This window comes from Microtus oregoni, unplaced genomic scaffold (assembly GCF_018167655.1).
Source record: "Microtus oregoni isolate MIOR12 unplaced genomic scaffold, Mior012 000012F_ref0000307, whole genome shotgun sequence".
Taxonomy (NCBI): Eukaryota; Metazoa; Chordata; class Mammalia; order Rodentia; family Cricetidae; genus Microtus; species Microtus oregoni.
Genome location: NW_024543071.1, coordinates 36,432,312 through 36,546,570, shown reverse-complemented (window position 1 = coordinate 36,546,570; position 114,259 = coordinate 36,432,312). Strand labels below are relative to the sequence as shown.

The window sequence follows — 114,259 nt, the reverse complement described above, 5'->3', positions numbered from 1 at the left end:
AGGCTGTTTCTGTTGTACTCACGGGCCTCATAAAGCCCTGCATGCTGCCTCTGTTCCCTTTGTCCTCACGGACTGGTGGCCAATGGACCACGAGGAAGAGGGAGACCCCACACCTTTGAGTTCCCAAGTGCTGGAATTAAAGGTGTGTGCCACCACGAACTTGAACTCTTGATCCTTCTGCCTCTCAAGTACTTACTGCAAGTACAGACCACACACTAAGATAGTCTATGTTTAAACAAACACGCAAATACATAACACATAAAAGTATAGTTTAAAAGATGACTATGGGTTTTATTTTTTTTGCCATTTGTTTATTATGGGATTGGGTTATTTTTGTCCTATTTATTTATTTGTGGGGTTGGGAAATTCATGCCACAGTATACATGTGGGGCATCAGAGGACGTCGGAGGACAACTCTTGGGAGTTGGTTTTTTTTCTACCATGTGGACTCTTTTGATCCAGTTCAGGCTGTAAAGATTGGTAGTGTCTCTATCTGCTGGACCATCTGGAAGGCCCTGCCTATGGGCCTTCAATTATTCTATTATCTCTTCAGAATTGCTTTGTGAATTTCTGGGAGGTTACCTAATAAACTACTATGATTTTCTTTGGGAAGTGTGTATAGCGGCATTTGAGGTTTGAGGTAAGAGGGAAACGTCTCCACTTAGCTTTAGAGTAGTGTCTGAATTTTTCCCCACATGTTGTATTACCTTTCCAATTGATAACACAATGATTTTTCTTTTTCTTTTTTGGCTGAGATTGGGAGGAGGGGCTGCTATGTGCCTTCACCACAATCCTGCCTCGGCCTCCAAGCAGTAGGATTACAGATGGAGAACCTCCTCATTCACTCATCTCTACTTCCAAAGCACTGGGATCACAGAAGTGTGCCACTTCACCTGGTTTATGCAGTGGTAGGGGTGGATCCAGGACTTTCTGCATGCTGGGCAAGCATTCTACCAACTGAGTTACATCCCAAGCTTTGTTTTTGAGAAAGGTTTTTGTTAGTTAGCCCTACCAGGCCTACATAACTTAAGTAGCCAAGCTGGCTTTAAACTCATGGTTATCCTCCAGAGGGATGAGATCACAGGGTGGATGTCCTACCATGCCTGGCATAAAGCAAATCCATTACTGTTAAGTGGCAAATTACATACAGTAACTATAATCTCCCCTTTAAGCAGCAACATTTGTTAAGGCCAGAGAATCATAGCTTGCTGAAAAGCTGCAAACCTATGACCAGAATTACCCATTTATCACTCAATCCGTCTGCTTTTCTGTGGTGAAGCTTGTTGAGATGAGTAAGAGTATATTAGACAAACTGGAATAAGATGCAAACAAAACCAAAAAAGCATAAATCATAAAAAGGAAACTATTAAAATACTAAGGGGCTGGAGAGATTACTCAGAAGTTAAGAATAATTAATGCTCTTCGGAGGACCCAAGCTTGGCTCCCAGCTGGTTGGCTCACAACTACCTTAACTCCAACTCCAGGGGATTTAATGCCTCTGGCCTCTATTGGAACCTGCACACACATACATATACCCATATGCGCGCGCACACACACACATACATAACACATGTAGTAATAAGAGTGGCGGGGCTGTGTCCCCAGCACCCCGGCTGCCTGGCTAGCTTATGCCCGAAATAACAACACACAAACTGTATTCATTTGATCACTGCTTGGCCCATTTCTATCTAGCCTCTTCTAGGCTAATTCTCACATATTAATTTAGCCCATTTCTAATCATCTGTGTAGCGCCCCTAGGTGCGCTTACCGGGAAGATTCTAGCCTATGTCCATCCTGGGTCAGAGCTTCATAGCGTGTGTCTGCCTGGGAGCTGGGAGCATGGCGTCTCTCTGAGGCATCTGCTCCCGAGAGGAGAGCTGTGGAGTCTGAGCTCACTTCCTCTTCCTCCCAGCATTCTGTTCTGCCTACTCCTCCCACCTATCTTCTAACCAATGAGGGTCAAGCAGTTTCTTTTTATTTAACCAATGACCTTCCTCCATCAAACACACAATTTTTAAAATCTAAAATATTGATACCAAAAGAAGTACAAATAAAAGATGGGCTAGTGAGAGCTGTGGCTATGCTACAACAACAAAAAATAAAGATTAGGCAATGCACTGAGCTTATGAGACATTTAGGTGGCATCAGACAGTGAAGCAAAAGTCACGTGACACATACAAGCAAGCCCAGGAGATATGAACAGGCCCCAAGTGAGCTAGGCCTCCTACATTTGTACAAATGGCTTGAGAGAGCAACATGGGGTTTCACGTGGATCAGAGGAAGAGCGGGATAAGGCTTGCTTTAGGTGCTTAGCAAGCTTTCAGAAAATGGAGGAAGAACTGAAGACACGAGTCATCAGCAACCAAAACCACCCCCTCCTCAAAGCTAAGTGTGACTGCGGACGCTGGCCCATGATAAGGAAATAGCCTGGTGTGGTAGCAGTCACTGTCCGTGTGACAGGATGTGGAATCCCAGGGAGACGGACCTCTGGGAAGCCGGAAGAGCACTGTCTGCATCACACTAACTGAGGTGGAAGACTTATCTTAATCACAGACAACACCATACCCTGGGGTCCCAATCACGGGCAGGGGATCCCTGGCTGTATAAAATGGAGAAAGTGTGCTGAACATGCACACATTCATTGCTGCTTCTTTACTGTGGTCCCAACATGACCAGCTGCTTCAAGCTCCTCACGCCTTCCCTCCTCCATCACTGCCGGACTGGGAGCCAGAATGACTCGGAGTTGCTTTTGCCATGACGTTTAGTGCCGCAGCGTTTTATCACAGTAACAGGAGAAGAAACTCTTCACCACAGCTAAAACGAGGCTTTGCCAGTGCACAATCATTTCCCATAGTTTCTTCAGTGTGATGCGGAGACTGGGGGAAACCTGCAGGCTGCTGCCTTCTCTTTCCAGAGGTCTGATGAGGCCGCAGCACTGGACAGATGTCTCACAGAAGCAGTGTCTTCGTCCATATGAAGCCCAGGGCTTTTCACTAAGAATGCTGCCATGTGGTGGCTCACACCTACACTTAGAGCACTTGGGAGGCTGAGGCAGGAAGACTGCCACAGAGTTGGGGCAAGCCTAGATTACGCTGTGAGACTTGCTTGAAAAAATGTAAAAAGGGTCTGGAGAGATGGCTCAGTGGTTAAGAGCACTGGCTGCTCTTTCAGAGGACCTGAGTTCAATTCCCAGCAACCACATGGTGGCTCACAACTACCCGTAATGAGATCTGGTGCCTTCTGGCCTGCAGGCATGTAGCAGGCAGAACACTGTATACATAAGAAATAAGTCTTTTAAAAAATGTGAAAGGAAGGAAAGTAGGGAGGGAGGGAAGAGAGAGATGGGTGTGTCCAGTTAAGGAAGGAAGGGAGAGATGGGTGTGTCCAGTTAAGCTAAGTTTGGGAAGTCTAAATTCATAGTGCCAGCACTGGCTTCCAGTACAAGAGGGGAGAGGGAACAGAGCAGGAGGAGATGCAATAGATCCCAAGACATGGGCATTCATCCTTCTGGGCGCGTCGCTTCTAGCAGTCAATACAAATCCCAGCGGGGAAAAAAATCTGCTATTCATGAGTCTCAAGTTTGTTATAGTGCTCTCTTTAGATTTCTCAACATCTAGCTTCTGAGAAGCCACCCACTGGGAACTGGACCAGAATGTGAATGTGAAGAACCAGCACAGAATGAAAACAGGAATTGTGTATCACAGTCCCGGCCCAGGAGAGCAAGCCTTCGTCCTTTCCCTGGCCTGGCTGCGCTTTGTGACACGTCAGCTCCTATGACTCCCTACATTGTCTCTACCAAACTCTGACAAACATCGTATCGCATAAGGTGGAATTAGCTTTCTAGGAGATTTTGCCCATTTGAAGACTATATGCAAAGCTGGGGTCTGGCAGGAGGGTGGCCAGGAGAAGCCTCTCCATGTAGGCATTCTGAGTTCCAGAGATCTGAGCTGTAGACACATAAACTCAATCCACTCTTATAGAAATACATTTATCTTTACACACCACAAAGAAAGGGCAAAAGCAAACACAACTAAACTCTCTGTAGGAGTCATAATGGTGATCAACACATTAAGCTAAGCACACTGTTCTCCTGGCTTACACTTGTGAGTCAAGCCTTTACTCTCCCAGAAGGGAAGAGTTGTCAGCACTGAAACTGTCCTGCTCCCTGTGGAAGGGTGACAAGTGAGCCACATAGAATGTAGATATTTTCAACTGTATGGAACTGAAAAATGGTGTCTGAGGCAGCGTTTGCTAGTATTGCTACCAGCTCAGGGCACAGAACTCAAGCCCCTGCACAAGAGCCTTAACCTCCCGCCTTGTAGTCACAAAGACAGAGTCATAGGAATGGCAGATATAGCTACTTTGAAAGTGGCTGCTGAAACAGATCAAACAGATCAAAACAACTTGAATTGAAACCACCAGTTGGCCCTGCTTACTAACAACCCAACTCCCTAAGCAATCTGCAGCAAACCAGAAAAACCTTGGCACAACCAACATTCCAGCTCTAGTCACCAAGTTTGAGGCACTGTTTACAGTATTCCTGGGTGAACAGGGTGGAGAGGAAGTCAGTGGGCAGAACAAATATTAAAGAGACTCCACCTCACTCTATTCAAACAAGACTCAAACATAGGGAGAAATATACAGAAGCAAAGCAACAAGCAAAAAAGAATGACAAACACAACAAACAACTGCAACAGAAACAACACAACCTCTCCCAAAACCCCAAACCAGGAAAGCAACTAGCAAGTGTCAGAAGAAAAGGGTGTTTGGAGAGAAAAAATTAAAATATTTTGGATAAAAAATACTCAACCACTAAAATATAACGTAAAAAGCAAAATTAGAGACTAAGGGAGAGGAAACAGAATATAGTGTTATGAAGGGATAAAGGAGACCTAGAACACCACTTCTGCAAGCATCACAGATTATTGCCAAGGCTACTGGTTGCTTTCCACAACTTGCCAATAAGGAGCTACTGCTGAAGATCACTTACATCATCAAATATGGAGTATCAAGCTGGTGCCCGACCAGAAGTTTCACTTATACTGACTAGCATTCATGGTGCTGGAAGGTACTCTGTACACTATTGGAGGAAAAGAGTGACCCTCGATCTCAGCTACATAGACCTGTGAGCCACATAGACCTGCCTGGAAGATATAAAGTTACAATAGTGGCAGAAGTATTATGGGAACAGTCAGCCACTAATTGGATTTTAGGTCTACTATATGAGATGAAATCCATGCCCCACAGCTAACGTGACCAAGAGCATGAGACTAGATAGGTCATGGGCCTAGAGACAAACCTATTATTACTCTGCTAAAGGAACACAACAACAAAAAGATTCCTAATGACGTACAGCTATGCCCATAGATCAGAGCATCCCTCAACCCTCATCAGGGAAACTTATTGCAGTAGATGGGCATTAACACAGAGACCCACAACTGGACACTGTGCAGAGAGTGAGAGACTTTGGAGTAGTGAATCTTATTAGTGGGATGTCTTTATCAAACCCCCTTCAAGGCTCAGGGTTCTATATAGAAGGGTTGGCAGATGGTTTGAGCTCAGAATTCTACAAGACTTTCAAAGAACTAATACCAATACTCCTCAAATTATTTCACACAATAGAAACAGAAGGAACATTGCCAAACTATTTCTATGGGGCTACAATTACCCAGATACCCAAGCCACAGAAAGACATTACTAAGAAAGAGAATTACAGACCAATCTCACTCATGAACATTGATGCAAAAATACTAAATAAAATACTAGCCAATCAAATCCAAGAACACATCAGAGGCATCATCCACCATGACCAAGTTGGCTTCATCCCACAGATGCAGGGATGGTTCAACATATAAAAAATCTGTCAACGTAATCCACCCTATAAGCAAGCTGAAAAATAAAAACCACATGATCATCTCATTAGATGCTGAAAAGGCATTTGACAAAATACAACATCCCTTCATGATAAAGGTCTTGGAGAGAGCAGGGATACAAGGAACATACCTAAACATAATTAGGGCAATATACAGCAAGCCAACAACCAACAGCAAACTAAATGGAGAGAAACTCCCAGCGATTCCACTGAAATCAGGAACAAGACAAGGTTGTCCACTCTCTCCATATCTATTCAATATAGTTCTTTTTTTTTTTTTTTGTTTTTTTGTTTTTTGTTTTTTTTTTTTTTTTTTGGATTTTTCGAGACAGGGTTTCTCTGTAGCTTTTTGGTTCCTGTCCTGGAACTAGCTCTTGTAGACCAGGCTGGCCTCGAACTCACAGAGATCCGCCTGCCTCTGCCTCCCAAGTGCTGGGATTAAAGGCGTGCGCCACCAACGCCCAGCTTCAATATAGTTCTTGAGGTCCTAGCTAGAGCAATAAGACACCAAAGGGAGATCAAAGGGATACAGATTGGAAAAGAAGAAGTCAAACTCTCACTATTTGCTGATGATATGATAGTTTACATAAGTGATCCCAAAAATTCTACCAAGGAACTTCTACAACTCATAAACACTTTCAGCAATGTAGCAGGATACAAGATTAACTCAAAAAAATCCGTAGCCCTCCTGTACACAGATGATAAAGGGCTGGGAAAGAAATCAGAGAATAAACACATTTCACAATAGCCACAAATAGCATAAAATATCTTTGAGTAACTCTAACCAAACAAGTGGAAGACTTGTATGACAAAAACTTTAATCTTTGAAGAAAGAAATTGAAGAAGACACCAGAAAGTGGAAAGATCACTCATGCTCTTGGGTAGGCAGAATTAACATAGTAAAAATGGCAACCTTACCAAAAGCAATCTACAGATTCAATGCAATGCCCATCAAAATCCCAGCAAAATTCTTCAAAGACCTTGAAAGAACGGTACTCCACTTCATATGGAAAAGCAAAAAACCCAAGATAGTCAAAACAATTCTGTACAATAAAGGAACTTCTGGAGACATCACAATCCCTGACTTCAAACTCTACTACAGAGCTACAGTACTGAAAATAGCCTGGCATTGGCATAAGAACAGACAGAAGGACCAATGGAGCTGAATAGAAGACCCGGATATCAATCCACACATCTTCGAACACCTGATCTTTGATAAAGAAGCAAAAAATATCAAATGGATAAAGGAAAGCATATGTAACAAGTGGTGCTGGCATAACTGAATATCAACATGCAGAAGAATAAAAATAGATCCATATCTATCAACATGCCTAAAACTCAAGTCCAAATGGGTCAAAGACCTCAACACAAAGCCAGCCACACTGAACCTTATAGAAGAGAAAGTGGGAAGTACACTTGAACACATTGGCACAGGGAACCACTTCCTAAAAATAACCCCAGCAGCACAGACACTGAGAGAAACAATTAATAAATGGGACCCCCTGAAACTGAAAAGCTTCTATAAAGCAAAGGACATGGTCAACAAACAAAACGACAGCCTACAGAATGGGAAAATATCTTTACTAACCCCACAACAGACAGAGGTCTGATCTCCAAAATATACAAAGAACTCAAGAAATTGGACACCAAAAGATTACATAATCCAATAAAAAATGGAGTACAGACCTAATCAGAGAACTCTCAACAGAGGAATCTAAAATGGCTGAAAGACACTTAAGGAAATGTTCACCATCCTTAGTCATCAGAGAAATGCAAATTGAAACAACTCTGAGATTCCATCTTACACCTGTAAGAATGGCCAAAATCAAAAACACTGATGACAACTTAAGCTGGAGAGGTTGTGGGGAAAAGGAAACACTTCTGCATTGCTGGTGGGAATGCAAGCTGGTACAACCCCTTTGGATGTCAGTGTGGCGATTTCTCAGAAAATGAGGAAACAACCTTCTTCAAGATCCAGTAATACCACTTTTGGCTATATATCAAAAGGATGCTCAATCGTGCCAGAAGAACACGTGCTCAACTATGTTCATAGCAGCTTTGTTTGTCATAGCCAGAACCTGGAAACAACCTAAATGCCTTTTGATCGAAGAATGGATAAGGAAAATGTGGTACATTTACACAATGGAGTACGACACAGCAGAAAAAAATAATGACAGCTTGAATTTTGCAGGAAAATGAATGGAGCTAGAAAACATTATTTTGAGTGAGGTAACCCAGACACAGAAAGACAATTATCACATGAACTCACTCATAGGTGGTTTTTAAACATAAAGCAAAGAAGGCCAGCCTACAAACCATAATCCTAGAGAACTTAGACAACAATGCAGACACTAAGAGAGACTTACATAGATCTAATCTACACGGGAAGTAGAAAGTAGAAAAAGACAAGATCTCCTGAATAAATTGGGAGCATGGGGACCTTGGGGAAGGATTGAAGAGGAGAGGGGAGAGGCAGGAAGGGGAGCAGAGAAAAATGTAGAGCTCAATAAATATCAATAAAAAATGTATATATAAAAAAGAAGGGTCAGAAAGACTGTACAATACAGAGGTGGTTAAAAAAAACCTTCAAGGAAATGGTATATTCCAGACACAACAGATGCATAGAGACTGGGACAGCACTCACAAGACCCGCACAAATTCAAGTAAAAAACCCTAGCACACAGGGGAAGTGGGTACAGACTCCCATTCCTAACCAAGAAGCCATTTACAATTCATACCTGCTAGTCAGTTTTTTTCCCCAACAGAGTGACACTCTAAGGCAGGCACCGTGCTGAGTAGCTGGTCAACACAAAAAGAACTCCATATTTTTTGTGTGTTTTTAAGTATGATTTGTTGTTTTGTTTTTGTATTTTGAGAGAGAGAGAAAACATGATGTTGGGTAGGGAGGAAGGATCTGAGTGGAGTTGGAGGAGAGAAAATAATAGGATCAAAATATACAGAAAAAATTTTAAGTCAATAAATATTAAGAAAAAAATCCTATTCTACATAAATAACTCACCCCCCCCACCAAAACAAATCCCAAATCATAAGAGAAACCATCAAGTATCAGCAAAAAGGAACATTTTGAAAGAAAAATTAATGCAGAAACATATCAAATACAAAATACTTAACTATAAAGTAAAAAATAGAATGAAAACAAAGGAGATGATAACGATGGGAAAAACCAAATCAACCAACCAATCAACCAAAAACAGATAAAATTTAAGCCAAAAAGAAGAGATTACAGAAGTAAAGACCATATTAGAAATAACATAAGATATAATAGCAGAAATAATCTATGCATCAATAAGAAAGATCAAATGTAATAAAAAGGGAAATCTTACATACAATTGGAAAAGGAACAAAAACTACTAAAAAGCAAAATATGTGAAGCAGGAGTCAATGTGTGTATTAACTAGTGTTCTCTGATGAGAGAATGGGTGGATCAAAACTAAATCAGAAGAGCCTTGCAGCGACATCCACCTGACATGGCCATTCTAGCTACCCTGCAGTCTTTATTTTATTTTTTAAAGATTTATTATGTATACAGTGTTCGGCCTGCTTATGAGCCTGCATGCCAGAAGAGGGCACCAGATCTCATTATAGATGGTTGTGAGCCACGTGGTTGCTAGGAATTGAACTCAGGAACCCTGAAAGAGCAGCTAGTGCTCTTAACCTGTGGATCCAGACAATAGCATGCAGGCAAGGTTGATAAAGCATACTGGGGTTCAAGCTGGGTACTCTAACACCAGCCTAACAGGGAAACAGCACTGCAATTCTACAACTTTCTCCTCACTCCTGAGCAGCACAAGTACTTCCTCTGCAAAACAGACAAATCGAATCTCCTGAGAAGAGGACTGACTACCCCAGGAACAAGCAGACTGCATGAGCTCTCAACACTGCAGAGGCTATTCTTAACTGGTACTCAGTGAAAACGGGGTTGTAATCCTCTGACACAACCTGAGAATGGGTAAGGGACCCTGAAGTTGAGAAATTGCATTTGCATGGAGCAGAAAAGATTTTGGAACCACAGGAAGTATGTGAGCAGATTGGGGACTGCACCTATATGAAAACTAGTCTCCAAGATACACAGAAGATGGCAATTGTGGAGGTGGGATAAGGAATTCTGCTCAGCCACAGTAGGAAGGGGCAAAACTCAGTTGAAGAAGTTTGTGATGAACTTGCTGCAGGGTCCAGACAGAGAGAGCTGAAGTAAACCTGGGGAGCCAGCTCTCCTGCAACCAGGAAGAAATGAAGAACACACCTCTTTCAATTTGCTGAACATATCCATTTCAGTGTATTGCTCCTTTGGATTTTTATCTTTAAGCACACACACAACCTTGTTTAATTTTTGTTACATTTACAGTTAATTTTTCTTAGTATGTGCATTTCTGTATTTTAAGATACAAAAGGCAATAAGTTGTAAGTTGTATTTTGCTGGAAAAAGCTATTATATCTGTCACTTTCTCCAAACTTAATATATAGTATCTTTTCTACTTTTCTTCTTCATACTCCTAACTCATATGCTCCCCACACTCCTACTTGACCCACTTTTACCGTTACTTAGAATACACACTTTTTCCCCACCAGGCCCAGCACCCCTGTCAAACCTTAGAGGAGACAAGGGAAGATCAGCTTCCTTGCGGCTGACACCGAGACTTCTGTCAAACAATCATGATTGTTACTGAACGTAAATTCAAGTGCAGAGTACCCACCAGGAATACACACATAAAACAAACAAAAACAGGATGAACAGGGAAAAAACTTACAAACCAGAAGATATATACACCCTCAGTTGGTGAGCTTTTTTGTTAACCTGACACAAGTTAGGATCATCTGGGAAGAGGGAGCCTCAACTGAGAACATATCTCCATCAGACGGGCTATCGGCAAGTCTGTGAGGACATTTTCTTGACTGAAGTGGAAAGGCCCAGCTCACTGTGGGTGGTGCCACCTCTGGGCAGGTAGGTCCTGAGTTGTATAAGAATGAAATGAAAGCTGAGTCACCCATAGACAAGAAGCCAGTAAGCAGAGTTCCTTCATGCCTTGTTTTTTTTTTTTTTTTTTAATTCTTCTCATATATTACATCCCAAATGCAGTTTCTCCTTCCTTTCTTCCCCTCAATCCCCACGTCCCTTCTCAGGCAAGAGCAGGCCTCCCAGACACATCAACCTAACACAGTATAACAACCTACAATGTGACCAGGCACATACCATTACATTAAAGCAGGATGAGGTAACTCAGCAGGAAGGAAAAGGGTCCTACAAGTAGGCAAAAGAGTCAGAGACAGTCCCCGTTCCCAATGCTAGGAATCCCACAAGAAGACCAAGGTATTCAGTTATAATACATATGTAGAGGGCATAGGTCAGACCCCTATGGTCTCTCTGACCTCTGAGAGCCCCACATGAATCATGGTCAGTTGATTCTGTAGGCCATGTTCTCATGGTGTCCCTGACCCTTTGGTTCCTCTGATCCTTCCTCTTCTCCTCTACAGGATTCCCTGAGCTCCACCTAATATTTGCTGTGAGACTCTGCATTTGCTCCCATTAGTTGCTGGATGAATTCTCTTGGGTTTCTTTTGTAGGGTTAAGCCAGCCCCCTAGGGGCGGGTTTGCCTCGGGCGAATGTTGACTGATAAATCAGGCACGCTGATAAATCAGGTCTTTTTTTCCTGCCTCCTGTGCTACGCGGGAACCTGGGTTCTATAAGTTTATTTAACCATTAAAGCTGTATATATTTTTTAATATATCTGCCTGCATTTATTTACGCCACTACATTCTTTGATGACGATTCTGCTAGGCTCTGGTACCAGAACACTCTGCAGGCAGGACAAACTGTCTGCCTCTGCTTTTATTTGAATTCCTCTCTGACTTCCCTTCAGCACAGGAAACAGGAGCCATCAACCCAAGAGCCCACAGACCGGTGGCCTCTCAAGATGATGAGCTAGCTGAATCACTGGGAAAAGATTGTAGACTCCCATTTTTAAAAAGGTTTGAGGACCAAGCAGAGGATTCAAACAGGTAAGGAATTTAATTTAAGACATGGAAAAGGAATATGAGAAATCAACTCAAGATACAAAGTTCTCAAAGTGAATAAAAGAATCAGCACTTTGGAGGGGAAAAATTATGGAGGAAAAATTCTGTAAGGAAATATATAACTAGATTTCCAAAAAGTCTAGGATACACTGAAGAGACCAAACCTAAGACTCATAGGGTAAAACAGCTGAGATAAAAGTCAATTGTTGGTGAAGGCTGCTCCTTCGTTCCTGGCCCCCTAGACCCAAAATGATCACATAGAAACTATATTAATACAGCATTGGTTGGCCAATCATTTAAGCATATTTCTAGCTAGCTCCTATATCTCAAATTAACCCACCTCTGTTACTCTATATTTTACCATGAAGCTTGTAACGGTTTACCAGTAAGGTTCCGGCTGGTAGCTACATGGCATCTCTCTGACTCCACCTACTCTGTCTATATATCTCTCTTCCAGTCTGGCTATATTCTGTTAAGCCATTGGTCAAAAGTAGCTTCTTTATTAACCAATGGCAATAAAACATATTCATAGCATACAGAGGGGACTCCCACATCAGTCAATGGCTTAGACAAGTTTTTCAGTGAAATTATAGCCAAGAATTTCCTAAGCCAAGAGAAAAGAAGAGACAGCCAAACACAGGAAACATTTCGATCCTCAAAGAGACATGACCAGGGAAGAACTTCTCTGTGACATATAGTCAAGATGTCAAAAATACAAAGCAAAGAAACAATAATAAAAATTGTAAGGGAAATGCCAACTAACATACAAAGACAGGGACAGCAGAATAGTACCAGATCTGTTGTCAACAACCCTAAAAGCTAGAAAAGCAAGGAATAATATAGTTCTAGCATTGAAAGTGTTAACTAAGATTATCATACCCAGTAAAATTATCTATTAAAATGGAAAAATTAAAAATATTTCAAGATAAATAAGACAACTAAGCCAGTACTGCAGAATTTTTTAAAATTGATTTTACTGTCTGTATGTGTGTGTATATAGTACAACACCATGTATATGCATGAACTGGAGAAGGTCAGAAGGATTTGGATCCCCTGAACTGGAGTGGCAGGTGATTGTGAACTGTTTTGTGGGTTCTGGGAACAACACTATGTGGGTCTTCTACAAGAATAGCAAATGTTCTTGATCGCTGGGCCATCTCTCCAAGGCCCACAGCAGTTCTTAAAGGAATGATAAATATAAGAGAATATTTTTACACACAAGAATGCAGGACAGAATGCAGTCCATGAAATAATAGACGTTAACAGAGGCCAGAGAAGGAATCAATCATTTCCCACACAGCAAATAACCAACACTACCAGGAGAGGAAGAAGAGCCTTTTATAGTACTATGCCAATGGGTCCCTTCCACTGGTGCTCAGTTTTGCCTCCAATTGAGGAAGCTACTTCATGACATTATAGGCTGGTCTTTAATCATGTTAACGAGACAGACACTTCTTGTGTAAACAGTGACTCTGGAAGAATGCAAGGTAGAGCTATGGACAAAGTGATTTTGGCTTAGAGCTTATGTGAAGGCAGTGTTTGAAAATACTTGGTTTTACATTTATGCTATAAAAATTTCAATGATAAACTTAACATGACCAGAAAATTAATTATGGCGCATATTTTATTGTACATTCTGGGTAAACCCTGCATTTGTCCTCATAATCAATGAAGCATAGTAAGAATCTTTGACAGTCTCTGGAAATCAATGGATGATGTACTGTCATATAGTAATGTATCTAGTAATAAATAAATGGTACTAGGGAACTGCATATGCAAGATAACCTATATTATTTTACACAAAGTCAGTGCTCTGGCATTTAAATTAGTAAATGTTGTTCCCCTTTTCCCCTCAGAGTGGGATGTATTATCCGGGAAGGATGTATTTGTAATAGAGAGGATTACCATACTTGAACAGGGAATTATGGTTACTTATTGAACAATATATATATAGGTACTTCCTCTCTAGCCTTCACAAATACATTACTATGTATACTTTATAAGGAATTATTAATTTTGTACTATGTTTAAAATGCTTTATAGCCAAGAACCTTTTCAAAAGAACAGGCAGAATTACAAGCTTTATAGAAGTTGCGTCATAAAGTATGGGTTATATAAGACATATTTTTTCCCTCCACTTTTTTGAACACAAAGTATTGCTATGTAATTCAGACTGGCTTTGCTTTGTACTTGTGATCCTCTTATTTCAGTCTCCCTAGTGCTGGGTTTGCAGGCATGTATTACTCCGTATATTCTATCTGTAATTGCAGTCACATGAAACAAACAAACAAAAAAATCAGGTTGGAGGTTTCCTTGTCCCCCCACTACAGTAGCAAATACCTAAGATAAATCAGTTTATAGGGACAGGTTTATCTTGGCTCATAGTTTTAAAGGTTTCAGTTCATGGCTGGCTGGTGTGATGCTTTTCAGCATATGAAAGGCAGTATTCCACGGCAGAAAAGAGTGTTTACTTTAAGGATGTTGATAAGCATTAAGAGACAGGATCTAGAGTCTTAATACATTTACAAATGGTATGCCCTCAGTGATCTAACTTCCTCCCACTAGCCCCACCTGCTAGGAGGGAATCCCATCCTTTTCCAACAGGGTTATGGGTTGGGGAACCACACCTTTCATACATGGGCCTCTGAAGTATATTCTAGATTCATACTACAAGAGGAGTATATGTAGTTTATTGGTAGATGTTTGCTTACACAAGCAAAGGTCCTAGCCCATGGGCGTGTAAGTAGTTAAATAAAAAGTCAACTCTGACTCTAAAACTCATGCTCTTTTCTAAGAAAAATATTTGAGGATGGAGAGCCTAGTCTGGGCAATACAAGGAGACTATGCCTAACAAAAATAAGGTTGGGGAAATGACTCAGAAGGTAAGAGCAGCACATTGCTCTTACAGAGGCTCTGGATTTGTTTCCCAGCACCTTCATGGTGGTGCAATTACTTATAATTCCAGTTCCAGGGGATCAAATGCCCTCTTCTGACCTATACAGGCACCAGGCATGCACATGATACACATATTCACATTTAGGCAAAACACACACATTAAAACAAACAAAACCCCAAATCCAAAACCCAGACTTTCCTTCCCTGTTCTTCATTTACTTGACTACTTGTCACAGAGACAGCCACTGTTAAGTTTCTACAGAGTCAGAGAACCTTGCTCTGTGTAGTGTGTGAGAAATAAAACCAAACACGCAGATCTGCACTTTGCTCTTTTATTTAACCATGTGGAGATCTGACCACATTAGGCTATAAAGAGCAACCTCTTTTTAGCAACTATATTCTCTTAAGTGATTGTATGCATTATAATTAGTCCTCCATATATAGCTTTTGAAATAATATGAAATAATTTTCATATGTCTAGAGATACATGTGAGAGAATATACACAGTAAGTATGACTTCTTCTAAGTGGGTTTGCTAAGTCAAATGGGATTCTCACTTAAACACACTGCTAAGCTAGCTGCTCATAATAAACAGGTATCATAATACATAATAGATAACAATGTCTATGATTCTTTCACTGTGAGCTTTCCACCTTCCTGGCTGTCATTCTCTGTACTCTTTTTAGGATACTACCTGTCTCTGAGTCTCAATACCAACATTTACCAGTTTCAACTTTGCAAAAGTCAGTATGATCTTTCTAAGCCTTCTTCCTCGTTGAATACACTCTTCAGAACCTCTATGAAAATTAAATGAAATGTTAAATGACCAGCCGTTAAGCAAATGATAGACCAAAGCTGATTATTTTATATACAAATAACTCTCATACTTTTCCCACCACTTCTATTCTTGGTACAGCAAGCATCTTGGTATTATTTGTTCTTCTGCTTTCATTGCCTTTCTCCTCTATACTCTGCCCACCATCCAAATAATCCCGGTCAAATGAGTCTTCCTGAATTCAATCTCCTAGTATTTGGAAGAAAAAGTGAGATTAGGAGTTCAAGGTGTCTTGGCTACATATTAAAGTTTGAGGTCAGCCTGAGCTGTATGAGGGCATCTCAACTCCCACTCATCCAGCACAAAAATGAAATTCTGAACCTTATCCTACACTTGAAAAATATTTATTTAAGCCAGGCAGCAGTGGTGCACACCTTTAAGTCCAGCACTGAGGAGGCAGAAGCAGGAGGATCTCTGTGAGTTCAAGGCCAAACTGGTCTTAAAAAGTGAGTTCCAGGACAGTCCGGGCTACTACACAGAAAAACATTGCTGGCTATTTAGGACAGAGAGGGACTGAGGAAACAAGCTCCACCAAGCAGAAGCCAGGAGCAAATTCAATCCTGGAAGCCAACTCAGTCACAGGACACTGGTGGATTAAGAGTGAGCCAGCAACCTGACTCAGAGTCAGCGATCTCCACCAGAACTGGAGTGGACAGACCAGCTACCTAGGACAGAGAGCAAAGAGCTCCACCAGGAGCAGAAGCTAGGAGCAAATCCAGTCCCGGGAGCCAACCCAGTCCCAGAACACTGGCAGAACAGGACTGAGCCAGCAAACAGATCCAGAGTCAGCAATCTCCACCAGAACAGGTTCAACTCCAAGCCAGGGATTTCTGCAGGAGGGGATCCAGACCAGGATTTACAGAAACAGAGCACAGCCAGCAACCTGGGCCAAAGCAGGCCTGAGACAGCAAACTGCAAGTGAGCAGAGCAAGGCACAGGAATGCTGAGCTATCTTCAGGAACAATGAGTAACCAACAGGATAACTAGAACTGTGACACTGACTGTACCAAGAGGAACAACCATCTGAGCTTTGGATTCACTGGCACCTAGAAGATTATTCAACAGAATCTCAGACAGCCCCAACCACACCTATTAGAGGAAAAGATGAGTAGAAAAGGTAAGATCACATGCTACACCACAAAGAGCAACACAACACCAGTAAAACCTAAAGACCCTACAACAGCAAGACCTGAACAACCAAATATGAATGAACCAGAAGAAAATGACCTAAGAAATAACTTCAAGAGAATGTTTGAAATTCTTAAAGATGAAATGACAAATTCCCTTAAAGAAATTGAGAAAAAGACAAACAAAAACTTGGAAGATATCAGCAAATCACTTAAAGAAAACCAAGAAAAAGAAATCAAACATATAAAAGAAAAAGATCAGGAACCACAAACGCAAGCATGAACAATAGAATACAAGAGATGGAAGAGACAATCTCAAGCACTGAAGATACAATAGAGGAAATAGACTCATCAGTTAAAGAAAACATTAAATTTAACAAAAGCTTAACCCAAAATATCCAGGAAACATGGGACACCATTAAAAAACCAAATCTTAGAATAATAGAAGAAGAAGTTCAACTCAAAGGCACAGAAAATTTATTTAGCAAAACCATAGAAGAAAACTTTCCCTACTTAAAGATACGCCTATAAAGATACAAGAAGCTTACAGAACACCAAATAGACTGGATCAAAAAAAAAAATCCTCTTGCCACATAATAATCAAAAAACTAAATACGCAGAGTAAAGAAAGAATATTAAGAGCTGCAAAGGAAAAAGGCCAAGTAACATTTAAAGGTAGACATATCAGAATTACACCTAACTTCTCATTGGAGACGATGAAAGCCAGAAGGTCATGGACAAGAATTATGCAGACATTAAGAGACCACGGATGCCAGTTGAGACTACTATATCCAGCAAAACTGCCAATCACCATAGAAGGACAAAACAAGATATTACACGACAGATCTAGATTTCACCAATACCTAGCCACAAACTCAGCCCTACACAAAATACTAGAAGGAAAACTCCAACCCAAGGAAGATGGCTACACCAACAAAAACACAGACAATTGATGATCTCATAACAGCAAATCCCAAAGAAGAAAAAAAACCGCACAAATTAACATCACCAACAATAAAAACTAAATTAACAGGAGACAGCAATCACTGGTCATTAATATCCCTTAAAGTAGACGGACTCAACTCACCTATAAAAAGGCACAGACTAACAGATTGTATACGAAAACAGAATCCATCCTTCTTCTGCATACAGGAAACTCATGTCAACCTCAAAGACATTGTCTCAGAGTAAAGGGTTGGGAAAAATATACTAATCAAATGGACCTAAGAAATAAGTGTGTATAGCTATCCTAATATCTAACAAAATAGACTTCAAGCTAAAATCAGTCAAAAGAGACAAAGAAGGTAATTTCATATTAGTCACAGGAAAAATCCATCAAGAGGAAATCTCAATACTGAACATTCATGCTCCAAATACAAGGGCACCCTCATATGTGAAAGAAACACTTCTAAAGCTTAAATCATACATTAAGCCCCACACACTAATAGTGGGAGACTTCAACACTCCCCTCTCACCACTGGACAGGTTAATCAGACAAAAAATGAACAGAGAAATAAGAGAAATAACAGATGTTATGACTCAAATGGACTTAACATATATCTATAGAATATTCCATCCAAACAGAGAAGAATATACCTTCTTCTCAGCACCTCATGGAACCTTCTCAAAAACTGACCACATACTTGGTAACAAAACAAACCTCAACAAATAAAAAAAAAACTGGAAAAACCCAATGTACCTTATCAGATCACCATGGTATAAAACTAGAAGTCAATAGCAATAGTAATTAATACTAATTCCAGAAAACCCACAAACACATGGAAATTAAACAATGCTCACCTGAATCATCAATGGGTCAAGGAAGAAATAGAAGACTTGCTAAAATTCAATGAAAATGACCACACAGCATACCTAAATTTATGGGACACAATGAAAGCAGTGTTAAGAAGAAAGTTCATAGCACTCAACACCTACATAAAGAAGCTAGAAAAGTCCCACATTAGTGAATTAACAGAACATTTGAAAATTTTAGAACAAAAAGAAGCAAACTCACCTAAGAGAACTAGATGAGAGGAAATAATCAAAATGAGAGCTAAAATCAACAAAATAGAAACAAAGAAAACGGTTCTTCGAGAAAAACATTGCCCTGAAGAACAGACGACAACAACACACACACACAAATGTACACACACACACACACACACACACACACACACACACACACACGTATATATACCCTGGAAACACCTCTCCAGCCTTGTATCCTGCACTAACTACTGAGTCCCATTAACCTACTTCACCTTCTTAAATATTTTTACTAGTGCCTTTAGCCATTGTTATATTTGCTGTTCTCTTTAAATACTCTAGCATAAGCAGAAATTACATGCTAGGGCAAATTACAAGTATTGTCAGTCTGCCCTACTGAGCGTTCATACCTAAGTGCTCTAATCACATCGCGAACTACAACAGCAGCTGTCACAAGTGCTCCACCCACTGCGTAACACCATCATTGTTAGCACAGAGGTCAGAGTGGTGTGCTTTGTTTTTGTATTTTTAATTAAACTAACGGTTCATAATAAACGTGATGGATTTGAGAAATGGTTTTCACCGAGAAATGAGATATTCAAGATATGTATTAAAGCCAGATAGCACACACCTTTAATCCTGGCACTTGGGAGGTAGAGGCAGGCAAATCTCTGTGAGTTTAAGGCCAGCCTGGTCTATATAATGAGTTCCAGGACAGTCAAGGCTACATAGAAAAAAAAGAGGAAAAAATAAGGGTATGTATTAAGAGACTCTCTCTTCCTATTTTTCATAAAGTGTAAAAAGTCTTTGACTAGCATGATGTCTATTGTTAACCATAACAACACTTTTCAACTTCCTATGACACACTCTACCTTCCTACATGTTCTATTTTCTTTTCCAAAGGCTCATAGTAAATATCTAAATTCTGTAACTTTATGAAGGCTTGCAGATCCTCAATTACCCTTGGGCTCTCTCTGTTCCAGCAGTGTACTATTTATGGTAGATACCCAACCTTTTATCCCTCAAACTACAGAGTAAAAAGCACTGCTCACTGTACATATAAGAATTAACTGACCCACATTAAAATCAACAGTATTGAGTGAGCACTATTCTTTTGAGACGTGGTTTTGCTATATAAGAACTCACTATGTAGCTCAAGATGGCCTCAGATTTATGGCAATGCTCGGTCCCTGAAGGGACGATATGACAGGCATGCAACACCACTCTTATGCCTGTGTCATGGGACCCCCCAAACAAGATCACCACAGAGCCAGTAACCGATGCAAACACACTGGGGTTTATTGATTACAAGATAGCTACCTCAGATCATAATCCAATACACTGCTGCAGCAGGTGATGGAGAACAGCCTCAAGCTCTCAGGGTAATGCGTTTTAAAGGGAAAAGCAGGGTGACACAAGTCCTGGTGTTTGAGGACTGGGTAAAAGTATATAACTTTTGAATTCATTGGTTGGGGTATAGGGGAATTTCAAAACAGTGGTTAATTGGGTACCTACAAGGATGTTCAAACAAGCAGATGTTCTTTGGACACCCTGGTGGGTCACTTTGACCAGGGCAGGCAGTTTCTTGGGAATGTTTATGACTTTACACTCATCCCCCCTAGTGTCAGGTCCTATCTAAAATGGAGTTCTTTCTCAAAATGGAGTTTGTTCTGCTCCTTCATCACACCCAGTTAGAAAAAATATCTCTTTATGCTTCAGTAATTGAGTGCTTACTATATGGCAGGCATTTTCCTAGGCTCTGGTAAGGTAGCAACCAACACATTGAAGTCATTTTTTCCTCAGAGAACTTTCATACACTACTAAAAAGACAAACAAACAAACCCCCAAACAGCAACAAAAACAAACCAAGACAACCAACCAACCAAATTATAAATAAGTAACTTTAAAGACTGAGATAACTAATTTCTAACAGCAACAAGGGATATCTACAAAGTCTTTTATCTGAGGACACTCTCAGAAAGCCATCTGGTGAAGTTATTTCTTGGGGATGGTGGCAGAGAGTGCTACCCAAATCCTTTTTCTCCTCTTCGAAGGTGAAAGACTAGAGTTTACTCTGAGAGACCTTCTTTCAAAAAACATGGTGAAGGGCATGTGAAGACTGCAACTGAGCTTAACCTCTGGCCTCTGCACATATGTACACAGGCACACATACACATCGACACCTACATGAAAAAGAGAACTAGTAGAAACTAATTTTAAATCTAAAGGGAAAAATAGACATTGGTGCATTAAGAACCCTGTAGTGATTTGAATAAGAAAAGCCCCCAAAGGCTGATATGACTGAACAACTAGTCCCCGATTAGGAGAACTGTTTAGAAAGTTTTGGAAAATTTGATGTTATTGAAAGAGATGTCACTAGGGTGGGTTGGGCTTTGAGGTTTCAGAAGACCCGTGCATTCCTAGTATTTTGTCTTCTGCTCTTGGAATACAGATATGAACTCTTAGCAGTTTCTGTCACTATGCTCTTGCTCTGCAACCACGGATTCTTATCTTGGAAGCATAAGCCCAATCAACACTTTTTAAAAAAATCAGTTGTCACAGCATTTCATTTGTATGTTAATGAATAAAGGCTTGACTGAGGATCAGAGAGAAGCAGCCACACTGGCCAGCCTTACAGATCAGACAGCAATGGCGCACACCTTTAATCCCTTGCCATGGAAACCAGGCAGTAGCGGTGCATGCCCTCAATCCCAGCACTAGAGAAGATTATAAAATGGGAGGAGACAGCTCTCAGGTTCAGTCTCATTCTGTTGTCCCTGCATATAGGCCCTGAGAGACCATTTTGAGAAGCTGCCCAAACGAAGCCTTGATTGTTTTGGAGACCCTCCCAAGATATTAGAGGTGCCAGAGGTGTGGAATATCTGCCAAGGAGAGGCACACTGGGACTGGAACCAGCCTAGGGGAGAGAAATGGGCTACAGTCAGTAAAGCTGGAATAGTAAGATATATTCCATGTCATTATATGTTAGAAGTATATGATTTGCTTTTTGATTTTATAGGTGGTAACAGTTAAGATATTGCCTTGACTCTCAAAAGGGATCTTTGTTTAAACAATCTAAAGACATAAGTATTTTTGAAGTTGGATTGGAGGCATTTTGCATTAAGATATGGCCAGGAGCCTATGGGGCCAAGGAATGGCCAATGAGATGGGATTCCATGGGCTCATATATTTGACTACTTGGTCCACAGTTGGTGGAACTGTTTGGGAAAGATTAGGAAATGTGGTCTTGTTGGAGGAGGCAGGCCACTGGCTTTTGAGGTTTCAAAGACTTGAGTCACTCCTAGTGTGCCTTCTGTCTCCATCTTGCAGATAGATGTGAGCTTCCAGATGTCCCTGCCACCATGCTTTTGCTTTGCCATCATAGACTCTGCATCCTCTGAAATCACAGGCCCAATTAGATGCTTTTTTTTTCTTTTTTTTTTTTTTTTGGTTTTTCGAGACAGGGTTTCTCTGTGGTTTTGGAGCCTGTCCTAGAACTAGCTCTTGTAGACCAGGCTGGTCTCGAACTCACAGAGATCTGCCTGCCTCTGCCTCCCAAGTGCTGGGATTAAAGGCGTGCGCCACCACCGCCCGGCAGATGCTTTCTTTTATTAGTTGCCTTGGTTATGGTGTTTTGTAAGAATAATAGAAAAGTAACAAATATAAACTGCAAATACACATGACCAGAGAAGAAACCCTTTATGACATAGAGGTCAAGATGTCCAAACTGCAAAGCAGGGCTGGGGAAGACAACTCATAGGTAAAGTGTTCACCATACAACCAAGAGGACCCAAGTTCAATTTTAAGTACCTATGTAAAAAGTCAGGCATCAAAGAGTATGCTTCTAATTCCAGACAGACTCCTGGGACTGGTTACTGTGGGCCTATGCATGTACTGGTGCACATAAACTCACACAGGTATACATACACGATTGTAAATGTAAACAAGCATTAAAAACAAAATAAAAACAAAGAAGACAAAATTATTTACTGTCTCCAAATAAGATCACTCACTGGAGAGATACCCAAAGACTGACAATCAAATGATCAAAGTCAACCTATCATGCAAAATGAAAGCCCAATACAAATTTGTACAGCCATTCTGATAAAGTAAACTTCAAATCCAAATTAGAAGAGATCAAAAGGGTCACGAGATTTTATTTTATTTTTTTGTTTTTCAAGACAGGGTTTCTATGTGGCTTTGGAGCCTGTCCTGGAACTAGCTCTGTAGACCAGGCTGGTCTTGAACTCACAGAGATCCGCCTGCCTCTGCCTCCCGAGTGCTGGGATTAAAGGCGTGCGCCACCATCGCCCGGCGGGTCACGAGATTTTAATAAAGGTATTAATTCATCAAGACTAGATTATGGTGGCATGTACATTTCTCCCTGTACTTTGGAGGAGAGGCAGGTGTATGTGTGATCTGAAGGCTAACCCAGTCTACATAGTTCCAGGCCAGTGTCTGAGCTACAAAAAAAAAGACACAATGGGGCTACCGAGATGGCTTAGCCAATAAAAGCACTTTTTGCAAGGCAGGAATTAGACAGGTATGCTGCTAGAATAGCAGCTGTGATCTTTAACATCTTGATCCAGGCAGAGACAGGGGTGGGAAGGAGAAGGAGACAATCAGACAGACAAACAAGACAGATCAGGACACAGACACTGGGCCTGGTCTGGGCTTTTGAAACCTTACAGTCTATTCACTAAGCAAAATAAGCAGAAAACCAAACACTACGTTTCCTCTCATATGCTGATATAGACTTAAATGTTTATATGTGGATATTACATGTGTGTAGGCCATGAAACTAGGTAGGGAAACATGAGATCTGAAAGGAGGCAGGGGAGAAAAGATGGTAATGGAGAATAGATAACTTGAAAGCAGAAAGGGGCAATATTTTGAGGAAGAAGGAAATGGGGAAGGGAAGGTGAATGGGAACACTCATGTGGGATACTCCTTCTGTGCACTGTGAATGTGTATTGCTCTCATTGGTTGAGATAAAGGTTGTTTGGCCTGTAGCAAACGCAGAATAAGGTTAGGCAGTAAAATCAAACTTAAAAGACAGAAAGGTGAAGGGCAAAGTGAGGGAGAGATAAAGAGATGCCAGGGGAACAAGATGTGTTAGAGAACAGGTAAAGCCACAAAGCCAGGTGGCAGAATGTAGATTAATAGAAATGGGTTAATTTAAGTTGCAAAAGCAAATTAGTAATAAGCCTGAGCTACTGAAAAGCTTTAAGAAAAAAACTTCTGCCTCCATTTACAGAACACAGTTCGGTGACATATATGCATGTAAATAACATAATGAAATCAGTTACTCTGCATGCTACATTAAAAATTAAACAAATGAGAAGAGTTTTCCATGGACTGGGGTAAAGAGGGAAATGGAAAGTCAGTCTGAATAGATGCAATGTGTCATGTTAAGATTCTTGTGTAAGGATGATGATTACACAGCATTGTAGATGTATTTCATGCCACTGAACCATATACTTTAAAATGGTACAATTTATATTATGTACATTTGCCACAATAAAGGAAGGAGAAAAATGAAAAAGCAAAAAAAAAAAAAAAAATCAAACCTTCAAATGTTCCATGGGGACTAAAAACCTCAAATTGTCAACAGTCGAATCTCCCAAGTACACATACTCTATCAGTAATGTGTCTTCCTAAAATATATGGCTGGCTATGAAGTAATAAGACAAACTACTGTAACTCACATTCAGATTTCATGAAAGTAATATGGTACATGAAATACTTGTATCTGTTATGCAAAGTCTATCACTATCTGCATTCTGTGAACAATTAACTATCAGTAACATAGAAAAACCTCTACGCTCATCTTGCCTTCAATTCAGACATAGTACTTCATTCATAGCAGAAGTAAAGATTTATAAAGCACCAACAATGAGGTTAGGTTCCCTCACAGACCTGATTCTCATCCCTAAAAACTATGAATTAGGTACGCCCTCATCTAGATAGTGTGGAAATAGCTGAATGCAAATGGTAAAGAATCTGATTCAAGATACATTTTAAAAGGTTGTGTTGAGTAATAGTTCAATGTAAGAAACAGTAAGATGACACTGTTGACTGTGCATGTTTTTAGAAGTTACTGTCTCAACATTAACATTTATACTTGCCTTTTCACTAATCTTCTTTGGAAGCTTTCAAGCTTTTCCCGTGTTTACTGCTATTAAATTCTAATTCCACTACAAATGGACATAAGACTAAATCTTTATCTTTTGGAACACAAATAGTCTATTAAATACTGTATCATAAATGGCAGACACTTGAATAGACATTAAAAAATTTTTTGTAATCCTGAAAAAAACCGACTTTTATGAAAATTTAAAGTATTAAAAAACTCTCCTTAAATAACCTATACCAAAATATGGGAAAATACGTATTTATTACCAACAAAGTAGTATTTACAATATAGTTTTAGTCACTTACATTTAGACGTGCCAGAAAATGATAAGATGCTCCTCACAGGCTACTGATATGTCCAAAGCTATTGGAAAGCAGCAAGAACACTCTCTTTGGGGCTGAAGATATGGATCATGGTTAAGAGCACTGACCACTCTTCCAGAAGACCCAGTTTCTATTCCTAGCACCCACGTAGCAGCTCACAACTGTTTTACTCCACTCCCAGGAGATCTGATGCCCTTGTCTTAGCAAGTACCAGGTACTCATGTGGTGTAAAGACAAACATGCAGGCAAAATCATCATTCACATATAATAATCTTACAAACAAAACAAAACAAACAAACAAACAAAAAATAAAACACCAGTCCTCTTCCTTTTTTTAAACTGAGAGACCTTCTAACAGAGACTGTCCTTTGGCAAACCAATGTAAAGATTTAGTCATTAAAAATCTCTGTAACCTTCAGGTTTTAAATACTTTATTTATCAAATCAAGCTTTTACTTGGAATTTTTACAATTTGAATGTAATTTAAAAAAATCAACAGTTGCAGAAAATATGACATTATATTATTTTTAACTATTTTTAATATAAATGATACATAATTTATCCTTCCCAGCCCAAAGTTCAATATAAAACAACATTAATTTTGCTCACTGAATGCTCATAAACACAAAATGGAATAACTTTTGGCATAAGTAAACTAAAATGGAATTGCTGATGTGAGTCTTAAGTATGTCTATCCTTCAATCAGTTTTTACACTGATAGGATAAAACCAAACTACATCAAGCACATATTAGTGAAGATATTATATCAGAAAACCAAGTAACAACGCAAATGCTTAGTAATATTCTTAAAATTCTTGACTTGTTCATACTGATAAAAATGTTAATAAAATATCTTTCTACTCATGTATGAGACTTTGTTTAAGAGGGGAGGGCTCTCAAGTTTTATAAAGAAATACAACTTTTAAAAGAGAAAATGTCTAAGTGAAATGACATAGGCTCATGTTCCATTATTTTTTAATGTAATAAGAATGTAAATTTTCATTGGCATTACAATAGTATAGAAACCCAAACTTTAGTTTATTCAGGCTATCACGTCAAAAAATAGTTTTGTCAGTACCAGGAGAGATATGGTCCAGTCCATTATTCAAAGACATTTCTATTTTCTTGCAAGATTTAGTTTTTAAAATAACAGAATGTGTTCGACACTGTTAATTAGCATACTCAAAGAAAAATAAATGGTTTTCTCATTTAATTTTTTTCAAGGTGGAAGAAAAGAATTTAGATGAGATTTTTCTAAAATACTAGGTCTGATCAATCCTGTAAGGAAATACCTACAAATTCTAAAAACATTATGATTTTAAGCAAATGAATACTTTGCCATCACTCTTTACATAGCACTGAGAAATTCCAAATACAAATTGTAAAACCTCGTATATGAAATCTTAAGAAAAACCTTATTAAAAGTAATTATAAAAATTCTTTTAGAAATTTAAGATGTAAAATATATTTGACTTTAAAAACAAAACAAAACAGAACAAGAAACTCCAGCATAAAACTTGTACTTTACAATGCTAGTCTGAGTTCTCGTTACCTGATTTCATTCTGTCAGTGTCTGGGCCATATTATGTCTCCTCTTTACCTTGTGACTTCTCCAAAGCCTGCTGCTATTTTGAAGCCCCATGTGTATGTTTTCCCAATTCTTTGAATACCAGTAAAGCTATAACATCAAGTTTCCTAAATTAAAGGCCCATAAATATGTTTTCTATGAAAACAAGGTAACCTTTAATACAAAGAAATGAACAGATCTGCCACAAACCACTACCTATTAAGTAGACATTCCATAGCAGTTTTTAAAAATGAAATATTAACACTGGAAGAGTGGGATATCTAATTCTGAGTTGCTCTTAAGCTCTAAAAGTCAGGAAGTTCTGCAATCAATTGTCAGAGTCACCACACTTAGTAAACGAAATCCCATTCGGCCATACCTCTCTGTCTGCAACAGCAAATACCATTTGTTATGACACATGATCTCACTTTATAGCCTACATGCTTTGGCTCTCACTTTGCAGTCCAGATTTGCCTCAAACTCATGGTCTTCCTGCCTCCACTTCCCAAGTGCTGGATTAGATGGGAGCCACCACACACACTGGTGGGGGCAGCAGACACAATCCAGTGCTCACAGAGGATTAAGGAATCAAGTTCAAACAAACTGAAGACTTAATTTTCACTAGAAAATGTTCCAGAGTCCCAGTGGTCTCCATTTCATCAACCTATTTGTTTTTAAAAGCAGGTTTCCAAAAATAACCAATCTTTCTTTTTCAATAAATCTGCTAATTTTTATTCACTTGAGCCACACGTATAAACAGTTAAAAGAAAAACCTCTAAAATCCCCTCCCTTTCCTTTCACTGAGATGGTTGAGTGAAGGTAATCCTTCGCCGCCGCCTTTGAAAAGCCTTTAAATTCCATCGGTTTGGTTCCAACATATGAGGACCATTGTAGACAAACAATACTGTCATTTTCTCAGAATAAGGAAGATTTTGTAGAAGCTGTAAGGATTGAAATAAATTGCCACATAATTACATTATATACTGAGAAAGACAGTTCCCAGTCTTACATATGTTTAACTACATCACCAACTTGTCAGACAATGACAGCTTCCTGAATAAGCATAATCGAAGCCTGGCCTAATAACTGACCTGGAATATTCTAGTGGGTTGGAATCCTCTGTATTCATATACCAACAAGGACCATAGGCACATCTTGGAAAAGAGTGTTCTTTCACTTCTACACAAAATACTTCTCCAACAACTTCTATGGCTAAGCACTGGGATAGACTGGCAGTGTGAAACATGTGGGGGAGGTTTGCTTTCTAAGCCAAGGAGTTTGGTTAAAAAATAGAATAGGGGCAAGACCTGATTAGTCCACAGATCTGACGATAAAAGATGATTAAGTACAAAAAATGTACATTTATGTGGGACATCCAATGAAATATTTATGAATATTTAGTTGAAAAAAGGAAAAAGTATGGTTAGTAATAAACACATCTTTGAGTACATTTATTTGATAACTTACCCACATCACTAGATTTAACAAAAGGATATTTCCTATTACAACAGCTCTAGATTATGGAAAATTCTCTATGACTATAACTATGTGCTTATAAAACCTGATCTGTCAGTACAAGACTAGGTACTTAAGACTTTTTAGGGCTAGGGTAGTGGCAGTGGGAAGTAAAGACTGTATGACACGACAGAGAGGGCTACAGTTCTGGGGCTTGCATTCCCAGTCATCTTTTAGCAAAAGAGGAGCTTTTCTAGAAGGGGAATGAGTATTAAAGGCAAGGAGATCTAATTCTAGAACATAATGAAATGCCTCCTCTGCCACTTCCTCAGATAAAGTTTCTTATTAAATATGTCATTAGAACGTGTCCCTTCTATGAACGTAAAGACTGCTATAACCGTTTTAGCTCCTTTTTTGGGGTTAAAACTGTTTAAATTCACACCTTGGCCCAAATAGGCTCCACAATTAGGCCAAAGGGGACATGTGAGCACATGATTTTTGGGAGTTTACCCATTACTCACCTTTGGTGTGATGAAGAAGTACTGGGATGTGTTTTCTTTACAGGCAGTGTTCACAACCATTTCAAACACTCTTCGTTCATTGATTGGGTCCATACCCTAATACCACAATGACAATAATCATTACATATGTGTCTATTAGAGGATGCAGTATATTGCCCCCAAAGGTATCATTATACCTGATTGATTTCATCAACTACTCTGAATGGACATCTATTAAGCTCCTGAAGTGCCATCAAGTACAACATGGTAGAAACACTTCTTTCCCCTCCACTTTGATGGTGAGGAGTTAATTCATGCAGCTGAGTACTACTGCGAAATTTTACTCTAATTCGGATTCCATATTTATCATAATCTTCCTGTAAAACAAAAAATTGAAAAAATAAGTGTTTTCTGATTATTTCAACCAATTATTTGAAAATATAACAGTATATCAATCATAAAAATAACAAATTTAGATTAAGCAATCACTATCTAAAATTTTTAATAGCTGAGTGCCTATGTGTGCACACATTCACAAATATAAATTTTACTTTATAAAAAGGGAAGTATTTGGTGTTCTATAAACTTTTGCCATCTCTGAGACCACTCTAAGGTTTATTTACTTCTCTTAGCTCTATGTCATTCAGGTTCAGATTTATCTTAAAAGGCAAGCATTTAACACTAGCTGAAAGTTAGCTAGTTAAATGTTCTAGATAAGTGTCTAAACGAGAGGCATACTACAAGAAATAGGCAACTCAGCATAGGCAATTCAGCAGTCATATTTTTAAAGCATAAAAAACAAATAGGTAAAATTACCTTCAATGGTGTGATTTAATCCAATATATTCAAACAGCACAAGATAAAATGTTATCAATGAATATTTTACATTTTTCATACTAAATCTCTGAAATTGTATGTATTATGTATTCATAGTAGAGGTTTAAGAACAAAAAGTGTTTTATTTATTTATTATTTGAGTTTGGATATCATCAGTTAGTTATAAAGGAGGCATACAGTTATTTATGGATGAAGTAGCTCAGAATATCAGTGGAACGGGCAGGTTCATGGATCATCACCAGTGATTCCCAACAGTAATTTCAGCCCACATTCTTTATAGGTGCGGCATCACCTCTAACTAAGAAACAATCCCTGTTTGTGGTGCCTCCATATTCTGGGAGAAGGCCTTTATGTCAACTCTTACGCTAACTGGCCGAATCTCTCCACCTCTCCTGTAGATTCTTATCCCACAGCTACAACTGCTGTTGGTAATACTTTTCCTTGAGACCTTACTGGAAGCATGCTGCCACCTTTGGTGATAGTTTTGGCTGCACGCCTATCAACAATACTCTCTCAAACAGCAGAAGATACTTTCCATAAGCTAGTGCAGCCAACATCCTTGCCACCATTCTGCGCTCTGCTCTGGCTCTGCTGCACAAGTCCTACATTCTAGTTCCCGACATGTGAGAAAGCAAGAGCTTCCTTTTACAAACTATAAACAGCTTCAAGCAAAAATGCAAAAGTGTTCAAGTAGGCTTTAAAAATTTTGCAAATAGTACTTTTAATCTGCTCGCTTTTCCTTTCAAACCCCCTAAGTAAACAATTGATAGAACTGAGCCAGGCTTGGTGGCGGATGCCTTTAATTCCAGCACTTGGGAGGCAGAGGCAGGCAGATCTCAGTGAGTTTGAGGCCAGCCTGGTCTACAGAGCTAGTTCCAGGACAGTTAGGGCTGTTATAGAAAAACTGTCTTGAAAATCAAACAAAAACAACAAAAAAGACAGATTTGTAATAATTTGTAAAAGTTTCAATTCCTCAGGATTACTTTTAAACCATATTTGTTCCACAGTGAGTTTATTAAGTATGTCCCTTTTTGATTACATAGGCTTTGATTTACTGGAGTTTTGTTTTTGACTCCTGTAATTGATCATCCTTTTTTCTCCCTTTCTAGCTTCTTCTTTCTCATTCAAGGCTCCAGTTAAAGAAGTCAGTTCTGAACCCATTACTAAGGGAGGCTAAAATAGAAAGGAGATAACGGGAAAAGTGAGAAGAGGGAAGGTCCAGGGGAACACACTGAAAGGCACGAGGAGAGCCTTTCTATAGCACTGCATTGAAAACAGAGACTGTGGAGAAGAAACAGGACAAGACAAAGAAGGAACCATGCAAGAGGATATACAGGATGGGATTTCTGTGACACAGGCCTCACCTTGCTTACTTGATCACATTTATACCCCACACAGTCAAGCTACTGATAAAGATCCCGTTGTTACTTTGAGCAGGATGATGTTCACAGTAATCAAATTTATCTAAGAGCTAAGGCTCTGCCTGGGATTAGATAAGGTGTTTGATTCTTTGCCACCTGAAAGCAATGTGACCTTTAGTAAATAATGTTAAGTTTCAGCTTGTTTTTTAAGTAGGATGGATGTAAATTCCTGCTTCATAGGATAGTTATAAGAGATTAAGCAAGATAAACTTAGAAGTGCCTAGCACAAAGGAAGCATATCAGAAATTAAGTATTGTATACACACTTCTTAGTTACAGTGAGGCAAGGGCTGTGTGCTAAACTACTACAGAAGGAACTAAGACCTCAAACCTAGGACTTAACAAAATGCTATTTCACATGTATGCTTCACACGAAGCAGAGAGAGCTGTGAGGCAAACTCCTCAAAGGAGCAAATGATGCTATTTTTCTTTATATTTATACATGCAACAGAATGAAAACATGTACACTTGCTAAAATTTTAAAGATACGAAAATATTCTTAATTAACTTGACTTTCATTCAAAAGAAATTCCACCTTGGAAACATTCTGATATATGCAAAATGAGAATACAAAAATGATTCCAGTGCAGCAAAAACTTTTAAATAAAAATCAAAAGATGGCCTGCCTTTTCCCCACAATATTCCTTTCCATCCATTCCACTTTCCCAATTATTTTCAAGAAACCAGTCATTTCTGCTTCCTTTCCTCACCTGCTTCTAGTGTTGGGAAACGAACCCAGGGCCTCCTGTAGCTGAGCATGCACCATCATTTCACTGCACCTCCAGCCCTTTTTTTTTTTTTTTTGGTTTTTCGAGACAGGGTTTCTCTGTAGCTCTGGAGCCTGTCCTACAACTCCCTTTGTAGACCAGGCTGGCCTAGAACTCACAGAGATCCGCCTGCCTCTGCCTCCCGAGTGCTGGGATTACAGGCGTGAGCCACCACCGCCCGGCCAGCCCTTCTTCACAAAAGTTTCTTAACGGAAAATTTGTTTTATCCAAAATAGCAATGCATAGAGTTGTAGTTCAAGAAATTACCATATTTCCTACTATCTTCTAAATTTGTGATAAAGAAGAAACCAAGGAAACTCAGCAAGGTAATGGAAGTCTATCATCTTAATTGGGAGGTAGAGGTTCAGAATTCAATGTCATCTTTGGCTACATAGCAAGTTCCAGGCCAGACTAGGTTATAAGAGACCCTGATTCAAAAAATTAGAAAACATCACCCCTACCAAATACACACACACACACACACACACACACACACCCCAAAACAAAAAACAAACTCAACCTCAATGATATAAACTACATTTCAGTTGTGTTTGCTAATTTGTTTATGGCTTTTAAGTGGAGCAGTTACCACTGAATCATTAGTTACACTAAAGCATTGCACTCACTCAACACAGTTGAATAATCATTATTTAGATAGTCTAAAACAAAGAAAGAGAGGCATTAACCTCTTAACAAAACACCATACCCACCCCCAAACCAAGCAAACTTCATGTTAGAAATCCAAAGGTAGTCTTTTCCTTCCTTTTCACAATTTTTCAGTAATCGGAATTTTCATGTACAATTCCAAAGTAAGTAAATTTACATGTACCCTTTGCACATAATTAAAATTATTGGTCATAAAATACATCCTTTGAGTCTGGCAATGGTGGTGCATGCCTTTAATCCCAGCACTCTGTGAGTTCCAGTCCAGCTGGGTCTACAGAGCAAGTTTCAGGACTGGCTCCATAGCTACAGAGAAACCCTGTCTCGAAAAATCAAAACCAACCAAACAAACAAACAAAAATACACCCCCAATGCAGTTACCTCATTTTCTGTATGAAGATCAACTTCACCAGCACACTGCATAGAACTAAAAAAGTTGCTGAACTTCTCATTGATTTTTTCCACTAGCTCCTTTAAGGGGTTCAGCCACCTTTCTTTCACCTATAAATGAAAGACAAAAATCATAAATTGAAAGCAGTACTATCCATTCTGATGTAAAACTTTACATAAAACAAATTTTTATAACAGAGTCAATCTGGTCATAAAAATACTTTTTCTCTTAGAAGCAAACTATTTATTTTGTATAATTAATATGTTCATCCCATTAATGATAAACATATAAGAAAAAGGATAAAAAAATTACCTGTGAAATATTTTCCCTATATTCATCTAGTTCGACTTTCTTCCCTTTTAGTTCTTCAGTTAATTGCTGTATTTCAATTTCTCTTCTTGAGTATTCTTCAACCACCTGACAGAAAAAAATAAAGCTCTGTAAGAAACATCTATCAAAGAATAAATTATATAAAAATTTGCATCAATTAAGCTATTAGCTAAAAATGCCAATTGCACTGCATTGTTTGTATGCACTTAATTTATGCTATTGTGCACTGAAAGTGCTACTTTTTTTTAGTCTTTGAAAAAAATACACACTGCTTTATTTCAATTTAACTCAACTATTCTTTTTATAAAGAAAGGCACAGAACACTGCGTTCCTTAGGAAGACTCTATTTAAAATTCTAATAGATTCAGAATCTGGCATTTAAGGCATTGTTCCTGCTGTCTAGATTATTATTACCCAGAGCTCCAGTACAGTGTGGGAGGCAAGTACTGGAGAGGGCTGTGTGTGTGTGTGTCTATGTGCGTGCGCGTGCACACATGCATGCATGCACATGTGCCTGTGTGCACTGGGGAAGGTAGAAGTGTGAGAGCTACAAGATGGAAAAGGAGAAAGAGGCATACTGTAGGATTCAGTCCTGTGAAGCAAGAAGCTCTTGATCTTTCTTCAGTTAATAATGCATCAATTTCATCCAATGTATTTGGAAGATCTTGAAAAGCCTAAAGGAAAAAAAAAATCTATCATTAAAAATGGAATAGTGAAAAGTTTTATTAGACTAGTTAAGAGAAAGTAATTTGCTACAAATCTACTGTCTGATTAATAGCATGCCAGCACACAGCGATAATACAAAGGAATCTAAAACAGGGTATTTTGCCTTTAAAAAGCTTACACTTTAAAAGAAAACAATGTATACATGTTGGATAGTACCTTAAGGCAATGTATTGATGTTGAGTCTAAAATAAGCAGTACATATTATATAGGCTTTGGAATTTAAAATAATGAAGTGTCAGTTCATGCTACATGAGAATTAAAAGAATTCAAAGGCCTATAATTTATCTCTGGGTCTCAAAGCAATGGCTAGGGAAAAGCAATGCAAAAAGGAGAAAACAATTTGGAAAAAAGAATGAGTACTGCATACCATGGGGGGTGAGGAGTTGTGTCCATTTGGAATGGTGGGTACTTGCTGAATTGGTAGAATGGGTCCAGAATATGTGGGGCATTGAAAGAGAGCAAGAAGTTAGAACTTTATACTGTACTTATGAAGACCTAAAAAAGCATCCTTAGAATTCAATCACTGAGACAGAATTTCATCAAGACTATCTTCGGAATCTATGCCACAGAGACTCATTAGGATAGACACTTTCCTACGAGGATCGGCATGCAGTACACTATTTTGCCTAGCACAACCTGTAGAGCCCTACAGTAAAAGGTATGCAATGAATCTGGAGCCCTAAAAAAAAGTTCTGTTGAGTTATACATCCAGTCTCTACAAGAGCCTCTAGGAATTTGTCATGTACATGTGCAACATCTTTGATTTGTCTGTTGAGGTGTGAGCTTATGTCCAAAACTTACTTGGTGGCATTTTCACCAGACTCTAACAGGCATACTAACCTTATGATAATGAAACACAATTTCTCCTCATCCACATTGCCCACCATTGTAAGCAAATCAACTTCTCATCAGTAAAGAGCTTCAGCTTGTTCAGGCAAACATTTACGAGTTTTCTCTTACCTCTCTCATATCCATCACTAAAGTAAAAGTTCCCCCTCCTCTGTCCTTTGGTGCTACTACATTAATCTCTTCCCTGATCAAAATAATAATGCTCAAAGTGGTTTACTTGTTTCCTTTCTTATGGATCTATTCTTCAGAGAGCAGCTAGGCGTACTCACCTATAAACTGAATTCAATAATACCACCCTTGGGTTTAAACCCTCCAGTGGCTTCTATCTCAAAGAGAACAGAGTCCAGGGCTGGGGATACAGATTAATGGTAGAGTACTTACCTAATCACTAAAGGGAGAAAACACTTCCAAACTCCTGTATACTGTATAAGGCCATACTAATCTGACTCGTGCCTTCCTCTCTGCTTGGAATGTAATTTTTGGTTTTTATTTTTTGAAGTAGGGTTTCTTTGTTTAGATCTGGTTGCCCTGGAACTCACTATGGAGACAACTCAGAGATCTGTCTGCCTCTGCTACCCAAATTCTAGAGTTAAAGGTATGTGCCACCACTGCAGGGCTGGAATGCAAATTCTGTCTGTCTGTCTGTCCGTCCGTCCTGAGCTAGGTTTGCTCTTTGAAGCAGTCCTGACTGTCCTGGAACTCCCTTTGTAGAACAGGCTGGCCATGAACTCACAGAGATCACTTGTTTCTGTCTCCCCAGTACTGGGATTAAGGGTGTGTGCTACCACACCAATTTGAGGAATGTAATTTTTAATCCCACCAAGATTTCTTCTAACATGTGCCAAATACATTTGCACCTTAGTGACTTTGTAAGAACTGTTTTCTCTGCTTGGTATTCTTGCTTTACAGCCCTATCTGACCTGCCTTCTTTTCTTCATCTAGCATGTATCTCCAACAGTATCATCTCAAAGGAACCATTGTTAAGCATCTACCCATCCTTGCTACTTATCCATCACTTTTATTTGGTTTATTCTATCTTCCAGACCAGAACTCAAGTTTCAGCGAGGAAAGAAACATGTCTGTCCTACTTAATATTTGGTCATAGCAGCCAATCAATATACTTTAATAAATATATTATTTTCTAATTTTATCCCTTTAAAATAGGTAACATGTGGGGAGGCAGGGTTGAAAACAGAATTTAGTTCTAATGTAGCCCAAGTGGACCTTGAATTTGGGATCTTCCTGCTGCCACCTCACAAGTGCTGGTATTACAGACAACTGCCACCATGCCCAGCACACAAAAACTGTAACTTAAGAGTACAGATATCACACTGATTTTATTAAAACAAAACATATTTTGATGTGTTCTATAATTAACTTTAGAATCAAACTTCTCAATTAGCTTTTAAAAAAACTCCTCAAGTTAGTTTTATAAATTTTTGTTGAACTCTTACTCCTTTGTACCCATCAAACCCATACTTGCTTTGTGCTGAGAGCATAAAACAAAACCTTCCAGGATCTGACAACTACAATCTTAGTCTTTTTCTATGCTTAGTGGACATTTCCTCATCTATGAAGGTTGATACATTTAAGATTTTAAAAAGTACACAAGTACTATTTAAAAATACATTTGTAACTATTTTGGTATTAGTTTGGGTAGGAACACAGAAAAGGCTTCAATGTCAGATAGAACTTAGGAACAGGGGACAGAATAAATGGTGGAGTGTGAACTGAAAGGCAGCATTGCTTAGTTGGACTCTGACATATCAGCATAAAATCAAAACCAACTATCAGCCCTGAAGATTCAATATCTGATGTGCCCTAATCAAACACCAGGACATCTAGGAAAACACTTTGATTTTGCCTTTGTCTTTCTAACTATCACCTTATTTACTGTTTGTCAAGTAGAAATTACTGGCTTCCATGAATATTTCATACTGCCAACTACCTCTCAAAATAGTCAAGGGCGAAAGGATCTTCTTTAATAGTAAAAATGAAAGTTATGTTGTAATGTTAGGAAAATTCCCATATTTTAAGAATTTTAATAATAAGCAAAGACTGCTGACTAAATCCGAGGAAGTAAGTTAAGCAAAATTACTTTATGTATATGATAATCAGTGAAGAATGGGGGAAAGTGTATTTTTAAATAACACTTCATGTTTTTCACGGCCTGTTACTATGCCTAGAGTAGGATATCTTAAAAATACCGTGTTACGGCAACTGCAACATTATATATTTTTATACTTACTGTCTGAAATTCTTGGGGAACGGCTTGGTCTGCACTCAGGTTACATACTTGCCTAGCTCTCTTCATAAGTTCCTTGCATTTCTGTAACAATCTCTGTCTATTTTCATCCAATTCAATGAATTGTTGCTGTTAAAAAAAATAAATATTTCAAAATGTTACTACTAAATCAGAAGCTTGTTGTATAAACAACCTTGCATCCAATAAATTGCTGAATTCTGATTATGATAACCACATTAACTGAACCATGACTTTTTTTTTATCATAAAGGTACATTAGCCTTTTATTATAAAGGTCAAATTTTAAATTAAACTTTAAAATATTATTATACATAGACTTCACATAAGAAAATACAGCATTTCAAATGTAAACTTTTAAATCACTTTCCAAGTATATTTTATCTATCATTTATTCATGGCCTTATTAATTTCCTCACCAAATAATTAGCAAGATCTGTGAGAAGCCCACATTACAATCTGTATTAAGTACTGCAAGGTGAATATGGACAGAGACCCACAGAACCAACACCACAACAGAAACAGGCACTATCCACTGAGTGATTGTGTGTCAGGCCCTTACATAGGTGCTTTTCATCTAACTTTTCTTTCCTTTCCCTGAGTTTTCATTTTTCTTTTTCCATTTTGGGGAGGTGGGGCTACTGAAGTCCCATTTAGACCAGGCTGGCTTCAAACTTTGCCAAGACTGGTCTTGAATTCCTAAACCTATTTTCCAAGCAAGGCGATTGCAGTTACATAGCTCCATGCCTAGACATTATATCTTTTATTTTCTGCAATACTATACTGTAAAAGGAGGCTGGAGAGATGACTTACAACTTCCTGTAACTCCAGCTCTAGGGATCCTCTAGACTTCATGTGCACATACCCCAACTCCTATATACATATATGAAGAAACATAAAATTATCAATTGTAGCATTTGGGAGAGCAAGCCCTGCACCTCGCCTGGGCAGCACAATAAAGCCAACCCTATTGGTGGAGGTGTGGGTGAGCCAGCCCTAAATCTGTTGAGTGTGGGAGAGCTGTCCCCATTACTCGTCTGTCCTGTAGCTGTGTGGGCATGGAGGAGACATCCCACAAGTCACCCCTCGCCCCTCACGGCCTGTGCTAGACAAGGAAGGTGACCCTCCCCATTACCAGCAGCAGCACTGAGGAAAGAGGGCTCTGCACCTTGCATGGGCAACACAATAGAGCTGGCTCTGAAGGTGTGAGTGTGGGAGAGCCAACCCTGAGGATGTAAAAGCATGAGAACAGGCCCCATCCCTTAGCAAGGTGTGAACTAGCAAGGGCAACACTGGACAGCTCACCCAAGAGGCAAAGATGGGAAAGTGTAGTGGTATTTCATTTGTATTTTAATAAACAAAGCTTGATTGAAGATGCGAGAGTAAAACAGGCCCACTGGTCAGCCTTACAGACCAGGGAGTGGTGACACACACCTTTAATCCCAGTAGCCACACTAGTTTGCTATAGAAACCAGGCGGTAGTGGTACATGCTTTTAATCCCAGCCATAGAGAGGAATAAAAGATGGGAAGAGACAGCTCTCAGACACAGTCTCAGTCTCATTCTGAGGATTCCTGGAGGCAGGATCACCGTTTTGGACTGAGGTAGAGGTAGCTGCCAGTGGCTGACTGTTTTAATTTTCTGACCTTCAGGTTGAACCCCAATATCTGTCTATGGGTTTTTATTAGATGTGGTAAAGGAGCGTTTGTGGGCTGACCAACCCTGCAACTACCCAGGCCCTGAATCAGGGTTATGAGTTGGCCCACTGTAACATCCACCTAATCTATGATCTGCTGGAGCATGTGAAGGGGCGGGTCCTGCAGACCCAAAGCTGCAACAACAGGATATCCAATCTCATTGCAACAACAGGATATCCAAAAGTTCTAGTGAGGGTCAGTGTCAATAATACAGCTGAAACTAGAGGCCTCAAACCAGACAATGGCTCTTTGCAATGAACACTTGAATACAGAGATATATGGACGGAGGAGTTTGCTGTGTGGCTCACTGCATTGCTTACAGCTTCCATGACAAGATTTTTCTTTCTCTCCTAAATTTTATTTTATGGGGGAGGAGGGAGGTGCAGCAGCAGAGGGCAGATACGAAGGGATGGGGAATGAATGGAATCGAGATGCATGATGTGAAAGACACAGAGAATAAACAGAAAGAAGGTTGGAAAAAAAGGTATTAAAATAGAAGGGAAATTATACAAAAAAAGCACTCTATTATTAAGGTAGTTGCAGGGTTGGTCAGCTCACAAACACTCCTGTACCACATCTAATAAAAACCCATAGACAGATATTGGGGTTCAACCTGAAGGTCAGAATAATAGTTTTTAGATTAAAAATCAAAATTTAAAAAAAGAAAAGATAATGAATTGCCCTGAGCATCACTACATGATTACCACAATCAACCTTTTGTTTACTCCCATAATATTTGTGTTATTATATAATAGAAATTATAACAGATCTATTTTGTTAGTTTAGTTATTTTTCTTATGTATTTTCTAGGTACATTAAAATTCCTTATAAACAACAAAAATAAAAAGGGTAGCACTAACGAAAAGAAAGATAAAGTCATTTTTTAAAAGACTTAAAAACTATAGGCAACAGAGTCAATTTGGGAACAGAAGAGGTGGCCCTCTTCCAAGGAAGAATACTCAAATTGGTTCTCCAGTGCCAAATGGTCAGCCCAAAAAACATACATACAAGCAACAATATGTGGATTCAATAGGTTATATTTGGAAATACATATGTACACAAAAATACATATATACCTACAGTAACAACCGATGAAAATGAGAGGCCATGAATCTGAAGGAGAGTGGGGAAAGTATCCAGAAGCATGCAGAGGGAGGAAGGGGGCAATATTGTAATTATAATCTCAAAAACAAACAAGCAAACAAAATAAATAATTTTAAAAACCAAAAGAGAGAAAAAAGGAACCTGCTACTCTGGAGTCAGGGTTTCATATAGTCCTGGCTCACCTCAAACTTACTATTTTAGCCAAGGCTAGTGTTGAACTCCTCATTTTTCTGCTTCCACCTCACAAGGGCTCATAAGTATGGACAGTATACAAGCAAGAAATGGAATGTAGAAAGGTCAGAATGGCTGAACTGTGCCAACTGCACAGTTTAATGGGGGAAAAACAAGGCGTACAAGAGTCAGACTTTCAAGTTTCATGTGTGACGAGGAGGGCACCTAATCTATGTAATGCCACTTCTAGGTCAAGTATTATTAGAACCACCGTTCCAAAGATTAGTCAATTCAATACTCATTACAATCCTAAGAAATATGTTAAATTTTAGATGTGGTTAGGAGGCACTGAGAACGTGCCCAAGGCTATAGAACTAGGAATGAGGTTTCTAATAAAGAAAATGTATTTATCTCATTTTGTACTAAATTCCAAACACACACACACACACACACACACACACACACAAAGTAGGGGGTTGTGCCCTAGTCATATCAATTCTATTGTGTTAATAGTCTCGGAGGGACCTGGAGAGCTCTAACATTAAAAGGTCTTTGCATTTTGACAACAAACAAACAAAAAAGATAATACTACAAAAAGTAAAAGGTTATATATAGGACTGAACTGAAATAAAAGCAAGCCTTTATCTAACTACTTACTACCATAGTTCCCTTGAATAAATTCCTTCAGCTGAGAGAAATGAAAAAATTACAGATTCCCAGTTGCCCTACTTTACTCTCTAAGGGTCACTGTACTTAAACAATGTAAAACAAGGGACAGCTGGGTAGAATTCAACACTCCTAATGACTTCTATTCCTGTTTGCTGTTCCTCTGGACTTTGCTAAAATGAAATATTAGGATACTGTAGTAATGAAGTATCACTGAGGTAACTACTTGAAGCTCTACACTGAGAAGGGCCAAAACTCATTTAATAGTTTCCTTCTGTGGGGTGGCATTTGCCCAAAAAAATTTTTTATCTGAGAAAAGCCTTTCTACACATATTTGTTTGGGACCCTACCTTGTGACAAAGCCTCTGCTTCTTTTCTTTTCATTTTTACAACATGCTTTCACTGTCACTATTTTGAACTTAGACACTTGACAAGGAAGCACATAGTTAAGCACATGTACACAAATATATAAAGTACATATGCAAATGTGTTTTACAATACATCCTGGATATTCAAGGAAGCTGTTAACTAAGAATGCATTTAATAGAGAGATTATAAACATGAAAGTCAAGCTGAATTAGAATGATTTCATTTTTTTTTTTTTTGGTCTTCTGGGGAAAGACACTACACAAAAAATTTATTTAAGTAACTCCAAATATAAATTTTAAGTTTTTGGCTTTTTTTTTTTTTTCCTAAAGCTAACTTAAAATCTGAACATCCTCTTGTTTCCCCAAATCATGGAAATCGTGTGGCTAGCATTCTGTAGGACCAGTCCCTTAATGTGCTGCAGCAGGTCATAGATGGGATAGATGTTAGGGTGGGCCAACCCAAGGCCCAGGATGTAGGTTTCAGTGGTAGCTGAGCTGCTCAGTCTAGGCCACTGGGACAGTCCTCACTTAGGGGCAGAGCCAGCTCTCCTGTGACAACGGGGCCAGCTCTCCCACAACTGTGCTGAGTGGTGGTGGGGGCGGAGGCTCTCCCACAAGAAGCTGAGCCAGCCATGTCAGGGCCAATGAAGGGCAGGACCCGCTCAGCATGGCCCTCAGATTTTAACATGCATGGTTCCTATGTGTTGGAAGCTCCACACTGAGGGCCATCTGTCAGTGCCCCATGTTGGGGGCGACATTTGCTGGGGTCCAGCCTGGACAGGTTTGTACATTTCAGGGTAGGGGTGTGTGGAGTAGAAATGTTAGGCAGAAAAAACAGAGATATAAAAGAAACATACAGAGACATAGAATAGTGTCAGGAGGGCAACCCAGTGAATATTGAATCTGTCCATGCTTATTCCTCATAATCTTTAAATACCTGAATCCAAAAATGTGAAAGGTAAGACTTCTTTACCATGATACAAACAAGAAACAAAGTAATTACCATTTTAATACCCCAAACACCAAGTAACCATACTCTAGTTCCTATTAGTAGCCATACCTTAGATCAAACCTCTTGTCAGTAACCTTGAAGGAGCAAGAATAGGCCTGAACTCTCTGACCTTTAGTCAAGGTGGACCAGATCCACTTCTGTGGGTTCTGACACCTATGGTCCCCTGTGGTAATACAGGGTATGAACATTAACACAGACTCAAGTTCCAGCAGGCCTATGGATCCAGATACGGCCCTTGGCAGCAGCTTGGGCCTAGATATTATCATGGCCCCAGTGGCAGCACAGGTCACCCAGATCTGTATGGTCTCAGTGGCAGCATGGCCCTTGGACAACAACATGGTCTTAGGTGGCTGGCCAGACCCTGCACAGTCCTTAGAGAAGTTTCAGTAAGGGTCCAGTGATGGTTATGCCAGGGCTAGAGGCCTTGAACCAGACCAATAACTCATTGCAATAAACATCTGCGGAAGGAGCTGATTGAACAAAAAGGTATACTGTGTGTCACACCACAGTTCCCAAAGCCTCTCAGTTGTTGGAGTGGGGGTTCTAGGAGATCATTAAAACAACATAGGTAACTGTCATTGTCTTTGGCTGCCTCCCAGAACTTAAGGTAAGACACTATTAAGAAATCGCACACTTCAGACACAAGAAATACGGAAATCTCCTCTCTGAAGATTAGCTTTTATAGTATGAGAAGGTGCTATGCATGCTACTAAGAAAGAAAAGTTCTTAAAAGTTCTAGCCAGCTGTCAACTGTGTAAAGCACACACAGGGATCAGATGGTCAAAATATCCCCAATGGTATGATAATGGTATTTTAATGACAACAGTCATCTGATAGGACTTCAGGCCTGCTCAATATGAGGGAACACATGGCCGGTACTGTTAACCTAGTCAGCCATCCACAGCTGGAGAGGTTATAGACAAAAGAGGAAAAACTACTGCTGTCATTTTCTTAAGCCAAATATAATTTCAAACTATATTCTAGCGTAGCTCTTATCCTTCATCAAAGATTCTTCTACAGTAGGTAGAGACTACCATTTCAATTTGTTAAAATGTAAAGAATAAGTGAATCAAGGGTACAGAGACTCAATTAGTACATCTATAATACAACCTCCTACACACACCCACACACCTAAGGCTCAAGGAATATCATGGAAGGTAAGTGGAAGTATTTTTAGAGACAGAGAACTGGGATACCCACTACAAAATACTAGATATGAAAAGGATGTTATAGCCATGAAATCTCCAAAACATGGCTGTCTATAGAACACCTGCACAATGACCATATCATTAGGTATACCAAAGGGAATGGGAAAAATGCACAAGGTCTTAGACCTAGATGAAGAACTATAGGCAATCAATGGCTGCTGAAAAACAAGACCTCTTACAGGTTGTCCAATCTCAAGTGATCAGCCCTAAATGTAGACATGAGCATCATAAAATGGACTCAGTAGGTTATATGTACACATACATAAGCATATGTGTATATGTATGTATGTATATAACCATTATAATTATAAAAAAAGTCATGACATTGAGAAGGAATGGGGAAATACTAATGGAATTGGATGGGGAGCAAAACTGATATAAATATTGTGCATTTATGTGCACAATTTTCAAAAAATTTATGAAAAAATAACAAAAGATATGGGGAAGCAAGGAAGTGGCCAACGACAATATAAGCTTCATGGTAGTAAGTAAGAAAGGAGACCCTGATCACTGCTGAACATAATTCTTGTTGATCTTTGTTGGTAGAACAAAAAAAAAAGGAATATATATTTATATTAGAGCTATAAAATAAGTTAATCAAAGACTTTATTTGGATTCCTGCTTCAACTCCAGCCTTAAGTAGTTAACTGAGTATAGAAAATAATGTTTCTGTTAAGACACAAAACAATTCCAAAATTTACAAAACATTTTCAATTAATAGCTCAGCAAAAAAAAATAAAGTATATATCTTAAAGAAATGGTTATTATTTTTTCTCTGAAATTCTTTCTACAGAAAGTTGAACTGTCATGAGAGCTGTACAGAAACACCTTGACAAATATTAAACAAGGAAAAGCTTTTCCTGGAAGGCCCTCTTGTGGAAGAAAGAATTATTCACTGACCTTCTTGTTCTACTAAACAGTTCATTAAATAAAATAAGATTTAAACAAAATAAAAACTACTTCCTATATAAACAGAATTAAATTTAAGCTCTAGTAAAACACTGGCTAAAAATCAACATATTTAATTTTCTCAGTGAAGGGATTATGACTGTCCCTATACTCCCAGCTCTAATCCAACTGATTGCTAATCATGTCATAGATACTTTACAAAACACATAATTGAAAATATGAAAATCATTAAATATTTTTCTTAAATGTTAACTTGAAATTTTTATAACAAGCCGGAGACTTAAAATTCGTAGCCCTAAACTGACTGTTTACTACATAAGCTTATAAGTTTCAACATATCTATGTTTAAATAATACAATCTGGTAATACAGTTGACGCACCCCATCTGAAAATCCAAGTTCCAGATCAGAAATACTGTCATGATGGTAAAGTCGAAAGTTCCTCACTTCAGCCACGGTAAGACAAAGTCAAATCACAGTTGCAGCAGAGGAATCAACTTTATGTGTATGATGTGTACAAAAAACACAATGTGATTGGGTTTTGCCTTGGAACCCATCCCTAAGGCATTTCATTATGTATAATACAATCTCCAAAATCTGAATCTGAAATGGGAAATGCTTCTGAAAACAAACATTGTCAGGTGAGGGAGACATAAAACTGTAACGGTATTTATTGAGTGGTCTACCTGTCTCTGCTCTCTCAGACATGTTGCTGTACTTGGTATTTTACATGGGTTCTAAACTCAGTGCTCACTCTTGTTCTCCACCCACTGAGCCACTCATACAACCCATTTCTTGCCAAGGTTAATGATGCACTCTGTTGATCCCAGCTGGCAAAAGGCAGAGGCTGGTGATCTCTTTAAATCTGAGGTCAGCCTGGTCTACACATTGTCAGGAGCCATTTTCCAGGGATGATGGCGGGGACCATTGTACTGGGGATGTTTGCGGAGAGCCCCACACCCCAACTGTATTGAGAACTGTTTGTTCACAGAGCCCACCCCACACCCAACTATCTTGAGAGCTATCTGTTAGCGGAACCTGCCCCACATTCCAACTATCTAGAGAACTGTTTGTGGTTGGAATCACAAAAGGAACGATTCCGCTTGAGAGAACACTAGGTGTGTCGACTTGTGACCTCGTGACCCACTTGTGAGCGCACTGCGGGAGGGGGGGGGCGCCTATATAAGCCACAACCATTATGCTAATAAACGGAGGCCTTGACAACAGATCTTGCTTGGCCTCGTTCCTCTTTCCCCGCCCACGTCTTTTCAGATAGCGCCTCTTCGGGACCCTGGAATAACTTACCCACCAGGCGGGTTACAACCCTGGAATAACTGACCCACCCGGTGGGTTTACAGTACACATGAGACCCTGTCACAAAAAAAGAAAGTAAACTGGAGGTTCTGTATTAGAGGTAATACTGCCCCCTATGTGTATGTGGCAATGTCTTTAGAAATTTTTGATTGTCATTACTGGTGAGAGGGAAGGAAGGAGGGAGGGTAAGTTACTATTCATTACTTTTAGGTAGAGCTGTCAGTAGTGCTGCTAATGCACAGGATAGTAAGTCTCTTACAGAAATCATTATCTGCTCCAAACGCCAATGTTCTGAGATCACAATACCCTGCTCTAGATAGAGGCTTATACAGACAGAAATTTGATTTTTCCCAGTGTCATTTCGTAAGTGGTCATCAGGACACACATCTCTAATATAATTTCTTCTTCATTCATTAGGTAGAGTATGTCCATAAAGAAGATCCCATTTATTTCTACATACTTAATATATTCCACATATGAAACGAACAATGATGGGGCTAGAGAGATGATTCAGCAGTTAAGAGCATACACTGTTCTTACAGAAGATCACAATTCTGTAACTCTAGCTCTTTGGGGAGCTAACACCCTTTTGTGGCCTCTGCAGGCACCTGCACAAAAGTTGCAGAGACACTCAGAAATGCATGCACACACACAAATAATTAAATCCCTTTAAATACAGCAATTGGAAGGCAGAAGTGAATCTCTATGACTTCGAGGCCAGCCTGGTCTATATACTGAGTTTCAGGCTAGCTTAAAAAAAAAAAAAAAAAAAAAGCGAGACCTTCTTTCATTCCACTCTGAACCCCTACAAAAAGTAGGATGAATGCTCAATTTTCTACAATTTTTCAAAATAATGAATTGGTTTTTCTAAATATCCTCTAACCTAGTAAGATTTTTAGAAATCATTCTAAATGTTGATTTAGACATTCCTAATATATTCAACTTAGTGTGACATCATTCACGGCCAGTTAAGAGTCTTCATTCAGGTTCACAAAGTCATCTGGGATTGTTTGTTTTGCATTCATGCCTGACAAAATCATCAAGGTATACCTAAGATTATTTACACATAGATTTCTTTTTCTAGACTTAGAATCAGTGAGCCATTTTAGTACAAAACAGTACTTAGAGGCTATGCAGATGGAATGAGGAAATGTTTTATTTTCTTTTGGGGGAGAGAGGTTCTTTCTGAAACAAGAGTTCACGAATGTAGTGCACGATGTCCTAGGACAAACTTATCCTTTTGACCTAGCCTCCAGAGTGCAGGCATTAAAGTCATGTACCACCATGCTGGGCTTGTCCACCACCCCTCCCAGTCCCATGAAATGCATTGTGAAGTTATTCTGGTTATTTCCAAATCAAAGCCTTCAAAGCTCTTACTATTTATCATCCTTACTTTACACTGAAGCTGTTTTCTTTCAGGCTAAAAATCCTAATTTATCCTAATAAATTTATCCTAATAAAATAGATTTATTTATAAAAATAGATTTATCCTAATAAATCCTAATCATTTATTTCTTCACTTTTACCAGAAGAACATCGCAGATATTAGCGGCTTAATTACTGAAAACAGGTTAAGATGCTTTTCGAAATTCTTTGTGTGTTTAGAATCAAATTTCTTGGGAATGATTTTTCTCTATGAGGTTATGCCACTAACTCAAAAGTTAGATGTATTTGTTTCATTTTGCTTTTGTTTGTCTTGAAGAAAAATTAATTTTTGGATTATTTCAAAGGAGAAAAAAACACTAACAACTAAAATGAATATAGATTAAGCTCATTTCATACCCCATGGATAACAAGGAAAGAGGAAAGATGCTGGCCTGTCCCCATGGGGCTTCACCATACACCCCTGACCATTTCCCAAAAAGCGGAAACACTATATGCATCCCCTCTTTTCCTTTTAGTAACATGTAAAATGACAGTAACTTCCTAATAAGATAAAGAGATAAGACAATTTACGTAAGATTTCAAGTTTAAGTGTTCTAGTTAATGATTGTTAGTAAATCTACAGAGCTGTATAAACATTATAAATCCAATGTTATATTTTTATCACTTTAAAAAGGTAACTGTAGCCATGACTCTTCTATTTTTACTCTTTCTGAAACATTTTTTCTTTTATATGTATGTTAGATGTTAGAATTTACTTTAAAAATCTTGGTAGAGAAATCATAGACATTTAAATTTAATAAGCTGATTTCCATTGGGCTATTTGAGATGGGGGCTCATTTTGCCTATGCTGATCTCACCTCTTAAACTCAAATGATCCTGATGCCTCAACCTCCCAAGGTCCTGAGATTAAAGCCATGTATCCACTTGGCCTTAATTCCACCTGCATTTTCAACAGTAATTTTTTTTAGCCCAAGTATTCGTACACAAAATATCTACTCTTGAGTTGTACAGCCCTTGCTCTACACACCTCTTCTTTTAAATCACTCGCTTTGTGCAAATACTTTATATGATATTTATACCTGCTTAGTCTTTTGGGGAAAAGGTTATTTATTGGCTCCTCAGAATGAATAATACTGAAACACTCCTTTTTCCCTGTTCTAAAGCACCAACTGTTATAATACTGTTATCTAAAACAACAAACAGCAAATATATGCCATTTTATTTATATCTTTCCTTTTCAGAGAATTTAGTTATATAACCACACCATTAGTATGTGTAATTGTCCCTTTAAGACATAGCTCTTACTCTTTCCAGTAAGTTCTTCAAAGGAATTTAAGATTTTAAATCTAGACAATGCCAGCATTATTAGACTGTTCCCTAGTCTGTAACAGTCTTTCTCAGTTTCAGCTCTTTTCATACTGGACTGCTGAACTTTCCATGGTTAATGGAGCCTCATTTCTTTAGAGAAGAGTATCTGCTGGTAGTTTGATTTTGGGGTTCTTGCTAATATCAGGCTAGTTTTAATGTTCCTACTGATTTGTGTTGCTCATTGTATTCTGGAGTTCTCAGGTAGAAATGAAGAATGTGATTAGCCTTTGAAAATAAATTCCAAGAGATTATTTTTTATTCAAGAATTTCTTGGATCACACCTGAGTGTATTTTAAGGGGGTTAACTCACAATGTTAGTGGACATTGCCAGAAAGACTAATCTTATGGTTAGAGAGCTTTGAACCATAGGACTTCAGCACTTATATGACTTTCCAAACTTAGGATAGGAGGTCTGGAGACCGAGTGCAACCACATGGCTAATGATGTAATAGAAACTCAATAGAAACCCTGCAGTGTGGTGCTGCTTCCTGGCTGGTAAGCACAAGAGAGTGACACACCACAACTCTTCATGAAGAATGCTCTTGGATGTTGCGCTGTATGTCTCTTTATGATAAACCTCAGTGCTGTTCAGAGTTCTGTGCTCTTAGTAAATTACCAACCATGAAGAGGCCATGGAAAACCAGGGTATTGTAGCAGATGGTCAGAAGTAAGATAGTCTAGGATCCTTAAACTTACAGTCAGTGAATTAAGAAAGAATGGTCTACTGGGGGGTATTCCTTATAAACTGTCCAATTTGGTGCCAACTATATGTGGTTGGCATCAGAACAAGACTGTAGGACATCGAAAGGGGTTCCTTACAGTTTAGTGCTGTAACTGCACAAGCCGTCTGTAAATATTTAGAATACTAGGTGTTCTATTTTTGAGAAAGGAATTTGGAGATTAAAAAACTAAGTAATAACAAAAACAAAAATGAAAAATAACTGTCATCACCACCTTGATGCTACATCTTTAGAATGAAGTTTGTCTATTATTCCCTATCACTTTCGCCTGAATAACTTTATCATTCCACTGCTAAGTATTAAGGCTAGACTGTCGTGATTATTCATAAACTCTTACATACTTCAAGTATTGCTTCTTTATAGCAAAATGTATTTTATTATATTATTATTATGCCTGAGAGGGTAGATGTGTACACACTGAGTCTGTGGAGTCAGCTCTCTCCTACCTTTCCCTGGGTTTTGGAGACTAAACTTTGGTCACTGCCATTATGAGGCAAACATTTTTAACCAATGAGCTAGCTTGCTGGCCTCTAACATAACAATTGCACATTGCAAATGATAGTATGTGATGGGTACTTTCAAACTGGTTTGAGGATGGACTCCAAAAAATAAAAAAATTAAAAAAAAGACAAAAATAGATTACCTCTATGAGACGCAGCTGTGAAGATGATGACATGTAATCTGCTTCTAATTTGTTCTTCTCAGAGATCACTGTAGTATTCTGAAGAATCAAATCGACTTTTTGTATGTGCAAAGAAGTGCAAATCTACAAGCAAACAACCCAAGAATTTTGTTTTTATGTTGCCTAAGTTTTACAACTATGAAAAAGCCAGTTTTTTCAAAACAAAATATGAATCATGAAAAATTAACATCTTTCTACTGTGATCAAATAGTTCATATAAAGCTACTTTTAAAAAGTAATTTCCTATATATTTAAGTCATCTGGAAGAAAATAATTTAGCCTAATGATGTAATAGAAACTTTTAAAATTCAGTGTAAGCATTAAAACCTAAACAAGCTGAAACTAATCATAAAAATCTCTTGCTTATTATTATTACTAAAACAGAAAAACACTGAAGAGATTATGCCTCATAATACTAAACTTACTAAATTTTAGTATCCAGATGTCAAAAATTAAGAAAATACCTTACCTTTACTAGGCCTGTTAATTCAGTAACAAGTTTTGCTTTCTGAACGTTTATTTCTTTAATTTTGGTACTCGCTTTTCGTTCTTCTTCTTCCAGATTGCAAGTATCCTGTTCCATCAGTCTTATACTGTATGACAGACACACATAAGGAAGGAGAGATCAGAGCTAACCACAGGATGAAGCCCAAAGCCTTACGTCCCCTGAAGTTCTTTGGGTTACAATGATAACCAGACACATAAACGCTAGCTCCTAGAATGCAATCACTCAGGATCAAAATATATTGTACAGCTATATGACCAGCACAGTCTAGTGTCAGTAATAATGCTGATGCAGAATATGGAGTGAGAAAGGGCACTTGAATTTCCCCTTTGTTAGTCATCAATAAGTAGAACTCGACAAGTTACACCGTGGAGGTTAAGCTTTTCCATCTGTAAACTGAAGATGATAAAATTTCCTCTCACTGAACTTTGGAGAAAAAAAACAAACAATATAGCATAATATCTAGCCCAGAATTTATTTTTAATATAAGTTGTTACTATAGTGTTCATGAAACACAATCCTTAAGCAGGTAGAGCTACTCCATAGGAAAAACAGAAGAAAAACCAAAAACAGAAGAAAACCAACACAGGGTTGGGAATGTAGCTCAGGTGGTGAAGTACTTGCTTAACAAGCATGAAGATTTGGACTCAATCCCCTCCCCTCCCCCAGCAGCATCAATCAGGAGTGGTGGTGAGGCAGAGGCAGGAAAATCAGAAGTTTACGGTCACTCTCAGCTACACAGCAAGTGCGAGGCCAGCCTGAACTACGTGAGGCTAAGCCCTGCCCCCATACAAGAGTCCTAAAATTATCTTTAAAATAATTTTAAAATTTAAGAAACAAATGTTTGAGCCAGGTAGTAGTGGTACACACCTTTAATCCCAGCACTCAGAAGGCAAGAGGCAGGTGGATTTCTGTGAGTTCAAGGCCAGCCTGGTCTGCCACAGCTAGTTCCAGAACAGGCTCTAAAAACTACAGAGAAACCCTGTCTTGCAAGCCACAACCCCAAAGAACTTAGACAACAATGAGGATACTAAGAGAGACTTACATAGATCTAATCTACATGGGAAGTAGAAAAAGACAAGATCTCCTGGGTAAATTGTGAGCATGGGGACCTTGGGGGAGGTTTGAAAGGGAGAGGGGAGAGGTAAGGAGGGGAGCAGAGAAAAATGTAGAGCTCAATAAAAATCAATAAAAAAAAGAAAAACCAAAAAAAGGGGAAAAAAACGAAAAAGAAAAAAGAAAAAAAGAAACAAAGGTTTGAAAAGTTAAGTAAGTCACCGAAGACTATAGCTATGAAGCAGCAGGCTACGATTAACACCAACTTGGAGTCCACGGTCTTCCACTAAACCATGGTGACTCCAAGGCTAACGAGAGAAAGGACAGAAGTAGTAATAAACAAGAACCATTAAGTACAGTGGATGGGGTACAAGGCAAGCAGCTAGAGAGGAAAACAAGTTTCTGAATAATTATGAAAACCAGTCCTAGGAAGCACAAGGTGGAGACGAGCAAAATTTTCAAACAGTAAAAATAAAAAACAACTTTTGCAATAGTATTCCGGATGAACTGCACAGAGTCCAACCATCACCCCAAAACCACAAAGTGTATTAAAGACACAAATAAAACCACTGGGCTGGTAATGGGCAAAAAGTCTAGCTTTTTCAAAAGAAGAGAAAGTTTTAAGCAATAGGTCCAATAGTAAAGTTCAAGTGGAGTCACACAGTAAAGTCTAATGGTTTATCAACAATTAAACATAGTATTAAAGTGAAGGATTAAAGGTGATAAGGCCAAAAATTAAAAAAGAAAACCTAAAAAAGAAACTGTTTGCCTAGAAAAAGATTTAAAAAAACACACAAAAATTTTCCTTGCCTATTTTATTGTTTTCTTCTTTAAAGAAATATTTTTGACTTTCCCACTTCTTTTAATCTAAATTTATTTTCCGAGAAATCAGTAGACTCCCGCATTCACAGCATTTCCACGCTTCCTTACCCAACAGTCACACTTTTATCTTGGGGGAAACCAAAAGCTATTTAATTGTACTTAAGATTCACTCCATAGGAGGTATTTCATGCCTGGTAATACAAACCTAGCCAATTATCCATAGCTGGAGAATTCACAGGCCCTAGGAAAGAACCTTCAACTGCCATTTTCCTGTATCAATATAATTTCTAACTGTACTCTAAATTATACTCTTAGGCATTAAAGGGATCAAAGGTCTGGAAAGAACACTTTAGTCAGATTGACTTTTGTCCTATGCACCACGATTGTAACGTGAGCATTAATATTAAAACTTTAGAAATAACTATAAGCTGTTGACATCATAGGATTGAACCAGTAGGCTCTTGTGCTGTGTTTTGTTGAGCTCCCCTCGCAAAGCTACAAGATACCTTCCCAGCTTGGAGCTGATTTTCTGCTCCAGTTGTCTTTTTTTGGTTTTTCTTTCAAGAAGTTCCTTCTTTTTCAGTCTCAGCTCATTGTCTTTGAGCTCGAGATGCTTGTTCGTATCACGTAAGGTCACCAATCCTGATTCCACTGCTTCCAATTTTCTATTAATTTCCTGTGGAACAATCAAATTGTTAACAAAAACTTTTAAAGTTCCAAAGTATTAAAAATCCAGCCAATAATTTAATAACTATGCAGTGAACCAACCTTTAGCTGTTCTTCCAAGTGTCTTCTTTGTTCTAGATCCACAGTGACAGTGAGGAACTGGGCTACTTTCAGGGATGTGTTACTAGAAATAACTTTATTTGAATAGAAAGAAGTTTTTAACACATACTTTTCTTCTGCTGTATAAATTTGTTTTAATCGAGTTTCTTGTATTACCTATAATGTAAAGTAGGAATCATAAACATTCTAATAAAAACTATGATATATGCTTTAAAGGACTAAAAAATTAAGAACAAAAATTACTACATTTCAAATATCTATCTAATAATAAACATTGTTTGGCTTTAAAAAAAAGAATTAAGAACATAAACCAGGAGAATTCTAAAAGACCAATATACCAGAGTTAAAATAACACTATTAATCAATGTCTCTAAAATGTGGTTAATGTATCTTAGGTAAATGTTTTTGAAACATAAAGGAGGAGAATGAAGCAAATAGGTCTGTAATTAATTTTCAGTTCACATACAGTATCAAAACATAAATGAAGTAGTTTCAAAAACACACAAACAGCCCAAGCTGGGTGTGGTGGTGTATAACTGCAATCCTAGCATTTGGGAGTCTGAGAAAAAAGATAAAGGAATTCAAGATCAGACTCAGTTCCACAGTAATTCAAGGAGAGCCTGGGAACATGACATTCTGTCTCATAAAACAAAAACAACACAAAGAACAACAAACCCCTTACAAATAAAAAGAAAAGCCTGTTCTAAGAAAGATTTATTCTGTCCCTGTTTGCAAAAAACTTTAAAAATGTATTTGCTAAGAAAATAAGATCTTATGAAAAGTGGCTATTTGTTTACTGAAACGGTCTTAAATAAAAGCTTTAAGAAGGTGAATGTTTACCAGAATACTTATTTCCCTGTCTACCATTCTAAAGCACACTTGAAAGATAATCTAGAGTGTAAGATTTTTAAAGATTAAATAATCATTATATATATATATATATATATATATATATATATATATATATATATAAAGCAAGGTAGAATCAGCTAAGAGCATCCAGACATTCTAGGTTTTAACTTTATTCTGCTAAAAATAAAAGTATGTGCTAATTTGTTCTAAGTAATTCTGCATCACTTCTACTATAAAATATTAGCTAAACGTCACAGTTTTATGTCTTATTACAACTGTTAAATTCAAAGAGAGTTTTTAAATCTTTACTTTCTTACCCGTTCAATTCTTTCTCGAGTCCTTTCGGTTCCCACAGGAACTTCATGAATATGATACTGGCAGCAAAGATAACTCATCACAGGGTCAGGTGCATCAAATAGCTCTCGCAAATATGAAAAAAAGCCATACTGTCTGAAGAGAAAAGGAGAGATTTGACCTTTTTTTCTTAAAATATTATTTTAAAAATCTGACTACTAGGCTGTGGAGACGGCTCAGGAGATGACGTGTTGCTGTGGGATATTTGTACACCTATGGAATGCGTTGCTGTGACTGATGTGAGAAGAAGCTGAATGGCCAACAGCTAGGCAGGATAGTATAAGTGGGACTTCTGGGCAAAGAGAGAACTCTGGGAAGAAGAAAGGCAGATTCACTAGCAAGGAAAGATTCACAGAGAGGAAACTAGATGCACAAGATGGAAGAGAGGTAATGCCACGTGGCAGAACAAAGATTAATAGAAATGGGTCAACTTTAGTTATAAGAGATAGTGGGACAAGCATTAAGTCAAGGCTGAGCTTTCATAGTTAATAAGTCTTGGTGTTGTTATTTGTAGCTGCTGATCCCAATGGAAAAGCTTTCCACAAAATGCCTGCCTTGCAACAAAAAAGTCTGGGTGCAATGACCTGGAGTTCAAACCCCATGACCCATACAAAATCTCCAGGCAAGGTGGCATTGGCTTATTATACCCATGGAAAAATAAAGATAGTGGATCACTGGGGTCTCAAGCAAGACACCTGGTAAATTCCAGGACAGTATGAGACTTTGTCCTTTCTTTCCCCCAGACCACAAAAATGTCTGAGGATGGGAAAGCATGAGAAATGATAACTGAGGCTGTCTTCTACACACAGGCATACACACAAGTGCACTCACAGACATACAATCTGATTGCAGACAAGTAGTCAATAAGCAGTAAGTAAATTACAGTGTGATGGTTTGGATGATAATGGCCCCTATAGCCTCACGTTTGAATACTTGATTCCAGTTAGTAAAACTGTTTGGGAAGGATTAGGAAGATTGGTTGTATTGAAGGAGGAGGTGTCATTGGGGTGGGTTTTGAGGTTTCAAAATTCCACACAGGCCCAGTTTCTCTCTCTTTATCTTGTGTCAGTGGATCAGATCTAAGTTCTCAGTACTGCTGCAGTGCCAGGCCTGCCTGCTAGGTGTCATGCACCCCACCATGATGGTCATGGGTTCTATTAATCCTCTGAAACTGCAAGCAAGCCCTTAATTAAATTCTTTTATAAGTTGTCTTTGTCATGGTATCTCTTTATAGCAATAGAAAATAACTAAAGCTGGAGGTGGTGGCACATGTCTTTAATTTCAGCACCTAGTAGGCAGAAGGCAGGTGGATCTCTGTAAGTTCAAAGCCAGAATGGTCTACATAGTAAGTTCCAGAATAGACAGAGCTACACAGTGAGACCCTGTCCCAAAACCACACAAAACCCAAAATCAACCAACCAACCAAATAAGTAATAAAACAAAGAAAGTAAAGTAACTAAGACACACATTTTAACAAAAGCAGAGGAAAAGGCTTTTTACATTTTAATATCACTTGTGCTATTTTCTTCCTTGCTGCTAAGCCTTTTATGATTACAATCTATTCTTTTTGCAAACTATCTTTTTTCTGTTCCTATTCTTAATCTTTTTATATTAAGAATGTCTAGTTATATCCAGAGATCAGATATTTAGCTATTGTATAAAATTCTGTTTCTTTATATTTAGCCCTTATAGAAAGCCTGAACTTTTCCCAATTTTATACTTCAGCAGATCTCCTAAGACAGACTTATATAGCTTATAACAAACATATTATGTGAAGAATTAAAAGTCACTTAAGACTCAGTGTCTGAATTTGTTCTAATAATACTTTCAACTTACTTTAACTCATTCAGAGATCTTGAAGGCGCTTTGTCTGCGTAAGAAATCTTGGGAGCAATAACAGCATTTACTCTTAACTTCTTATTGTCACGAACCTGAATACAAGAAAAAGACAATACTAATTACCATGTGCTTAACTGAAATAATCTTTAAAGTCAACATATCCCCACTGGCACTACAAGGATGATCAGAAATTTAAACAAAGCATTATATTTCATTTTTTTTCTCTTAATTTTACCCCCTCTAAATTCAATCTGAGCTTTTCAACTTTATAGGTTCTCTGCTTTTGGTTTTTCTGTTCAAGACAGGGTCTTACTTAGTCTGTGGACAGGAATTTACTACAAACTCCAGGTTAACCTTACTCACAATCTTCTGCCTCGCCTCTCAAGGGCTGGTATTACAGGTATGTGCCCCTACAGCCATCTGAGAGTCCATTTCTTTCAGAAATATGTACTAAATTTTCAGATGAAACAGGATATCCGGAATTGGCTTCAGAATATATAGATGGCACTTATACTTTCATTAATAACAGATTATCTTGTATTGGGTTTACCTATCTGCCAATAATGATCATAAAACTCTAAGCAAAATTTCAAACAATAATTTTTTTAAAGTACTAGGAAAACAAATTGGAGGGATGGAACTAGCTAGAATCTGAGTTTATGTGACTTGTGACTTGAGAGCATTCACTAATCGAGCAGGAGAGTTATAGAAATGGAAATTTAGGTAGAAAAATGTAGCTGTGGCTTGAAGAAATCAGAGGATGGAATTTGTGGTGGCTAGAATGAACATGTAAATTAAAAGGTAAATTCTTGTCAGGATCCTGACAAATGAGAAACCTCAGAATACTCAAACCTGTTTCAATCTCTGGCTGATGCTTCAGCTATAAACGTATGGAAAAATCCCAGTGGATCATGAAAAAGCAACAAACAGAAGTGGGAAGGCCTGAACAGGGGCCAGGGCGATGGCTCACTATATAAAGTGCCTGTCATGAGTTCATAACCCTAATACCTACATAAAAGCTGGACAGGGCAGCGTATATCTATAACCAAAGCATTGGGTAGGTAGAGATAGAAGGATTCCTAGAGCATACTAGCCAGCTAGCCTAGTCAATCAGTAAGCTCCATGTTAAGCAAGAGACTCTGCTTCAAAAATTAATGTGGAGTTTCCTATGACTGGATTTCCAGAGTTCTGTATTCATTGCAAGCACTTTTGTACCATGAGCCAAAAACCAAAACCATAAACCAAAAAAACTCTGTTGTGAAAAAAAAAATTATCTGGATGGAGAGAGGAAGACACCAAAAGGTTGATCTCTGGATTCCACACGCACATACGTGGGCACACACACAAACATACAAAGACTCACAAAATGTTGTTGGTTGCAAACATTTTGAAGTTTGAGTCCAATTTAGTTCGTTGGTAGTCAGTCTCTTCAGAAGGGAACTAACTGATCCTAACAGTATGATGTGTAATTTCAGTGAACAATAAAAATTCTTATGTATGAGAATTAAATGCCACCATAGCTAAGAGAAAAAGCAGTTTGCTTTAACATGGAGTTTACTGATTGGCTAGGCTAGCTGACTAAGAGAAACTGACCTCACAGGAACACAAATGTCAGATTTAACACACAGGAATTTTAAGCAGTTAAGCTTATTCAAGAAAATCATTACCATACTGAATAAACGGATGGCCAACTATAGTGAACATAATAAGCAAACAGATTTTAACAGAAACTCTAGATAAAAAATATACAATATCCAAAATAAAAAAACTCACTCCTGGAAGAGGGATAGTGTCTAGAATATATGAAGAATAACAAGAAAAAGTAGAACATCAAGAAAACAAGCCAATTGAAAAGAATAGGGCAAGAAATTTCCAAAAGATAAAACAAATAGCTGAGAAACACTTCACTCTGAGGTCATCTAGGAAAAGTAAATTAAAATTACTCAGACATTCCATCTTATTCCAGTGAGGATGGCAAAGATCAATAAAACAAATGACAGCTGTGATGGCTAGTCTTGGCTGTCAAGCTGACCACATTTGGAAGCAACTAAAACATAAGTGGCTGGGCTCACCTCTGAGGAACTGTTCTTGGCTGGATCAGTTGAGGTCAGAAGACCCACCCTAAACCTTCTAGTGGCAGCCCACATGACATGAAAAAAGGAAGCTGTACTTTCTGTGTGCTTGCCCTCACTCTCACTGGCAAGTCCTACCCTGAGCCATTCCTTTGCTGGTGTTAGAATCTACTTCATTGGGATTCCAACATGGACAGAAAACTCGAAGATGTATAGAACCTCCCGGGACTTTAGCACCAGATTGGAACTGCTGAGACATCTAGTCTGGTGGAATAAATTAACTATTGGATCCTTGGCTTTTTCACCAGGAGACAGTATTATTGGACTACTTGGGCTGTAAGCCACTCTAATAAGGCCCTTTCATATGTATATATGTTCACCCCATCTGTTAACCCTAGTTAGGGTTAACCTGATCCTTAGTTAACCCTGACTAACACAACAGCACATGCTGGCAAGGATGCGGAGAAAGGGGAACACATAGTTCATTGCTATAACAATAATGGACTAAACCTCTTAAATTAAATGTTTTTCTTTATAAGAGTTGTCACAGTGTCACAGTAATAAAAACCCTAAGACAGGCCATAAAGCGTACATTTAGTAAGTAAAACATACACTGGGCTGGGGAGAGGGTTTAAGAGGTAAAGTGTGTGCCTTGTAAGCACAGGACAGAGTTTGACCCCTGGAGAACATACAAACAGAGGGTGTGTGGGGTGTGTATGCACACTTGTAATCTCAGTGAGGGGAGGTGGAGACAGGTATATCTCTTTAGACTTTGCTGGCCAGCCAGCCTACTCTAACTGGTGACTTCTAGGTGAGTAGAAAACTTGGTCTCAAAATCAGAAAAAAAGCACAAATAAACGACACCTCCCCCTCCCCCGCAAATAACAAACCAAAAACCATCTCCACTCCAAAAGGAATAAAAACCCAAACTAAACCAAACCCTCAAACCTGAACCACAAACCTTTTTACATACTGCAAAAGATAAAACAATGCTGAGGCAGTAGAATGAAGAAGTCTCACTCGTGAAGAACACATTAACATGCTAAAACTTCTTTCATGTCATTTACATTAAAAAAATGAGTAAGTGTGAAGGCTGGAGAGGTAGCTCAGAGGTTAAGAGCACTGGATGTTCTTCCAGAGGCCCTGTGTTCAATTCCCAATAACTACATGGCGGCTCACAACCATCTATAATGTAATCTGTTGCTCTTTTCCAATGTGTAGAAATATATACACAGATATATACAGATAGAACACTGTATAATCTTGCCGGGCAGTGGTGACACATGCCTTTAATCCCAGCACTTGGAAGGAAGAGGCAGGTGAATCCCTGTGAGTTTAAGGCCAGCCCAGTCTACAAGAGCTAGTTCCAGGACAGCTAGGACTATTACATAGGGAAACCCTGCCTCGAAAAAAACCAAATAAGTAAATAAATAAATATAAGGGAATATATCAAGGATAAGGAAGGTGTTATTTTTTCAGAGCACACAAGGAGATCACAAATCTGCTGTGCGACTTGTACTATGTAAAGACTTACCACTTGTATTAATTCAATAAATGCTGATCGGCCAGTAGCCAAGCAGGAAGTATAGGTGGGGCGACCAGAACAGAAGAATTCTGGGAAGAGGAAAAGTTCAGTCTGCAGTTGTCACCCAGATGTAGAGGAAGCAAGATGTGACTGCCTTGCTGTGGCTAATACAGACAAGAATTATGGGCTAATTTAAGTTATAAGAACTTGTAAGAAGCCCGAGGTAATAGGCCAACCAGTTTATGATTAATGTAGACCTCTGTGTGTTTCTTTGGGACTGAATGGCTGCGGGACCGGGAGGGACAGAAACCTCAGTCAACACAAACTCATAAAGGAGAAAATCAGAAGGTGCCTTGTCAATCAGAACATAGTGTTGGTTAGTACTTACCTCTCTGAGGAAAATCTCCATATCCTCTTGACTTTCAAACACAAAGGCTCTTAAGTCATTTGATGAAATATGATTTTCAACATATTTTGCATTTTTATTATCTTTCATATTAATCTAAAAAAAGGAAAAATTAGTTTCTTACTGAAACCTACTGATAATCTTAGAGCATATGCAAATATCTTGGATGTATTTAATTACATGAAATTTACTCCTAATTTCCAAACATTTCGTTTTTTACTCAGAACAATCATATGAAGATCTGTTGTACAATGAGCTTTAAATTATCTCAGAAACAACCTTAGTTTCCCTCTGGTTAACTCACTGGAGTTGGAGACTGCTACTTAGGAATATAAACAGTTTTCATCTTCCTTGAAACTTAGTACTTTCCTTCTTAACCTTGACAAAAACTTCCTATTACATTGGTAATAGTTCATAGGTATAAAACCGTAATAAAACCTTCATAAGACACATGGAAAAAACTTGTTTATGTTGGTCAGCTGTTGAAGCCTTTTGAAAGATTTGCATAGCTAAAACATAAATTTATTTATTTATGGTTTTAGGCTTTTTTTTTTCTACTATGTGATTCTACCTGCAATTCATTATGTGGCTTGTGCTCCAGGCCTCAAACTTGTGATCCTCTCTCACATCAACCTCATTGGTCCTGGTATTATAGGTATATACCATACACAACTTTTACAAACATGCTAAAAAATATTTGCTAATTAGATATTACAGCACAAGTGACTCAATTCTATGGAAGATGCTAAGACAGGTAAGTGGAGAACTGTCTCAAGAATATTAAATCTTTATTACACATGAATGAGCAAAATGCAAAGCAAAGAACCATACAGTTTTCACTAACAAAGACACAGTAGAAAGTGCTGTCTAGTAGATTTCACAGGAGAGCTAGATGAAAGACAAAGTATTCACACAGGATGCTTTACTATGAAGCATGCTATTTTTGACCAGGGCTCTGGTCTGGGGATATATCTCAGTGGGAAAGTACTTGTTTACTATGTAATGGGCCCTAGATGCAATTTCTAAAACTGCCTTTAAAAAAAGAGATAGTATGGTTAAAAAAGTAAATAAAAGGTTTGTTATCTAAACACTGGCCAATACTATTCTCTAGAAAACATCAGCAAATGTAGAAAAATGGGAATACAGACAGACAACAATCTTTGTGAGATATGATCATCCAAGTACACACTCTACAATCATCTGGTGGCTGTCATTTCACACTTTTTTTTTATATTCAATTACTCTACTGGAAGAAGTGCAAATGAATGAAGATGTAAGCTGATATTCACTCCAAGTAGAATGGACAAAAACAACTGCTATGGATGAGCCAGACATGATTTGGTTCTCAAGTTTTTCCAGGGTGTATTCATTAGAAATATCTTTCCATTTGAGAACCAAAAGCCCTCATCTTGTGTCAACAGCTCATGTGATTCTTTGAAATCTCACAACAGTCATTTTGGTTACTAGCCAGTTGGTGCCAGTGTAGCAGTGGATAATTTCCACTTTTTCCAGGTGTAATGCATATCCTCAAGTAAAATTTGTACAAAGCATTGGTTCTTCAGCTTCCTGTTTCTTAGAATCCTGTTCCTTTCTTTCTGGTATTCAGTGAAAACAAAACTTCTAAGAGAATTTTACAGTTATACCTTCACAAAGGAGTAAGATACAGACTGGCAGGCATAGCAGACATACCATTCTTGATATCATCTGGTTGTTGCAGTCTCCTGTTTCATATTTTTTAAATGAAAAATTTCTACATAACCTATTCAACCCACTTTATAATTCATTAACATGTTATCAACGCATTCATTTATTGTTAGACCTAACCTGTAGCATTATGTTTATATGTATGCAGGTGTGCAGGTTCACCTACATGCGTATAAGTAGAGGTCAGAGGACAATCATCATTGTTCCTCAAACTCACCTGGCCTGGTTCTCACTAAGCAGATTAGACTGGTTTATGGAGAGCCCCAGTGATCCATCTGCCTCCACCTCCCTAATGCTAAGATTATAAGCACACCACCACGGTTGGTTTTTTGACATGGATTCTTGGGGATCAAATTCAGGTTTTTGCAAGCACTTTATCAAATGATCTATCCCCCGACCCTACAACAGTATTTTAATGGTTGAACTGAATTCTACTGTGAAAATAAAAGGTAATTTATCTCACCTACCAGTATCTTTAAGAATTTTCTTCATTATGCAAATTACTTCTGTTAATATAAGGTATAGTTGTTGATGAGACTAGTATCTATAAATCTTATCCTAATTTCTCCTGCTCTAGACTGAAGTCATTAGAAATAAATCACAGAAACAGAACAAGCTATATGACTGACATTTTCAATGTATATATTCTTAACATGCTGATGCAGGTTAATTTTCAGGTAGACTTGACGAGTTAGGTAAGTGCACATACATACAGATACGAATGGAAACAGAAGCAAGAAGAGTGAAAAGTCACTACATGAAGGTTGAAAAGTAGAATACATCTTTTTATTTTAAATACTCAGATGTAGTTAAATATGTAAATATACTCCAACTAGTGATGTATGCTGGTTATGAGTTATACAGTTAAGACAATCAGATGACAAATCTGATTAAGTTCTGAACTATTACTGAGGTTGTTATTTAAAAAAAAGTGTAAATAACTATATGCATATAACCTATAGCAAGGATTTTTACAGTCCTTATCAATAGATTAAAACAATGAAAATACACTAAATATAAATTATCTTCCTAATTTTGGAAAAATATTCTCTTTGCTGTTCTTTCTGCTTGGTTTAGGAGGACAGGGTTTTACTATGTAACCCAGGTTAGAAAGGAACTATGTAGCTGAGGCTAGCATCAAACTCTAAATCCTCCTGCCCCAGCCACTTGAGAACTGAGATTATAGGCACATGCAACTGTGAAGAAAAGAATGTGTTATGGAAATAAATTTTACTAATATCAGATATAAGAGTTAAATCTATGCTATCTTAATAGAGTATGGTTAGAGAAAATAGGGCGCGTCATGAATTCTGCAAAGATAAATTACAATTTTTCAAAGAAAAAATGCCCAGGAAAAATTATTTTTTGGTTATTTTTGGGAGGGGTTCTAATCTTATTTATCTATATCTAGTATATCACCATTAAGGAATGTGTTTTCTTACTCTTACATCCCTTTATAAAGTCAAACTAATTACTTCATAGTTTGATGGAAATTTAGTGACCAAACTTCACTAAATTATTTGCTATAGTTTTTCTATTTCTGATGATTCACAGTAATTATATCAATTATTTGCTTCATTCACAAAATCCCCAGAATGCTTTTTATACAAGATAACTTTCTTGCTTATCTGTCAATCATCCCTTATCAACATTTTTATAGCAGTTTTCTTCCTCTTAAACAGTTTTGAATCTAATAATCTAAACATTAGTCAAGCAAGCTTACTATATGCACAACTGTAGGTTAGAAAATCCCATTTCCTATCTTTTTATGGGGTGTGTGTGTGCCTTTGTGTGCACATACATGCAGATGCCAGAGGTTGATATAGGGTGTTTCCCTCAATTTTGTTCCAAATTATCTGGTTTGGAACGTCTCTCACTGAATGTGGAGCTGCAAATCTGGCTAGACTGGCTGGCCAGAGACCCTATTATCTGTTTCCTCAGTGCTGGGATTATAGGCATGCCATCGCCAACATCCACCTTTACATATAGTTTTTGGGGATCTTTTTTCCCCTCTATATACAGTTTATGGGGATCAAATCAAGGTCTTCGTGGCCAGTACTTTAGAGACTGAACCTTTTCTCCAGCCCCCTCAGTTTTAAACCTCTCTCTTGAAAAAAAATTCATAGGCTTATATACTACTATGGTTAAAGGGCACTTTAAAAAAACTTATGTATGGATTCAGCCGTGCAATGCTTACAAGTCCAATGATGAAAAACCAGGGTCTTAGCTAGGTGGTGGAAACATCCACCTTTAATCCTAGCAGTTAGGAGAGAGGCAGAGGCAGGTGGATCTCATGAGTTCAAGGGTAGCCTGGGCTACAGAGTAAGTTCCAGGGACAGCCAAGGTTCCACAGAGAAGCCTTGTCTCAAAAAACACAAAAACAAACAAGCATACAAAAACCCAGGGTCATAATAAAAATAAGACTTCTTATATCAACAAAAACCTACAATTTCCTAATAGTAAAACTGACTGATATTACAAAAAGGAATAAAATTTCTTACCGTGAGCATTATGGGCTCACAGACTCTTTGTTTAAACCTATCTCTGTTATTTCTGAGCCACAAGACAGCATCGTATGTGTCCCGGTACCGCTGTCTCAGTTTATCTTCCTTTTGATTCATTAGATTGTCAAAACGTATGATATGATCACCCACACCTAAAATTGGAAGGAAAAGTATCATTTCTCTGAAAACATTAGTACATCAACCTGTAAACAATACAGAATATCTTAAATCTATCTTATAAATACCACCCATGACAGACCTTTCAAAATCACTTAATGCTTAAGATAAAAAATAACCCTGAAGCTACTGAAAAGCAAAGCACTTGGCGGGGGGGGTAGCTTTTCTAGCAGAAATAGTAGATTTGAGATTTTTTTTTATTCTGAGAGAAAAAAATGGATATTCAGTTCCACCTTTAATATATAGCTGAATATATAATAAAATCAAGAAAGGGGAATGCTAAATGTAAAATGTCTCAGGTAGTTCAAGAACAATGAAATTAATTTTCAGTATCTCTTCTTAGAAAGTTACCTAAACTCATAAGAAAATAAAGAGAGGACGGTTGGGGAAAGATGACAAAATTCAGGAATCAATTTACTTAGTGCAGGAGTGGTATGAGACAAATCCCAGATGAGTGAGGATCTTGGATGAGGCCTTGGAAACAACCTGGTTAGATGAAAGCAGGACAGCAAGATGCAGAATTAAAAAAAAAAAAATGGATTTTTCTCTTTCCAAACTTAAGAAAATGCTGGGCTGGTGAGATGATCAGTGGATCAAAGTGTTCATTATGTAAGCCTGATGACCTCAGCTTGATTCACAGATCATATGGTGGTAAGAAAATAAAACCAACTCCAGAAGACTGTCCTCTGACCTCCATGTGTGCCTAGGGGCAACTGCATGCCCAGATATACAAATAATAACAACTTGTTCTTAATTTAAAGATAAGCTACAACAAATGGTGTTTCTAAAAAAAGGAAATTAAAATTCTTAAAAATATTATCAATGAAAGTCAATTCAATTATAATGTACCTGGCTGTAAATAAGTTTAGAAGTCAAACTGTTAAGAAAGCATATACAGCCAGGTGATGGTGGTGCTTTTAATCAGGCAGAGGCAGAAGGATCTCTGTGAGTTCAAGGGCATCCTGGTCTATAAGAAAAAGCTAGTTCCAGAACAGGCACGAAAGCTACACAGAGAAACCCTGTCTTGAAAAAAAATCAAAAAACAAAAAGAAAATACATGCAATTATAGTCCCCAATAAAGCTTTACTTTTCAAACAGAAATCATGTATAGGAGAGACTAGAATATGAAAAGTAAGAATGGGAGCACTACATTAGTACCTGAGCATACAAAACATACACAAGAACTGACAAAATTCACAGGAAAAATGTTAGCATTACTGATATACTAATTTTGGAATTACAATACAAAGGAGGTGTATTTAACCCCAGCACTTGGGAGGCAGAGACAGGTGGATCTCTGTGAGTTTGAGCCCATCCTGGTCTACAAGAGCTAGTTCCAGGACAATCAGGACTACACAGAGAAACTCTGTCTCGAAAAACAAAAAAAGAGAGAGATAACACATTGAGTAAAATCTAGACTCAAGAGAAAACAGAAAACTAAGGTATATAAAGTTAATTAAGCAACACCGAAATATGTGATAATAAAAGCAGGATTGTCACAACAAACTGCTAACACTGGGACTTAAGGTAGCAAGGGAAGTGCCACTCTTCCTGAATTTCTTTCAACTATATGTACCTAGCATTCAGACAGACAGATTAAATGACCAAAGATCTCAAGTTTTATCTAAGAATCAGTATGTGAGGGGTGAGAATAAGAGAAAAAAGCAAGACTCCATTTTATAAACCATTTTTTGCCCCCAAGAAACTTACTCCGTTTCTGCTTCTCTAGCATCTCCTTTTCCCTTTGCTTGTCAATGATCTCTCCTTCACACGATCCCTTTTCCTCCTGAACTCGCCTCAGATCATTTGTGATGGCATCAATCTGAGGCTGAAGGTTCTCGCAGTTCTCCACAGTCCTGAGTTCATTCTGCAAGTCCTCTATCATCTTGCGCGTGTTGCTTATTCTCTTCTGCCGGTCTTGTTCTTCATTCTGTTTGACTGTTAAGGCCTGCTGAAGTTCCTTAATCTAACAAAACAAAAGTAGGCTAGTGTCCAAGATTGTTTTCTTCTGTTTTTTTTTAAAGATTTATTTATTTATTATGTATAGCTTTAAACTGTCTATGGAGTGGTGTGGTGCTCACTGGAAGAGCTGACCTGTCTAGCTTACAGAAGACCTACAGTTGGGTCACCACACACACACGCACTTCTCTTATTAAGAGGTATACTAGTAGTTAAGTGTATCAAAAGTACTTAAGAGCAACTTAACATATAATTAATGCTCATTAAAATACTTGGATAAAAACACATAAAACCAGATGCCCAAATATTTACAGAAATATATGCCACACATATGACCAAAATTAAAAAGAAATGATACTAATTGTAAGTTCTTACTTTTAATATCAAAGAATTTTCTTTCAACGAAATTCTGTTCTGCTAACAATCCAAGTTAACACTGAAATTTTAATCATCTTTATATTTAAAAATTTTGACTTATAATCAGTATAAATTTTTAAAAATCAGATGTATTGACTGCTACTTATTGTCAAAGAATTTAATTAAAATAATAGTATTCTAAAAATATCATTTTCTTTAAAGACATTTACAAACGGGGGACTGGAAGATGGCTAGTGATTAAGAGCTCCTTAAAGGTCCTGGTCTTGATTCCCAGTACCCACATGGCAGCTCACAATCACCAGTAACTCCAGTTTCAGGGGATCCAGTACACTCCTGTAGCTTTAGGAACACATGTATGCAAAGACATACAAGGAGGCAAAACACCCATATACATACATACATACACCTAACAACCAAAAACCAAAAAAAACCCCACCAGATATACACAAATATAAGCTTCTACATTTACCTTACTTTTATAACTAGAATGTTGTGTTAAAAATAGATAAAAGCACGTTGTATAATCTGTTAATTTAGCACATTGCATAATGTCTTAACTAGTTTTATTTCTAAATCACATTTATTTCTTTCTTTCCTCCATCATGAGCAATAATAAATTAATTATAAAGAATATGGAATATCTCACTCAAGATAATGTTTTCTATTTCCATTCATTTGCATGCAAAATTCAAGATGTCACTGTTTTTTACCGCTGAGTAGTACTCTAATGTGTAGATGTGCCACACTTTCTTTATCCATTCTTCCATTGAAGGGCAACTAGGTTGTTTCCAGGTTCTGGCTATTACAAACAATGCTGCTATGAACAAAGTTGAACAAATGCTTTTGTAGTATGATTGGGCATCTCGTGGGTATATTCCCAAAAGTGGTATTGCTGAATCTTGAGGTAGATTGACTCCTAATTTTCTGAGAAACCGCCACACTGATTTCCAAAGTGGTTGCACAAGTTTGGATGAGTGTTCCCCTTACTCCACATCCTCTCCAGCACAGGCTAGCATTGGTGTTTTTGATTTTAGCCATTCTGACAGGTGTAAGATGGTATCTCAAAGTTGTTTTGATTTGCATTTCCCTGATAGCTAAGGAAGTTGAACATGTCCTTAAGTATCTTTTGGCCATTTGAAATTCTTCTGTTGAGAATTCTCTGTTCAGTTCAGTACCCCATTTTGGGTTGGCAAGAGGCTTGGCTCTAGAGGGGTTCCCAGGTGTCCATGGGGATGTCCCCAGCTAGGTCCCTGGGCAGTGGAGGAGAGGGTGCCTGAATTGGCCTTGTCCCATAAATTTGGGTAATAGGAAAAAGACTTTGCCCAAGCCAGACGTGACCCATCTGTCCTGTTGCAGAAGCACAGGGGTTGTTAAAATTTAATAAGAGAGAGTGGATTGTAGGCCCATATTTCTATATGGTGTGGTAGCCAGGCTCTGAAGCCATGGGTCCCACCTGAGGTGGTCATATAGACTGTCACTGCCTCAACAATAGCCAGGATGTACTGCTCCTTTCTCTTTTGTTAAAAATGTACATCGCCTGGGGAGAGGTGTTTGCCAAAGCTGATGACTAAGTTGCAGGTATTTCCCTGTCCTGAGTCCCCCGGAAAGAGAATATTAATGAGATATCTACCTTGGTTGACTGGGGGGTTAAAAAGATATTTTGTACAATAAACGAGGGTAGATCTTCAGGATGGAGAGAAGCCTGAGATGCCCTTCCGTGATGATGATGTAAGCTGTGTCTGGTTATTTCTCACGCCTCTGTACCAGTCGAGTGAGGGAAAATAGTTTTCTATGTCGGGGCCCATGGGCCCTGACAGTCAGACTGATGACTATCTTGAATATCACCATAGTCCAGAGACAGATGGAGATAGAGACAGAGACCCACATCGGAGCACTGGACTGAGCTCCCAAGGTCCAGCTGAAGAGCAGAAGGAGGGATAATATGAGCAAGGAAGTCAGGACCACGAGGGGTTGGTTCACCCACTGAGACAGTGTGCCTGATCTAATGGGAGCTCACCAAAGCCAGCTGGACTGGGACTGAAGGAGCATGGGATCAAACTGGACTCTCTGAATGCAGCCGACAATCGGGGCTGACTGAGAAGCCAATGATAATGGCACTGGGATTTGTTTCTACTGCATGTACTGGCTTTTTGGGATCCTATTCTATTTGGATGCACACCTTCTTAAGCCTGGATGGAGCAGGGAGGGCCTTGGACTTCCCACAGGACAGGGTACCCTGTCCTCTCTTAGGACTGGAGGGGGAGAGGGGTAACAGGACGGAAATGGGAGGAGGGGAGAAGGTGGAAATTCTGAATAGTATTATTTATAAAGCAATAAAAAAGAATATGGAAAATGTAGACAGAACAAATGAAAATAATTTATAATGGGATATCTTTAAGATTTTATACATCCTCAATGCCTACTTATATCCTATTTATAAACACTTGTATTAAATGACATCACTCAAGCTTTACTGACATTTTCACTATGCTCCCCACATATTCTTGCAAAAAAAAAAATTAGCCTCAGTATCATGTCTTGTCATATTGAAGCACCACACTTTATTCCTTATAGTTAGGATTTCTTTCTGAAATTCAAATTTAGTGCTATCAAGAAAATAAAGCAAACATATGCCAAATCCTGTCTTCTGTATCAAACAAAGAGAAATAAAAGAAAATAGCAGAAAGTTTATGTATATACACACATTGAAAAATTAAAGAAATAGACAAGAAATCACAATATTCAGCCATGAAACTCACAAAATCCAAATCATTCAGGAGAATAAGTGAGCATGTCAGAGTATAAGAACAAGAATTCATTCACTAAACACATAAAAACATCCAAGCCCACAAGAGACAAGAAACTGAACATATATAAATGTTGAACACTCGGTACAATGATATATTTTATAATAATAATAAAAGAAAAAAAAACCCAGTAGATTGGGCAGAAGGTTTGCCAAAAGAAAGCCTTTAAAATCGGACTTTAAAAAACAGAAACACACCTCAATGACTCCTTATTTTTTGGCTATGCTTTCTCAACTATAACACATTTGCTACCTTCATCCAGCAGATTATCAATACCACCAACAATCACATCAGTCCCACCACGACTGGTACTGATGTTGAACATGAGCACATAGCAAGTTTAAATCTCACATCTCCAGGTTTTAATACTATTGTAGTGTTGCTTAATCTCTTTGAATGTACTTTCTTATTCTAGCTGAAACCTGGGTATTTCTGGAAGATACTTCTCTGCTGAGATCTCACAAGTAAGCCTTTATTGGCCATAAATCTTTACTTTAGGTTTAGAACCAAAGTCATGACAATTACCTCCTTTCTCCTTTCACTGCGCTCTATTTCAGTTTCTTTTAATACCATTGGGTCAGATGATGCTACCCATCATCATTGTAGCAAATTAACTACTTCCCTCAAAGTTCTCCCTCACTACTTACAGACTGATGACTCTGGCACCTGATTCACTGTCTTCTTTAATCCACCATTATGCCTGTGGGTCATGTGACTTCAACCTAAACACAGAAAGTCAATCTTTTTGGTCTCTGTGTTTTTTTTTTTAACCTCTTTAACTTCAATGACATTTTCCTTATATTGTAGACAATGTAATTCACTAAAAGCCACACAGCTTCTGAAAACTGTATTTCTGCAAAGGTATTCTATAATTACTTCCTTCTCTCCACTATATTCTGCCTGGTATTCCTAGTTTACCTATTCTTTAAATCCAAAGGATCCTGAAATCTATCAACCCATTTACTACCATCTCAATCCATCATCTCCTTTATTTCTTTAGCCACCTGGGTTCCATAATGTGCCATTCAATCATTTCCTTGTTAAGACCCACTGATCCTCAGCTCATGTTATACTGAAAAGAAAATAAGCTTAATGCTAACTAACTACATGTTTCTGCTATATCTAAGCAACTGAAATAATGTAAGGCATCCTGGAAAACTGGTTTACAGTCACAAAAATGGCAGTGAAAACTACCTGACACACTCTCATTCTTATGGAAATTCCTCATTTCCTCCATTCTTCGGTCTTACTGCTGCCTTCCACTATTAAGTCAGCTCATGTCCTTGCCCCATACTCCATTAGAATAGTTTAAAATCATATCTTACTTTAAACTCATCACATCTGCAGTTTTTATCTTCCACAAAGTAAGAACAGTCCCTATAAATACCTAACTCTATCCCCTTCAAGACTACTTCAAACAAGTTTTTCAAATGATTTATAATGAAAGACCTTTGGAAATAATCTCAAACCACTGTAAGCCGAGTTTTAGCCACTATCATTACAATAAATTACCAACGGAGGTCTTAGAAAACACATAATCTAAGGTAAATGCACTTTTAGGAATATCCCAAGAGCAACAAAAGCATGACGACATACAAAAAGGCAGACAAGTAGCTGGGAATGTGCTTGGAGGGTGAATCACTTGCTATTAAGTGTGAGGACTTGAGTTTAGATCCTGTACGGGATGGTTTTTTGTCAACTTCTAGATAGCTAGAGCTATCAGGAAAAAGGAACCTCAGTTGAGAAAATGCTTCCACCAGGCAGACTATTGGCAAGTCTGTAGTGTACTCATTTTCCACTCTCTCCATATCTCTTCAATATAGTGCTTGAAGTTCTTGCAATAGCAATAAGACAGCATAAGGAAATCAAGGGGATTCGAATTGGAAAGGAAGAAGTTAAACTTTCATTATTTGCAGATGATATGATAGTGTACGTAAGCGACCCCAAAAACTCCACCAAAGAACTCCTACAGCTGATAAACACCTTTAGTAATGTGACAGCATACAAGATCAACTCCAAGAAATCAGTCGCCCTCCTATACACAAAGGATATGGAAGCAGAGAGGGAAATCAGAGAAGCATCACCTTTCATGATAGCCACAAATAGCACAAAATATCTTGAGATAACTCTAACCAAGGAAGTGAAAGATCTATTTGACAAGAACTTTAAGTATTTGAAGAAAGAATTTGAAGAGGATACCAGAAAATGGAAGGATCTCCCTTGCTCTTGGATTGGGAGGATCAACATAGTAAAAATGGCAATTCTACCAAAGGCTATAGATTCAATGCAATCCCCATCAAGGTCCCATCAAAATTCTTCACAGATCTTGAGAGGACAATAATCAACTTTATATGGAAAAACAAAAATCCTAGGATAGCCAAAACACTCCTATACAATAAAGGAACTTCTTGAGGCATCACCATTCCTGACTTCAAACTCTATTACAGAGCTTCAGTATTGAAAACAGCTTGGTATTGGCATAAAAACAGAGAAGTCGACCAATGGAATTGAATAGAAGACCCTGACTTTAACCCACAAACCTATGAACACCTGATTTTCGATAAAGGAGCTAAAAGTATACAATGGAAAAAAGAGAGTATCTTCAACAAATTGTGCTGGCAAAACTGGATGTCAATCTGTAGAAGAATGAAAATAGATCCATATCTATCACCATGCACAAAACTCAAGTCCAAATGGATTAAAGACCTCAATATCAGTCCGAACACACTGAACCTGATAGAAGAGAAAGTGGGAAGTACTCTACAACACATGGGCACAGGAGACCACTTCCTATGTATAACCCCAGAAGCACAGACATTAAGGGCCTCATTGAATAAATGGGACCTCCTGAGACTGAGAAGCTTCTGTAAAGCAAAGGACACTGTCACTAAGACAAAAAGGCAACCTACTGACTGGGAGAAGATCTTCACCAACCCCGCAACAGACAAAGGTCTGATCTCCAAAATATATAAAGAACTCAAGAAACTAGACTTTAAAATGCTAATTAACCCAATTAAAAAATGGGGTGCTGAACTGAACAGAGAATTCTCAACAGAAGAAGTTCAAATGGCCAAAAGACACTTAAGGTCATGTTCAACCTCCTTAGCAATCAGAGAAATGAGAATCAAAACAACTTTGAGATACCATCTTACACCTGTCAGAATGGTTAAAATAAAAAACACCAATGATAGCCTTTGCTGGACAGGTTGTAGAGTAAGGGGAACACTCATCCATTGCTTGTGGGAATGCAAACTTGTGCAACCACTTTGGAAATCAGTGTGGCGGTTTCTCAGGAAATTTGGGATCAACCTACCCCTGGACCCAGCAATACCCAAGAGATGCCCAATCATACTACAAAAGCTTTTGTTCACCTATGTTCATAGCAGCATTATTTGTAATAGCCAGAACCTGGAAACAGCCTAGGTGCCCTTCAATGGAAGAATAGATGAAGAAAGTGTGGAATATATACACATTAGAGTACTACTCAGTGGTAAAAAACAATGACATCTTGAATTTTGCATGCAAATGGATGGAAATAGAAAACACTATCCTGAGTGAGGTAACCCAGACCCAAAAAGATGAACATGGAATGTACTCACTCATAATTGGTTTCTAGCCATAAATAAAAGACATTGAGCCTATAATTCGTGATCCTAGAGAAGCTAAATAAGAAGGTGAACCCAAAGAAAAACATATAGTTATCCTCCTGGATATTGCAAGTAGACAAGATTGCCGGGCAAAAATTGGGAACTTGGGGGTGGAGTGGGATGGGGGTAAAGGGAAACAGGGAGAGAAAAGTGAGAAGGGGAGGATGGGGAGAGCTTGGGGGAATGGGATGGTTGGGATAAAGGAAGGGTGGATATGGGAGCAGGGAAGTATATATCTTAATTAAGGGAGCCATTTTAAGGTTGGCAAGAGACTTGACTCTAGAGAGGTTCCCAGGTGTCCAGGGAGATGTCCCCAGCTAGTTCCTTGGGCAGCTGAGGAGAGGGAACCTGAAATGGCTCTATCCTATAGCCATACTGATGAATATCTTGCATATCACCATAGAACCTTCATCTGGCGATGGTTGGAGATAGAGACAGAGACCCATATCGGAGCACCGTATTGAGCTCCCAAAGTCCAAATGAGGAGCAGAAGGAGGGAGAACATGAGCAAGGAAGGCAGGACCACAAGGGGTGCACCCACCCACTGAGACAGTGGGGCTGATCTAATGGGAGCTCACCAAGGCCAGCTGGACTGGAACTGAAAAAGCATGGATCAAATCGGACTCTCTGAATGTGGCGGACAATGAGGGCTGACTGAGAAGCCAAGGACAATGGCACTGGGTTTTGATCCTACTGCATGTACTGGCTTTGAGGGAGCCTAGTTTGTTTAGATGCGTACCTTCCTGGACCTGGATGCAGGGGGGAGGCCCTTGGACTTCCCACAGGGCAGGGAACTCTGACTGCTCTTTGGACTGGAGAGGGAGGGAGAGGAGAGTGGGGGAAGGGGGAGGGAAATGGGAGGTGGCGGAAATTTTTAATAAAAAAAAAACAAACTAAACAAGTTTATAATACATAAGCACATATATGGAAATTAACACTTTATAAAGTATAATTAACTTTATCAGAAAAATGTTTTTCTTCATTTGACTATTTCTGTATTCATGAATAATTAAATTTTCATTTGAACCAAAGTATTACATTTAGAATTATTTTTTCAATACTTCTGATACTGGAATGTATATTTATTAAATCTCAAAATCTCAAATGTTTCATTGCATTTGATAATTATTTTACACACTTTTTAAATTTTTTCAGGCTTGTTTAAAGTGTATACAATAAACAAAATAATTAAAAAAATGGAGAACACCCTAAACTGAATTTATACAGTAAACTGAATGAAAATAAAAATAGAACATATCAAAATATGTAGGGCAGGAGGCCGGAGAGATGGCTCAGAGGTTAAGAGCATTGTCTGCTCTTCCAAAGGTCCTGAGTTCAATTCCCAGCAACCACACAGTGGCTCACAACCATCTGTAATGGGGTCTGGTGCCCTCTTCTAGCCTGTAGGCATATACACAAACAGAATATTGTATATATAATAAATAAATAAATAAATATTTTTTTTTAAAAAAAATACGTAGAGCAGAGCTTAAGCAGTGATGAAAGGAGAATGTACAGGGCTGGAGAGATGGCTCAGTGGTTATAGAGCATTGCCTGCTCTTCCAAAGGTCGTGAGTTCAATTCCCAGCAACCACATGGTGGCTCACAACCATCTGTAATGAGGTTTGGTACCCTCTTCTGGCCTGCAGACAGACAGACAGAATATTATATACATAATAAATAAATATTTTAAAAAAAAAAGGAGAATGTGCATCAGCAAGAGTGTTCACAATGTCTCAGATCAGTAAATTACACCTTGAAGAAAAGCAAAATAAAACCACAGCAAGCAGCAGAAGAAAAATAAGATAACAATAAATAGAAAGAAAAAATAAAACAGGAAAGAAAAAAAAGCAATAAAACTAAATGAAGAGGGGGGACATTAACAAACTTCTGGTAAGACATTATAGAACCTAGAGGAAAATTGGAAGAAACACAACTTGCCCATGAAATAACACATGGATCTAACTAAAGTCTCTAGATACGTACTGAAGGATACAAGGACACCCATAAATTTGACATTTTGAATAAAGCAAACCGATTTGCTTTCTAAACACAAATTACCAAAACTTATAACAGAGATTATTTGAACAATCTAAAAGCCATGTTTAGGAATTGAATCCATAACTTTAAATGCTTCTAAAATAAATTTCTAGGGAGCCTGAATGATGGCTCAGCAGGTAATGGTGCCCACCACCAAGCATGATAACCTGAGTTCATTTGATCCCCAGAATCCATACAGTGGAAGGAAAGAACCGAGTCAACAAATTGTCCTTTGACTTCTACAAGCAGGATGTGTACTACATAGTGTTCACAGCCTGCTCCAACATAAATACATTAATATTAAAAAAGAAAAAAAAAACCTCTAGGACCAAATAGTTTCACTTCAGAATTATGGAAAATGTTTAAAGAAGAATCAATACTTGTCTCATACACATCCTGTTCACAAAGTCACTCCCCTGTTCACTTTAGGAAATGAATTAGAGACATAGTGAAAAAAGAACACTACAAAAGAACACTATCCCCCATAAACAGAGTAAAACATCTGTTAGCAAAATGTTAGCAATGCCATTCATATATGAAAAAGAGATGCACATTTATATACCTCAATCAAGTGGGGTTCATGTTAGGGAAATAAGGTTGGTTTACTATTAAAAAACCATCAAATGTAAATCCATCATATCAATAGTGTAAAGAAGAAAACAATACAAACTTATCAACAGACAAAGGATATTTGACAAAAATTTAACTTCATTCAAAATAAATATTCTCAGAAACAATATATAGAGAAACTTCCTGAATCTTATAAAGTGCATTCTGTTTATAAAAAGCCTACAACATACATCCGATGGAAATTCATTGCCTAAGATCTCAAGACAGTCTGTGTTCATCACTTTTATTTAACAGAGGAGTATGGCAAGAAAAGGAAACTAAACAAATAAATCAGAAGAGAAAAACTAAGGCTATCACTATTTACATGTGACATGGTATCTAAAAAAATCCACAGAATCTGGTTGAGGAGGAGAGAAAGAGAGGGGAAGTAGGCAGATTAAGGTTTAAGCCTAACAAAACACAAGTGAAATGTGTGCTGTAAACAGTCAGTGCTGACAGAAGGCAGAAAAAAATCTAACATACAGTGTTCCTAGAGTGGAAGACTCAAAACAGTAAAAATTTCAATTCTCTCCCAAGGTTTAATACAATTCTTATTAAAATCCCAGCAACACTCTTCTGTAGATATAGAATAGACTTAGATTTCATCAGGAATAGTGAAATAAGGAATTCTACAACCCTTTTCTCTATAAAAACCAACAAACAATGACAAAAACTATCAATATTAACTTTAATCAAATGTTTGTAGCAAACTTGGAAATGTTAACTAGCCAAACCAAATCTACCCTGAATCTGGTAAAAGTAATAAGCTTTGTAAAGTTTTAAACATGTCGAATTCCCACACCTATCTTGTCTCCCCACCTCTGCCACATCCTTGATAATAACCCACAATGCTAGTGAAAGCTAACAACCCAACAACTTTTGGAGAATTGTCATTATCTGCTTTGTATAGCGGTTTCTTAGAAAACAGTATTCATAAGGCTTGTCTAGATCCAATCTGACTCACAGCTTACCCAGTGCAAAACAACTTTGTTTCCGAACATACTTGTCAAGAACAAGCAGAAGAATTACTGAATATCATAGCTGCTTGAAGAGGGATAAGAATAACATTTGCAGCAAACAACAAAGCAAAAGTCTTAAAAAGAAACTGGACTGAGCTGTTCAATTAGGCCTCTGGAAGCTTCTGGTGTCCAGAGTGGTACCTAAAAAAAATAGGACTGTGCATATCCAGGGCTACCTGAGCTCTTGCCTGTTTCACCCTGTAGTCTAGAAAAACAGGAAGTGAAGACTGGAACAGATGTGTGTATTTACAATGGAATTAACCCCAAGTTTATTACACTCTTATTTAAAACAAAAAACAAACAAACTGGAAATCACTGAACAGTTAGAACATGACTGAACTCAGTGCTGAGGGCAGAGCCCAACATATTCACTCCCCAAAGCTTGGCACACATAATGGTTCCAGGCATTTGTCTGTTCAGCTGTGAGAAGACCAACCCAACAGTGACTTAAAAGCCAATAAATACTACTTTAAAGACTGAGGAAAGTCCCTAGACAATCACTAACATCATTAATGAGGCTGAAGATAAAGCTCAGTAGTAGAGCCTGGAGTGAGAGCCTAGGTTCAAGCCTCAGTATTACAAACAAGCAGCCATTCATCATCAATGAGTAAGAACATCATGTTTTTGTGAATGGAAGAGAACTAATCTTTAGACGTGCCACATTCTGCTATCTAAACTGTGTACTTTTGACCAAAAATGGTTAGTACATTCTAAGAAATAAGAAAGCTGGCAGCCACACAAGAAAAAACAAAAAAGCCAACAGAAAAATTATCCAAACAAGCCAAGAAATGGACTTAGAAAAGACTAAGGACTTTATTTAAAATATCTATTCATATTTTACAAACATAAGAAAACCATATCTAAAAGAAAGAACAGTTTCACAAAAGAGACAATATTAACAAATGTAGACACTTAAAACAGACAATACAAAATCCAGCCAATAAGAAATTCTGGAACTGAGAGTGTTCTAATCAAAACAAGGTTTTGTTAGAAGGACTCAAAAGCAGATCTCAAAAAGCCTAACAAAGAATAAGTAAACCAAACAACGTCAACTCAGATTTTGCAGTTTGAGAACGAAAAAGAAAAATAAACATTTCTGTAGAGACCTGTGATACATCAAACAGAAAATGAGAAGGAGGTAAAAAGAATACTGGAAGAAACAAATAGCCCCAAATTTTCCAACTTCACAGAAAACCACTAAACAGAACTAAGAAACTCATGAATTCTAAGCAGGATAGACTCAAGGCAAGTCTCATATAGAAGCAGACAAATGTGAAAACTGAAGATAGGAAGGAGGCTGGGGATACACCTAAACTGGTAGAATGACAGCCTAGCACGCATGAAGTCCTGTGTTTTATCTTAAACGTTGCATAAGTCCAGAATGGTGGTTCACATCTATAATCCCAGCACCAGAGACAGGAGAATCCAAAGTTCATGATTATTTTGGGCTACTACATAGTAAGTTCAAGAAAAAGACTTATCATGTCTAAATTCTCATTAAGATCCTTCTCAAAGGTAAGATAGCTCAGTGAGTAAAAGTGAATGCCAGCAATTATGCAGACTTGAATTTGATCCCTGTAGTAGTTTGAATAAGAATGGCCCCCACAGACTCATGCATTTGAATGCTTAGCCCATAGGGAGAGGCACTATTAAAAGATATGGCCTTGTTGGAGGAAGTATGTCACTGTGGAGGCAGGCTTTGAGGTCTCCTACATGTTCAAGCTACACCTAGTATGGCACACAGTTGCTTTTGCTGACTGCAGATCAAAATGTAGAACTCTTAGCTCCTTTCCAGCACCATGTCTGCCTGCACACCACCATGCTTCCCACCACGAATAAAATGTACTAAACCTCTGAAAGTGTAAGCCAGTCCCAATTAAATGTTTTCCTTTATAAGAGTTGCCATGGTCGTGGTGTCTCTTCATAGTAATAAAATCCAAATTAAGACAATCCCCAAGTCCCACACATGGTAGGACAGAACTGACTCTCATAAGCTGTTCTCTGACCCCTACACACATGTCATGACATACAATCCACATAAACTCATACATGCACATATACACACGCATACACACTCAATGAATATATAACTAAGTAAACAAATACAAAATAACGGAAATAAGAAATTCATTAAGTCAAATTAAAAAGCTCCACAAAAAAACCTTACCAACATAATGGATCAAGGGAAGGACAGAATATCAAGATTTGAACACAGAGTAGAAGAAATTGGAACACTCAGACAGACAATTGAGAGATGAAAAACAGAAGGTACAAACAGAACATTCAAGAGTTATGGGGTATTATGACAAAAGACCAAATCATGATCATAGAAGAATGATTTCATGCCAAAAGCATAGAAAACATTTTTAACAAAACCTTAACAGAAAACTTCCCAAAATCCCAAATCTAGATACAGATACTGATCCAGGTATAGAAGGCATTTTGAACACCAAACAGGTTATAATTAAAACACAAAAATGTACAGAACAAAAAAAAAGTATTTTAAAAGCTGCAAGGGAAAAGCACCAGTCACAGAGAGTGGCAGGCCCACTAGAAAAACAGCTTATTTAATAGGTTAGAGTCTTGCAACAACATATTTCTAACTCTGAAAGACAACATGTGCCAATTCACTCTACTACACACAGCTAAACGGTCTGTCCTATTTTAAAGAAAAAGACAAGCGTTCCACAAAATAAAACAAAAAAATAACAAAAGGCTGAAGGAATTTCCGACTAACCCTACTCTATAGAAGATACATGGAAGAATCTTTCAGACTAAAGAGAAAGACAGCAAAGGCACGCTGCTACAGGATAGAGTAAGTCAACACAGACAGTAGTGAAGCAAACAATAATGAGGAAAACACCAAACACACAAAATCAACAAAATACCAAAACAGGTCTACCAATACAAATTGAATGTAATGGTGTCAATTCCTCAGTCAAAAGACAAGAGACTAGCAGACTGGGTTCAAAACCAAAGATTCAAGAGTAGCCAAGGGCTCAGGGAGTAAAGATCCAAGTTAAACAACCCATATAAAAGAAGACAACCAACTCTACTAGTTTTTTCTGACCTCTACACACATCTTGAGATACATATACATAAATATTAAATAAACAAACAAACAAACAAATAAATAAATGTAATTTTAAAATTAAGGAACAATTCTAGGTTATAAAGGCTACATTAAATGACCTTATAGCAATACAATTAGCATTATGCATTGTGTGGGAAATTGTCATCCCAATCCACAGTCTAAATTCTGTAAATAGAAGCTGGAGTACAGCAGAACCCTAGCTTCATTTCCTATCACTATTGTCCCTAAAAATTTTCCTAACTACAGAATTAAAATAGTAAGCTCCTATGAGCAATCTTAGTCAAATGACAATATTAAAAATTACATTTTAAGTAAAGCATGGTAGCACACATCTTTAATCCCAGCACTCAGAGGCAAAGCCAGGTAAATCTCTGAGGCTTGCCTGGCCTACAGAGTGAGTTCCAGGATAGTCAAAGGGCTACACAAAGAAACCCTGTGGAAGGAAGAGAGAGAGGGAGGTAGGGAGGGAAGAAAAAAGGAAGGAAGATAGACAGATAATAAAAATTACAGCATTTTAAACCAAAATAAAAAAATTTAAAACCCATGAGATGTAGCCATATGAGTAACTTTAAGGAATTTTCTCCAATTACCTTTTATACATGTACTACACTTACAAATCTTAGTTTCCTTCATAGAGAAACTAACAGAACAAGGAGGATTCGGGATAGTTTCCAAACAATTACAATAACCATTTGTCCCAACCTGAAAACAAGTTATGGTAAGTTAAGGTAATCAACTTTTTAGTAAAGGAATCTTACATATCTATCCTTCCGTTCTATAAGGTCTTGCCTTTGCTTGCATTTCTGAGATGCTTCCTTAATATCAGTTGCCTGCAAGATTGAACCAGAAAGAAAAGGTTAATTAAAAACTATGTGAATCAACCTACAACAAAACTTTCCCACATTCTACTTCAAATCAAGATTATAATTACCACCAAATTACTAATGGTATAGGAAATCTATAACGGTTATTCCTATCAATACTAAAATGTGGATATAGTAATACATGTACATACACTTGTTTATATGTATTTGTTTTTTTTCTTTCTTTCTTTTTTTTTTTTTTTTTTTTTTATTTTCGAGACAGGGTTTCTCTGTAGCTTTTGGTTCCTGTCCTGGAACTAGCTCTTCTAGACCAGGCTGGCCTCGAATTCAGAGATCTGCCTGCCTCTGCCTCCCGAGTACTGGGATTAAAGGCATGCGCCACCATGTTTTCTTATATTTTGTCTGACATTGAAAACAGTTTGATGAAACAGTCAGACTAGACATTCTGTTTTAGTATATGAAGAAAATAAGACTAGGCAATTATTAAATGACAATTCAGAGCCAATGGCTTCTATCATTATAGTGCCTCTCTGGAATGTGGGTAGGAAAAGAATGCAAGTATTAGAAAGGTTTTTGCTCAAAAAGAAGGAGAGAAGTAAGAATATGACGCCTAAAATTAATAACTATTTATTCCTGTTACATGGTTTAGAAGAGTAATAATTTTAAAATACACATATGTAGACTGATACAATGTGCGACTTCAGTAGCCACAAGCACCTCTTCAGGAAAAGAATTCTAAAATATTATAGACCATGTACATTTCTACATACACATAAGCTCAGAGATTTTTTTTCCAGAAAGCCTTAATAGCTGGCTTCTTTTATGAACAGAGTTGCAAAACAAGTGTTCCTTAATTTATTGTAACTTTTTTTCTACTCCCTACAAAAATTTTTAAAGTAGTTTAGCATTAACTTCAGGTGTCACAAAGCAACTATAAATCCACAGCATAATGGAGAATAAACCAGCCCTTGTAATTTTCCTGTATTTGTTGTTAAAAAGAAATCTGGAGCCTGGCAGTGATGATGCACGCCTTTAATCCCAGCACTCAGGAGGCAGAGGCAGGAGGATCTCTGTGAATTTGAAGCCAGGCTGGTCTACAAGAGTCAGTTCCGGGACAGAATTGATAGCTACAGCAAAATCTTGTTTCAGGAAAAAAAAAAAAATCTGGAAAATGGAGAATGGTAACAGATCTAAGAGCTGCTAATAAGAAGAGTCAACCAATGAGCCCTGTACAATTTGGAATTCCTCTGTTTTCCTATTGCCTAAAGGATGGTCTCTTATAGTTATTGACTTAAAAGACTGTTTCTTCACTATACCTTTACAAGAAAAAGACAGAAAAATTTTCCTTCACAATGCCTATTTATAGTAATTCTCAGCATGCTAAAAGATATCAAAGGAAGATTGTCCCACAGGAAATGTTAAATAGTCCCACCCTGTGCCAATATTTTATATGGCAGCTGTCAGGAACTATATGTAAGCAATTTCCTGAATCTATAGTTTACAATTACATGGAAGACATTTTACTATCTGATTCAAATGTAGATACTTTAGAAAGAATGTTTGAAGAAGTAAAGAAAATTTTGCCTTGTTGGGTATTACAAATTGCTCCTGAAAAACTACAAAGAGAAGATTCTATTAATTATTTAGGCTATAAAATAGGCTTACAGAAAATTAGACTACAAAAGGCACAAATTAGGAGAGATTGATTGCTGACCTTTAAGGACTTCCAAAGATTTCTAGGAGACATTTTCCAGCTACAACCCACTACTGGGATAAGTCCTAATGACTTGATTAATTTAAATAATGGTGACAAGGACTTAAACAGTCCTAAGAAATTATCAGATGAAGCTGAGAATTAACTTTGAAGAGAAATTACAGGAGGTACATGTGGATCATGTAGATCCAGATCTTAACTGCATTCTAGGCATATTACCCTCCAAACATTCCCCTATAGGGATTTTAATGCAAAGGGAAGATATTATCTTAGAATGGATCTTTTTACCACATAAACCAAGTGAAAAATTAAAAACCTATGTGGAAAAAGCCTCTAAGTTAATTCTAAAAGGAAAATTGAGACTTCATCAATTAGCAGGAATACACAGCAGAAATTATAACACCTTTTAATAATGATGAAATTGATAAATTATGGGAAGAAAGTGAACCCTGGCAAAGAGCTTATAGTAATTTTTGGGAAAGATTAACAACTAGCCCAAAAGCGAGAGAATTCAACTTATACAGTGAACTAATTGGATCCTTCCTTGCATTGTATGTTACACACCAATAACGGGAGCCCTTACATTCTATACTGATGCAAATAAATAAGAAAAGGCAGGTTATAAATCAGAAAATTTAAGTAAAGTGGAACAAAACTGTTACGATTCTGTCCAAAAGTCAAAATTATATGCTATTCTCATGGTACTAAGGGATTTTAAGAACCTCTCAACATAGTTACCCATTTGCAATATGCAGAAAGAGATGTTTTGTATACTGAAACCACTGAATTTATACCAGATGATACAGAAATGACTTTATTTATTCAGGTACAAGATATAATTAGGAGTAGGTATTATCCCATATATGTATAACATGCATCTGATCCCATACAGGTCTGTCAGGTCCTCTAGCACAAGATAATCAATTATTGATTATAAATATGCTGAAGGCATAAGAATTTTATAAAAAACATCATGCCAATAGCAAAGGTTTTAAAAAAAAAGAGTTTTCTATTATGCGACAACAAGTTAAGGAGATTATAAGGAAATGTCCTACTTGTTCTTTATACAACCAAACACTACTACCTGAAGGAAGTAACCCAAAGAGTACCCTTTGGATGTCAGTGTGGCGATTTCTCAGAAAATTAGAAAACAACCTTCCTCAAGACCCAGTAATACCACTTTTGGCTATATATCCAAAGGAAGTTCAATCGTGCCACAAACTATATTCATAGCAGCATTGTTTGTCATAGCCAGAAACTGGAAACAACTTAAATGCCCTTCGACCGAAGAATGGATAAAGATAATGTGGTACATTTACACAGTGGAGTACTACACAGCAGAAAAAAAAATGACATCTTGAAATTTGCAGGAAAATGGATGGACCTAGAAAACATCATTTTGAGTGAGGTAACCCAGATACAGAAAGACAATTACCACATGTACTCACTCATTACTGGTTTTTAAACATAAAGCAAAGAAAACCAGCCCACAAATCACAATCCCAGAGAACCTAGACAACAATGAGGACCCTAAGAGAGACAAACATAGGAATCTAATCTACATGGGAAGTAGAAAAAGACAAAATTTCCTGAGTTAACTGAGAGCATGGGGACCTTGGGAGAAGGTTGAAGGGGAGGGAAGAGGTTAGGAGGGGATCTTGCCTCAGTGTCCCAAGTGCTAAGACATGGACCTGAGCCAATATGCCCAGCAACTATCAACTTGAAGTTTCTTTAAGACAACATTTCTCTTCTTTAAGGCAACATTTCTCTCTAATCATGACAAGTTCTTGCAAGTACTAAATTAATTCCTAAAGAACTTGAGCAATAAAAGCTTCAAGTGAACCCTAGAAAATACTTTCAAAGACATGAAAAGTATTTTTCCTATTGTAAATAGAATTCAGACAATCCAAAAGTGAACAACAAAAGTACCTTTTCTTTGATTCGAGTTTCCAAAGTACGACGCTGCCTTTCAATTTCCTCAATTCGACGTGTCATAGGAACTTGCCCCTCTTTAAGTTTCCTGACCTCTTCCTTCACTCGATCACGAACTAGTTTCACACCTTCATATTCCTGACGTACATTCTCATATTCCTTACAAATAATTCAAGAAACATAAATATATTAAGTAATTCAAATTAATACATAATAAAGCCAAAGACTATGCAGAATTTTTTAAAATTTATTAATAAAGACAAGATTAAGGAATAAACAAAACAATCTCAATTTTGAAGATAAAAAATTGGTCAAAAACAAAAAACTCAAAAAGAAATATGTAGTCGCTATTTGGCAAAACAATATCTGGGCCAGAGAGATGGCTTAGCAGGTAAAGGTGCCCGCTATTGAGCCTGCTGACTTGACATGAGTTAAATTCCTGGGACTCATATGATGAAAGGAGTGAACAACCTCCCACAATAAAAGATGTCACTCCACAGGAATTAGCTAAGTATTTGTTGAATAACGAGAAAAGAGAATGCTAAAATAGATATTATAGTAAGAGTGAATGAAGGTTGTGAAGGCTCGAGGATGGCTCAGCAGTTGAGTGCTTTCTGCTCAGAGTGACCCAGTTCACACATGGGGCAATTCAAACCCACTATTCCAGCTCTAAAGGATCAAACGTCTTCTGGCTTCTTTTCCCCCAATTAAAAGTAAAAGTATCTTTTGAAAAAGTGAATGAAATAAAACAAAGGGGAAAAAAACTACAAATTTTAAATTAAGAAGATTAAAGTCAATCTCTTAAAAAAGAAGGAATCACAGAAACAGGTGGATCTCTGTGAGTTTGAGGCCAGCCTGGTCTACAGAGTGAGTTCCAAGACAAGCTCAAAAGCTAAAAACCAAATCAAGCCATAAACCAAAACAAAAAAGATAACATACACACAAAAAAGAAGGATCCAAAAGACTTTAAAAGTTAAAGTGAAAAATAATAATAAACAGAAGAGGGCACCAGACCTCATTACAGATGGTTGTGAGCCACCATGTGGTTGTTGGGAATTGAACTCAGGACCTTTGGAAGAACAGGCAATGTTCTTAATTTCTGAGCCATCTCTCCAGCCCCGGGCACTCATTTTATATTCAAGTTAGCTACTACTTTTAAAGTTACATTACATGTTAAAATTAAGTATTTTTCTGATTATTTGATATATGCCAATTACCACATAAATGAATGCCCTCTTCTGGCCTGAGGGCATAACACACAGACAGAATATTGCATACATAATAAATAAATATTTAAAAAAAATGAATGCCCACTTAAAAAGATGTACTTTGTAAGTACTCAATCACTGCATTTATTAGTTTTGTTTTGTTTTTGTCCGTTTCATACAAGCTAGTGACATCTGAGAAGAAACCTCAATTGAAAAACTGCCTCCATCAGATGGCCTACAGTTTTTTAAATTATGATTGCTGTGGTAGGACCCAGTCCACTGTGGGTGGTACCTTCCCTGGGACATTAGCTCTGGGGATAAGAAAGCAGGTTAAAAAAGGCATAGGGAACAAGCCAGTAAGCAGCATTCTTCCATGGCCTCTGATTCAGTTTCTGTCTTCAAGTTCTTGCTTAGAGTTCTTACCCTGACATCCCTTCAAAAGACTATGAGCATAAGCTGAAATAAACCCTTTATTCTCCAAGTTAGTTTTGGTCATTGTGTTTATCACAGCAATAGAAGGCAACAACCTAAGACAACTGAAGAGTCACCTACTTTTACCTCAGATAATTAACACTTACCACCCATGGTCTTTTTGCCTCAAGCATCTCAATTAAATCTAAATGTCGCTTTCGTTCATAGAATCTTTCCACATCTTGTTTGTATCTTTCATTTCTCTGAACCATTTTCTCTAGGTATTCACTTTTCTCTTTGCAAGAGGTCTAAAATAAGTATTTGTTGACAATTAGGTTAAATGAAAATAAAATTTAACAATGAAACACAATATAATCAAAATTTTACAAAAAGAATTAAGAGTTCTTTAGAATTATGTAAAAGTGAGATAGAAAGAATCCTTGCCTAGAAGGCATGCAGTTTTGGATCTGAACCCCAGTACTGCTTAAAACCAACCTAGTGATAGACACCTGCAACTAAGTGCTAAGGAGGTAGAGGCAAGAGCATCAGATGCTCAAGGTCTACATTCTTGGCTACACACAGAGTTAAAGGCCAGCCTGGGCTACAAAAGATCCTATCTAAATACAACAGAAAAAAAAACCAGGTGAAAGTAACACTCATGCAGAAAGGTTCCGGTTCAAGGAGCTAAAATACATTAGTCATGAAACTGTGAAGAAGCCCTTCAACATTTCTAAGCCCAGGGCTTTGCCTAAAAAAATAAAAGAAGCAATTCACTGAATAGAGGTTAAGTATCCTTTATTTGAAACGCACAATGCTAAAAGTGCTTCTACTTCTGAAATGCATCAAATGATGGAATGTGTGCATAGATGTTACTACCAGGTAAGCATCTGTAATCCCAAGTTCTTAAATGCCCCTAAACTGAAGCTTTGTAGACACCTATAAGACATTCATGATTCGGAGTTTGAAACATTTTAGATTTTTGTCCAATCTACCCAGATGAAAGCTTAATAAAAGCTTTAAAAAATGGCATATGAATGCAAAGTAATATCCGGATTAGTATTCATGAATGCTTAGGACTTAAGGACTTTAAGATGACAAAAAGCTAAAATCACATTTTTCTACTGCATACTAACAAACACAAAGATGCACTGAAGAACCTAGAGGGAAAAAAATCATGCTTGTTTCCTTCATGGGAGGGAGGCAATTTAAAAATGTATTTCTGGTGCAAGTATTATATTGATGCAAAATAAGACAAAAGAACTGAAGGAGTACCAGACTCAGAACTGACTAACCACAAAATTCTTGGACCAATTCCTTTTGAAGTAAGACAATAAAATCAACATTTTATTACAATAAAACATTTATCAAGTTTAGAGAGTTATATTTAAAGATAAGGTATATTTAGTTTTTTAATTATAAAAACATACAGCCTTAAAATCTAAGAATCTAGAACTATAGTAACTAAACTATTTTTAAAAACGATAGGTAATAACACTTCTATATATCTACTTATTAAAGGTAAAAATTAAAAGTACTTAGCTAATCTATAACTTTGCTTATAAAGTCTATCTTCATTCGATTTAAGAAGAAATTACCCCAAATGACATCAACAGAAGTGTTTTTAAACACACCGTTCTATAATACTTAAAACCTTATATAGTGCCTGGCACATGGCAGGTAGTTAATGGGTAACAAATGGAAGAAAAATGTATCTTCCTATGAGAAAGTTCCTTAAAAACTCAACTGGCAACATGTATTTACTGAAATAGTCAAATGTTTCATAATATTCATAGTCAAAACTTCATAAAATCAAAATCATTCTTGGTTTCTGCCATCATTTGATGTTAGAAATATAAGCTTGGGTGAAAAAAAATCAACCACAATTATGAATCTACTCAACATACCAAAATACCACCCATTCTTACACACTTTGAGAAAGAGAATCAGTAAATGACAAGGGAAATGAGTTGTCTATTACTAAATACCTCTAGTTGCTTCTCCCTCTCTCTGAAGTTTTTGAGCTCACAGTGGTATCTGTGCATCTCTGGAGGACCAATTGACTTCTCAGTAGCTTCAAGCAGCTCAATTTTGCTGAGTTTAGCAAATTCCCCAACTTTGTCCTACAGCACCAAAATTAACTATCAGCAACTATTATCCATAAACACATTTACATTTACAATGTATTAAATTTACCAAGGTAGGTTTCATTTGTTTAAAAATCTTGAGATATGAATTTTCTTATAATCTTTCATATACTGTTTTTCAAAAATGATAGCATGTTTTTATAATCTTTAAAAACTGTCTATGTCACTATTCCTAGGTAGAATTATTTACACAAATAAACAAGTATTTGTGTTGGAGTTAAAGGAAACAGCCTTCCAGACTGAAATGATCACTAACACCTATAGGAATGGGGAACGATTTAAAATATTTCTTTCTGGAGAACTTTCAAATTTTAAATTTGTATTTAATTTGGACTTATTGAACCAAATCATCATTACGTTTGTGAAGAAAATAAGCTATAACTTAGTCACTACGCAACATTAAAATAAAAGATATCTGACTAACTTTAAATTATCAGGACTTTTTAAAAGTTTCTCTTATGTCACGTGTATTTGTGTTTTGTACATCTGAGTGCAATGTCCAAGGAGTCAAGGCGGAGGCATCAGATCCACTAGAACTAGAGTTACAGGCAGTTGTAAACTGCCATATGTGGGTGCTAGAAACCAAATTTGGGTTTTTTGAAAGACCAGCATATGTTCTTAACAAATGAGCTAACTCTTTAGTTCAAGATATTTTATTATTAGTGAACAAATGAAAAATATTACTAGGCGTTAGAAAGTACTCCTACATATCAAAGAATTTTATCCTAACCAATACTTCATACAAACCTATTAAAAGCTGTTCACTAAGCTGGGTGTGGCGGTTCATGCCTTTAATCCCAAGACTCAGGAGGTGGAGGCAAGCAGAGTTCAAGGCCAACTAGAGCAAGTTCCAGGACAGTCAGGGCTACAGGGAAATCCTGTCTTGTAAAAAAGTTATTCATTAACTGTGGCTTTTCAGGATCACCACACGTAAGAATGAACAAGTCAAGTAATACATACTTTTTAAATAATTTATTTTTACTTTTTGAGCATTAGTGTTTTGCCTGCGTGTATGTCCGTGTGAGGGTAACGAATTTTGGAGTTACAGATAGTTGTTAGCTGCCATGTGAGTGCTAGGAACTGAACCCAGGTCCTCTGGAAGAGTAGTCAGTGACCTTAACCTCTGAGTCATCTCTCCAGACCCAAACCAGTCACCATTCTAACTGGAAGTGGCTCACAAATCTCAACTCCTAATTGAGGAGCTATGAACAGTGAAGTTGCACGCTTCTGGGAGAATCAGTTTTCTTTGGGTGTGGCTCCTGGTATATTAACCAGTGCATGGCCCAAATCAAGGAGAATGTGGACAGCACAAATTGGAGTCCATGGGTTATTACAAAAATTTTTAAATGACACAAAGTTGGTAGTACTTGGGTAGGTGGAGGTGGGTGGATACTGAAGAAGTTAAGGGGAAGAAATAGAGGGTAACTTTATGATCAAAACATATTGTATGACATCTCAAAGAATTAACATCAATGTTTTTAAGAAGCTGTTCCTTGAAAAATGTCAAAGTTTGCAAATGAAGTTGTGGATCTACTCTGCTCTAAAGTACCTTTCCTATAGGAGAAAATGGAGAGATGGCTCAATGACTAGAGTGCTTTCAAGTGCGAGGATAGGAGTTTCGATCTCTAGTACCCAGCATGGCAACCTGCCTGTAAACCCACTGTTATGGCAGACACACGGAATCTTCTAGTCAAACTGGTGAGCTCCTAGTTCTGACCACATCTTAGTAAATAAGTGGAGAGTGAGTGAGGAAAACATATAATGTCAACCTGTCTCTAAAAATATGTGCACACACGTGTACTCAAATACTAATGCACACCACATAGATACACATGAAAAAAACTGATCGTTAAAAAAGCACTTTATAACTTTAATATATTAATACAATATATGGATGATTGAGGTTCACTTGATCCGGAGTACTACATTTACAGATATATGTCATCATAGACATAAAAACAGTAAGTACTAAGAGTGCTGTGCTCAATGTAAAGAGTAACATTTGCATATTAAGTGAAATTAATTTTATTTAATTTAAATAATATTATTAACTGATATTAATAACATGAAGTGATAGAAGCTTCCTTTTACAAAGAACTATAAATGTTAAGAGTACTGTGTTTGATATAAATACTATTACAATATCTTTTGAATAGTATTTATGTTTTCTGTGGCATAAAGCCAAAATATTCACCCAAAATTTCCCCATGTCCACTTGTATTTTCTCAGACCTGAGGCAGGAACTGGCACAGATTGCCCACTTGGATGTTTAAGGCTGCAACTTGTTCTTCCACGATTTTCTGGGACACAGGTTTTTTGTTGATAAACCAAAATGACTGATTTTTTATCACATCAATCTCACGGGTGATTATAAGATTTCCCGAAGTCCTGAACCTAATTAAAGAATAATTGAAGAACTTTTATACTCAAAACGCACATTGATTTAAGAATAATATTTTCTATCACTTTTCTTATTCCCAATGTCTAAGAAATAAATAGTACTATAATTTTTATTTTTCCTGGAATTTTTGGATCCCTCCCCAATTAGAAACCTTGGCTTTTTGTTTGTAATTATCCCACAAATCAGTTATTATTCAGTTAACATTAAAAATCACCTAGATTGTTGAAATTAAAATAAGTGCCAATACTAACACCAAACACACCGTTCATTTATCCTTTAATTTTACATTATTCTTTAATCACATATATTGACTACAATTCAAATTGGGTTAGTACATTAAAGCCTAATATAACAATCAGCTGAAACTTCCTCTACTTGGAAAATTCATGAATGAAAACTGGTTTCCACATAGTAAGAATTTCCTTAATCAAAAATCTCTGTTCAAAGGGTGAATCATGGATTGTCTACCATGCTCTCAGTATATGCCTATGAGGACTGTAATAATGAATCGGAAAGAAGGGTATTTACTCCTGTCTTGCTTTCGCAAGTACTTGCTTCATACTGCCCATCTGTTCACCCATCTTCCTGATAAGGGGAACACAGCCAAGGCTGTAAGCATATCAGGCAAACTTGACCACTACACTATACTCCAGCGCAAGTATTTCAAAACTGGCAAAAAGCCTTAAATTTATGAAAAACTACATTTTTTTCTCTCCCTCTTTCTGAAGTGTGTGTTTGTTGGTTTGAGACAGGGCCACAAATAATCCAGGCTGCACTTGAATTTGTTATCTGATGGAGAATGACCTTGAATTCCTGATTCTCCTGAATAGCAGACAACTCCTTACTCTCTAGCCTCTACTTCCTATGTGCTAAAATTATGAAGTATACCATCAGCCCTGTCTACAACTTCTGGGCATTTTTTTATGTCATATACTTTTGATTCATTACCCCTATTAAACTATAATTTTTGAAGAACTTTCTAAAATAGTATTTTTAAAAGACACATTAAAAAGTATTCCGTTGCTTTATGTATCCTTTAAATATCATTTTCTATTTTTGCCACAATATTACTTTTTCTTTTCCAACATCATCAAAAAAGTATTAATACAAGCCGAAAAACTATACACAAAAGGGGTGTTTTAGAAGCTTTCACACTTACAGTTCAATTTCAACCACACCTTTGGAACATCCTCTCTTCACGAAAAACCCAACCTACAGTGTAAAAAGAGTAAGTGAGCCGCAGCAACAGTATTTCCAGGCTAACAATCAGAGATATAGAAAAGTCATTACTGTTTGCCCAATCAAGATTTTTTTCCCCCCAGTAAATGCAAGAATGTCCATCCTCACTACTTTCTGAAAGGTACAGGCCAGGTCCCACCACTCCTCCGCTACAGCAATCAGGGTACTTAAATTATGGACCACTTCAGTGGTAGGCAGTTAAGACTCTTACAATGGTAGTAAATGGAGGGATGCAAATCTGGGTAATCCGGCTCCAGAGCCTATGGGCTATGCTATGTACTCTCGGAAGAGGAAAAAGTCCCAGAGAGAACAAGCTCTGTACTACAACCACAAAGCATTATACCAAATCTACTACTGTTGTGGACCCCCACAGAGGCACACAGATTAAACATTAACAACCACTTTAACAGTGCCTATCCTGTTTTAAAGTCAGACCTGCTATCAAATACCTTTTAAACATGATTAATAAAATTATAATTTACATAGTAAAACAGACATCTGATTTAGCGCTCTCTCTCTCTCTCTCTCTCTCATTTTTTGAGACACGGTTTCTCTATGTAGTTTTAGGAGTCTGTCCTGAAACTTGCTCTGTAGACCAGGCTAGCCTCGAACTCACAGAGATCCACCTTTGTCTCCCAATGCTGGGATTAAAGGCATGCGCCATCACTATCCAGCACTGAACTAGTTTTTACGACTATGAATTTATACACAATACAGATTGACGGACTAAAACATCACATTAGATCTTAAGTTTGAGCTCCGTAAGTACTAAATACTAAAATGACAGAAATGCTATGGTTCCACCCCTTAGTACTTGGGAGAAAGAGCCAGGAATATTAGAAGTTAAAGGTCATCCTCAACTACAAACTAGTACTAGCCAGCCATTGCTATATGAGAACCTGTCTCAAAATACAAAACAAGTGGGGGAGGAGGAATGAACATGATCAAATATATTATATGTTATAATTTTTTTTTTTTTTTGGTTTTTCAAGACAGGGTTTCTCTGTAGCTTTGGTGCCGATCCCGGAACTAGCTCTTGTAGACCAGGCTGGCCTCGAACTCACAGAGATCCGCCTGCCTCTGCCTCCCGAGTGCTGGGATTAAAGGCGTGCGCCACCACTGCCCGGCTATATGTATATGTTATTATTAAAGAAGAAATAAAAACATTTCAAAACAAACAAGGAACAGTAGCAGTAACACAAAATAAGGTGGGTACAAATTTATATTTTAAAGTACTATGAAATATACATGGAAAGGTAAGTTTAAGAAAACCACCAACAATAGAAAAAAAATTTAATCAGAATGTAGTGACCAGAAAAACATTATAGGATATATAAAGAATAAGGGCTGGAGAGTTAAGAGCACTTACTGCTTTCCCAGAGGACCTGAGTTCTGTTTCCGGTATCCATCGTGGGTGGTTCACAACTATGGGTAAACCTGATACCCTCCTGTGGCCTTCATAGGTGCACGAACACACACACACACACACACACACACACACACACTCACTTTAAAAACATAAAAAGGAAAGAAGGCCTTGGAATAATTTTTTAATCATGCTAACGATTTGTGATAATAACTGTAAATAAACTACCATTTATTATAAGCTATGGAGATAAACAACTGGAAAGTTTCCAAATTCGATTGGCAACCTTGAAGTACATTTATACCCATTTTATAGATGATGAAATTAAGGATAAGAAAGATGGGGTAGGGGCCTCTGTTCTTTTTTTTTTTTTTTTGGTTTTTTCGAAACAGGGTTTCTCTGTGGTTTTGGAGCCTGTCCTGGAACTAGCTCTTGTAGACCAGGCTGGTCTCGAACTCACAGAGATCCGCCTGCCTCTGCCTCCCGAGTGCTGGGATTAAAAGCGTGCGCCACCACCACCCGGCTGGGGCCTCTGTTCTTATAACCTGAGAATACTAATTTCTACTATAGGTTCAAATCACAGCTCTGTCATACACAAGTTATTCAGCCTTGGCTGGAGAAGTGACTTCACATTATTTACTCACAGACAGTGACATCTCTTAACAAGCTAATTGTGCACTGCCTTATAACAAAATATTTGGTACTAATGAGGGGGAAAAAATAGAAAACAGTTCTTTTTTATTATAAGTATCCATTCAGATGACTTAGATTGTGCTTGTAATAAATGTTTATACAAACATTTACATAGAAATATATTAAGGTATTCTTGTTGAGAACTTGGATCTCACTTAAATATTAAATATGTAGATACAGAAGGCCAACAGTCTGTATTTAGGAACCACTGCACTCCAGGGCCTCCCTTAAATACCCTACCACTTCCAAGAAGAGATGTTGTTTCTTTCAAATAAAATCAGGAAGGCTGGTAAAAGCTGCTACAGCACAACCCAATCTAATTGTACAGACTGAGAATACAACCAAGTGCGGAGGGAATGAATTCATGACTTAACAAAGTATATATCAATAGTCATAAAATATCTGAGCTGGCCCTTGCAAATTAACTACTTCAACCCTCTCATCTTTGAAATGCAAGTTTAATGTCCAGATCATTGTCCAAGGTCACCAGGCTAATTTATTAACAGAACAAAGTATTTTTTTCTAGCTTACAAATGCCTCTGGTAGTTTTTTTTTAAATGTATTTAAATAGGTTTATCTATAATTTTAGAGGGTATTTGGTTCAATTTTGTAGCCCTTCATTACATTTTAAAGTATAGGTAAAACTTGGTAATATCATTTGACCAATGCTGCAGTTTTCTTTTTTCTTTTTTGAAACAGGGTTTCTCTGTAGCTTTGGAGCCTGTCCTGGAACTAGCTCTTGCAGACCAGGCTGGCTTTGAACTCAACAGAGATCCATCTGCCTCTGCTTCCTGAGTACTGGGATTAAAGGTGTGCACCACCATCGCCCAGCTGTCAGTATTTCATTTTAAGCTTTAACAAAATACTGTTTTTGAAACTATAGTTGAAGAGAGTGTGCATGACATGTCCCATATATATGTCTGTTCTCTTCTCTCAATTTGTGGGTTTCAGGGATGGAACGCAGGTTGTGAGTTTGGTACCTACTTAACTATCTCACTTGTCCACAAACTTTTCTTTTAAAATGTAATTTTATAATTTTTGTTAATTTATTCTTAAGTAACTTACACTTACATTGTTATTACTGACAACATCTGGGCCTGGAGAGATGACTCAGTAATTAAGAACACTTAGTACTACTGCAGATGGTCAGAATTTGGTTCCCAGTACACACAATGGAATTGCTCAAAACTTCCTATAACTCCAGCTCTAGGGGATAAGACAACCCTCTTCCAGCCTACACAGACATGCATGTGCACATGTGTGCACACACACACACTCAAAAAAAAAAAAAACCCAAACTTTTTTAACTCCAATTTTTTGTTCATTGCTAATGTCCAGAAACTCAACTAAGTTTTAAGCTACCTGGTATTCGATAATCCCCCTGAGAAATTTCCCTATTAAGGCATCAGGTTTATCTGGAAATTCTCTTTTGTGAAAGATCTAGCTTTCTTTTTCTAAGTGCTACTATCATTTCTTTGTCTAATATACTGTTCTACATAGAAATTCTAGGGCAGAATTAATAGTAACCTCTTGAGACAATGTAGCTCTAGAAGTTCTAGGTAGAAAGCAAGCTTATTTGGTACACTTAAAAAAATAAAATGTAGAAATTGACTTGTTTCTAAAAACAAATGGTTCTGAATTTTCTTAAAATGTAATTGCACGCTGGGCGGTGGTGGCGCACGCCTTTAATCCCAGGCAGAGGCAGAGGCAGGCGGATCTCTGTGAGTTCGACGCCAGCCTGGTCTACAAGAGCTAGTTCCAGGACAGGAACCAAAAAGCTACGGAGAAACCCTGTCTCGAAAATAAAAAAAAAAAAAAAAGTAATTGCATTACTCACCTTATCTGCACGTCCCATGAACGCGGGTTTGCCTGCTAGTCCAAGGCAAATGGCACACACTATACTTGACTTCCCCGTTCCGTTAGCTCCGATAATCATATTGAGATGGGGCCCAGGAGACACTTCACAGATATCGTATGTTCTGAATTATAAAGAGGTAAAATCACTAAACAGAACTGAGAGTAAAGACTTTTCTTTGTAAGCGCATTCATGTTCTGTCGCTGTGCAATATCACTGTCCGCAACCCTTTTAAAATTCATTTAAAAGCTAGCTAACCTTATGAATGTAATATTATTCATATATCTGTGGGGGAATGAGGTCCAGAGGATTCAACCCAGGGCCTTTCACATGCTACGTAAGTGCTTTATCATCCAGCTATATCCTTAACCCTCTAAGTTTTAAATAATCAACTTATAAAGGGAAAATTCTACCAATGGAAAAAATATGAATGCATATGTAAAATAAGAACACGGGCCGAGAACGGTGGCACAAGTCTTTAATTCCAGCATTCAGGAAGCAGAGGCAGGCAGATATCTGTGAGGCCAATCAGGGTTACAGAGTAAGATACTGTTGCTAAACAAAATATCCAAATTTTATCCTCTTTTGGAAACTATTATCAAAGCTACCTCACAAATAAAATAATTTTGAAACAAATTTATATAAGAAGTCATGGCTTTAATCCTAATGTCTTACAATTACATTTTAAAAAATTAAAACAGTAGCTTCTATATTTTATATTGTATTTTATCTATATATATTAATATTTAAAGCAATCTAACAGTTATTCTTATTTAAATGATAGGATATGATATATTATCATACCAATAGCTTCACTTTATCATAAAAAAAAGCCCCTTCATTTCCTTTAATATGCTGCAGAAAGACTCGAAGAATCCACGACAGGCTATGTTCCAAGAATCCTTGTTCCTCTAGGAGAAGGCAAGGAGGCATAGCCAGGGATTTGCAATCCTCTCACACACACTATGTTGTCTAGTACTCTCTGACTCCCTCAACAGTTAGTCCATAGTTAAATGAATTAAACATATTTAATTTATATTCAGTACCTAGAAGATTTAAATACCTGCTTCTAAATTGCTGCCTCTGTGACCTCCTAATTAAATGATTTTCTCTTACACATTTTTAAAGATTAATTTTATTATTTATTTTTAATCTGTGTTTAATCTTCATTATTTGTCAGGGACACTTTTGGCAAGATATGAAGCATACTGTGACTTAGACCTTCCCCTAGCTTGCGTTTGAAAACCCTTAATTAGAATCCATAAGTAATACACCTTTTCTAATTCTTTAATGCTTAGGCTCAGGGACACCTAACTAATTCCCCAAGATAAAAGCCAGAATGCTACTAACACACTAAATGTATAAATAAACAACATACACCAACTTTAATACTTAAAACTTAAAAAAAAAAGCCAGGTGGTAGCAAAAATAAACACATGACAAAAATACTACACGGATATACATAAAACCTAGCATCACCTGTTTAAAAAGAAAGAAAAGCTAAAGAAAAGGAGCTGGTCTGAAGAGCTGGTTCCACTGTTATGAGAACTCATTCTCTTCCAGAGGCCCCAAGTTTGGTTCCTAGCACCAACATGAGACAGCTCACAACCACCTTGTAACTTGAGCTCCAAGGAGTATAATACCCTCTTCTGGCCTCTAAAGGAACCTGCACACTGTGACATATACAAAGACACACACATGTGCACACACACACACAAATCTTAAAAGAGGAAAAGGATCTTTTGTAACTTAGCCCTAGTTTCAGCTCTTTCCTAACTCCTTTTTCTATCTCTCCTCAGAATTCTATATTCTATCTATGATATATTTCTTTCAGTTTCTTGGCTAATTTGTGCAATAGTCTAGAACTCTCTCCCTCCACTCTCAAGTCCACTCGACTTAGTTCATTCATAACAAACTCACGTACTATTTCTAGGCCATCTGAATCTCTAGACCTAGCCTCCCCCTACTTGCTTGCTATTTACTTTTTCTCAGCTGTGATGCCTCTTGTTGGTTGTCAACTTGACTACATTTGGAATTAACTAAAACCCAAGCAGCTGGGCACACCTGAGGGATTTTTTTCTTAATCATATCACTTGAAGTGTGAAGAACCACTTTTAATCCAGATCCACCTTTAATCTGAGCCACACTTTCTGCTGGCAGTCTCTATAAAGGACAAGGAAGAGAGAAGTTTGCTTCCTCTGCCTGCTTTCTCTCACTCTCCCTGGCAAGTCTATTCCTTCAGTAGCATTAGAGCCTACTTTGGGATTCTGGCATATACTGAACACAAGCTGAGACATCCAGCCTCATGGGCGGAACAACTACTGGATTCTTGGATCACTGGTAGACAGCCATTGTTGGACTAGCTAGACCAAAGTCTGTTAGCCATTGTAATAAATGCCCTTTCTATATGCATACAGACCCGTTCTGTAAGTTCTCCTCTTCGAGAAAATCCCAATATACTCCCCAAACCTAAAGTCTTATTATTAAAATAAACAAACCATACCCAATTCCGCATTTTTCAACTACTTTTTCTTTTAACTGTCTTTGTCCAAGCGTTTTCTCCTCATTCTACAAAGTTTTGTTTTGTACTGCTTTATCAAAGGGAGCAACATTTTTCCAAATACTAAATGTAGAAGGCTTCAGTCTCATTCCAATTCAATGGAGCAGATATTTTTGAAGTAGTACTTAAACTTAGCTTCCCTGACAGGTCTCCCATGAGTCTCAGGATCTCTAAGTTCATCCTCTTAACTCTTATGATAAATAGGCTTTTTACTCTTCCAATTTATATTTCCTTTTGCTTAATTTCAACGATTTCTACAACATCAACAATCACCTGTACAAGTCTTCCAAGTCTATGACTGATTCACATTGCCTCTGAGCTCCAAGCCACTATAAACTCCACCTAGAACATTTCCTGGCTCCCCACAAGAACATTCAAGACACAGGCACCCAACTACATCCATCAATTATTCTCCCACACTACTCTCTCCTGGCTAACACCCGACCAGCGAGCTGAAATGGAGACTTGGGAAGAACTAGCCCACCACTCTATCCTATGCCTCGCAATCTGGGCAGAGCCTGTCAAACCTCTCCTTTCAGCCCCTACTAAGTTCACCCACTATTTGTTGCTTTCTATCTGGCACCCTCTCAAAATCATCCTGCAGACAGCCTCCAGGTTGCTGACTGCCTGAAGGATGAAGTTGTCATTTCGCAGCTTAGTAACAGACAAGAGGAAGAAGCAATGGTTTCTGACTTCTATCCATGTATAGTCGTTCTTACATCCTATGTCAGGTTGTTCACTCAATTTACAATCCGGCTATCAACCAGTCCTTTCTTTTCAGATTTTAATATTTTCTTCACAAAGTTCTTCGAGCTGTGCAAGAATTAGCCTTTTTAGTCGGTATGCCTCCTGTGAAACCCTGGGTAGATAAGTTACAGCAGATACCTCATTTGAGGCCGTCTGTCAGACACAAATCGAAATTCTATATAAACCTGGGAAAAACAACAGCGTCCAGCTTACATCATCAATAAAGACAGGAAGAAACTGCGATGTGTAAATAAAACGGATGTGTACCTGGTACACAAGTGCTTGGAAAAAAAAATGGTAGTAATGTTGCCAGAGTTCTGTAACTCGTATTCAAATCTACATTTAAAAAAATACCTCAAAAGAAAAACTATAATAAGACGCTAATTAGGCAATGTTATTTTGTTTTCTAACATTTAGAATCTACTTAACTAGTTGGGGTGGGGGCACGGAAGAAAGGAGTATCTAACGAGTCAAGAGTCTTCAAGGAGGTACAAAACCAGGGAACACGATTTTTTTTTTATTTTGGTACACTCAACAACCATTACCATCTTATCTGCCCACTCGGAAAATGTGTACACTTTCAAAATCTGCCACTCTGCTCTAAGTGTTGCCTCCCGAGTTCTGTGAAGCGCACAGGTCCCGGAAAGATCACGACTGGCAGTTATACTAGATGACCCGACCTCTTAGTGTATCCGCTGACTGCATTCGAGCCTTCCAAAACCATTGGCGGGTGGATTAAAAATAATAATAAAAACATCAGGCGACGCGTCTACTACAGCCAACGCGGCCATTCTCCACGGCCTAGGTAGGGACAGCCTCAGGGGAAGCCTGGAACCAGTTCCCCACCGCCGGACACACCCCCCACGGCCCGGGGCCTGCGGGCCGCTTGCTCCCGCCCAGGCGCGGCCTGCGGCCACTCACAAGAAGTTCTCCATGGCGATGCGGACGATTGAGCCCTCCACGAAAGGCCCGGATGGACGCGGCAGGGTCGACGTCGGGTTCGAGTTCTTTCTCTTGCTCGGGACCTCAGAGGAAGCCTCACTGGAGAGAGTCCTCTTGGAAGCCTGGGGATTCGGGATCATAGTCTTCCCGCTCGGAGTCGCCATCCTGGCTTCCTCCGCGTTCCGCTGCCGCTTCCGTTCCCGGCGAGCCGCAGCCCAGGCTCCCGCGCTAACTGACCCCTCGCCTGACCCCGCCCTGCGACCGCGCGGCGCCTGCGCAGTTCTCCCCAGCGAAGCCGTAGCTCCGCCTCGCTCCGCCTCGCTCCGCCCCGCCCCCCGCCGATCTGGGCCTGATGGCCTGAGATGCGACCGCTTGTGCGACTGGAAGGGACCGAGACTAGGGGACCGATTTCCGTACGTTTCAGAATTTTCTTCTCTGAGAACTTTAACGCTAGAGCAATATGTGAATTGCACCTACTATTTTGAAACCTGCCTCGGCACTTCCCGTGCTTGGGTCGCACGCGAGTTTGCGGCTGTCCCTCCCTAGAACCCGAGGCCACACTTGTCTTTGGTTCTACAATGTGGTTTCCTTTTCCGGTGCCCAAATCAACTCCTCTCCTCCAAAGAACAGGAAAGATATCCGCGCCCCATTGGCTCTGTGCCCGTCGTTTGAAGCGTGGCACTAGCAGCCCTCTGGCGCTCTCAAAATGGTGAAGCCTACCCTGCATTGGTTATCTGCCCACACATGCTTCCTTGCCCTTTTATTTTTTGAGACAGACACTTTATATAGCTCTGGATGCTCTACTAATCACCACACAGCCTAGGCTGGTCTTGAACTCCGTCTGCTTCTTCTTCCTTGGTGCTGGGGTTCCAGTATAGGCCACCAAATGGCCTGTTGTGTCTGTGTTGGGGGGGGGGGGGACTTAATTTCCTACTTAAACTTCCTGGAAATCCTTGAACCAAAGAGAGACTCTGCCTCCCTGTGCTCACATTCATCTCAATAGCCCTTTGGAAGATGACACCACTGAGCCCCATAGACAGCATTCACCCAATAATAACTGTTATTCTTTTTTTTTTAGTTTTTCGAGACAGGGTTTCTCTGTAGCTTTGGAGCCTGTCCTGGCACTAGCTCTTGTAGACCAGGCTGGCCTCGAACTCACAGAGATCCGCCTGCCTCTGCCTCCCGAGTGCTGGGATTAAAGGCGTGCGCCACCACCGCCCGGCAATAACTGTTATTCTTAAAAACGATCCCCAGGCGGGCTGGCGGAGCCCGCCATGAGAAAAGCGGGGAGGGCACGCGCCGCGCTGGCGGCAGGTAACAGACACATAGACACAGGAAATAGCCATAAGTATTTATTAAGGAAGAGGGAGAGAGAAAGAGGGATAGAGAGAAAGAGAGAGAGAAGAGATAAAAGGAGAGAGAGACAGAGAAAACACATGCGCACGTCAAGGAAGCAGAAAAGGAAAGGCCCAAGATGGCAGCGGGCAGGTCAGAGGTAATGGGAGTGGGCGTGGCTTGTCCCTTAAAGCAACAGGAAAGCACAACAATAATGAGTATGTATAACAAGAGAATAAATAGATACCGGGGAGTGCCTGTGATGGGGAACCATAGGATGGTTTTAAGTAGGAGAGGACTGTGATCTAATTAAAGTTTTAGTCATTGTGTGTGTTGTATGGAAAATGAATTGAAGGGTGTCAAATGTAGAAGTCGGGAAGCCCTTTAGAAGTCTATTGCAGTAGGGTCCTTTCGTGGTAGCTAGAGCAAAACCTTCTTGGCAGGCCCCTGCTTCTTCCTCTTACCCAAATGTAATCTGCTCACTGAAAGTTATAACCAAAGAAAATAAAATCGTTGTAGGAAGTGTGCAGACCTGTGACGGGTACTAGATTTATGTCTTTATTCATTTCAGTGGTGAGAGACCCCGGCCCTAGGAGATCCCTGGTCCATAGGCCCCACACAGACCCTGACCGGCTGGGATCCAAGCCCCAACCTAGGGAAAGAAAGACAACCTGAGAACGGGACTAGAGAGAGGGGAAGAGACACTTGGTCCCCAAACATGGAACTGGAAAAAAAAAAAAAAACCATGAACCTTGAAACTAGGGCCAAAGATCGCACTAAGTCGCAAGATTCAGAGCATACCAAAGATATTTGACTTGGCCCCAAGATTAGGTTTCGTTTTGTTGTTTGCCCCAACTGCCCTGGAGCTAGCTCTGTAGACCAGGCTGGCCTTGAACTCACAGAGATCTGCCCGCCTCTGCCTCTCAAGTGTTGGAATTAAAGGCCTGCGCCACCACCGCCTGGTTTAAGATTAGTTTTTTATAAAGTAAAAAGAACCCCCCCCCCCAAAAAAAAAAAAGAAAAAGAAAAGGAAAGAAATGGAGCCATTTCTGCCCTTGACTCGAAACCAGCCAATCCCTGAGCAGGGAAAACGGACCAATTAGAGCCTCAGGCAGTTGCTGGCAGTTGGGAATTCCTCTCAGGCCTGGAAAGTCCTCTTACCTCATCAGCGGGCAGCCAATCCCAAAGCTGGAAGCCTGGAATTCCTCAGGACACCACTAGGGGGCAGCCAATCACAAGCCCAGAGCTTTGCAATTTCCCCAAGCTCTGGGTCTCTCCTGCGCTTTTCCTGGGGCTGCTGCAGCTGTTGTTGGTTGCTTTGGGTAAACAAAGAGACCCATCCTACTTAACACGTGAATAAAGACGCTTTGTTTTTACCTCTTACCCCTGAGTCAGTCTCCCCGGTGGTGATAACAGGTCTCGGAATTAGGGCGTTAACAGTGGAAATTAAGGAAAAACTTGTAAAATGTTCATGTGACAGGAAGAAATGAAAAGACCTAGGGTTTAGGGCACCATACTGTTTGTTCTTCTACACATTGCTGGTGTGTGTTTGTTGAAAAGTAGCTTCAAAAGCTTTAATGTTGCCAAACATGGTGACGTATGCCTGTAGTCGCAATACTCTGGATACTTGGCCAGGAGGATCACAAATTCTATCCAGCAGGAGGAAGCGGAGGAGAGTCAAACTCTGAAGAAGTAATTATAAGGCAATCTGTTCTATGGACAAATAAGAATATAGGCATCAAATGGTGGGGATTAAGAGCAGGGGACTAGCTTCACCATTTTCATGCCCGGATTAGGCCTTGAGAGTGCTATGAAAATTGTTTCTAAATTTGAATGTTGAGAGTAAATCCCCAAAGTTGGATGGTTTCAGAAATACAGCCATACTATGGGTTTTAACCAGTTGGTCATGATTGACACTGTATGAAGGTGCAGTAAAGAAATGGCCACTCCAGGGGTGAAAGGGGGAAATATTTATTCCAACTGCCAAGGCTGTACAGGAAATCAGAAAGAAGAGGGGGTGGTGGGAAAGAATCGTGAGGGTTTTTAAAGAGAATGGAAAGGAGGTGAGAAGGGCCAAGACGTTAGTATAGGGGCTTAGGAATGCATAATTGGCTCTCCTGAATGGTGACAAGGGAGCCTAGAGGCTAGTATGAACATTTTTATTGAGACAGGGTTTCTCTGTGAAGGCCTGGCTGCCCTGGAACTTACTCAGTAGACCAGGCTGGCCTTGAACTCAGAGTAGAGTGGGCTTTGCTATGCAACCACAGGTGCACGCCAGTGGAGTCATGTGTCTCTCCGGCCGGTGGCAAGGAATTGACCCCTGGGAACAGAACGTCATTTCACAAGTTCCTAAGGAATGCTGGTTTTTATTGGTCAGAAATCCTTATATAGCCCAGTTTGAGTTCATTTTCAGATATATTTCCTGCCTGGGACCTAACAGACACCAATCTCTAAAAAGGAAAGTGTTGGACCAGCAAGATGATTGGCACATGACTGCACCTGCTACAGTCCTGGGATCCCAGGGTAGAAAGAGAGAGCCAACTCCTAAAGGTTGTCCTCTGACCCTCCCACGTGTGCCTTCACTCACACGACACCATACACATACAATAAAAAAATTTAAGGGCTAAGTTGTTTTTTTTTAAATGGAGAATGTCATTGGTTTTGCCCCCAATCAGAAAAACAATACCTATAAAGCACAAGAATTTGGGGAGAACGCAGGAAAACAAATACAAAAGGAAAAACTTGTAATTCCTTTATTTCAATTAATTTTTTTTAAAAATTTTAGTGTAGTTTTCATGTCTGTTTTCTTGGATGTGTGTGGTGTATTCCTTTTGTCCCTCAAGAAAAGGTAATAATACAAGACACACATTACATTCTTTATATTGTACTTCTGCTTCTTAATATATTACTTTTCATGCCATTAGTTTTCATAACATGGTTTTAAGTAATTAGATAGTATTTCATTGAATGCATATGGCACTAACTGATTTTCATAGTAGCTTTTGTTGTACTCTGTGTGATTGAAAATTAACACAAACCCAAGGCACTCTGGCAGACTGTTAGTAACACATGCTTCTTAATATGCCTTAAAATGTCCACTCATGCTTGAAAGTACAAACATTTGTCTTGCTATATCAGGCGTCTAATTCCATTGATAAGAACTATTTTGAGGACTGGAAAGGTGGGTCAGTAGTCAAGAGTATAAACTGCTCTTGCAGAGCATGAGAGTTTGGTTCTCAACACCATTTCAGGTGCTCAGATGTAGGCGGATTTTACGTGGCTTGTCAGCTCACAAAAAACGGCACAGAGACTTATTATTAATTATGAAAGCTTAGCTTGTCCATGAGCTCTTATAACTTAACCGATTTCTATTCATCTACACGTTGCCATGTGACTTTGGTTTTTACCTCTCCTCCTGCATATCTTGTTCCCTCTGTGTAAGGCTAGGAAATCAACCTTTCTTCTTTCCCAAGACTTCTCTATCCCCAGAAGTCTGCCTAACTTCTTCCTGCCTAGGTGTTAGCCATTTAGCTCTTTATTAAACTAGTCACAGTGACACATGTTCCCACAGTGTAATGGAATATTCCACAATACTTAGAAACTACCGGAAACTCCAGCTACAAGAGACTTCTTCATCTTTGTAGTAATAGGAGCAGCGGGGCTGTGTCCCAGGCACCCAGCCGCCCACATTGCTAGCTTATGCTCCGAAATAACAACACACAAACTGTATTCATTTAAACACTACTTGGCCCTTTAGCTCTAGCCCTTACTGGCTAATTCTGATATCCTGATCAACCCATCTCTAATAATCTAATAATCTGTGAGCACCGGTCTTACCAGGAAGATTCTAGCCTACGTCCATCCTGGGTCGGAGCTTCATCGCGTGTGTCTGCCCGGGAGTGGGGCATGGCGTCTCTCTGAGGAGTCTGCCCCCGAGAGGAGAGCTGTAGAGTCTCTGAGCACACTTCCTCCCAGCATTCTGTTCTGTTTACTCCACCCACCTATGTTCTAACCTATGAGCCCAAGCAGTTTATTTATTGCTTAGCCAATGAAATCAACAGATTGATATATGACACTCCCACATCACTTCCTCTTTTTCTGTTTAAACAAAAAAAGGAAGGCTTTAACCTTAACATAGCAAAATTACATATAACAAAACAGTTATTAAGCAAGAATTACAGTTACAATATTTATATCTACTTTATCTTTTATCATAACAATGGAAAACTATAACTATAACTATCTATCTATTCTTCAACTCCAAAGACTCCAGAAAGATACAATATTACCTAAGCAAACAAAAAGTAAGCAACTTTTAAAACTCTAGAAATGACAGAGACATCTCGCTGCCTGTACAGTCACCAAAGTTCCTCTGTATCGTTGGGGCATCCATCTTCGGCCTACAGGCCCATAGTTTCCAGCAGACATTTCCACAAAGCAGGAAATTTCAAAGGCAGTCACTATCTGCTTGTCCTGAAGAATGTCTTGCAGACTCCTTCATGAATCAGGAACCCCGAAAGATCATCTCACCTTTAGGCAAGTTCAGTAGTCCTCTCTCTGCGGGTTCTCTGTGTCCAGTTTATGCAATAGTCCAGGCAAGAGCAGTTTCTTGCCCAAATGGCTATCAAACTCCATAAGGATCCTCTTCGATGCCCATCTTCTTCTTGAAGTGGATTGGTGCTGCCAGGAGCAGAGTGTCTCATTGTAATGAAATGTCCTAAGTTATTAAAACATTTAAAATGCCATATTCGATAATCTTTGAAAGATATGAAGAATGCCTATCTAAGATATATCTATGCACATCTAGAAAATCTTAACTAACATGACTACAAACTTGACTATTATGATTATCTATTAACAACCTATATACATTACATTTTTACATAAACTACACAATCACAATACCTTAATCAAGAGCAGAAATACATGTACATATAACAAAATTGACCTTAAATCTCTATCAATAAAGCAAAATCTATACTAATGCAAATTATTCATATCTATATCATATCCCCCTTTAAATGTAAAAGAACGTTTATAAACCATATTTGGGAACATGGGTGCAGTTTTTTCTCTCCAAACTGCTTCCTGCTGAATGGGGGCGTCGTTAATTAGGTCTTTCATGGTATAACCTGTGTGCTAGTTTCATCTCAGTTGGCAGTTGAGCGAAGCAATTTTCTGAAGGTGTTCACACCAACCCTTCAGGAGGGCGTGGTCCATCATACCAAATCGGAATAGAAGAAATGAACAGGGTCTCATCCTCTGTGAAAACAAAATAAGAAACTCCTTTCCAAAGCATCATGTCCTTAGATCCAAATTTCAAAGTCAAGGCATCAAAATATCTATGTTGGATTAGTTCAGAAGCATTTATAAACAAATATCTTTTAGCAGCTGTTGCTCTTTTCTCAGCATTCAAACAATTCAAACAGAGCATAATAACATACAGTATCAAAATTCTCTGTGTATTTTCCATCTTTGTACAGCTTTGTTTTAACTCTATTTCGTTTATTTTTACTTTTAACTTTTTGCTTTTTGAGACAGGTTCTCTGTATCTTTGACCTGGAATAACTCTGTAGACCAGGCTGTCCTTGAACTTTCAGAGATCTGTCTCCCAGGCATTGGGATTAAAGGTGTACACTACTACACCTTGAATTCACAGAGATCTGTTTGTCTCTGCCTTCTAGGCACTGGGATTAAAGGCGTGTGCTACCACACCTTGAAGTCACAGAAGTCAATCTCCCTCTGCCTCCCAAGTGTTGGGATTAAAGGTGTGTACTACCACACCCAACTACTCTCTTCCTTTTTTTTTTTTTTTGTTTTTTACTTTAAGAACTTCAACTTTTAGTCTGCATATATTTTTAACACGCTGTAAATCATTTAAAAAATTTTTTTTGAATCTCTCTTTACTCTATCTCTCTTTTTCTGACCACACGAGCCTTTAAATTACTGAGCAATATGGGTGGGATTAAAGCCATGGCTTTGGCAGCTAGATCCAGGCCATTCCTTAGCTTTCAGCCTCATGGCAGAGGTACCGGCTGTGGCCATGTTTATTGCCACAAGTCTCTGGCGATTCAAGGTCCCTGCCAGCAAGTAAGCTGCAGTATTATGTCCAAAGACAACACACAAGTCCTCTCTCTGTAGTCGGCCCTCCTGCCTCAAACAGTCAGAGTTTGCCCTGGCAGGATGGCCCAGAAAGCCGGCATTTGAAAACAACACAGGTTTTTTTCGTGCTGCTGAGTCAGGAAAATTTCAAAATGGAGGGCATACCATTTTGTGCTAGTTCTGGGGCCGCCAAGTAGGAGCGGCACTCAGCACTTTAATTCTGAGACTGAGTGTGCAGCACAGAAATTCTTTTCATTCAAGTTACGTCCAAATCTGACACACAGAGCACTGCGCAGTCTGAAAACACATCTCTGTATGGTGGCAGGAATCCGCCATGCTCTCCCACCTGCCTAAGCCTGATTCGGCCTTCTGCCCAGGTGCATGCGGGGAGCGCTGAGCCATCAGCACGTCTCAGAGCACTCTCTTTCCGATCCCAAGTGGGAACACAAACATCCAGTCCTGTAAAAGCCACTGGAATGCTTTAAAGCCAGAGTTCACGCTGTCAGCACAGCCCCAAGAAGCTGCGCTTTAAATTGACACAGCGTTTTTTTTTTGCTGCTGTTGCCAAATCAGGAAATCTCTCTACAGCACACCATCAACAAACAGCAAAAATCTGTGTTAAACTCTCTCTCCCTTATTTTTAAGCCTTCTCAGGTTTTTAAGTGGATTTAGTCCATCGCGTTGGGTGCCACTTTGTTGTATTAAGAGCGGCGGGGCTGCATCCCCGGCACCCGGCCGCTCACATTGCTAGCTTATGCTCCGAAATAACAACACACAAACTGTATTCATTTAAACACTACTTGGCCCTTTAGCTCTAGCCCTTACTGGCTAATTCTGATATCCCGATCAACCCATCTCTAATAATCTGTTAGCACTGGTCTTACCAGGAAGATTCTAGCCTACGTCCATCCTGGGTCGGAGCTTCATCGCGTGTGTCTGCCCGGGAGTGGGGCATGGCGTCTCTCTGAGGAGTCTGCCCCCGAGAGGAGAGCTGTAGAGTCTCTGAGCTCACTTCCTCTTCCTCCTAGCATTCTGTTCTGTTTACTCCACCCACCTATGTTCTAACCTATGAGCCCAAGCAGTTTATTACTTAGCCAATGAAATCAACAGATTGATATATGACACTCCCACATCACATCCTCTTCTGGCTTCCTTAGGCAACGACACTCAAGTGTATTACCTACCCCACATAGACACCTAAAGAAGTTCTTGAAAGAGGAGGCAGAGAAGGTGTTAAAAAATAGCCTCTCACATACGGAATTTTGTGGTAATGAGGTGTAAACCACAACAGTAGACTTGGCATTTTCTTAGGTAAAAATTCTTGCCTTAAAAGCCCAACTGTCTGATTTCAGGCCCTAGAATCAACAGTGGAAGGAGAGAACGAACTCCCGAACTAACTCCCATGGAAATGTCCAGCTAACACCATCACCCTCTCTTTTTTGGCATATAAATATGACAAAGAGACTGTATTTGTTGCCCAAGGATTGAGTGATCAGAGGTCACTATTCTAAATGTCATCTTTCCAATTCTGCAAAACCCCAAAAGTTGGCAGACATGGTTAGTGTCAAGAATTATAAATATGTTTTTTTCATTAGAATATTGTTGTTTTAGCCCACTTAAGAAGATGTCAAATCTTTCTAAACAGTTGAAATTTACTGCTCACAGTTCTGTAAACCGAGAAGCCCAGGATGATGGCATTAGCAGGTACGGTGTCTGATGAACATCTGCTACATACAGATAATCCCTTTTTTTTTTATTTGTTTGTCTTTTATAATTTTATTCTATTAGTGGGTGAACAATCAGATAATTTCTTTACACTGTTTTCACACAGCTAAAGGACGAACTCTGGTCTTGCTAGTCCCACGTAAGGGCACTAACCTCACTTATGTGACTGCACCCAAAAGACCTGCTAGCTCTGTGTCCCTATCTCATAGTAATATCACATTGAAAGTCAAGTTTCAAAATAGAAATTGTAGGTCACAAATATTCAGACAGTAACCTCTTTTGTGTTTTTTTTTTCTTGGCTGTGCTAAGAAATCTTGGCTAGTGTAAGTGGAGGTTTCTCTCCTGCTCACCATTTCCCAAATAAACAATATTAATTACAAACTGTTTGGCCTTTTAGCTCAGACTTTTTATTGCCTAGCTCTTACAACTTAAATTAATCCATTTTTATTACATTTTTATTTTTTACCATGAGACTTATGGTTTGTTACCTCACATATTGCTTCCTTGGTGGCTGCTGGCATCTACCAAACTTCCTGATATCTTTATTTGGATTTCCCACCTAGCTATATTCTATCCTGCAATAGGCCAAGACAGATTCTTTATTAACCAATGGTATTAAAACATATTCACAAAATTCAAGCTGTTGTTATTTTTTTCTGCTATGTAGTATTCCATTTGTGTAAATGTACCACATTTTTCTTACCCATTCTTTGATCAAAGGGCATTTAGGTTGTTTCCAGGTTCTGGCTATGACGAACAAAGCTGCTATGAACATAGTTGAGCACATGTCCTTGTGGCACGATTGAGCATCCTTTGGATATATACCCAAAAGTGGTATTACTGGGTCTTGAAGAAGGTTGTTTCCTCATTTTCTTAGAAATCGCCACACTGACATCCAAAGGGGTTGTACCAGCTTGCATTCCCACCAGCAATGCAGAAGTGTTTCCTTTTCCCCACAACCTCTCCAGCATAAATTGTTATCAGTGTTTTTGATCTTGGCTATTCTTACAGGTATAAGATGGAATCTCAGAGTTATTTTGATTTGCATTTCTCTGATGACTAAGGATGTTGAACATTTCCTTAAGTGTCTTTCAGCCATTTTATATTCCTCTGTTGAGAGTTCTCTGTTTAGGTCTGTACTTCATTTTTTTAATTGGATTATGTGATCTTTTGGTGTCCAATTTCTTGAGTTCTTTGTACATTTTGGAGATCAGACTTCTGTCTGATGTGGGGTTAGTGAAGATCTTTTCCCATTCTGTAGGCTGTCATTTTGTCTTGTTGACCATGTCCGGAAAAAAATAACGACAGCTTGAATTTGGATGGAGCTAGGAAACATTATTATTATTATTATTATTATTATTATTATTATTATTATTATTGGTTTTTCGAGACAGGGTTTCTCTGTGGTTTTGGAGCCTGTCCTGGAACTAGCTCTTGTAGATCAGGCTGGTCTTGTACTCACAGAGATCCGCCTGCCTCTGCCTCCCAAGTGCTGGGATTAAAGGCATGCGCCACCACCGCCTGGCTTAGGAAACATTATTTTGAGTGAGGTAATCAAGACACAGCAAGATAATCATCACATGTACTCACTCATAGGTGGTTTTTAAACATAAAGCAAAGAAAGCCAGCCTACAAACCACAATCCCAGAGGACTTAGACAACAATGCGGACACTAAGAGAGAGTTACATAGATCTAATCTACAGGGGAAGTAGAAAGTGGAAAAAGACAAGATCTCCTGAGCAAATTGGGAACATGGGGACCTTGGGGGAGGATTAAAAAGGGAGGGGAGAGGTAGCGAGGGGAGCAGAGAAAAATGTAGAGCTCAATAAATATCAATAATTTAAAATAAAAAATTAAATATATTCACAGCCTCCCACATCAGGCTAGAAGCAAGTAAGCTAAGGCCAGGCATTTATAAGCAATAAAAAGCCTCCATGTGAATTTATTTGGGAGCTGAGAGGTGGGCCTCCAAAAGCCAAAAGAGTAAAACATCAACACATGCCAACATAAATAAATCAGACCTCTTAAAAGAAGCACTAAAAGCCGAAAAATAAGGAAATGATAAATTTTAAAGCCTGAAAGTAAATGTCAACTAATATTTTTATATTCGGCAATGTTATCTCTTAAAGTTGATGGAAAAATGAGGACATTTTAAGTAATTCATAGCCAACAATCCAGTACTTCAGAAGTACTTGAAGAATCCTAAGCACACAGGAAGAAGATAGTCTTATTCAGGAAAGCACAGAAAAGAACATGACTCATGGGAGGAACAGATCAGCATAGGAAAAAGAAACCATCCTACAAAACATAGTAAATCAGTTAACTCCTCATACGGGTAATTCAACTAACCAGAAAAACAACTAAAAAAATCACGGGAATTGGTGAATCTGAGATCTACTCCAGCCACCATGCCTGCTGCCTGCTGTTTCTGCTCTGCTATCACGGACTCTGACCTTTTGGAACCATAAGCCCAAATGAACTCTTTGTTCTATAAGCTGTCTTGGTCATGGAGTTAAGTGACTAATACTGCTTAGACAACCTTCCATAACTTAATTCCAAAAGTTCATAGCTGGGGTTGGAGAGATGGCTCAGAGGTTGAGAGCACTGGCTACTCTTTCAGAGGACCCGGGTTCAATTCCCAGCAACCATATGTCAGCTCACAACTGTCTGTATGTCCAGTCCCAGGGGATCTGACACCCTCTTACAAACATGAATGCAGGCAAAACATCAATGCACATAAAATTAACATAAATAAATTATTTTTAAAAAAGTTCATAGCCACAGCATTATTCTAGCTTTCCCCTCCTAGGTACTTTACCCCCTTGATTTTCTTTCTTTTCTTTTTTAAATTATCTTTTTATTGTTTTTATTGAGCTGTATATTTTTCTCTTGAGCACCCAGTGCTAAAAACTGGCAGCATGAGAAGATTACATGGTTGCTTTATCCTTAAGATGGCACTATAAGCTCACAGTTTCTTTATACAGAAAGCGACACAAAAGTAACTGAAATTTTACTAATTCCTAATCATATAAACCAGGAAGGCTCTTGTGTCAGAAACTAAATGTGTCTAAGTTCTTATAGGTTTTATATTGCTGTTGTTGTTGGGTATTTTGTTGGCTTTACTTGGCTTTGAGACCAAATTTTATATAGCCCAGGCTGGCCTTGAATTCCTTACAGAACCAACGACGTCTTTGAATTTCCAATTCTCCTTCTTCCAGCTCCCCAAGTGCTGGGATCGCAGACATGTGTTACCACATCTTGCCATGTATTGTTTTCAGTTATTCTTCAGAGCAACTACTTTACCCCACTTTGCAAAGCAGGAAGAGAAACCAAAGAGGGTAAAAGACTTGCTGTCGATTACAGTTTGTAAGCGGCAGAACCAGGCTTTGAATGGAGGCAGCCGGAATCCAGGAGCAGGGAATCCAGTTTCTGAACTGTGCTACATCTTTATGGTGATCCACATACCAGAAAGTAGTATTCGAACACTTAATCGTTATGAAAACTTATTTTCCCCATCTGGATGTATGTGGGTGAGAAGTTAAGGAGCCCATTTTTTATCCCTCCAAGAGTAAGACAACAAAGCACCCAGGTCTCTGGAATGCTACACTATGGATCTCTGCTGTCTGATACCCCTCCTAGACTTTCCCATAAACTCTGAGCATATGATCACATCATATTTCTTGAAATCGTGCTTGCTGGATGTCTTGTATCTCACCTCTTCCCTAATCTGCAAGCATCTTTGCAAACCTCTATGCTTGGTAAGATGCCCAGAACATGGATACCTTAAGAAATCATCCCCAAACTCTGTTCTTCCCTCTTAGGCCAGACACTGCATCAGAGGCACTGTTTTCTTGGCATCTATGCTATTCCTCCTTTCTATACATAAATAACCTTCACTGCAGATGGCGGATTGTAAGAGCAAAGGCAATCCGTGTAGAAAGCTGTTTCTATTTAAAGAGCCTGGGTATTTAGGTGCTGCTGAGAGAAGGAAAAATGCAATGACTGGGGTTAAATCGTTAAGTAGCTCCTAGTAACTAGCGTGCCTTCCTTTGGGCATTTCTGAACCTGGAAGAATGATGCTGTGCTTACCATCTGCCTATATTTTCATCTACATGAAATATAGGCAAAAGGAATGCTAAGGGTCACTTAGAACTGAGGTATCCAACAGTGGAATCCTGTAAGGAAGTATAAAAGAGGGAAGGTGAGTCACTCAGCTCGCTCTCCACCTCCTTGCCTCTAAAAAACGGCAGGTTGTTTCTTAGCAACTGCCGGTAATAATTACCTCTTTCCTTGCTGCCCCCAAATAATTCTCTGAGCTGCTGAGGCCTCCTTCCAACCTGCTAAACTCATTTTTTTCCCCAGACAGGGTCCTTCTGGAGCTCATTTAGTTGCCGCCATGTCACGCTTTGGACAAGGGTGCCTGGGGACCCTAACTGAGGCTCTCATGGTGGAATGGCAGACGTTTTATTGATCGAGCCATTTCCTTAATTCCATACTGGGACTATTTGCATAGCTAATAAACCCTAGAAGAGGGAAACTAGGAACCCATGGCTAGTCTGTTATCCATATTGCTGTTGGAGTTTAGGGGCGAGCTGGCAGATTGGCAAGGCCAATTTAGAAAGGTTAGAACACAGGATGGGCAAGGCAACAGGCTTGGTTTCAAACGCAGGCCTCACACTAACTACTGATCTTGAGTGGATTTAGTTTTCTTATTTATTTAATGGAACTGCTGTTTGGATCTACTTTGTCAGGACAAAGATAACTTCTGTGAAAACATATTTGCTCTAAATCTGAAAACAGTAGGTGTTCAACAATGTTTGATGGAACGATTCCATGAGAGTTTATGTCACCATCAAGGATGCCAGCGAACTACTTCATTTGTTCCTCACACAGAACAAATACCTCACTATGTACTCAGGTGTGTGTGAGTCCTGGAGACACACTCCATGTTCCTTTATTCAGCAAATGTAGCCAGAGCTATCGGCAGGAACAGTGTTGTGAGGATTTATGTTGCCTAGTGTATGTCAAACTCCAATTGTACCCCTGCGGCAAATTCATCATAATAGTACAAATTTCATTAATAAAAATGTTTTATTACGAGGTGAGTATAATTTTCCTTATAAACCTTAGGATGTTGATTTTGTGCAGCTGAGTTGTTTTGTTTTCTGAGTAATGTGACACGCAGAGAGATGTGGCGTCCTTCACAGATGAGGCCAGTGGATTTATAGCCATGCCAAGCTAAGAAATCAACACGCCACCACTTCAGTGCTATACAATCTTAAGTAACTTTCCACCTCCTGATGCTCAG

General features: G+C 38.5%; 1 protein-coding gene across 4 annotated transcripts; it reads right to left on the bottom strand.

The window, feature by feature from the left end:
• Positions 1-25,609: 25,609 nt before the first annotated feature.
• Smc5 (structural maintenance of chromosomes 5) lies at positions 25,610-100,070 on the bottom strand. 4 transcript variants are annotated; one of them, XM_041661631.1, is made up of 25 exons: positions 99,768-100,070; positions 95,522-95,663; positions 91,546-91,598; positions 90,217-90,379; positions 87,827-87,961; positions 86,009-86,149; positions 84,220-84,381; positions 80,511-80,582; positions 65,910-66,165; positions 64,020-64,174; positions 59,797-59,910; positions 55,809-55,903; positions 53,936-54,068; positions 52,749-52,922; positions 52,487-52,656; positions 50,067-50,190; positions 49,559-49,681; positions 36,961-37,086; positions 34,231-34,275; positions 33,716-33,811; positions 33,120-33,224; positions 32,798-32,917; positions 28,927-29,106; positions 28,751-28,846; positions 25,610-27,715 (listed from the first exon to the last, which is right to left on the bottom strand). In XM_041661631.1, the coding sequence occupies exons 1-25, from the start codon at positions 99,950-99,952 to the stop codon at positions 27,572-27,574; spliced, it is 3,309 nt and encodes a 1,102-aa protein (XP_041517565.1). In that variant the 5' UTR covers positions 99,953-100,070; the 3' UTR covers positions 25,610-27,571. The 4 variants fall into 4 exon arrangements, with proteins under 4 accessions (XP_041517565.1, XP_041517567.1, XP_041517566.1 ...); XM_041661633.1 differs by having other exon boundaries at positions 49,559-49,636; XM_041661632.1 differs by lacking the exon at positions 34,231-34,275.
• Between the last annotated feature and the right edge of the window lie 14,189 nt (positions 100,071-114,259).

What these genes read in the sequence shown, in the direction of transcription:
- Smc5 (XM_041661631.1), bottom strand. Translation starts at nt 99,952, where the DNA reads ATGGCGACTCCGAGCGGGAAGACTATGATCCCGAATCCCCAGGCTTCC. An exon ending in AGGCAAAAAGACCATGGGTG is followed by an intron (nt 84,382 to 86,008) that starts GTAAGTGTTAAT and finishes ATTATTTGTAAG; the next exon opens with GAATATGAGAATGTACGTCA. An exon ending in GCTAGAGAAGCAGAAACGGA is followed by an intron (nt 64,175 to 65,909) that starts GTAAGTTTCTTG and finishes TTCCAATTTTAG; the next exon opens with GTGTGGGTGATCATATCATA.